General features: G+C 46.6%; 3 protein-coding genes across 3 annotated transcripts; all 3 read right to left on the bottom strand.

Moving 5' to 3' along the window:
- Positions 1-14,883: 14,883 nt before the first annotated feature.
- On the bottom strand, positions 14,884-30,393 carry PTK6 (protein tyrosine kinase 6). The gene is made up of 8 exons (XM_077832484.1): positions 30,170-30,393; positions 29,274-29,395; positions 27,629-27,792; positions 21,423-21,576; positions 18,753-18,914; positions 17,183-17,364; positions 15,868-16,021; positions 14,884-15,071 (listed from the first exon to the last, which is right to left on the bottom strand). The coding sequence occupies exons 1-8, from the start codon at positions 30,391-30,393 to the stop codon at positions 14,884-14,886; spliced, it is 1,350 nt and encodes a 449-aa protein (XP_077688610.1).
- Positions 30,394-34,942: 4,549 nt separating this feature from the next.
- Positions 34,943-50,069, bottom strand: SRMS (src-related kinase lacking C-terminal regulatory tyrosine and N-terminal myristylation sites). Its single transcript, XM_077831867.1, has 8 exons — positions 49,714-50,069; positions 42,630-42,751; positions 41,175-41,341; positions 39,711-39,852; positions 38,546-38,704; positions 36,582-36,763; positions 35,869-36,025; positions 34,943-35,136 (listed from the first exon to the last, which is right to left on the bottom strand). The coding sequence occupies exons 1-8, from the start codon at positions 50,067-50,069 to the stop codon at positions 34,943-34,945; spliced, it is 1,479 nt and encodes a 492-aa protein (XP_077687993.1).
- Positions 50,070-57,026: 6,957 nt separating this feature from the next.
- Positions 57,027-119,309, bottom strand: LOC144273522 (peroxidasin homolog). Its single transcript, XM_077832143.1, has 22 exons — positions 119,146-119,309; positions 108,025-108,096; positions 90,068-90,139; positions 89,757-89,828; positions 86,346-86,417; positions 84,058-84,129; positions 80,965-81,134; positions 79,227-79,344; positions 76,772-76,941; positions 75,376-75,648; positions 75,103-75,219; positions 72,626-72,784; positions 70,596-70,708; positions 66,553-66,709; positions 65,084-65,192; positions 64,116-64,273; positions 61,582-63,085; positions 60,994-61,128; positions 60,045-60,253; positions 59,205-59,319; positions 57,657-57,750; positions 57,027-57,122 (listed from the first exon to the last, which is right to left on the bottom strand). The coding sequence occupies exons 1-22, from the start codon at positions 119,307-119,309 to the stop codon at positions 57,027-57,029; spliced, it is 4,221 nt and encodes a 1,406-aa protein (XP_077688269.1).
- Between the last annotated feature and the right edge of the window lie 3,786 nt (positions 119,310-123,095).

Below are 123,095 nucleotides of genomic sequence, written 5' to 3'. Positions count from 1 at the left end.
CTGTGCAGGGAGGCTTTGCTTATGCACAGCAGCACCGTGATGCAATCTGCCGGCAATCTTTCCCCTCTTGGGTGTTTCGCCTCATTGACCATGTGCCTCCCAAAACTGTTACTGAATAAATAAGGAGTTTTCCTGGAAAGGAGGCCAAAATAACCAGTAGAGCTGGCCCGAAGACAACAATCCATTTTGCAAGGTTTTCATGGTTTCAAAATCTGGTTTTCTTCCTCACTGGAATGAAAAAAAAAAACCTAACCGCTTGACAGTTTTTGTGAAACAGATTTTTGTCAAAATGGCCATTTTGGGATCAGAAAGGTCAGGTGCTCAGTTCGGGTTCTTGCTCTCTCTGCTTAGACGTGACCACGGAGTCCACCCTGAACCTCAGAAATCTTCCCATCAAAAACGTTGCTGAAATCGATCCATCTCCATGAAATGTTTCTGTTATGACAAAACAGCGTATTTCAGCCAAAGTCATTGAGTTGAAAGCATTCTAACCAGTTGAAATAACCAGTAATATCATTTGTCAGGAAGGAAAATGCCAAACCTCTTTCATGTAGCAGCGGGGAAGGCTGGCCTTGTGGCTAAGGCAGGATATCTGCCCTGCTGGTTTTAGCCTCATAGCATCAGCCTGAGTCAGTTGACCTGGGGTCACTGCCGCTATGGAGGTGCAGAGAAAGTTTCTTGCAATGTAGGTATACCCTATGAGGCTCTGTAGCCTAACGGTTAGAGCAAACCCTTATGAAAAAGATCCTTTGAGTTTAATGGGTATGAAACTAATAGAATTTGATAGAAATCATTCTGAAAGCCTTAAAAAAATCTCACAGAGGCTTATAGTATTCTATTGGATGGCTTAAAAAATCTCAAGAAAAGTTATATTCTCTAGGGCTTTTCTCCAAGGAGCCAGAAGATGTCTGGGTCCTATTTCTGGAAGAGCCACTGATTTACTGTGTCACTTTGCACCTAATTAGAAAATATATGTATCACAGCTCTATGGAAAACTGGCTGCTGAATATAAGTTCTAGTGTCCTGGGAGAACAATAATAACAACCAGTCTTTAAGGCAGTGTTCTCAATCCCATTGCATATAACGGGAACACTCACTTTATGGCTCTGTGCCTCAGTTTCCCCTGGATGATAAGGCTTGCCCACTTTTCTAAAGCAATTTTCAACTCTGTGGCTCTGAATACATTTCTGAATAAACACAGAATATTGCTCTTAGATGTATGGCCACTTGTTGTCACCAGATTGATTGTGCCTGTCAGTGTAGATGAGACATCTCCAGGACAACCTAAACAGGAAGCAAAGATCTGCCTTTGAGTATGTGCTCTGCTCTTCTGATCTGCGCTGTGACAGTGAAATCCCCGAAAACTGTCTTCCTGTGTTCTTCTTTCAGCTCTGGGATGTTGAGTACACATCTTAGGCAACAAGAAATGCTTGTCTAGCAGTCTTACCCTTTACAGGCAGATCACGTGTTCCCAAATAACCCTTTCTGTTCTCTTTCATCCCCACCCCACATGCAGCGCTCCCCACAGCCTGAAGGCAGCACAGGATCCTCTGAGGTTGACTCTACTGATGCTCTAACAACAGGAAACACTTGAGTCCCATCCACATCTGGAGACCTCCAGATGTCTCCCTCACCTGCATGTGAAACGAGACAAGTGTCCCCTTTGCATCTCTCCACTGGAGGCAGCAGCTGCCCTTCATTTTCAAAGAGGGCAGCCAGGGCCACCCTTAGGAACAGGTTTCAGAGCAGCAGCCCTGTCAGTCTGCGTCCGCAAAAAGAACAGGAGGACTTGTGGCACCTGAGAGACTAACTAATTGATTTGAGCATCAGCTTTCATGAGCTACAGCTCACTTCATCGGATGCATGCAGTGGAAAATACAGTGGGGAGATTTTATATACACAGAGAACATGAAACAATGGGTGTTATCGTACACACTGTAACGAGGGTGATCAGGTAAGGTGAGCTATTACCAGCAAGGGGGTGGGGGGAACCTTTTGTAGTGATAATCAAGGTGGGCCATTTCCAGTAGTTGACAAGAACGTGTGAGGAACAGTGGGAGGGGATGGGGACGGAAATAAACATAGCAAAATAGTTTTACTTTGTGTAATGACACATCCACTCCCAGTCTTTATTCAAGCCTAAGTTAATTGTGTCCAGTTTGCAAATTAATTCCAATGCAGCAGTCTCTCGTTGAAGTCTGTTTCTGAAGTTTTTTTGTTGAAGAATTGCCACTTTTAGGTTTGTAATCATATAATCATAGAATATCAGGGTTGGAAGGGACCTCAGGAGATCATCTTGTCCAACCCCCTGCTCAAAGCAGGACCAATCCCCAATTTTTGCCCCAGATACCTAAATGGTCCCCCTCAAGGACTGAACTTACAACCCTGGGTGTAGCAGGCCAATGCTCAAACCAGTGAACTATCCCTTCCCCAATCAAGTGACCAAAGAGATTGAAGTGTTCTCCGACTGGTTTTTGAATGTTATAATTCTTGACGTCTGATTTGTGTCCATTTATTCTTTTACATAGCGACTGTCCAGTTTGGCCAATGTACACGGCAGAGGGGCATTGCTGGCACGTTAGTCTCTAAGGTGCCACAAGTACTCCGTTCCTTAGGAACAAGTGCAGCACGTGAGGGACTTGGGCCCCTGCAGTTTTGGGGACCTTGCTGTGCTCTGTTTGTCTTTGAATTTCACAGGCTGGTTCAGCTCAGCTCTGGGAGCAAATATAGAGCCAGCTTCTCACGCTAATCAACACCCTGGGAGCCTGGGGTCCTCTGGATTATGAGGGGTTAGATCTTGCTTCTGTTGAAAGCAATGGCAAAATCATTGTGACCTTCAAGTAGAGGCAGACACAGATCCTAACACATTAAATAAGAGATTCTTGCAAACACATATAAATCACCCAAGGGAGAGGCTTGTCTGAAACTTTGTTTCACTTCCTGCTTGTCTATCAGTTGTTGCCGTTTTGACCTAAGTAATTAATTCATGCGTGTTTAGCACTTTGCAGATGGAAAGAGCCCAGATAGTCACTATTATTGGCCCCTTTGACATTTTGACTGAGGAAGGACTAAATAAATACTGAGCAAAGGCTTTAGGATTTAGCCCCACCTTATAAATGATCCTTTCTAAAGGCAGAAAGCAGGTGACTCTATTTGTTTAACTCTCTGAGGGAAGGGAAGTAAAGCCAGGGGCTGATTCAGGGCTCTCAAGTTGATACAGTTACTGGCTCTGCATGCAGCCAAGCCTTTAGGCACAATTGTGTGGTGTCTGTGGGCGATCCTTTCTGCTGAATGGAAAATGAGCCAAGGTGAGAGCTGCTAGGATGCTGGGAAGCCTGGATTCATTTCCTTTTTTCCACCACCGCCCCTCTTCCTGCCAGCAAGGTTGTCTAAGCAAATCTTGGGGTTCCTCATGGGTTAGTGACTAGGAACCATTAACATTTGCCAGGTGCCATTCTGGTTTTGAACCAAGGGGGCAGAGGGGTAGATGCAGAGAGGGGAGCAGCATTTCTATCAGCCTAGATCTTATTCTGTTTTTGCTTCAATTTTTACACTACTTGGCCACTGAAAAAGGAAATACAAATTGACGGTCATGAACAGCAGAGCAAAGAGGCCCATTAATGATCACACATTGGCGGTTGCTGAGTCATAAGAACCTGATTCAGACAAAGCCTCCTGTCGCATTGCATGGCAATTTTGGCATTGGCGGGGTGGAGAGAAGAGCCAGCTGGGACCAGATCCCATAGTAAGTGACTGCAGGTAGATAGTGACGCATGGTACAGCTGAAGTGAGGCTTCGTGTATTTGTTCTTCCATCTGCCCCTGCCCCCCAAAATGGATTTCAGACAGTGGTCTCAGCTCATTAACATGATTCCCCCCCCCCACCCCATCAGTTCCTTGTTGGGCACTTGACTGAACTAGCTGGGGGGTGGGGAGGTAGGGGGAGAGTAAAAGCTTGTCCAAGGTTTTGGATTAAATTTTTATAGCCATTTGATATTATTTTTGCCAGCATCAGTCCTAGATTAAGGGGAAAACAATGGGCCACCCCTTAACAGGGCTGTGATGCACTGTCACCTGATAAATTTCAGTGCACCAGGCCACATCTTTGAACCAGATTGTAGGCAGCCATCTGGGGATTTCCTTTACATAGGGGAATATAGCTGGCACCTCTCCTAGACGTCTCAGTTTGGGGATATAGCGAGAGCAGGAAATGGGGTGGCTGGAACATGCCATCTCTTTTAAAATGGAAGGGGTTTGAAGTGGGAGGTTGTCTGTGGATGCTGGATCCCGCACCCCCCATGGCTAAGGCATACGCTGGGAAGCTGTTCAAAAGCAACAGGTAACTTGTATTAGAGGCGGGGTTTTAGCTAATAGAGCAGTGTAAAGCCTGAAGTAGCATCTTGATGTTCACTCACTATATAACTAGTATCTGTTTGCTCTCCCGTATTATTTCCTTTCTGAATTTGTGGATTTTCTACTAAACAAGCATGTCTCTGTCATACAAACTGTGTGGCATGTGGGGGCCAAAGTGAGCTGATAGCTGGGGGGAGAGGGATGATTTCACACCTTTTGGGGGTGACAAACCAGAGGGGAAAAGTTTCAGAGTAACAGCCGTGTTAGTCTGTATTCGCAAAAAGAAAAGGAGTCCTTGTGGCACCTTAGAGACTAACCAATTTATTTGAGCATGAGCTTTCGTGAGCTACAGCTCACTTCAAAAGTTTGCATGTCTGGTAGTTAAGAACTCGTGAAGGACGAATCTGGAGAGACTCAGGACTCAAAGAATGGCTGATGTCACCCTGTGAGGAGTAACTAGGCCAGTGGAAGCCAGGATGAGACCTTGTGCTAGTGGGCTGGCCACTGGTGTAAGGGATCTGCGGCATTCAGGCATCCCAAGGTCACAGGGCAGGTGGTGAGCAAACCCCTCACTGCTCTGGGGGATCCCCAAAACGTCACAGACGGTTTTTACTCCAAGCATCCCTTGGTGCAAGCTGGAATGGCCACTGCTGGCTCCTATAACTGAGGTGAGTCCATGGGTCTGTGGCGGAAGCACTCAAGGGGTGAGTAGTTGTTGGCCTGTATACTGGAGGGAAAGGGCCCTCGTTGATTGTTTTAGAACCTTATGTACAAACTGATTTTCCCAAGCACCTGCGTACACTGCCAGCCGGTAGGGAGCTGCAGGCTGAAAACCACTGAACTCTCCGCGGGCACATTGGCTGAGGGAGTTTCTCTCCCTAAGGTCAGAGAGTAACAAGGCCCCTCTTTTCTGTGCTGCTTCCAGCTGGACCCTCAAGGCATAGCCCATCACAGACTGTGCCAAGCCAGGTACCTTGGCGAGCTATACAACAGGGATTTGGCCTGGGTCCGCAACCTTTCCTCAGTACCACGGCTGTCCCCACTAATCCAAGCTATCTACTGTTCCTGGGTGAAATCCACCCCGGTGCTGAGGTTCCATCACACCGTATAGAGCCTGCTTAGGAAAGGGTGCACTGCATGGGGTGAATTTTACCCACAGTTTAGTGTAGAAGGGGGAAAACACCTGCCCTCTGATTCCCCTTCACCATGGGGAGCCTTTCATTCTAATATACAGCACCCGAGTGGGTGAGAGACGGGTCTTTGGTGCCCGCTCTCCTCCACCACCACTATGTCTTGGCAGTGTCTCTCCTACTCCCGACTACCACCAGAAAACCATAAGGAAGGAAGCAGTCTTAAAGCTTAAGCACATGGCTGCAGGTTGACCATATAATGTTCTGGGCTGGACGCTGGTATCGAGGGGATGGGTCAGTGAGGTTGACTGTCCCTCCTATGCTGATATCAAGATAGGCCATGAGTTTCACTCCTCTCCTACCTGCTGCCAGTCCCATGTCTGAAAGGTGGAGAATATACCCTTTTTTAGCCCGAGTGGATATTCGAGGGGTTGTTTCTGTTAGGAGGAGAAACTGATGATAGAGTCAAATATTTCATTGATGCAATCCTGTTTATTTAAAAGCTTGTTCAGAAAGTCCTGTTTCCCTGAACACAGTAGGCATTAGGCAAAAAGGTAGCGGTGTCTTTGCTCACAACTCCAAGTCTCTTTTCAGCCAGCACTCTGCCCAAAAAAATCCTCTCAAGGCTTTTTCTCAGGGCCACGCTATGAACAGCTTCATTTATTTTCTCCTTCTGGTTGTTTCTGACTCACACAGACACACACAGCTCCACCAAACAATAACCAGCCCCCCTGTGTTTGCAGTGAGATCCCCAGGGAAACTCAGACCACAGGGCACAGCTTCTATTCCAGCTTTGCCATGCTGGTCTGTGATTTGGGTGCTGACGTCTATCGTTTCAGCTATCACAAACAGGGGTATATGTTCCTTCATCTAGCCAGAATGGAAGACAGCTAGCATGTCTGTCAGCTTCAAGGATGGATGCATAACAATCCTGAATCAGGAGTTCAAAGAATCTTAGATTTTAAAGGGCATTTCTGAGCATCCAGTCTGACCTAGCCCATTGATCTTATCATCTGGAGCTGCACTCCTTTTCCCCACACTAGTTGTAGAAAGGGGAGATCATGCTCGAGATCTTCTGCTCTGGCCCAGCTCCCAGAGAGAATTGCACCGCGCGTGCTTCTCCTTCCTTTTGTCCTGATATCGGGGGCGGGGGGGGCAGGGACTGGGTTTTGTATGCCTTCCTCTCTTGTGTGGCTTCCAGAATTGGCGTGCTTAGACCGGTAGGGCCTTGCTGACACCCCCCTCGGCCCTCCCCCCCACACCCACCATACAGGGTCCCAGATGCCAGAGGGGCAGGAAGCCTGATGGAAACACCTCGCTCTTGCTGCATGTACGGGGCACAATCTACTGCAAGGAACGGTCCTGCTGGGTCAGTTTGGGTTTGAAAGCTGAATTGCGGGCCAGGACTCAATAAACATGCAGCCCCTTTCTGTTTGGTGTCTGGGATCAGCTAACGTGGCCCCATGCAGTGGAGGCTTTGGGTTAATGAGTCTGGGATTCATGGATTGCAAGGCCAGGAGGGAGCCTCTTGTCTGACCTCTTGTATAACACAGGTCAGAGACCTGCCCCCAAATAATTCTTAATAACCTCTCCACTCCTATTCAGGATCCCCCTGTCTGTGCGTCCCAGGATTGCATTTGTGCTTTTGGTCATAGCATCGCAGTGGGAGCTCACATTCAGCTGATTACCCCCCACCCCCAACTCTTTCTCAGCGTCACTGCTTCCCAGGCTAGCGCCCTCCCCTTCCCCCCCATCCTGGAAGCATGGCCTGCATTCTTTGTTCCTAGATGTAGGCATTTCCATTTAGCCATCTTAAAACACAATCCATTCAAAGCCATGCCCCGCTCATGCCCCTGGCACCTCCTGTTCTCTGCCAACAGATGCTGACTCTGCACGTCAGCTGCCGCTAAGAAATGCACTTAGCATAAAGGGATCCAGGAGCCTGGCTGGCAGAGGATGCGGCCATGCTGCCAGACTCATTTAGCGTCACTTTGTAGCACTCGAAATGCACAGGTAGAAGGGCCTGGGGGATCAGGTGACCAGCTGTCTCTATTTTACAGGGACAGTCCCGATATTTGGGGCTTCGTCTTATATAAGTGCCTATTACCCCCCCAACCTCCATCCTTATTTTTCACACTTGCCTGTCTGGTCACCCTGCTGGGAGAGGAGCACTGAGCCTCTCCTTTCCAAAATCACAGCTCATCACAGAATAAAAGCCCACCCCCGCCAGGAAGCAAGGCTGCGTTTCACACCGGCTGCTTTTCAGCTGCTACAGCTCAACCCTCCTTCTGCAAACCACAGCGTACAAAACCCAAACCCCTCTCAATAAAGGTCCCTTCAGGACAACTTGGACGCCGTCTTTCCTGTGGCTCTAAACTTGCACGATACCGTGCTTGCTCGTGAATGGTTGTTAAGGGAACAAGGGCTGTCACAGCAATGCTTATGAAAACTGTGTGTCAACAATGCCCAAGGAGAAGGCAGGGGAATTCTGCAGGGCTCTCGCCGAATCTCACGCTCTGTTTCTCTTAGGCTCTTGCTCGCTTCGCATTTGCTAGGAAAGTGCATTGATGCCTTTTATTTGCTTTTCCCTTCCAGGGGGCTCCCCCTCCACTGTTGGGCTTGGTGTGCGGGTGCCATTGGTGGCCTGTGAGACACAGGTCAGACTAGATGACATGGTAGGGGCCTGTCTGACCTTGAGCACGCTGACACTACTAAATCCAAGCAAACCTTAAAAGAAAAAGACACAAACGCTCATTTATGGTCATTGTATTTCCATTCCCACTGTTCATCCCAGAAACACTCCCTGATATGCCCACCCTGCATCTTTTGTCTGCTTTACTGTTGCCAGAGACCGGCCTCAGCCCGCCCCCCATAGCCCCTCCCACACCCAAACGCCCTCCTGGAGCCCGCACCCCACACCCCAGCCACCTGCCGCAGCCCTGAGCCCCCGCCTGCACTCTGAACCCCTTGGCCTCAGCCCGCACCCCATAGTCCCTCCTGCCCCCCCTGAGTCCCCCTCCCACACCCAAACGCCCTCCTGGAGCCCGCACCCCACACCCCAGCCACCTGCCACAGCCCTGAGCCCCCGCCTGCACTCTGAACCCCTTGGCCTCAGCCCGCACCCCATAGTCCCTCCTGCCCCCCCTGAGTCCCCCTCCCACACCCAAACGCCCTCCTGGAGCCCGCACCCCACACCCCAGCCACCTGCCACAGCCCTGAGCCCCCGCCTGCACTCTGAACCCCTTGGCCTCAGCCCGGTGCCTCCTCCTGCACCTCAAACCCCTCATCCCTGGCCCCAGCCGGAGCCCTCACCTCCTCCTGCACCCTAACGCCCTATCCCAGCCTGGTGAAAGTGAGTGAGGGTGGGGGAGAGCGAGCGATGGAGCAAGAAGGGATGGAGTGAGCGGGGGCGGGGCAGGGGGTGGGACCACAGTGTTTCTCTTTGTGCAATTAGAAAGTTGGCTACCCTAACAGGGGCCCTTCCACCTGCCAGGGGTGGGGGGGCCCAAGAGCAGCCCCTGACCCGTGTCCCCGCCCCCCCCAGACCTCCTGCCAAAGGCAGGTGGAGGGTTCGCGGCTCTCCACAGCGGCCTGGGCTCCCCAAGCCACTCTTTCCCAGGCCAGGCTCCAGCTTCCAGCCTGGTGGGCAGGGGGGAGGCTTGGGGGAAGAGGGGGGCAGAGGGCCTGACCCATGGTGAAAAGTGGATGGGTCAGGGCTGTTCACTTTCAAATGTATGAGGGCCATAGCCCCTTCCCCCGCCGCTGCCATTCTGGTACCCTTGCTTTAAGAGCTTATGATTTTTAAGTCAACCACATGATTTGGGGGGGAGGGGGGCTGGCTCATGGTTTTTGAATGCTTAGTGTTGGCAATACAAATGAATGGAAAACAAGGTCCAGACCGACATGCCCCACAGCGTCAGGACAGTGCAAGCTTTCATACTGCGCATAGCCATCCCCCCTGTGAACTGACCCACGCTCCTCTGGGGCAGCTGGTTCGCAAAGACCTCGGCTGAACTCTCTCCAGCCCATGCTATGCTTAGAGCGATCTTGCATGACATTGCTTGTTCCACTTCACCTCCCCAGTGCTTGCCTGGGTGTGTTTTTGCTAACAAGGGAGTGTCATGTGATGCATTACAACTGTTTGCCTGGGTGCACAGCGACCGAGAAAACAAGGGAAACCGGCCCGGCAACCCACAGATCGTTTACATTACACAGGAATACACTAATGCTCCTGCCAAGGAGCAAGCCAAGCCGGCCAGAGCCGCCCCTGGTCACCAGGACCCCGGGGGCTCAAATTACAAACTGCCAGGGTTGCCTTTTTCCAGGGTAGCGACTGTGCAGAGACATGTTTCTTTGTTCCTGAGCCAGACAGACAAAGCGCGTCACGCCCAGACAATCTTTGTACGGGGCAGTCGGCAGCCATCTGGTGGCAGAAAGAAAAAGAAGGGAAATCAGTGGACAGAAAATGCAGAATTCTGTGTCGTGCAGGGGTGGGCAAACTTTTTGGCCTGAGGGCCGCATCGGGTTTCTGAAATTGTATGGAGGGCCTGTGAGGGGAGGCTGTGCCTCCCCAAACAGCCAGGCATGGCCGGGCCCTGGCCCCTGCCCCCTATCCGACCCCCCGCTTCTCGCCCCCCACAGGACTCCTGCCCCATCCAACCGCCCCTGTTCCCTGACAGCCCCCCCGGGGACCCCTTCCCCATCCCCATCCACCCTCCTTGCTCTCAGTCCCCTGACCACCCCTGGATCCCCCACCCCTAACTGCCCCCCGCCGCCTCATCCAACCCCCCCGCTCAACTGCCCACCCGGGACCCCTGCCCCAACCACCCCTTCTCCCTGACTGCCCCGGACCCCTCGCCCCTAACTGCCCCCCACCACCCTATTCAACCCCTGCTCTCCTTCCTGACTGCCCCCCCCGGGACCCCTGCCCCCATTCAGCCCCCCCTGTTCTCCGCCCTCTGACCTCCCTGACCCCTATCCACGCCCCTGACCACCCCCGAACTCCCCTGCCCTCTATCCAACCCCCTGCCCCTGCTCCCTGGCCCCTTACCGCACTGTCCGGAGCACCGGAGGCTGGCAGCGCGGCTGCACCAGGACAGGCAGCCGCGCAGCACACAGCACTGGGTCGGGCCAGGGTCTGCAGCCCCGCCACCCAGAGCGTTGCACCGCGTAGCGGCATGGCTGCAGGCGAGGGGGGACAGCCTCCCAGGCCGGGAGCTCAGGGGCCAGGCAGGACGGTCCCGCGGGGCGGATGTGGCCCGCGGGCCGCAGTTTGCCCACCTTTGGTGTAGTGTCTTATCCCACACTCATCACCATAACAGCGGAACACTCGCTGGTTGGGCATTAAGCAACACGCCTACACATCGGTACCCGTGTGGTATCTCGGCGTCTCGCCAGGGGGAGAACTGGGTGTGCCGAGTAGTGTTTCTGTAGGGTGGCTTCTTTGTTTATCTGTACATGCTGCTCTGTGTTTACGTTAGAGAAAGGAGGTCAAAGAAGCATGCCTTGCGTGTGGCGTGGAAGGTGGTGAGTTCTGACCCCTCAAGAAAGCTCCATCTCCCGAACAGACGAGCTGTTACCTTTATGATAGAAAATTCCTCTGTGCGTGAGGAGCAGGGTTTTTGAGCACAGGCCTCATCTCGGGGTTTTAGGCTCTTTTAGGTATGCTGGGGCCCAGGTCATTGAAAGCAAGGACTGAGACCTGGAACTTGAACTTGCAAACAATGTGGAAAGCAACTGGGATGGAAGGGGAACCAGGAGGACACCAACTGATTCCTACCATTCACAGTCATTGCGGTTGCCTAAACTGTATTGTGACATTCTGGAGGGTGAAAAAGTTATGATTTGCCAATCACCTCTGATTCTTGGCCAAGACCAGAGAGGGTCTTTATGTAATGTGACAGCATTTCTAGCTTTGCCCGGATGTGACACAATCACTTTTGAACACCCCAGTGGATCAATTTCAAAATTTCCAGGAACGTTCTAGCCGTCAGTGGGCTGAACGGGCTGGATTTTTGGTGAGAATTGCAAAGCCAGAAAAGCTGGTTGCTCTTTGTTCGCTAGGCTGAGCCGCCTCAGAGCTGTGGGTCAGATGCTCGGCCAGCAAGGAGAGCCAGAGGGCGAGGAGCTCCTTCCACCCTCCTCCCAGCTGCCTCCCAGCCTGCTCCATGAGGGGTATGGGACTGGGAGAGACACACAGAGCCACTACCATGGAGGAGGGAATGGGGGTGCACAGAGCCACAGGCAATGGGGGGCACAGTGTGCCCCTAGCATAGAGGGCAATGGGGTGGACATACAGATGAAGACATGCAGGGAATGGAGGGGACCCCATGAAAAGCCCCCAGAATGGGGGGAAGGGGAGAGACAGAAACCCAGGAATGGGGTGGGAGGGTGGAATGGGGTCCCCACAGAGCCTCTGGGAGGAAGGGGAGCACACAGAGGCCCTGGAATGGGAGGGAGGTGGGGAATGGAGGAACACAGCAGAACCCCAGGAATGGGTGAGGCATGCAGAACGCCTGGAATTGGGGTAGTTGGGGGGGTAGTGGGACATAGAACCCCAGGACTCAAGGGGTGGCATGCCCCCCAAAGCCTCTGGAAGGGGTAGATGGGAATAGGGGGGGGCATAGAACCCCTGGCATGGGAGAGAGGAGGGAATGGGTGAAAGTGGGGATAGCAGGGGATCCTGATATGGGGGTTGGCGGGAACAGGGAGGACACAGAGTCCCTGGAATGAGGGAGGGATGGGGGAAGGGTTACAGTTATTCCCTGAAATAAAGGGGGATGGGAGGGTGGCACACACAAATCTTGTGGGGGAAGGGGGAGGAATGGAGGGTTGTAAGGAGCCCTCGGTGGAAGCCATGAGCTTGGCTTACAGAAGCAATGAAGTGGGCGGCCGTCTAATGATTGCCATTATAGTGGATGCAAAAAGAAAAGGAGTACTTGTGGCACCTTAGAGACTAACCAATTTATTTGAGCATGAGCTTTCGTGAGCTACAGCTCACTTCATCGGATGCATACCGTGGAAACTGCAGCAAACATTATATACGCACAGAGATCATGAAACAATACCTCCTCCCACCCCACTGTCCTGCTGGTAATAGCTTATCTAAAGTGATCATCAAGGTGGGCCATTTCCTGCACAAATCCACCTTGATTATCATGCACATTGTGAAGAGAGTTGTCACTTTGGATGGGCTATTACCAGCAGGAGAGTGAGTTTGTGTGGGGGGGGGGGGGTGGAGGGTGAGAAAACCTGGATTTGTGCTGGAAATGGCCCAACTTGATGATCACTTTAGATAAGCTATTACCAGCAGGACAGTGGGATGGGAGGAGGTATTGTTTCATGATCTCTGTGCGTATATAATGTCTGCTGCAGTTTCCACGGTATGCATCCGATGAAGTGAGCTGCAGCTCACGAAAGCTCATGCTCAAATAAATTGGTTAGTCTCTAAGGTGCCACAAGTACTCCTTTTCTTTTTGCGAATACAGACTAACACGGCTGTTACTCTGAAACCTGTTATTATTATAGTGGATGTGATACTCAAACCTCATCCACATCACTTATTCCTGCTGGGGAGTGACCCCCCTGCTAGGCCATGAATAAACTCTGACTCCAGCCGATTCTAATTCCCCTAGGTGACCAAAGTTTGAAACTGGTTCTTTCGACTCCCCTGCCAACATCTTATCAACCTAATTCTGCTCATTCCCTCCCTAAGGGCGCTCACTTTGTAGTGATTGCCCCTTCACGCCCAGTGGCTCCTCACAGAAGTAACTTAGATTGCTTTATATGTTAAGCAGGGGACGGTATTTTCCCCATTGGCCTTCCATGGGAACATAGTAAGTGCCAAACTAGACCAGGCCGAAGGGCCATCTAGTCCAATATCCTGTGTCTGACAGTGGCCAGCACCAGCTGTCTCAGTGTGTAAGGTACCCTGCAATACACAGTCTTGGGATAACCTGCCTATGAGGAAAGTACTTCCTCCTCAGCCCCGCTAATTAGAGGTGGAGTTATGCCCTGGGGCATGAGCGTTTATATCCCTTCCAATGCCGTATATCCGCTTCTTCCTAATAAACCTGAATGCTATTATTTTAGCTAGCCCCAGAAAGTCTCGCTCTGACTCTTCGCTACTCAGGGTGTAGCGTTACATCCCAGCATCTTCCACCTCAACCGTTCATTCTCCTCTCCATAGTCTGCACTTGGAATCCTGCACAGGCCAGCTGAGATGTTCAGGGTGACAATCCTTCCATTCAGAAGCCGGAGAACTGAAAGCAGGGCTGGGCACTCCTGGTGGAAGATGTCTGGATGCAGAACTTTCCCTCTGCTGGTTCACCACAGTCTGAGTTTGATGCTTGGGAGCTTTTCGGGCAAGCATTTACCTGGACTTTGGGCTAGGACTATGCAGTCCCATCCCCTGCCCAGCTGGTGATTTGAGATAATTAAAATACATGCATAATGTGGAGTGAAGCAAATAAAAAAAATGGATTGAAAGGGAACATAATGGATTTGGGGCTAACCCTCATTACTCTAAAATATATATCCTGGATTGCACCCAATGTGTGGTGCAGAATTGGATGCACAATGCATTATATATTAATGGTCATCGTGATGTACTTTTTGAACAGTGGCAGCATGCAGTGACCCCATCCAGCGCAGCAGTCAGCGTATAACAATTTGTATTGAAGCAAAGCAATGGAATCCAAAGTTGCAGTTCAGTGCATGGGCCCCCTACAGCACATTTTGAATGGAATCAGGTGTTCTCTATTGGAAAAGGTGGGTAGACTAATATAAAGAGATTCCCACTGCTCCCTTTCCAAGACCCTGGAGTCTTGTGCAGCTGATCATTCTGTTATTCCTCACAGTGGAGTTCGATAAAGGCTCCCCTGGGACATGTAGATTATTGCCATATATTTTGCTAATCATTTACACATTCTAACATTACTGCAAAAATTCAGTCTTACAGAACACCATCGCGTCTATGGATCAGACATAATTATACAATGGTCTGGTCAGCAGGAAGTCTTGAAATGAATTTGCAAGGCGGACAGAAGGAATATATTGTCTATTAGGGGGAGAGAATCAACTCCAAATGGTTTTGCTGGTCTTTCTTCAGATTTTTTGTGTGAAATGATTGAAAACAAGTGACATGAGTCCTAGCTTCTGAAATAGATTCATCTTCTCTGGAAACAGCTGTTCCTGTTCTTTAAGCATGTATCCTTAGTACAGAATCCCTATTCTTCAGAAAATGATCTAGGAAAAGCCTGCAGATATCCGACCTACAGTGTGTACTTGTTTCAGAGGCCAGGGAGCTATTGGTTTCATATCCAGAAGTCTTTATAACAGAAATGTCAGGCTTAAAAAGAGGTGAAAGGAAACAGTAAAAGAAGGGCTCCTCTGTGTGGCTATCACTCTGGGTTCTCGTAGTACGTGAAACTGTGGAGTTTTCCTTTGAGGTGCTGGAAGTCAGGCCTCTGATCTGGACTGAGCTGCCAGCACTTGTGCATGGTTTCATAGAGCATGGGTGGGCACTTTGGTGGGCAGGACATCTTGAAACCTGTTTGGACTTTTTTGCAAACCTCGCTGTTACTCATACCTACAAATAAGGAAGAAAAAGTGTATTAGAAGCATAACTGCAGGGGGTCTTCAGTCACCCAAGTGCAGCCAGAATAACAACCAGAATCCAGTATCTTTGGGGGTAAGTGCCACTATTCCTCCTTGAAGCATATTTGTATGCACTTGGGAAAGTGGCTGCAATATAAATTGCCATGCTCAATTCTGCCCTCAGTTACACTCAAGTCAACGGGAAATATGCTGGTGTAACTGAGGGCAGAAAGGAGACTTTAACCTTGCTTTATACTGTGATGCATTCAGAAGAAGAGTGTTTTCCTAAGCTTTGATGCCTGTAACGTGTGTATCTTATCAGCACAAGAGCTGGGTGAAATTTTTTGACATTTATTTTCAGTGAAGAATGCAGATTTGATAACATCGAACCATGTGCATTCGGGTCAGTTTCATCAAATAGTTTCTGTTCGAAAACAACTTTTAAAAAATGCCAAAAGAACCAAAATGTTTCATTTAGAAAATTCCAAATGAAATGTATCAGTCTTCACATTTGAAATGTCTTTTTGTTTCAAAATTTCCTTTAATTATGTTATTTTTAAAAAATTAAAAACTTTTCCAAAATGCTCAAAATCAAAACAATTTTCTTCCCTTTTTTGGAATAGCCAGGGACCTGAAAAATCCATTATTTGCACAGCTCCAGTCATCATGGCTTCTTGCCGATGACTCTACCTTGGGCTCCAAACCAAACACAAAGCAGGTGCTTTCCACAATACTCTGTGAAATTAAGCTGAATGGCGAGGAGTTGCACACAGCATAAGGCACAATACCTGGGTATGGAATCTGTCCATAGGTGATAATTTCATACAGAAGGATCCCAAAAGACCAAACATCGGACTTGATGGAGTAGCGTCCGTGGGAAATGGCCTCAGGGGCTGTCCATTTATAGGGGATATTGTGGGAGTCAGACAAGTATACATCATCCTGCAAACACAAAGGATTTGTGATTAAAAGGAGAGGTAGATACAGCTCCTGGAAGCAGGGCTCTGCTCCCTCCAGATGTCAAAAATCTGTGCCATTTGGTTTGGACTGCAGGAAACAAAACTGGGATTTCACAGCAGGTGAGACTGGCTAATTGCTCTCCAAGGACCAGGCATGAGACCAGTCTGAAAAACTAGGCAAAGCAGAAAAAGAGGAATCACCCTCCCCCACAAGTTGTGGAGCTCCTCTGCGCAGTCCATGTCAGCCCAGAATAATATTCCATGACTCTCTCATTCTCTCCCCCGCCCCAGTCCCCGAGATTCCATCCCTGGCCTTTTCTCTACGTGCTACTGGGCAGGGAGCCTCGACGGGATGGCTTCACATCCCACATTGTCTCCATATCCTTCCCCCCAACTCTTGACCAGAGCAACCATACTGGTTCAGCAGCTCCCAGGCCTTCTGCAACCACAGAAAACTGGGAGGGATTTGGCTGTAAGGGATCTTTAGTGTATTTGTCGTCAATGTTGTTTCGGGATTGAGCAGCACCTGTTGTGGAAAGCTTCTCCCATCTACTGATCATTGGATCCATTCCAACCAGCTTTATTCTACAATCCTTCCTCACCTCTTGTCACTGCCTGAGTTGAATAGAGTTACTCACATGAGTAAACACAATCCTACAGGAGAATGGATTGCAGAATCAGGCCCTGAGAGAATTCCTTTGCAAATGCGCCTATTGCTCCATTAATTTGTGTGTCCAAAGTTAGCCACATTTTAACATTACTCAGAGGGGAATGTATTCAGAGTGCCGTGGAGTAAATCCATCTGCAGGTTGCATGGGGGTAACTGTGAACAGATTATGGCTCATTGTTATAGAATCATAGAATACCAGGGCTGGAAGAAACCTCAGGAAGTCATCTAGTCCAACCCCCTGCTCAAAGCAGGCCCAATCCCCCAATTTTTGTCCCAGAACCCTAAATGGCCCCCTCAAGGATTGAACTCACAACCCTGAGTTTAGCAGGCCAATGCTCAAACCACTGAGCTATCCCTCCCACACAATTACGTTATCATAAACTCACTGAGGGATTCATCAGGGTCCAACAATCACATTTCCTTACTTCCCCCTTCCAAACCAACAGTTGTCAGCCCTGAGTTGATTTACAATACCTTAATAAGCCTGGCCAGGCCAAAGTCACCCACTTTGCAGATGTTGTTATCTCCAACAAGAATATTTCTAGCAGCTAAATCTCGGTGAACAAAATTCTGAGACTCTAAGTAGCACATTCCATCAGCCACCTGGGATGCCATGTCAACCAGGTCAGTCGTTTGCAGATGCTCTCCTTCTGACTCTGATAAAAAGTGAATGAAAGATCCTTCTATTATTATCTAGCTCCAATGGCCATGTAGATCAAAGACAGGAAAATAGCTCTGGATGGTGGAAGGCACACTGTGGTAAAAAGGCAAAGCAAGATCTTAGCTGGTCATGGAAGCCTGTGTAGAAGTCACAAAGGGGTAAGAGCATGCTCATGTGTTAAATTTAATTTCAGTCAAAAAGTTCCAGAGAGAGTTCCAGAGGTAGAGCAGTAGATCTAATACCTCTTCCGTCATCTGATAAAATAGGCTCGGTTTTGTATTTGACAAGTTGAAGCATGTGAGAAAGAAAGATAGAAAGAAGAATTCCAAAGACATAAACATATTCAATTTTAAGAGATTTTAACTTGACATTTTTCAAATTTTGAAATTTAGACAAAATTTCCAGCTTTGATAAAAACAATAGGAAAAATATTGAAAAAAAATCAGCAAATTTTTACTGTTTTTTTTCCTATCAGCGTAAATTTTAACTATTTATTCTCCCAACAATGTAAATGTATCCAAAGATCGGGGGAAAAAATCAAAATATCTCTGGAAACACCTCCTGCTCCAACACAATAGATCTCTGTATTGCATTTCCTTGGATGACAAAAGTTGACGTCACTGAACTTAGTGAATCAATTCCATCCCTGCTGTTGTTAAAACCAATGATGGATGGAGAGCAAGGATGAAATTGTGCCTCTGACTTTTCCCCACAATTAAATTATCTCCGCCATCAAAAAGTATAAGGTAATCACTGACATGGGTTTAGTATCGTCCCGCCACAACTGTCTTGGGCTAAAATTTTCAAAAGCAACAAAGTCACTTAGGACCCTAAATTTCTTTTTTAAAAGTGACTTAGGCTCTGACCCTCAAAGGTATTTAGGTGCCTAACTCCCATGGGTATAGGGACCTAAAATACCTTTGAAAATCTGAACCTTAGGAGTCCAATGAGAGACTTAGCTTCTTAAGACACTTAGGTGGTTTCAAAAAGTGAAAGCTGGGTCACTTTCTACCTGCTTAATCCCAGAACCTTGAGGTATCTGTGGTTCCTAAGAGACTAGACCACCATTTAAAAAAATGGACAACAATTACTTTGGAGGTTTCCGTTGTTGGGAGCCCTACATGAGACAGCTACTACCTGAACAACCAGACCTGCCATTGGCTTCACCTACTACTAGATCAGTCATACTTGTCCCAGATATAGCTCCTTCCGGGAGATCATCCTCTAGTTTTTATGATCCATCCTCTAGTGCCCTCTTTTTAACCTCAGCTTGTATCATTGCTGTAAGTTATGGAAGAAGGGAGAGGGTGGCTTGAAGATCAAACCTCTTTCTCCACTCACCATGGCTTGAAGTCATCTGGGAACACCACTACTCTGCCTTACCTCGGAGAAAATCTAGTAGGTTTCCTTTGAGCATGAGCTCGGTGATGATGTAGACAGGGTCTCCAACAGAAGATATGGCATAGAGGGAGAGGATGTGCTTGTGCCTCAGATTCTTCATTACCTCAGTTTCATTCTTAAAAGTGGCCTGGTACGTCAGGTCAGCTGCAAAGGACCCGTGTAAGAAAAGAGAATGGAAAGGAATGAGGTGCTTTAATAGAGATCTTAACATTGAATTACCTCTTCCAAGGCTACTGGCAGAAACCTAAGAGATATGGAGACATGGGCATTCATGTCCATCATAAAACAACTTAGAATACTTGGACAAAGAAATTGTTCCACTAACACCCCTTTGTAGATGAGAGATGCGGAATCCTAAAATGGGGCTTTTCACAGAGCTAGTCTCTGGTGTTACTCTTGAGGTGATAGTGTTAATACTGTTGCCCCTTTTCGACCTAAGCAGCTAGTCAAATTTCGGGGCCGTGAGGATGTTCCAGTTGGAAACAGAAATTGATGGAGTCTGGCATTTTCTTTGATGCAGTCTTATTTATTTATAAGGAAATAGTCCAAAGTACAAAGCCCAAAGTCCTGCTTCTCCGAATGCAGGAGAAGTCAAGAACAAAAGGAGAGGTGTCTTAGCTTACAGCCCCAAGCCTTTTTAGCCAACACCAGTCTCAAAAGCTCTCTCTCTAGCTTTTCCAGGGTCACATTGTGCTCACAGGCTACTGCCTGGCTTTCTGGATTTTTGCCTCAGCTGCTCTCTCTTCTATGTGGTCTTAGTTTCTGTGCATTCTCCCTTCACACTCACACCTCAATCAAAAGCCCCTCTACTCTGCCCACCCAGTTTAAAACTCCTGAGTGAGTTCACAACCTCTTTCCCCTCCCCGCCCCCCCCTGCCCCCCGTTGTCTTAGGGGAGACGCCTGTGCTTAACTTATCCTGAGAGTTGTGTTAATTGAAGGGTGCGTTCGCACCCCATCTCAAAGAGGTTTGTGACCCATTCAGTCACCTGTACCTCTCAGCATACTAATACGGTGACTGGTGTGATGCAGCAGGGCCCAGGAGCAGTGGGAGAGTGATCTTACTGGGGTCTGGGAAGTGGGCAGGCATAAGCCCTAGGCTAATTAAGGATGGTTCCCTGTAGAGTAGGGAAGCTTACTACAGGTTAATTGGAGCACCTGTAGCCAATCAAGGCCCTGTCAGGAACCTAATTAAAAAAAACCTGCTTCAGGCAGACAGGATGGTGTGAGGAAGGAGAGAGGGCTGGAGTTTGGAGGTGTGTTGCTGAGAATTAAAAGACCAGAGAACTGGAGGGAGGGAGGACAGGGAGACTCCCTCCCCGAGTGTCAAGGACTGAGGGTAACCCTACCCAAAGGGGAAGAGGGTAAGAAACCCACAGAGGTTGAGAGGGGCTGGGGCTCAAAGTGAGGAGCAAGCCCAGACCCCTTCCCCGCTTCTCTCCTCTACCACCTTCCTGGGCCACTAGCGGGGCCCTCAGCTCCCCAAGAGGGCAAGGGGTGGTGTCCAAGCACCCCCCGCCACGAAAAGCACGGGACCCACCATATCCAGTATGGCAAAATGGCCAACGTTGGTATCAGCTTTAGGACCCTGCATGGAGCCATGGGACTTTAGTGACTCATTTTGGCAGCTGGACCAAGTGGGACCTATTATCTCCCACTCAGGACTACAAAGCCATGTCCTGATGGGCACAAAGGAAGTGGTTTTTCAATAACGTTGGCTCAATTAGCTTAACACAAGTGAAAAGGTCTCTCAATACTCATCAAGATGCAGCTAACACACTAAAATCCATAGACCTGGCTGGGTTTGAACTTAGGGTAGATTTTTTGGAGCCAGACAAAGCAGGAGGAAGGCCTTTCAGAGAGAAACCCTGGGAAAAGCCTGCTCAGAACGGAGTTGGGGCTACAGTTCATGTTCTAGATACAGGTCTGCCAAGGGCTTTGTTATTATATAAGTCAAGGATAAAGGCAAACCTCAGGGGTGGGGGTGAGTTTGCACCATAACCACAGTGGTTACAAATACTTTGCATTTCTTCACTGCCCTTAAAAAAACCCAGCAACAACGACTGATGATCTTCTATCAGAGTGGAACGCATGTCTACAGTGATACAACCCTACCCATGCAACAAGGCATTCTGGGAGTTGTAGTTCCTGGAGGCACCCTTGCAATTATAGGCTAGAGAAAAAAATGCTGGGAAAGGGAGCAGGAATATAAATTCTCTTTTTTCCAATCTCCTGCCTATAATAATCTTCTGTTGACAGGTAGGAGAGGCCTGCTGCCGCAGTGACTGGGGTCTTTGCTGAGAGGAAATCAGGGAAGGAGGCTAGGAAGGGCTGTGGGAAGCAGTCTGAGAAAGATCCAGGAAAAAGGCCAAAGAAGCAGGCAAGGCTCTGGAACCATGGGAGGGGTATGTTCTTTGTTCAGGAGAGGGCTGCGTCAGAACCACTGGACTGGGGGTGAAGGCTTAGACTTGCGTTAGAACAGCTGTTTGTTGTCAATGGACTCTCATTATCCTGAAAAGGGTAGAGTTTTGGTTTGGCCAGGGGTTGAGACTAGCCAGACAGTGGGGGAAGCTGAAGCAGCAGAGAGAAGACAAGCCACTGCTACCCTCTCTAGATAAAGAATACAAACATTCCTCCAGAAGAAAAGCTGTCACCTTTGGGGATTGTTTTAATTGCAACTTTGACCTTGTTTTTCCAGTATCCTTCATAGACCTCTCCAAAGTATCCAGCTCCCAGCTTCTTGACCAGACTGAATTCTTCTTTGGGTCTTTCCCATTCATCCCAGTGAGGCAGGGGCTCTTGTTCTTGCTAGATTAAACAACAACAAAACAACATTATACTGTTTCAGCCTGAGAAAGTCCATCGGGGGAAATAATGGAGATATACATCTGCCACTGACAGCCTGGCCAGCAGGTGGCTGAAGGACTGGCTAGAACAACATGAATCGGTGCTCTCTGTTGTGATCGGTGCTCTCTGCGAGGGCTGATGAACCGATCGATCAGGGTGATCAATGGGATTATACATCCAGAGAAAGGATGTACAATCCCATTCGCTCTACACCACTCAGTTGACACCAAGATGTTCCAGAATACTGTGCTCCTCCAATGTGTCATTACCATGGAGGAGCTCAGATACCATGGAGATGGTTTGCAGACCACATTGAGGGAAGCCATGTAAGCACCTAGACAATTAGACCATTTGGGGGCAGGCAACACACGTTTCTCCACTTGCAAAAATGCCACCTTCTCTTTCTTTACTTTCTCTTTTGCAACATGAAAGGCAGTGTCTACAAGCATAAACCCCATGCCACTTCACCAAGGAAAAGTGTTATTTTTTAATTTCAAAAACAAATGAGACTTCACTATCTAGAGAGCAAAGGTGCACTCCAGGCCAAGTTCCTAACTGCAGCCTATGTGACATAGTCACAACTGGAAATGATCTCCCCCCTAGGGTTAAATCTATGATTTTTTGTTGCCAAATCTCAAGGTTTCCAATATGAATATCTATGAAGCAAAAGCTGGTGGCTTGGCTGACTTCTCTACAGGTGTCCTATTTGCGAGACAAGGCTTCTTCATTGCATCCTTCTTCTGTTATAGTGAGGCATGTGTGCACAGGCAGCAGTGAAGGTGTTAAGGAATGGTCTACGTATCAGCTGCTATTTCCATGTCACTGGGTGAGCATAAGAGATGCTACATGCTTCCTTAGTCATATGACATACAAGTGGTATCTGGGGGTCTGCATCTATCTTCCACCCCCACAAAGCTCCAATATACACCCAAACCACCTGCCAAGCCGAGATGCTATCCTGATACCTTGCTCCTTCAGTCTCCTTTGCCATTTCTTGATATTTTTATGCATTAATTTGCCAACATAATTCTGAGGGTAACTCCCCTGACTTCAATATTTATACCAGGGATCTATTTTTGCCAAGCAAATTTGATTTCTATAGTTGCTGATCTTACAAAATGGGCAGTGACTAATAGGATGTATATACAGCATTGAAAGAACTTGTATAATTTTATTCCTGGGGGAATTCTGCGCCAAAAAATTAAAAATTCCGCACCAAAAATTAAAAATTCTGCATATTTTATTTGTCAAAATAACGCAACATAATCATGCCAGTTTCAATTATTTTAGTAATTTATTTAAACTGCAATACAGAAAAAAGTCACAACAATCCAGCATTACCTAAACACATGAAAGTTACGTTGCAAATACTTGGTAACCAATATCCTGCATTCCACTTATAATTCTGGATTTTCATTTAAATTACATTACAGAACACCAAACAGCAAAATAAAAATAATGTAGAATGTCATTTTAAATTGCTCAGACTTTCACACATGAAAGTCATTCAATTTTGCTAATCATTGTCCGGCATTTCAGTATAATCCGGTATTTTTATTTACATTACAGTAAAGAAAACGAAGAGCCTTCAAGTTTTTCTCATTTAGTGATTTCCTTCTTGCTGAAAGGATCAAATTGTACAGTGAAAAACTTCTTTTTGCATCTGCAGGGTTTGAGACAGCATTTATGCAATTCAAGGTCAATTTGGCAATATTTGGAATCCTCTCTTTCACCGACAGCAAAAAACACTTGGAGGTCTACAAAAATAGGTTTACTTTGAATAGCTTCAAGCACGATCTTTTCCTTGTACAGTTTTAGCTCCTGTTCAGGTACCTCAGAAAAACCACGTATTGCTTGAAAATACTCACACAGTGTACTGGCAAGATATAAACACAATGAGGATCAAATAACCTACAAGCCTTCAGAAAATTCAGACCTGGTTGTCCGAAGGACAAATATTTGTTAAGCTTTTGAGAAGCTTCATGGACTGCCTCTTTAAAGAGATCTAGAAAGGCTAGTCTTTCAACAGGAGATAAGTTTTCCCTAAATTTGAAAAACTCTGAGGTGCTTTCTCAAGGGAGCTCTAGATGTGAACTGAAATATATCTGCTGTTCTTCCAGAAGGTCAAATGCTTTAACAGTGCAATCCTTCCTGCTCTCAAATGCCAGATTTAAGCAGACTTTTTTCATCTTTCTGTGCTAGAAAAGTGATCTGTACTTTCAATAACACATATTTAGTTGGGTCATTCAGCATTTTCTGAATAGTTTGCACAGAAACTGAGGAGATGCTGTTGCTCTCTTCGCTGAAGAACTCTTTGTAGAACTGAAAGTTCTTAGAGTGATACTGAACTTCATGAAACCAGATGTTCCAGTGTGTTCTACCCGGGCTACAAGGCATGGATGCTTTTGCATCTGGAGACTCCTCTTGTAGTTTCTGGTTCATGAAATGGAGGTACCTCACTTTCCTACTACCAGAGTTATAGAACATGTTTTCAAAGCACTTTACATATGTCTCAACCAGCTGAAAAGGCTTTCTAAATGATTCACCAATTAAATTAACAATACGTGCTAAACAGGTGATATGCACAGTATTTGGAAACAGTGTAGAAAACACAGAATCAAATGCCTTTTTCATGTAACTAACATTGTCAGTATCAATTACTAAAACATTTTCATAATCAAGCTGGTACTCATTTCCTGCTTTGACTACAGCCTGTGAAACAGCTGACTGATTAACAGCATCTGAAAACATTTTATCCATCAAAAGAGAGTTAACATGCCCACGGCAAGCAGGTTGTAATGGTGTAAACAGTACATTCAGAACTGATCTTGCCTCATCATCACAACATTCATCAAAGATAATAGCGATTTTCTTGTCTTTAAGCTTCAGTTTTAAGTTTTCCTTTCCTTTGAGGTACACTTCAGGTGAGTATGACTCAGTCAGTTGTGTCCTATCAGGAATTGCACCACCATTCTAGACCCTGCTGTCAAGAAATTGTCCCACAAGTGGGTGGTCCATCTTTGACATAGGGATGTTGGCACCTGCTAGTGTCTTCACTCGTGCTATACAAATCTGAAAGTAGAGAAGTTAGGTGAGTCTTGAGTGAGCACCAGTGTTTACTATCCATGAAACGTTTTTAATCTTAGATTAATACATTTATTCACGTTATATTTAGTTCCAAATGTCTAGATTTTAATTTAGATTTATAGTATAGTAAATGATCACATGATTACATATATATTGTAATATTCAGTTATTTGGCTTATGCCTCTATTCAAGGAGACTTGCACTCAATAACAAAAATGCATTATTAAATTACAATCGACTGTAGAACATCACGTGAAAGTGCAAAAGTGACAGTGTAAAGTGTGTTATCAACAGAAGACTGACCACAGTCATCACTTAAAAAAAGTTTAAAACCAGAGCTGTCAATTCCAGATCTCCAAGCAAGTGAAGAGACCCCATCAGTATAGCTTTTCTAAGCTACTTATCTTATTTTTCTGTATTATAACATTTTCTGATATTTTCCACTCACCTCCACACATTCTTTCTCCACCTGTGTTTTGTTTTTCAGTGTACTTTTTTCTGTCTTCCTCTTGAGCCGTATCTTCCTTCAGTTTGGGTTTTTTTTAAAGCAAAATAATCAACAAATTACAGACCGTCGGTCATGATTGAGAATAAGATTGCAGGACGCGTAAAATAATTTGTCCCCTTCCGTATGCAGTTTTGCAGGGAATTCTTGAGCATGAGAAGCTGGCATAGCTGTTTTCGGTGCAGGATGTGAAAGCCATTCACGTCATGCATAAGAATGAATAACCCTTTGGTAACTTCATCTGGACCTGGCTGGCTACTTCGGGAAGTGCTTAGGTCTGACTGTCTTGATATTTTATTGACTGCTTGACAAATGTTTTATTTGCCCTCAAAGTCTTTTTTTAAAATAGGTAAATAAAATAGATTCTGAGCTGTAATCTAATCCCATTGTGCCACTAGAGCAGCGGAAAAAAGCAAGAAACCACATAGATCTTTCCTAGCTGAGGATTCCCTTCCTGTCATTTACAATAAAGTGCCTTTACACCACCCTGGCAATGTAATGGAGCCTTACAACTTTTACACCTGTTTTATGCTGCTGGGGGAATTGATTAAGAATGGGAACAATTCAATAACAACAGTAGGAACTAATAACTAAGCAGGCAGGCTGCTACATTTTCTGCTCTTCTTGAGGGGATAAAGCCTGCCTTGAACCTACCTCCAAACAACCTGAAGCTCTATCCCTCCATGTGGGGAGTGCTGCAAGAGCCTCTCGCGCTCATTCAGTCACATGCACACCCAGCCCCGTCCGCCTGGCGGTGATTGATGTCTCCCCACACACGCCCAGCCCCGCACCCCCAGCAGTGATCTCCACCAGTTGCTCCAGGTGCTAGAAGAGAGATATCCGGGCTGCCTGGGAAGGGGCATGTGTCCCCCGCAGATTTCTTTGGTTCTCCATTTTTCTGTGGGGAAGCAAAAAAATCTGCAGAGGATATGAACTCTGCGTGTGCGCAGTGGGGCAGAATTCCACCAGGAGCATATAATATACGTGCAGTCACTAGAGGGCAGTGTTCGGTTGACACTAAGTGTGCATTTCTGTGTTGGGGGCTGATTTATTTACTCATTCGCAGATTTATAAGGCCAGAGAGGACCATTGTGATTAACAAGCGTGATCTCCTGGATAAGAAAGGGCATGGGTCTTCCCTGAATTAATTTCTGTTTGAACAAGAGCATATTTTTTTAGAAAAACATCCAATCTGGATTTTAAACTGGCCAGTGATGGGGACTCCACCACAGCCCGTGGTAAGGTGTCCCACTGGTAAAAAAAAAAAAAAAAAAAAAAATGATGATGATTTATTTACAATCTGAATTTGTCTAACTTCAACGGCCAGCCAATAGCTCGTTATACCTTTGCCTGCTAGACTGAAGAGCCCATTGTCAAAGTTTTGTTCCCCATGCAGGTATGTACAGAGTGTGATCAAGCCATCCCTTAGCCTTCTCTTTGTTAAGGTAAACAGATGGAGCTCCTAGAGTTTATCACTATAAGGCATGTTATCCAATTCTTTAATCATTCTCGTGGCTCTTATAGACTCATAGACTTTAAGGTCGGATGGGACCAGTGTGATCATCTAGTCTGACCTCCTGCACATCGCAGGCCACGGAACCTCACCCACTCCTATAATAGACTCATAACCTCTGGCTGAGTTCCTGAAGTCATAGAATTATACCACTGGAAGGCCCTCGAGAGGTCATCTAGTCCAGTCCCCTGCACTCATGGCAGGATCTAGACCATGGTATCTCTCTCATGGTATAAGTGTGCCAACTCACATATCACCTAACAATAAGAATACTTAGGGCCAGATCTGCAAAGGTATTTACTCACCTGAAGATGCAGGTAGGTGCCTAGAGGGATTTTCAAAAATGCCTAAACAGATTAGGCATCTAACTTCTATTCATTTCAATGGGAGTTAGGGGCTTAACCTGTTTACCAGCTCTTGAAAACTCTACTATGTGCTTATCTGCATCTCCAGGCACTTAAATACCTTTGAAATCTGGCCCTCGGTGCTTAGATGGCATCTGCCTCCTAATGATTCCACAAAAGTGGGTATTATTCTCCTCATGTTACATATTGGGAAACTGAGGCACAGGTAGGTTTCAGGACTTGCCCAAAGTCAGAGAGTCAGTGACAGAGTCAGGAATAGCATCCAGGTCTTCTGATTTCAAGTCCCCTGGTCTAACTAATAGATTTTAAGATCTCCTGAACAACACAAACCAGAGAATTTCACCCTGTGATCGAGCCCATCTGACCTCCTGTGTAACACAAGCCATAGTATTTCACGCAGTCACCCCTGTACTGAGCCCATCTGACCTCCAGGCCTGTATGCAAGAAGACATCAAGCTTGCCCTGCCATATCCTGACCCACTCACCAACTAACGTTCCCACCACAAGCATCATCCTGGCAGTTCTTGGCTGGCTCAGATTTACCTTCCAGCAGGGGATGGTCAGTCTCAGGCCGTGGGAGAGGGTCTTCGCTTTGTAATGCTCCACCAGGCTGCGCAGATCAGGGAAGGAGAACACCACGTTCATGTAGAGGTTCCCCTGGGGGTTCTGCCAGATCTTGTAGTGCCTCACAATTGAGTCATCCCGAACTGTGAAATCAAGGAGGAGAGGCAGAAGGAGCACACACTGCAAAACAGTCATTAAATGTGTTGCTACCTTCCTGTGCCAGTAACTGACAGCATGCCAGGAGGCAAGAAGTCATTCCTCACACACCTGTCACTGGTGGGGGAAAGGTTTGGATTTGTTCAGGGTCTGCCTACCTCCTACACCTGGGTTTCAGAATCGAATGTGGTGATCCCTCACTAAAATCACCAATTTGCTTTAACTTAAGGCCCGGCTGTCAGAGGTACTGAACAATCTGTCGCTCTCATTGACTCCAGAGTTGTGGGTGCTCAGCCCCTTTGGAAATAAGGCCCTTGGTGTAATGGCGATTGTAATCCCTGGAGACAGAGAACACCTCTAACAGTGGCTATAAAGCACCTTGCTCACTCCGGGTACGGAAATGAACCAAATATTTAGCTAACGAGAATGCGTATTAGTGATGACTAGCAATGCATTCAGGAATTTTAGTGGGTCAGTTCCCTTCAAACACTGCCAGTGCTTACAGAGCAGAATCCAGTGTCCTCTTATCTTGTGTTTCTGATCCTTGTTCCCTGCTGCACACTGACTCAATGCACACCTCTGTTAGACACATGCTCTGCCACAAGTCTTCCTGGAACTCACAAGCTGGCCCGATTTCAGCTGGAACTATGGGGGTTTTTTAGGTTTAAATACATGTTTACATTTAAGGCCCTGCCCTTAACTTAAATCACTCATTCCTGGCAAACATCTGGGTTATTTTTGCTCTGTTTCCTGGTAGGTATTGTCCTGAGGCTTCGTGCAGCCGCAGGAGATTAACCATAGGAATTGCACGCTGTAAACTTTACTGCTGTCTTCCTGTTACAGAGAGGCTCAGAATCCCCATTTCTAGCAGCAGTCCGAGCAGTTGGCTCAAAGGAACAACTTGCAATGCGTGTGATCTGGGATGGAGGAGGGGAATAAGTATGTGATTTCTATACTATGGAATGGAAAGTGGTCACATGTGGTTTCTTAAAGAGACACGCCAGCCTGCTGAGCACACTTCTTTCCAAAATGTTTGTATCTACGCAGCTCGCTAGCTGTGAAAGAAATGGGTGGAAGAAGCATTAGTGTATTTTCAGCATCCGACAAAGTTTTGTTTATGGTCAGTTTCACCGATTCCCTGGAGTAACAAGCTAAACAATTTCACAGGAAAATGCCTTATTAATAGGAACAGGTGGAGCAGAAAAAAACCCCTTACTTATTACAAAGGAATTAAAGAAAGAAATCAAGACATACCATTGAATGAAAGGGCACTCTATCCAAAAGGGGAAGGTTCTTCCAATTTAGCCAATTCAAAAAAATGGATAGTGTCTCTTTAGCATGGCTGGCTCCTGTGAAATTGCTCAATAGTCCAGAAAAGGAAATTCCGTATTCAGAGGTCTAAGCAAAAGGGCTGGTGTCTTGTTACAGAGGGTGGGTCAGAAGGAAGGAGAGAAATAGCTTGACTTACCTGAAAGCACGTATTCAGCATCTTTTTTCTCACTGATTCGGATTAGAAAGGCCCCGGTCTTGTTCTTATCCGACAGCAGTCTCTGTAAAGTCTCAGAACGCGAGATCTGCCCAAAAAACCAGCTGGAGGAGGAGAGAAAATAAACTTGTGTTGAAATGGAGTCTCTCTAGAGCGTCAGCACACACGAGGATCTCTGCATCAACCTACCTAGCTCTATTGTAACAACTCCATGGCCAGCGAGAGACTTCGCTGTGTTGCTGTTCTGCATCCCCCAAATCACAAAGAACCTGCTTCAGTGGACAGGACCCTACCCCCCGCTCCCTAAACACATCCCCCAAGCTAAGGAAGGTTCAGTCTCTTTCTGCATCTATGACTTCTTTTGGGATTGTTGCATTGTCTCTCTGGGATTCACAGCCGAAGAGTAGGGGTTCAGGCTTCCCAGGACCCTTCCCCTGCTTTGCACCATATTGGTGAGGCAAAACAGCCATAAATGAAGCTTGTTGACCTAAGGTTATGCCTGCTCTGGGTCACTGGCATGGCACAAAGGCAGCCAGAGCATGCCCATGACTCAGGCCCTAGATAGCTAGTCCTCCCTACTTCCCTGTCCAGAGGCTGTCCTTGTCATCCAGTGCTGGGCATATGGGTGTCAGACATAGGTTCTCTTGGGCCTTGCCTTGTGGGATGCTGCCCCGGAGTTTCATTGTAACCTAACCCTTTGTAAAAGGGCGGTAGTTTCCTCTAGAGAAATAAGGGAGAATCTATGGATCAGGTTCAGACACTGACACCAAACTGCTTGGCTTGGCTAAACTGCCATTTGGCTAACAAGTGCAAAGCCCTCTGATCTTCCAGCATTAAACAGTGGTTACGATTCCTGACCCCAGCGGGGTTTTACTTACGGTTCTGCCTCCATTGTCTCCTGCTCAGCTAAATAATTGTAAGGAACATAACCTTCAGCTAGGATCCTGTTCGAGCCATCGACTTTCTTGGCCCACCACCATTCTCCTTCTTGCCTGATGACCTGGAATAGGTCTCCTGCCCGGAAGCTGATTTCTGTCCGTGTCCTGGCATCAAAGTCCCAGAGGCTGGTGTACAGAGGACTGGCTCCAAGCCTGGAATTCATGCTGCCGGTTGGAGGAGCTGAATTATGGCAGAAGTTAGGTTTCCCCGCAGCAGAGCCAAGGTCAACGAGGTTCTCATAGTTTTCCAGCCATGAGCTCTTTAAACAGCTGTGCCGAGCAGCCCTGGAATGCTTGTCTCCTGCTGCCTTCCAAAGGTGTCTGTGTAACTCTGCCAACCCATCTCACCGGAGGCAGGTCAGATGGTACCTGCCAGGAGCAGACTTTGCAAAACGCCCTCTGCACATCATGTTCTTTATAGCTAAATTGCAGCCCTGCCCTTAAGCCACGCCTCTTTTGGCAACAAAAGGACAGAAGGAAGCCAAGTGAATTACTGCTAGGTTTCAGGTGGGTGCAAGGCACCAATCCTGTGAAGCAAGCAGGGCTGCCTAGCTAAAGGCCAGAGGCGGAGGGGCCATGCGTGACCGATGAGGTTTCACTTTAGGGTACGTCTGCACTGCAACTGGGAGGTGTGATTGCCATGTGCAGACATACAGGGCCTACCTTTACTTTAACTCACTCACATACAGATAGCAGTGACGCTGTGGCAGGACGGACTTCATCCCGGGCTATACAAGCCCACCTGGGACCTTAGGTATCATTTGGGTGGCTAGCCGTGTTGTCATGGCTTCATTGCCATTGGTCCCCAAGCTAGCTAGATTGCAAGCACACCCCTTGATTGCAGCGTAGCCATCCCATGAGTGAATTTCACCCAGTTGTAGGTTGCTACATGGGAGAGGGGAAGGGGAGAGAAAGGGGGGAAACAGAGATGCTAGAAGACAAGAGAGGGAGAGGAATTTATAGAGAGAGATGAGGGTCAAGGAGGTTAAACAGGGAGGAAAGGGAAGAGAGAGAAAATGGGGAAAGAGGCGAAGGGGAGGGGAATAGGGAATAAAATGGAATTTTAGAGGGTTAGTGGCGATTCTTGAGTTAGCCTGAGGATTTCACGCATGTTAAAAAGGCAGTTATTACACATGACACATAAGGGTGTAAAGCAATATCCTGGCCTCTGTTTTGGGGCAGGGAGCTGTGGTCAATGTCTCTCTCATGCCCCAAAACAGAGGCCAGGAGGATATTGCCTTGCACCGTTATGTGCCATATGTAATAACTGCCTCATAAAGCCACTCAGCTGTATGTGCGGTCCGATCCCCCTACCCTGTGCCTCTTATGGGGCCTGATCCAATTCTCGTTGAAGTCAATGGAACACTTCCTGTTGACTTTGCTGGGTTCTGGACGGGGTCCATACAGGGCTTTTCACCTGCAGATCTCAAAATACGTAGCCTAGACAAACCTATATAAGATGGGTGCACAACTGGCTGGAAAATCATACTCAAAGAGGAGTTATCAATGGTTCACAGTCCAGCAATAGGGGAAACCGAGGCACAGGGAAGTCATTTTTAATTCTAATCCTGGCTTCCAAAGCAAAGCACTTGCAACTCCTCCCAGGGTGGTTTCATCCACAAACTTTATAAGTGTACTCCCTGTGCCATTATCCAAATCATTTATGAAGATATTGAATAGAAACAGGCTCCAGACAAATCCCTGCGGGACCCCCATCGATATGGCCTTCCAGCTGGACTGTGAACCATTGATAACTCCTCTTTGAGTATGATTTTCCAGCCAGTTGTGCGCCCACCTTATAGTAGATTTGTCTAGGCTATATTTCCTTGGTTTGCTTATGAGAAGGTCATGTGAGACTGTATCCAAAGTCTTACTAAAGTTGAGGTATATCACAGCTACTGTTTCCCCCATTCATAAAGCTTGTTACCCTGCCAAAGAAAGATATTAGGTTGGTTTGACATGATTTGTTCTTGACAAATCCATGTTGACTGTTACTGTCACCTTATTATCTTCTAGGAGCTTACAAAGTGTTTGATGATTTGCTCCCATTATCTTTCTGGGTACCGAAGTTAAACTGACTGATCTATAAAAACAACAAGGAGTTTGGTGGCACCTTAAAGACTAACAGATGTATTTGGGCATAAGCTTTTGTGGGTAAAAAACCCACTTCTTCAGATGCACAAAAAGCTTATGCCCAAATCAATCTTTTGGTCTTTAAGGTGCCACCAGACTCTTTGTTGTTTTTGTGGATACTGACTAACATGATTACCCCCTGATATTTGACTGTTCTATATTTCTGTGGGTTGACCGTATCCTTCTTTTCATAGATAGGGACTACATTTGCCCTTTTTAGGTCCTCTGGGATCTCTCTCGTTCTTCACGAGTTCTCAGAGATAATCACTAATGGCTCAGAGATACTTCAGCCAGTACTGTAAGTCTTATAGGGTGTATTTTGTCTGGCCCCGCCGACTTGAAGACATCTAACATGTCTAAGTAATTCTTACTGTGTTCTTTCCCTGTTTTAGCCTTGGATCCTACTTATTTACACTGATATTCACTATTTAGTGGTGCAATCACTGCTAATTTTTTTTGGTGAAAACTGAAACAAAAAAGGCATTTAACACTTTGGTCATTGCTGCATTTTCTGTTATTGTCTTTTCCTCCTCATTGAGTAACGGCCCTATTCTGTCCTTAGTGGTCCTCCTCTAGCTTCTAATGTATTTGTAAGATGTTTTCTTGTTACCCTTTATATCCCTAGCTTATTTTGTGCCATGGCCTTTTTAATTTTGTCCCTATATGCCAGCGTTGTTTTTGTTTTTTATATTCAGCTTGAGTAATTTGACCTGGTTTCTACTTTTCGTATGACTGTTTTTTGAGTTTCAGGTCATTGACGATCTCCTAGGTAAGCCATGATGGGCTCTTACCATATTTACTATCTTTCCTTCTGAGATGAAGCTAGAAATGGGAGGCAGACCTGTTGAAAGGCTATGGATGGGGAAGGCTAAATGGGGTTAGAACAAGGTTGATGTCATGGTAGGTTTCGACTACAGACCACCTAACCAGGAAGAAGAAGTGAATGTGGCTTTTTAAAAACAACTAACAAAATCACCCAAAGCAGAACACTTGGTGGTGATGGGAGACTTCAGCTACCCAGACATCTGTTGGGAAAATAATACAACAGGGCCACAGGTTATCCAACCAGTTCTCCGAATGCCCTGGAGGCAACTTTCTATTACAGAAGGTGGAGAAAGCAACCAGGGGAGAGGCTGTTCTCCCCTGGATTCTGACAAGTAGGGAGGAAATAGTTGAGAATTTGAGGCTTGGATGAAAGTGATCACGAAGTTGATAGAGTTTTTGCTTCTAAGAAACGGTAGGAGGGAAAAGAGCAGCATAATGACAATGGACTTCAAGAAGGCAGAGTTTAGCAAATGCAGGGAGTTGGTAGGTACAATCCCATGGGAAGCGAGTCGAAGGGGAAAAAGAGTTCCAGACAGTTGGCAGTTTTTTAAAAGCATCATTATTAAAGGCACAAGTGCAAACTATCCCAATGCACAAGAAAGATAGGAAGTAGGGTAAGAGATGGATATACACATGGTTGATGTGTTTTTATTTTTTAAGAGGACCCTTTCCTAGATCCTCTTGGGAACCTTCCAATAGCTTCACAGAGCCTCCTCCAATACTTTGATGAGAAAACCAGAGAAAGTTGGTTAAAATACTTGTATTTAAAGAGGCAGAAAATGTACAGTTAACGTTTTCATTTAACAAATAAAAAGAATGTCATGCTTCAGGCAGCCACTAAGTGGTGCTAAAAGACAGGGAGCTCAGGGCTCAGCTCTCCCTGGAGTATGAATTAACCATGATGATGATGATTTATTGTTTCACAGTTGGGGAACATCGAGAAGCCAGGTCCCTCTGCTGCAGAGCTTACAGTCTAAATGAGGAATATGACAGACAAATGAGAGCTTAATAATATACACCAGGAGGGGTCAGGAAGGATGATGGTTACAGGAATACAATTATATCTGAGTGGGTCCAAATTGTGGGGAATGGGGGGAGTGGTAATTGGCAGTTCCAGGCATAGAGGGAGAAGTCCAGGCAGATCTGAGACCCAAATGCTGCCCATATGTGGGATGCCTGGATGTCTCTGAATCCCAATGAGGAAACAGGGCTTTACATGGCTTTTTCTTGCTGTGAACTGTAGTCTGATTCTGCCACTGATACTAGCAAGTACTCTGAAGAATTACATTGTCCGCATGCGCTGTGAAAACTGAGTGGGTTTACATGCATTGATCAATAAATAAATCAGACACACATCATGAATAAATCCATAGCAATCAGTAGTTTACACAGACAAAGTAAACGGGAAACTTCACTTTCAACGCAGCGGGTAGCTTGTGAAATCCTGCTGTACTGTTCAGATTAAGAACTTCTTATACCCAAGGTGACATCTTTGCTGTACCACATCTATAATGAATAGTCCTCTTGAGGAGGGCACAGCCAGACCATAGCAAGGAGGCTAAAAGTCTCCAAAATGGAGCACGGTTTTCTGTCCCTCCTAAGGAGGGGGCCTTGTGTATCTTCACCTGAAATGTGCAACACAAGAATGCCCGCCGGACTCAAGCCCTGCACAGGTTAGTCAATGGAATGGATACCTTCAGCAGTGGGAAATGGAGCCCCAAATAATCACGGGGGTGAGGCGTAGGGCCATTTCCATCAGGAGAGCGAATTGTGCGCCCGTCTGTAAATCGAGCAGAGTTTCTCTCTCAGAGCGAGGAAGGTGGGTCTTTCCTCAGCATTACCCTTCCAACACTCCAGCATGACGATATAGATCTCAGGAGGGCAAGTGCTTGGCCGGGGCAGGCGGTAGCCCATGCTGATTTGCTGTATGGTTTCTTGGTTTGTCATTCCTGTAAGGAAACAAGAAACTCCAATGACCCTATTCACCATCACATTGTGGAATTTATCCCCCCAAATGGCTCAGGGTGGCTGTGAAGAGTCTAGCCGGCCTCTATGGAATGGCTTCTCCATCACCATTCGATCCCTCATCAAGTGCACCTCCCATGTGTAGTGAAACCTGTGTCAAGCAACTATCAAGGCTGCCTCCTGGCTGTGCCGTAGCGGCTCCATGCACTGTGCTGAAAGCCTCCTTTCCTGGCAGGAAGACTGGATGGCGGGGTGGGAGGAGCACACGTTTCATCAGGGCTATCTGCTGGATGTCGGTGAGGTGGGGAGCCAGAGGACAGCAGCCTCGTGTAAGGGGAGCACAACGAGGGTACATCTACACTGCAAAAAACCAAACCAATCCGCGGCACCAAGTCTCAGTCTGGGGCAATTGACTCAGGCTGGAAGCGCTTGTGCCACAAGGGCTGAAAATAGCTGGATAGATATTAGGGCTCAGGTCGGAGCTGCAAGTCTCTCCCCCCTCGGCAGGTTTCAGAGCCTGGGCTCCAGCCCGAATGTCTACGCTTAGCCCCACAGTGCGAGCCCGAATCAGTTGACCTGGGTTCCGAGAGTTGCGACCACAGGTGCTTTTCTTGCGTAGACGCGCCCTGAAGGACATTCTCTGAAAGAGCGTGGCACAGTATCCCTCGAAAGGCAGCACAGCTGGTAAAGAGGAGGGGGAAGGGTGGGCATCATACCTTCATACGGGGTCTGCCCATATGTGAAGACTTCATAGAGCAGGATCCCATAGGACCAAACGTCAGATTTCAGTGAGTAGGTGTGGTAGTTTGCTACTTCTGGTGCTGTCCACTTCACTGGGATTTTGGTGCTGCCGCTGGTGGAATAAATATCGTCCTAAAAAGCAGCAGGAGATAGGCCATGAGCAAAGGGGAAATAACAAACACAATATCCCCTCTCTCACAGGCACGGAGGCAGGAGAAGCCTAAGCTGCTATCTCAAGTAACCCTTACTAGCCCCACAGCTCTCTCTCTCCAACGGTGCACTCGTTTCAGGGCCGACACCGATTGTGTCCTGCCACACGGGATGTAACTGGAGACCATGTTTCAGTACCTCGGTCTAGCTGTAGCTCTCGGGATTGTCAACCTGGGACAGCCCAGGCTGGATCCCTGGTGCTAGTTTCTCATCCTCTAGGCAGGCAGAAAAGTCAGTGTTTGGGGAAAGGTGGAGTTGTCTGTTCTGTGGCATTCAAAGGCAACCCCTCCAGCCAGTTAATCAGCTGTATCTAAGTCTAACCAGCTGGTAGGATGGTGCCACCTTGTAAAAGCTTCAAGGGTGGGGCTCACAGGTTCCAGGGTGAATTGGGGCTTTGAAACTGGGAGCCCCTTGGGGACAGGGAAGGGAACGTGGAAATAAGCAAGGCAAAGGGACCAACAGCTTCCAGCAGACCAACCTTGAGGAGCCTGGCGAGTCCAAAATCGGCGATTTTGCAGGTGAGGTTGTCTCCCACAAGGATGTTCCTAGCGGCCAAGTCCCTGTGAACGATATGCTGTTCTTCAAGGTACGTCATCCCATCGGCCACCTGGCAAGCAATGCTCATCAGGTGGAGTGTGCTCAGAGCCCTCCCTTCCAGACCTGTTAAACCAGCGATCGAAGGACCAAAATCACTTTCTGTTTTAGGCTGATCCATTAAAACCCTCACAGAGCACGTTATGGAATCAGTACATCCTTGCTAGGAAAGAGACCTGCTGCTAGGAACTGACAAAATAAACACGTTATGAACGTGTGCAGCCTTTGTTATTCAGCCCTCACTTCTGCAAAGCACTCACACACACGCTTAACTTTGAGCACATGCAGGTTCCCCTTGACTTCCATGTCTGTAAAGTTAAGCGTGTGTTTCAGTACTTGGCAGGCGCTGGACCCCTGTGAGCTCTGTTGCAGTGAGGAAGGTGGTCCTCATAAGGAGTATGGTAGGAGTATGAGCCACTGTTAGGAGTATGAGCCATGGAGTCTAACTCTTGGCTGGGAGTTGTGTTTCAGAACCCATCCTACTTGGGAGTTGTTGCTCCTTGGATAATGAGTCCTGCGGGATCCATAGCCCCAAAGGAGGTCCTATTAGTTAATGGAGGATGTTACCTAGTAAAGAAGAGGTCCCAGCTGGGAGCTGTGTGACTTGTTTCCCTAACGACTATTTCCTGGTTGGGGGAATGAAAGAAAAGAATGAGAGAAATAAACACCACAGGCATGTTCTTCGTGCAGTTTCAGGGCTGACTCATCAAGATGGCAACAGGAGACTTGCCTTTTTATCCGTTTCAGACGCCAATGCCCAAGGGACAAGTTTTGGCAATTCGCTTCCAACAGAGGTTGTGGCCGAGCAGGCTGGGGAGCTGAAAACTCACTCTCCCAGTCCCCCAGTGAAACAACCTCCTTTGGAGTCGGTGAACAACGAAGCAGCACGCCATTCGGACTGCGCGAATGTCTCAATGCGCCACGGCAACTCTTCTTAGAGAGGGGCGTCAAGCGACGGCAGGAGTTCAAACCTGCAGGAGCTTTGAGGAAGCCTATGCCTTGTTGACATACACAAGTTGTACTGTTTTCACTACACCGCTATAGTCCGAGCACTACCGCCCTCCATAAAGGAAGGGGAATAAACTGTACTGGAAAAAGACAGCATTATACGGATATAACCCACATGAGGTATTAGTCTAGTATATATATTTCAGTAAAACAATCACACCCGACCAAGTGAGTTATACCAGCACAAAAAACGGTGTGAAGACCAGGCCTTACATTCAGATCTGGGTGCTCAGGACTATTGAGACTTTTCTGCAAAGAGGCCCATTGCATAGTTACCGGTGGTAGGGGCGAGGGCTTCTTTGTAAGAGGTTTAAAATTAAAAATGGCGAATTGTCCCTGGCCTACCTATGGTGAATTAGAATGTACCCGGGGCTGAATTCTGCTTTCAGTTACACTGGGGTAAGCATGGAATTGCTCCGACTGGGGTGGAGCCGTCCTGCCTTCGCCCCAACGTAAATGAGAGCAGAGCTCGGCGGGCTGCCTCTTTTGACGGTAGCGCGTTGTCACCGGTTTAATTTGGGCAGGGCGGAGGCAGCCGCCTGGGCCCTGCCGTCCCTTCGAGCTGCTCTTGAGTGCTGGGAGACTCGAGTTCCAAGAGTGGTACTGTCACACGGGGGGAGGGAGAGCTCAGTGGTTTGAGCATTGGCCTGCTAAACCCAGGGTTGCGAGTTCAATCCTTGAGGGGGCCATTTAGGGATCTGGGGCAAAAACTGGGGATTGGTCCTGCTTTGAGCAGGGGGTTGGAGTAGATGACCTCCTGAGGTCCCTTCCAACCCTGATATTCTATGATTCTATGACTCCCTGCGCAGCGCTTGGCATTCAGGGCCGGGTGGTACTGACCGCTGAGGTAGCTCTCCAGGTTGCCTTTCCTCATGAGTTCGGTGACGATGTACAGGGGCTCGCCCACAGAGCAGACTGCATGGAGCTGGATCAGCCTCTCGTGCTTCAGCCGCTTCAGGTTCTGAATCTCTTTGGTGAAGTCTTCCGCCTTCATGTCAGCTGTGGAGGAAGCCGAGGCGTTTCCAGGGTGAGTGCGTTTCTCGCTACGTTCATCCCTGCCTTTCTCCATGTGGCTGCGGGAGCTTTCCAGCCCCGCCCCCACTCTGCGGCTCTCACGGCTCATGCACCCCATCCCCTCGCAGCTCATTAACAACAACATTTATTGAGGTTGTTCTCGTTAGGACTGAGATGCCATTTTCAGGTAGCTGCTGAGTGCAGAAGGGCCTTCCACACTAGTGGTTCTCAACCTGGGGTAAGCCTGCCCCTAGGGGGACGCAGAGGTCTTCCAGGGGATACGTCAAGGCATCTAGATATTTGCCTAGGTTTACAACAGGCTACATAAACAGCACTAGCAAAGTCAGTACAAACTGAAATTCCTTACAGACAAGGACGTGTTTATACTGCTCTATATACGATACGCTGAAATGTAAGTACAATGTTTATATTCCAATTGATTTATTTGATAATATACGGTAAAAATGAGAAGTCAGCAATTGTTCAGTACTAGTGTGCTCTGACATTTTTGTATTTCTATGTCTGATTTTGTAAGCAAGGAGTTTTTAAGTGAGGTGAAACTTGGGGTACACAAGACAAATCAAACTTCTGAAAGGGGGCCAGTACTCTGGAAAGGTTGAGAGCCCCTGTTCCACACAACAGTGCAGTGTCTTACCATGAGGCCTCCAGAGTGATGGGGGGTAAGAGGGGAGGAAGCCATTTTGTAAAGGCCTCAACATAGATAGGACCGGATTTTCGAATGGGTGCGTGCAGACGTGTGGATGCTTTGGCATGCACCTCGCTTCCAGGCAAGTAGCCTTACTGAGCTAGGGTTGCCCGACTAAGCCAGGCAGGAAGTCCTATCGAAGTTAGTTTATTCAGTCTGATTGTTTACATGAAAGGTTGGGTGATCAAGGGGGAAATGAAACAGACTGGAGAGATCTTTCATGGCAGTGAGTGAAAGAGACAAGGTGGCACATGGTTAATGTTCCCTGCCTTCGCGTCCACGCACCTTGTTTTATGATTTTGATGGCAACTGGGACCATGTTCTTCCACAATCCTTCCCACACCTCTCCGAAGTATCCTTCCCCCAGTTTCCTCCCGAGGGTGAATTCTGAACGGGGCCGTTCCCATGCATCTCTCACCGGAGGTGTCTGTATTAAACGTATAGAGACACAGAACATTTCATTTCAGGCCTATGCCATCCAGCTAGTCAGGTAGAGGCAGCTTTATGAACCAGGGCAGACTTGGGCATAGGCTGAGAAAGCAACCGAAGTCAGCATCCAGTCCAGTCCCAAACAGCACCTCTTCATCCTGATTCTCCTCTGTTACGTGTGCACTTCTGACCCTCAGATGTGTCCCAGAATCCTTTGCCGTGGCTACTGCCTTTGGAGCACTGGCCACATTTGGGAGCCAGAGATGTCCATGAGAACAGAACTTTGAGACTGCAGGATCTACCACCATTTTAGGACCAGGAACTACAAAGGCTCAAGGGATACTAAGGGCTCTGGTTTCTCTCGGGAGGCAGTTAGTTCTCACAGGAAGCGTGAAGGCAGAGAAGCTGCTGGAAGGGGTATGTAGCAGGAAGCAGCCGCTCAGATCACAGAGAGACCATCCCATCTACACCATTAATATTGATTTGTATGATAAGAGGGTGCTCAGTGAAGCTATAGGAAACTGGTCTCTGTCCCCTGCAAATTAAACTTCTCGGTAGAGCTGGTTGAAACTTGGAGTGTCTGTTCCAGAGGAAGTTCCTACATTTCAAATTCTTTTTCACTCCAAATTGGAACCAATGACCTTAAAGATGGCCTTGAATATGGAGTAAGCATTTGAGAAAGCCCTGTGCAATTCAACTTGAAGAAAGGGAAACCAGATAAAAGCCGCAGAACAAGAGAGACTCCTTAACCTTATAATTAACACAGCAGAGCCTGAAAGCAAAGAGGCTGATGGATGGATAAGAGGGCAGCTATATTAAAAGGACACTTAAACCTTTCATTTAATAAAGTGTCGAAAGTTGAGCTGCTCAAAAAATTATGGACACATTTCTGTGAAAAAATTCTGAAAAAAACGTTTTTCATTTTCAACATTTTTTCACTGAAAGACTTTTTTATTTCTGTTGGCAGAATGAACATGGATTTTTTTTTTCATTCTGGCCCCATTTCTCCCACTGGAGAATGTTTATAGTTTTTGGATTCTTTTTTTTTTTTTTTTTGGCTCCAAAACAAAAAGAATGCAACCAGTTCTACAAGAAACTGCCTGCATTGTCCTTCAGAATGCCTCTGTTCTAATGGCCACCATATCCCCTAGCAAATCACCTGCTCCCTACCCCATCACAATCACAAAACAAGTTACAAGACTAAAATGAAATAACGAAGAAAGAAAACGGCCAAGGCCAGCAAGCAAATAGTGAGCATCAGGTTTAAGATGAGGGTAAGAGTGAAAGAAACTAGTTGACGCTAGTGTTGTGTACACAGACCTTAGGGATGCAGGGCTGTAACAAGGGGCTCTGTACAACTTTCCAGTTTATGGTGTAAAAGGTGAGCAGTTCCTCCATGTTGGGGAAAGTGTGTCCCTTTTGTATGTACAGACCTCCGTCGGGTTCCTTACAGATCCGGAAATGACTGACTTTAGCATGATTACGGACTGCAAGAGAAAAACCAAAGGAGAAATTGAAACAGAGTTCAGTGACCCATGCAACCAGCACTAGTCCCCTCTTGAGCATTGCTGGCTCTGGCCTCAGTTTGGCTCTCATTTATACCAGTGTAACAACACTGACTTCCATACTAAAGAAGTTCAGCCTAGATAGTTTGTCCAAGAGGTGGTTAACAGGTGACTTGGTCTATAAATCGTCTCTAAATACTAACACATGGCAGAGATTTGATAGTAGACAGCTCTTTATCTAGCAGACCAAGGCCAACGAGATCCAATGATTGGTAGCTAAAGCTAGACAAATTCAGACTGGAGGTAAATTTTTAACAGGGAGGGTAATTAACCATTGGAACAATTTACCCAGGGACGTGGTGTGATCTCCAATCACCTGAAGTCTTTCAATCAAGACTGAATATCACTGTATGCTAGTTTGCAAACAGAGTTTATGGGCGTGATGCAGAAATTACTGGGGTGAGGGTCTTCATCTTGTGTCATGCCAAAGGTCAGACTAAGTGATGCATTAAAAATCTATGAATTTACATCACTGTAAATGAGACCTGAATCAGGCCCTGATAGCTTAAAGCCGGAATTTCTTTTTTTATATAATCCACAGGTCAATAGAACAATCCACTGGAAATAAATCCTGTGGCTAAGGACTATGAAGCTGTCTTATGAAGCTGTAAATTGTTTATGGCTTTCATATCCCTGAATGAGAGCATTGTACTTTGCTTTCCCACAGTGATTCAGCGATCAATATTTGCATAGATACGCAGGGCGTTCAATGGCCATTGGAATGGCTTTCTGTCCCTTTTCAGAGCTGAAGTGAAGCCATCTTAATAGGATGCTATAAACCACTTTAAACACATCCCTGCTCTTTCCTGCTTGTTGGTGAGCCCAGCTCCACAGGCAGAATGTTCCTTCACCCAGGGGCTTCTCCCACTTGCATGTGGTACATGCTGATCACTTCCCTTTCCCCTCATCTTGCCAAATCTACAGCTGGGGCTGCCATAGCCCAGGGAAGGGCGACCAAGAGAGAAAGGAACCTAAAACTGACCCCACCAAAAAGTGCCTTGAGACTGCTCTAAATTATGCCAGGGGTGAATTTGGCCTCTGGCAGGCCCCCAGGATGGAGGTAGGTGGCAAGGTGGCTCACAACCATCTTCACTTCCCTTCCCCACCAGCTGTGCCACCCTCTGCTCCTGGGCAGCGCTGAGCCCCCTTTGTGGCACGGGGGCAGAAATGAGCCACAGAGAGCAGCAGGGCTGGACTTTGCAGGGGTTACCTGACAGAGAATACTCCCCCCGGCTACTCTCGCTGTCGCGGATGAGGAAGGAGCCATGTTGATTGGGCGGTGAGAGAAGGAGCTGCTGGGCCTCATTTCGACTGACTCCACTGAAGTACCAGCTGCAAGAAAGACAAATGGCCGATCAGAGCGACTGAGCCCCCAGGACAGACCCTTGCTGCGCCCGGGGCCCCGAGAGGCATTGAGACGAGAGGAGTCAGAGTAAAGCCCAATAATGCCCCAAAATGGGCAGCGTGAACCGAGCTGGGCTCTGCACCATGTGGCTGCAGCTGGCTCCGTTTAGCCATAGCATGCGCCAGGGGACAAGCGACGGAGGGTCAGGTCCTCAGCTGGGGTCAATCAGCAGCTCTGCACGGACTTCGATAGGGCTATGCTGATTGATGCCAGCTGAGGGTCTGGCCCAGGGGGGCTCATCGGCACTGCTGTGTTTTATGCAGAAGGTGGTGTGATACGGGAGTGATGGGCACCAGTAAAACCTCCTAAGGCAGACAATAAAAGACTTGCTGCAAAAAAACTCCAGCCCCCTGAATACTAGTAAGTAAAAAATGGGGTGGCCAGTGCCCAGGGTGCACAAGAGAGAAATGCACCTTTTCCTTCTTTTCCTAGAAGAAGAGCTGTCTGCTGCAGCAGGAACAACCTGCATGGGCTAGGTTAATGCACAATGCACAGGCACAGACCAGCCTTTGCATGTATCAGCCCAGGTTCGAGGAGGCCTGCAGGGAACAGAAGGTCTCCGGCTCCCCCTAGATGCGAAGAGGGCAAAGTGACTTTCCCTCACCCGCGGGCAGGGTTAATTTGCATATTTACCACTTGTTTGGGTGTTGCTGAAGTGGTGTGATCTGGCCTTTCTTAGGAATGGCGTTTAGTGGGTTATATTGGTGCATAACTGCGTATGCTCATGTGAGCATGGACGTGGGGCTGGACGCGGAGTCCAACCAACCATTTCCTTTGTTTTGAAAAGACCTCGTCATCTGTAACCCAGCCCTGCTTAGCCCACGGAGCGCCTGGTGCGAGGGATGCCCACCTGAAAGCCAGAGACGAGGTTTGCTAGTTTACAGGGCTCATGCTCACCGGTACTCAAGGAGCTGCCCTTTGATGTCCATTTCAGTTCAGTAATGTACATTGTGGCTGCAGATGTACAAGCCAGCAGTGCAGTTTGCTAGCTTCACCCACCCCCATTGTGGAGGCATGCGCCCCAGTATTGAAGGAACTGCCCGTTGATGTCAATTTCTTAATTTATAATGTCGCTCCCCGGACTAGTCACATCAGACGCACACACTGTTTTCCTAATGTCTCCCACACAGCTTCCTTCCCCTTGGGTATCAACCATGTTACATTCATTCCCTGCCCTCTGCAGAGGCTTTGTACGTCTCATGTGGCACAAAGGGAGCAGAAACCCCAGTCCCCAGTGTCAGTGCTGAGGGTTGGCCAGAAACTGCTTGTATCCAACCCCCCCAGTGGCAGGGTTGAACAGAAGATCAGGATGCCAGATGTTCTCCCCATGTTCCCACCGAGCTGGAATAGCAGAGATGCTGGTTCTTGGGTTCCAGCCCACACTACCTGTGGTTATCACTATTTGTGTTTGTGCAACTGCCTAATGAGCAGCAGAAGAGCTGATTTACAGTGCAGAGACAGGAGCACCCGCAAACAATCGCACCACAAACAATCACACCCTCTGATGTCATCGCTAACCTTTGCGCTCAGAGGCTGCTGAACGATTCGCTCAGTTTTACCGGGGCCTTTTGTTATCTGGTATCACAGCTTGTTAATGCCAAACTATTTCCTTCATTCTTTGGACTCTGGAGGAGAGTATAGGAAAGCCCAGCACTTTGCCCCAGATAAAAGCAGATCTTTAGAACCAATGGCGTCTGCTATAAACACTTAACTCCACCAAAGATACCAGCCATGTTGATCTTACTTCAGCAGTTAAGGAAGCAGGAAGAATTAGAAGGGTTTGGTAGCACCTAAAATAAGGCACTTATTTGCCCTTCAGTTCTAGAAAATCCAGGTTCAAATATGGATTAGGTCACAAGTGAAAATGTGCCGGTGGTCTTTCCTCTATTTGCCCGTCACAAAACTACCCTTTGTGCTTGGCAAAATGCCGTACAATCGTCAGTCTCTGACCAAAGGAGGTCTAAGATTGGAATAGCAAGGCAGGGCTGCAGGTCAGGTGTGAGGTGCTGTGGGCAGAGCTGTGCTAGGTGTGCTATTGGGGACAGGACCTTTAAGGGCTGAGCTTCCCAGACACAGTGCAGGCAGGGCTCCAGAAAGCTCGTTGTTACAGGCAGAGCCAATTGCAATTGGACACAGAATGCAGCAGAACTCTTGCAAACTCCTTAAGTGTGGAGGGCTCACTAAACACCACACAAGGGGCATTTTGCACAGTCCCTGCCCAGAGCCAGCCTTGTCTCCAACCAGGACTATCCCATCTTAACACACATGGGTACTAAAATGTGTATGCGCAAATGTATACGTGGCCATTCAGTGTGTGTAAGGGTTCAGGGGGCCAGGAACAATATCATTTGTCTTTTCTCACCACTCTTCTAATTATTACATCATTTATTTGTATTACCATAGTGCCTCTGAACCCTAGTTGTGAAGCAGGGCTTCATTGTGCTAGGCGCTGTACAAACCCAGAAAGAGACGGTCCCTGCCCCAAGGAGTTTACAATGTAAGTACTAACCTAAACTGCATCGCTCCTAAAATCCTGCCGGTCAGGCGTTCTGATGGATGCAAGTGGATCCCGGCTCCGTCCTCCCCCTCCAACTCCTCTACTCCGATAATTTGTGCAAATCTATTGTTAAAAATCATCTGGGAAAGGGTCAGAGGTCATCGCTTCCCAGGCAATACATGAGTAAAGGCGGTTGCCAGGGTACTAGAGGCCATTACTGCAGAAAGCTGAACTGGTGTTTGTTACAAAGGGTTGAGCAGTGAAAGGGTCTGTTAGTATCTCTGCACACCCCCACGCAGGCACTGGGAGAAGCTCCCAGAGGGTGTTGGGTGAATGGCGCCCCTGAGCCTGCATTTACCAGGGACTTGATCCATCCAGCAGCGTCGTATACTCAGCCCAAGGCACAGCTGGCGTTTCTTGTTCTTGTTTGTTCTTGCTGGGAGGGGCAGGGGGGAAGACAGGTTGAGCCTGTCCTGGGGCTCAGGGTTGGTGTAACTGCACAGAAGGGAGATGGAAAGGGATTATTTGCCTCAGCTACAAGCACTGATGTGGTGTGGATCTGACAGGCTCTTCGCCTCGCTCCCCCGCAACCGGCTCACTTGCAATACACCCGGCTAGCTGAGGAAAGCTGCTTCCCCCCCAGGCTGTTAGCATAGTCCCTACTCTCGTCTCTTCACCTAGCGTGACGGTTCTGGGCAAGCTGCAAGCACACATACACCCAGTAAATGAAAAATGAATCTAGGTTGCCAGGCCTGGGGCCAGGCGGTGCCCTCAAGACCCCACCTGCAATGGGAGCAGAATCACACCATCACCGGCAGGCCGCAGGTGAAGACGACCCACTGCCCAGCTGCACAGGAGGGTGCGGAGTGAACACGCTGCGGGGAGCAGGCAGCTCGTGGCTGGAGAGCAGCGGCTGGTGGCCAGAGAGCGGCAGCTAGTGGCCAGGTGCCCAGCTGTGAAGGCAGTGCCCCTCCAGCAGCAGGAAGGGTGGCCAGACCATACTAGGCCATCCTCACTTCTGCCCTGCTGCTGGCGGTGACTCTGCCTTCAGAGCTGGGCTCCCGGCCAGCAGCCGCTGCTCTCCGGCGGCCCAGCCCCACCACCAGCAGCAAGCGCAGAAGTAAGGTTAGCAGTACCACAATCCCCACCCCTCCCAATAACCTTGCAAGCCCCGCCCCCCCCGAACTCCTTTTTGGGTCAGGACCCCTAAAATTATGACGCTGTGAACTTTCAGATTTAAATAGCTGAGATCATAAAATGTAGGATTTTAAAAATCCTATGACCGTGAAACTGACCAAATTGGACCGTGAATTTGGTCGGGCCCTATATATGGGCCTCAACTCAGGCGTCAGTCTTGCACCCCCAGATAACTAGGGGCAGATGGTAGGGTGCAAACAATTGCAGGCGTATTTGAGAATACGTGGATACATAGGTGGGAGTCCCAAAAAGCATTCAGCGGCAGCACAAGGCTTCTGCCATGGAGACGCGGAGTTTTGCCACTGGATTTCAGTGAGCTAGGTCAGTGGTCTCCAAAGTGGGGAGCGTGCACCCCAGGGGGGGCACCAGAGGATTCCAGGGCGTGCGTGGCAGGAGGAGTGCCACCTGACAGCACTCCACTGTTTTTTCTCTTCGCCTGCAGCAGGTCTTCCCCTCCAGCGGCACGCCTGGGGCAGGTCTTGCCTCCTTTTTTCTTTGGCAGCACGCCTACAGCAGGTCTTCCCCTCTCCTTTCTTCGGTGGCACCGGGGCGTGCGCGATCCAAAAACTTTGAAGACCACTGAGCTAGGTTACTGCTTCTGAAAGTCCCACTCTACCAGGTGCTGTGGGGGTGCAGCCAGTGATTTGGGTGACTCCGTGAGATCAGATTCTTTGCTCCTGCAAAACTGCACTCACGAGACTATTTGGTAACAAACTCAGAAGCCGCTTTTCCGAAATCGGGACGCTGGTGCATACGCCCCACTAATTTCTCTCTGCCACACAGATTATTGCTGGCTGCAGATTATTAAAGGAACTATGAATTGGTGAGGCAAGAAAGTGAGGAATACATAGCATCAACGAAGCCAAGCACGCTCCACAGGTTAAGGATCAATTTCCTCCACCTAGGAGTACTAATGACTTTTACTCCTCTCCTGGAATTATTCTAATTCAGCTACTCTCTTCACGGAGCCCATGAATGAATTTGTCAACGAAGCTTTGCCTGAACCTGCCTGCTGCTGTCCTGGTGCGTTGCCAGTCGTAGCAGCTAAACTGCACTGTGGGTTTATGCTCTAGACAAGCACGACCACGAACATGGTCACTCCTGATCTACACTGAGGTTTGATCCCACCAGCAAGAAAAGGTGGGTTCCTTTACTCCATGTGCCATCTGTAATACAGGTGTGAAACACAGGTGTGCTGGTAAAGACTGACCCAGCCCCAATCAGTGGATGAGGGTCAGGACTACACAAGTGTCATGCCCCTGGCATCTGACAGACATCTGGATGTACTGATGGCTACTGGTACAATGCCCACCCTGCCATTGCTACTAGTGCTTGGATGGGGTTGTGTGGAGAGTTAGGGGAATTTTTATTTTTTGGCAAATACTAAAGTCACTGAAAAAATGCAGGTTTGGGGTGACCGACCCTACCTGTGAAGTCAGATTGAATCTGGTGGCCAGATTTTTTGTCTGGACAAAAAAAAAAAAGAAATTAGGGAAAACAATTTAAAAATGGCAAAACCAGTTTGTTGAGAAACTGCTGATCCCTTTGATCTACACATTTTTTTTCATTTTGATGAAAACCCTCCCCAAAAATCCATTTTTTTCTTGTATTTTTCAATCCAGCTCTATCTGGAGCCTGACGAAAAGAAACGAATTCATCAGTGCTGAAAACCCTGTATTCTGGTCGTACCCCACCACCATTTTTTTGGTCGGTGTTCTGTCTATCTGATCTCAGTGAGACGGAGAGATGGAACGGAACCCTATTTATTTTAAAATGCAAAGTGGTTTCACTTTGAAAACTGACTGTAGTGTGTATCGGATGCTGTCACCCACATTCCACCCCTTTGACTCCATATTCAGGAAGATAAGTAAGAGCTCAGCTGCCACTTGAGTAGACTTGAAAGATCAGAGGAGAAACTTTTCCTGGGACTTCACTCGGAGTTTTCGCAATGCTTGCTTCCAGCGTGTGTGTAATATGCTAATGGTACTGACTGACTCATGGGCCTGATACTGGCAGAACGGAAGTGTCTCAGGTGTGCTTCACAAAGCACGTCGGACCTGGATCATTGTGAGTGGGGAAAGAAATGTTGCCTTTCACTCATGCACTGGACAGGAAGAGGTTAATGTTCTAACCTTAAAATCAGCAGCTGTGAAGGTGTTGCTGGGGAGTTGTTGGCGGGGTGGGGGAGTGGTTTGCCAGAGCAGCTTGCTGCTGGAGCTCCACAACACCCTCCCCTTGGGCCAGTGCTGGAGCTGGAGAACTCGACTGGCCCACGGCTGTGCCGAAACAGGGGTTTTGTCTGGTGGGGCTCGGGGGTTCAGCAGGGCAGCTGCCTCCCTCTGCCAAGCTTGCCACAGCTGTCTACTTAGCCTCATCCCACACCACAGTCTGGGAGAAGAGGACCAGCAGCGGTTTGGGGGACTGATGCAGCACAAAGAGGAATTAAAAGCCTTGTCTACACACACCTCGCATTGCTTTAATCAAACCAGTCTAACCCCCCTCGTCTAAAGGGCAGCTATACCACTGGAAAGGTGATGTATCCTGGCACGGTGTATTCTCAAACAGGAAGGGGAACAGCTATACCTGGGACAAGACCCCTTCAGACTGGTATCAATGTGTCCAGGCTGGGGGTTTTACCAGCATCACTATTTCAGTTAAAAGAAAATAATCACACCCTAACCGACACAGCAACACCAGTACAGAACCTGCGAGTGGAGCAGGTCCTTGGCAGCCACCTGCCAGGGATCATGATTGTTTGTATTACCGGAGCACCAAGGAGCCCCCAGCTTGGAGCAGGACCCCGTTGTGCTAGGTGCTGTACAAACAGAACAAACAGCTCAGACATCTCTCTGTTTGGCCTGGAACTGTGCCATGCACCAGTTCCACGTGCAGCCCAATAACCATGGTGTGCCGTAGGCCCTGACTACTGACAATACCAAATGCAAATTACAAATAAAAGAGAGACAAGACAATGCTACAGTTCAAGCTGATCGGGGACAGCCTCAATGTAGAGGCAGCAGGCCCAGCGTTTGTTCTTTGTCCCTAGCTGGGAGGACGGCTTTCAGTTCTGCCAGGCCTTAGATCAATATATAGCACTGGTGCCGGGAGATCCAGCTTGCCAAGTTTCCCCCTGCTTTGTGCTTCATTTACAAAAGATTATCCCCACACAAGCCACAGTGAAGAGCTGGTACTTACAGCTGATGGGAGGTTTCCTTGTTGATCCTTGCCACGTAATTAGCAGGGACGTAGCCCAGCGCTGGTTCCCCCGAAAGCCTCCTGGCTAAGACATATTCCCCCTCTTCTTTGAGGACACAGAGTTTATCTCCTCGGCTGACGCTCAGCTCCTCTGCACTCCTGGCTCTGAAATCATACAGCGCACTAAAGAGAGAGGAGCTGGGGAGGACAGGATCCGGCTCTAGGTCTGGCCGCAGGGGGACAGGATCAGGCTCAAAATCCCCCTGTGAGGGCCTATCAGCAGAGACGGTGTTTGGCCAGAGTTTGTTCCACAAGGAGGTCAGGAAGGTCAAGCGCTTCCTGACATGTTGTTCCATCCCTGTTCCCAACAAAGCTGTGTCCAAGCGTGAGGCCGCTATGCTATAGCATTTCTCCACAGCAGAGCAGGGACTTTTGGTCCCATGTCTTTAGTCCTGAGCTCTGCACATCATCTGTTCGAATCAATGCTCAGGGGCGTGTGATGCCAGCTCAGTGCTGAAACAGGCACCTGTGCTGTCTTTAGCTGAGAACTTCCTACTTCTGAAAGTGAAACGAGAAGATCAGGTGTAACTCGTTGCTGGCTGGAGCCGTAGGCTCAGACCTGCACACACATCTGGCCTTACAATCACACCTGGAGTTTGCTTCATTAGTCAACTCTGTTTACACTTTAAGAAGCAAGGGAATCTTTTGAACTAGAAATTTACCAAAAATATGTTCTGGTAGTTACCAGTTACTGACAAACAGAAATCTCTGGTAGGTAGGAAGGACTCGTACGTACAAGTGGTAAATCTCAGAGAAATAATAATCTCCCTCTATCTTGTGCAGGATCTTTCAGATAAATTATCTCATATAAATTATTATATTATAAATGTGCTAGAGTTAAAAACAGGAGTTCCAGAGACAGCAAGTGAGAGAATGTAAGAGGGGGAGGTTTTCAGCTGGAGTGGTCTGGATTTTTGCCTCAAATATTTTTTTGCTCGGCACTTACAGCCCTCCTCCTGGGCAGGTTCTGACATCCGGCTTTACCTGTCTGGAGCACTCTAACTCCCCCTGTACTGCAACTGCCTTGCTTTTTGTTTTAAACTGGAGCTCTTTTGTGGGTGCAATCCATAGACTGTTGAATAAAAGGGAGAGGTTTATTGCATTTCTTGTCCGGAGTTTACCGTTTATGTGGCCTCAGGTTTGCTATGTAATGTGAAAAGTCCCAGCTGAAATGGGCTGACGTTTGCATGGAGTTTCCATGGAAGTGAGATTTACATGTCTCTCGACAGGAGATCAGCTCTCCCTGCATTCTAGCTTTTGTGCCTCTTATTTGTCCTCTGCTGCCTTCGTTAGGGTGGGAGGGATAGGACTGGTCAATAGTGGTAGATGTCAATTTCACCGTACACACACAAACCAACAAACAAATATTTCCATCGATGACCGAAATTCACTGCTAGGCAAAGTAAGAAAAAACGCTGCTGGAGAACTTAGAGCTTGATTTAAAGATATTTATATTGTATATTTTGACGTGAGATGTTAACCTTGCTTTTGAATAGTTATAAAGCTGTAACTTTTTGAATCTCAACATCTACTGACAATTAAATAATTATTGTCTGCCCCCCGCATAATTTCCCAGAAGTGTGAAAATCTAAATTGATAAAAATCAGAAAAAATGTTTAAAAATAAACATCGATATTATCCATAGAAATTATAAAAAAATAAAAATTGAATTGAAACCTAGCTATAATTGTCTCTGGAATTCCATGGCTGACACTGGTTCGTTTTCAGGATGCAAATTGTTTGTTTGAAAGAAGTGGTTTAAAAAAAAATAGAGAGGAAGAGATATATTGTAATGGTTTGAACAGAGGTTTATTGAATAATTATGCCATTTAAGTGGTCTCAGCTATTTAAGAGTTCTACTTAAGAGGACCACAGCACCTAAGTGGTGAATCTGGACTGCCTAAGGTGCAATTTTCAACTAAGTGGCAAAACTAGATCACTTAAGTGGTTGACTTAAGGCCACTTCAGTAACAAAATTCAGACCATTATAAATTTAGCTGAAAACCTCTCTCTTTCATCTGGATCTCAATTTTTCTTTTCATTTGAGTTTGGCTCTAGGAATTGCATCTGTCGTGGTTTTGCATCTTTTAACTCACAGGAGCCATTTAGATCCTGTGGTCACGAGAGCCATCTACTCACCTGGATATATTATAAAGTTACATTCCTTAAACTTCACACCCTTTAGGTAGCCAATCCTCCATTCCCTGATGCAGTAAATCCCCCCTCCACTCGCTGACTTATTCTGAAGCTGCCAAGTGCTGGCTTGGATATTTTTCTAAGATCTGTTCTGGGAATTGCTTTGGGGCAGGTCTCTGGCCTGTGTTATACACTTATCACAACGGTGCCTTCTGCCCTGGGAATCTATGAACTGTTGTTCCAGAGTCCACAGGGCTGCTCAAAGTGGGGCCAACGGGTTCCTAAGTGACCTGGGATGGGATCGGAGTCGAGCGCTATCAGCTCTCCTCAGGATAAATGCTCATGAGCACTGAACGAACACACACTCTCTCTCTCGCTCACACACACACACAGTTTTATGAAAGTTGTAACTCCAGTGATGTTGAGTGCAAAAATTCACACGCGAGTTCATTTGGCTGGTAAATTTGCTTTTGGCGGGAACAAAGTGTCTCAAGGTGCCACATTAGCAAAGCACACTGGGTTTCCTGTCGTACAGACAGACAGGTAATTCCCATTTCACAGCCGCCACAGAAGGCAGCTGTAGGAGTCCAGAAAACACCACGAAGAGGCGACACAGGGTAGCAAACCAACATGTGCAAATCCCATGGCTCGGTGTCAGCGTCCCTGCGTGCTCCCCAGGATTCTGACAATACCCAAACTGCCTGCCCCAAAACTTGATCAGATTTTAGGGGCATCTTGCCCCACCCCGAAGGCTCAGAGAGCCATAAGTGCAAACCAATTTGTGTCCTCTCCCCATCTACCACAGACCTGGGCTCCATGAAGAACCATTCCAGGCTGCTGCATAGGAGTTGTGGGGAAGGATGGACTGGTGGGTCTGTAATTATGAATATATGCCGAACATAAGAATGGCCATACCGGGTCAGACCAAAGGTCCATTCAGCCCAGCATCCTGTCCACCGACAGTGGCCAATGCCAGGTGCCCCAGAGGGAATAAACCTAACAGGTAATGATCTAGTGATCTCTTTCCTGCCATCCATCTCCACCCTCTGACAAACAGAGGCTAGGGACACCATTCCTTACCCATCCTGGCTAATAGCCATTAATGGACTTAACCTCCATGAATTTGTCCAGTTCTCTTTTAAACCCTGTTATAGTCCTAGCCTTCACAACCTCCTCAGGCAAGGAGTTCCACAGGTTGATTGTGCGCTGAGTGAAGAAGAACGTCCTTTTATTTGTTTTAAACCTGCTACCCATTAATTTCATTTGGTGGCCCCTAGTTCTTACATTATGGGAACAAGTAAATAACTTTTCCTTATTTACTTTCTCTACACCACTCCTGATTTTATATACCTCTGTCATATCCCCCCTTAGTCTCCTCTTTTCCAAGCTGAAAAGTCCTAGCCTCTTTAATCTTTCCTCATTTTGGACCTATTCCAAACCCCTAATCATTTTAGTTGCCCTTTTCTGAACCTTTCCTAATGCCAGTATATCTTTTTTGAGATGAGGGGACCACATCTGTACACAGTATTCAAGACGTGGGCATACCATAGATTTATATAAGGGCAATAAGATATTCTCCGTCTTATTCTCTATCCTCTTTTTTAATGATTCCTAACATCCTGTTTGCTTTTTTGACTGCTGCTGCACACTGCGTGGATGTCTTCAGAGAACTATCCATGATGACTCCAAGATCTTTCTCTTGATTAGTTGTAGCTAAATTAGCCCCCATCATATTGTATGTATGGTTGGGGTTATTTTTTCCAATGTGCATTACTTTATATTTATCTACATTAAAATTTCATTTGCCATTTTGTTGCCCAGTCCCTTAGTTTGATGAGATCCTTTTGAAGTTCTTCACACTCTGCTTTGCTCTTAACTATCTTGAGCAGTTTAGTATCGTCTGCAAACTTTGCCACCTCACCTTTCTCCCTTTCTCCACTCCCCACCTACAAGGAAGAAGCAAAACAAATGTGCCCTACCTGGCCTAAGAGGGTCCACTGATGGCTGCCCATCAGTCTGCCCAGCGCGCACCATCTGCACGAGCACCGGGCACTGGAGAGAGGATTTCCTGCTTAGGGAGTTTCCCCAAGTGGTGCTTTTCTTACTTCTAGCATACAAGCAGGCATCAAAGAAGGGGGGGAAGCAGGGGTTCCAACTTGTAGGGGAAAGAGACAGCAAGTTCCACATTGCCCACTGGAATGTGTGTAAAACACCTCCGACAACTCTGCTGTTCCCACTACGCTCGCCACACGCCCCCACCCTCCTTAACCATGTGCATCGAGAGAAAAATCCACCATGGCCCCGGCTTCTTTAGGCATTTAAGCTGGACAGTTGGTATCAGCACATGTGTCCCTTGCTCTTTTTAACGAGGGCTGCAGTCCCACAGAACTATGTATTCAGGGTCGCTGTAGCCCTGCTGGTCCCAGGATATTAGAGAGACAAGGTGTGCGAGCCAGTATCTTTTATTGGACCATCCTCTGGTCCAATAAAAGACATCACCTCACCCACCTTGGCACACCAAGAAATAGTTGATAAAATCTCATCAGCCACACCCCTTTTCTAGCATCATTTTATTTTCCTAATAACTTCCAAGTCCTAGCAGGGGCATCACAGGCTTTGGGTCCCTTCGATTCAGTAACAGGCCTGAAAAGAAGAAAAAAGAACAAGCATGTCTGGAAAAGTTTATGATCCTTGTACTGTGGGAAGGGGGAGGATATAGGGTGGGAAAAAGAAAGGAACGATTGGAAGAACAGAGAACAACTAAGGACTCAGGTATGTTCTTAGCAAAAACTATCTGCCTGTGACTGACAAGTTTTAGGCTGCCCTGGAGTCACCTGGGTATAAATTATAGCACCACTGAAAAGCACCTCCAAAGTAGCCCCCAAAAGCTGATTACATATTTCTTGTTTAGCTGTGGAGCACCTGGGAATAATAAATACAAGCAACACTTTACATTCATTCATGTGTCAACTACCGCACACAGTATTCTCCAAATAGCTAACTGATGGAACACAGCCGCTCCTGGCTTTTAACTAGAGGGCTATTGCATTTAATTATCTGAGGTTGTGTGTCAGGTCCTGTTACATTTACACTGTAAATACATCTTCCAGCTGAAATCCTTAGGAGGGTAAGGACGAATGGAAACCATCCCCCCAGCTAAAACGCATAAAGGTAGAAGCTTGGAGAGCGCCGTCCAGAGCGAAAGAAAAGTTTTTGACCACGGGGCATGAAAAGGTAGATTCACTCACAGAGATTTAATTGGGGGAGATTCCACTAGTTTTAAAATGACGGAGGGAGTAAAGCATCAAGGGTAAGCTGACCTCCCTTCTGTTTCCAGTACCGCATTCCCGTGCACCAGACTCTAGGCCCAGGATGGGAGGAATATTTCCAATGGATGGCGGGTTTTCTGGTCACTGCTTGTGTTAACTGTAGGCCATGCCAGCAGTGCTTCACAGTCCCGGAAGCTCGTTTGCTCAATTACATAAGAGAATTTTTTCTTTTTTTAATTTAAACATGTGAGATCAGATTTTCCAAATCCTTGCTGACCCTGCTGTCTGAGACGGCTCATCTGGGCGAAGTGTTGCTAGGTGCGCAATGTTCCCAAGGGGGTTGGGTGCCCTAGGAATACCTGCTGCAAAAGCCAATGTGGCGGTGTGATCTGCAGCGGGAGGAGGAAAGCGTACAGGATGAAGGCACTGAAGCAGTTTTAACTTGTCTCCGCTTTCTGAGCGAGGGCTCTGCTAGTGAAAAGCAGGATCCTAGGAGCACATGGTCTGCTTGCCTAAAATAGGGCAGTGCAGAGGTTTGCAGGCTGAGAGGAACACCTTTCCCCTGCGGCGGAGGGGGGCAGACGGTTCAGGGGCTCTAAGCTGTCAGTGCGAAGAGTCAGGTACCAGGGGAAGCACAGCTGCCCTGGGGTGGAGTGGTACAGGAGGAGTCAGACTGGATGGAACGTTGTTCTCACTGGCCATCATGTTGGGGCCCTCTTGGGGTGGAGAAGATTGGCTGAGAGGTGAGCAGTGTGAAGTGTACAGATCACCTGAAATAACCTAGAGAGGAGGAAGAGAGACCGGGTGGATTGTAAGCGCCTTGGGGGCAGGAATCATCTCCTTGTTACATGTCTGTACAGCACCTAGCACCAAGGGGCTGGGGCACCTAGATGTTATTGCAATGCAAACAGCAGCGTAACAGCGCCTATCAAATACAACCAAGAGGCTCCAGAGCCCTCTAATGTATAAGCTACCCCTTCTGTCCTCCACCATCGCTCTTCGGGAACCGAGCTTTCCAGCCTCTGCTGTAAATGATCTGAGCTAGCTTAAAACTCATTCTTTCCAAATAGGGTTCCCAAACATTGACTCTCTGCAGAGGACAGCTTCTGGGGACGTGCTGCACAGGTGTGCAATCTGCCTGCCTTTGGCCCTAGAGTGGTTGATGGGCAGCACCACCGCACAGAGTAGGGGCTTCCTGTTTGTGATACTTGCTTTTGGATTGGATTGGTCTGGTCTGGTCACAGGTCCTGCCTCTTAAACTGAGTGTACTGCCAGATGGGCCATTTTTAATCTCCTTCCAAGGTGTGAGAATCTCCACTGTGCTTTCCTTAGGCGAACAATAGTTAAGTGAGCTCATGCTGCTTGCCACCGGGCCCCACTCCTTATGAAGGGAGCACACTGGATGGAGGGCACATGGCTTTGGGGTACAGCAAGGATAGCTAGCAAGGCTGCTAACATGAGAAGGAGCAGTAGTCCACAGGCCAACAGCCATCTACAGCTATTGTTGAGTTACAGGGGAACACAGCTGTACAAGGTATATATAAGAGTCCCTCTGTCCACCCTGGTCTGTGACCCGAGATCCCCACATGGCCTTCTGGAGACCCTTTTGGGGGCATTATTTGTGGGTAAATTAAATCCATTTACAGTACTGCAATTGTAAATTCTTTAGGGCCTACTACAGTGGGGTCCCGGGCCATGTCTAGGGCTCCTAGGTGCTATGATAATACAAATAAATAGTAATAATAATAATCAGCAGTCTGGTACCAATCTGTCTATCCTTCCCTGCACCCTCTCCCATGCTGGCGGCCCAGCTGACACGCTCTGACCTCATGTTAGCAGATGGGGTCATCATCTTTTTCTCCATTTCTCTCCAGTCTTCTTCCACCGTCTATATTCATTAGTGCTTCTATGCCACCACCTCAGCTGACCTTCTAATATGTTGACCTGGGACAGCAGGACAAAGATAGCACCAGCTCCCCGGTGGGGAATTCTCCAAGCTCCTCTCCCCACCCAACATTCTGCAGCCTGCACTCCCCAAACTTGAGTGCACCCTGAGATTAGGAGGTGGCTGGTTAATGTTTTGTTCCCACGGCTGAGTGCAATTTGGACATGCTTCTGCACTGCTGGGTCTCAGCTGAAGCAGATGCATGAAGAGGGATGCTGAGAATGGGTCCCATTCTGGAGGCATTTCAGAAGGCCAGACAGGCTCATGGAAGATGCGAGGCTGGACCTCCAGGCTCTGGGACGGAGTCTGTTCCCCTGAGAACCCCCAAAAGTAATCTTTACCCAGAAAGAGTCTCCTCCCAGCCCTGCCCTCAGGCTCCTGTGGCTACCCCTAGTTCCCTCTGCTCAGTCATTCCCACTTCTGCGGGAGGGAACAAGCCACACACACACTACACCTGGCAGCTTTATACAGGGCTCTACATCCTGTTCACAGGTGGGTGAGGGGAAGAGCCCCAGTGCATTATGAAGTCCTACCTGTTTCCGTAGGAAAGAGACGGTCTTTTCTAGGTCAGCCACAAAGGACTCAAGGTCCCGCTGGGAGGAACGGTCGTGGGAAGGCTCTTCATTTCTATAAGTAGTGGCAGAGAAAGTGAAGGCTGTTGTGAAAATGTTCACTCTTGAATTTCCTGGCTATGCAGGTATTTAAAAGCGTGACCCCGGCTGTACATTCAGGTTCTGTGTTTCACGTTTCTGCTTTTCTAAATCAAAAGGAGTTTAAGGGCCAGATTCTCAATGGTTCAAGAGCCAAGCGTCACTGGTGAAACATCCACGCAACTGTTTGCCTAATTTGTACAGGCACATACCACAACTGTGAGTGCAAACCCCCACCTTACACTTTAGTGAGTCTACATACTGATTAGAGGTGCAATGGCAGGTTTTTTTTGCACGAGTGGCCTTAGGCTCCTGAGATTTTGAAAATCTGCCCCTACAATGTTCATTCTTTCTTGTTTTCACTGGGCTCTCACCCGGCGATCCCATGCACCGCTACAGACTAGGGACCGAATGGCTAGGCAGCAGTTCTGCAGAAAAGGACCTAGGGGTTACAGTGGACGAGAAGTTGGATATGGGTCAACAGTGTGCCCTTGTTGCCAAGAAGGCCAATGGCATTTTGGGCTGTATAAATAGGGGCATTGCCAGCAGATCGAGGGACATGATCGTTCCCCTCTATTCGACATTGGTGAGGCCTCATCTGGAGTACTGTGTCCAGTTTTGGGCCCCACGCTACAAGAAGGATGTGGAAAAATTGGAAAACGTCCAGCGGAGGGCAACAAAAATGATTAGGGGACTGGAACACATAACTTATGAGGAGAGGCTGAGGGAAGTGGGATTGTTTAGTCTGCGGAAGAGAAGAATGAGGGGGGATTTGATAGCTGCTTTCAACTACCTGAAAGGGGGTTCCAGAGAGGATGGATCTAGACTGTTCTCAGTGGTAGCAGATGACAGAACAAGGAGTAATGGTCTCAAGTTGCAGTGGGGGAGGTTTAGGTTGGATATTAGGAAAAACTTTTTCACTAGGAGGGTGGTGAAGCACTGGAATGCGTTACCTAGGGAGGTGGTGGAATCTCCTTCCTTAGAAGTTTTTAAGGTCAGGCTTGACAAAGCCCTGGCTGGGATGATTTAGTTGGGGATTGGTCCTGCTTTGAGCAGGGGGTTGGAGTAGATGACCTCCTGAGGTCCCTTCCAACCCTGATATTCTATGATTCAATGCTCATTAAAATCAACGGAAAGACTACTACCATCTCCAGTGGGCTTTGGATCAGGCTCAGAGTTTGTATTTGTGCAATATCATAGTTCCTTAAACAGCACCATAGCTCTGATCTTAGCAGAATCCAGCACTCTACATACACAGAACAGTTTATTCAGTCATGTATAAAGAGTCTTGTATATTTTGCAAATATCCCTGCACTCTAGTCCTCAGCTCAGGTTGGCAGATTTCAAATGATCACATGCACGCGCACACAAAAAATGACAAACTTTGTGACAGCAGAGAAAGGGAAGGTGAAAAACGCAGAGGCACTGCACCTGGGGATGGCAGGGTTGTGCTTAGAAGGGTTTTCTTCTGGGTAGCTGAAGCCGGGAGACCTCTTGCTCCGGAATTGCTGAGAAAGAGCATGGAACTGCCCTCTTGTTCTGCAGTCTGGAGGAAGGGAAAGGAGACTTTGGAGCGATGCTCTGTTGGGAAGTCCTGCCCTTTTGCTTGAATTCCCCCCTCCAATCTCCCCACTCAGCATAAGCCTTCATCATCCTACATGCAGCTATAACAATTACATCAAGCAGTTCTGAGTTGGTGCGTTCCACTGCACACGGAGCAAGAACCTCCCCCGGACTGGAGCACCATTCAACGTAGGGGCGAGAGCATCAGGGGCGCCAGCTCCATGCCCCGATTCTGAGCGCCGGCCCCCACTGCCACTTAGAACTGCAGCCACTGGTGCCAGCGGAGGGTTGAGGTCATTGAGTGTGGCTTCACCATGCCCTCTCCCCTCCCCTGACATGCTGGAGGGGGGTGGACCTGCCGGGGTACAGGGCTTGGCAGGGGCACAGCTGCACCAGCAAGGAGGGGTGCCCAGGTTGTAGCATATGTTAACTTAATAAAGAGTCTGGCCAATGGATTTTTCAAGGACATACAATTTATTCAGGGCATCTTCTGCATCCTTCCCTATGGAGACGACAGACCCAAGTTTGCTCCTTCAAAAGGTCCCAGGTGATCACTCCAACAGCAGGAGACCCAAGAATGAGCTGTGACTTACTGCTGCAGAGGAGTTGTGTAGATAATAAAACCATTCCTTGTATCTCTTTTAGAGAAAGAGAGCATCCCAACCAGAACCCACATGCCGATCGGCACAACAGCAGCACTGCGCCCACCTTCACAGCAGTCCTGCCACATGCGGAGATCGACCGCTGGGATCTCCTCGCAGTTGACCATGCCTTGGGGGTAGGATGCCACCCGGAACACATCCCTCTGGAGCTGTTGGACATGGTCACTGTTGTCGCAGATGATGCGAGCCAGCGACGTCTGCTTTATCTGAGTCACCTGGGCTGGGGTGAAGACTCCAGGATTCCTGTACCAAAACCTACAGGGAATTGCAATCCATGGTGTCACTGAGGTTAACAAGCAGTAATGCTGGGCGAGGAGAGGTCAAAATTGGGGGGGAAAGGCCAGGCCAGGTGGAGGAGGGCACAAGTATTTGCATTTCAGGACCTGAGTTTAATTTGTGGTTTAAGTGGACTTGAGTCTGAGGGTCTCACAGGCCTTCAAAGGTGACTACTCAAGTTTGACCCTTCCCCTCTCTACGGGGTACATAGTATAACCAGTTCCATCCCAAGACAAGCTCAGAACGGTAATAGCTATAGTGTAGTGGTTAGGATTGCGATGCCCTGGCTCACACAGCTCCTTCCTGCATTCTTTCTGTAGGTAACCAGAGTGATTGGTGACACATCTGACATCACATGCAGTAAATTCGCTCAGAATTAAGCTCCCAACCCTGTCCCACACCTATACTTTTCTAGCATTTCCACTTCAGAGACAGCAGATGACATAACTTAAGAACCTTGAAAATACCAATGAAGCCCATGTGAATTAATCTTTAACTAAGAGCAAGATAAGATGCCTGTACTGCCATAAGTCCTTGAGCAGATACACAGAAGGGAGGAGAACAGAGCCTGCCCTACCTCCTTATTCCCCTACCCAAAGAACCATCACAGCCTTTGAACCCAGGGGAAATCAGGAATTGCTCCTTCCCTGTCCCCCCAGGAGGAGTGATCTCCCCAAGCAGAATACTGGGGGTTTTGGTTTGACCAGAGGTGATGCTACCTATCCCCATCTCTGAGTCTTCGGAACTGCGTTGCTAGCAGACACATCAGTGTTGGTCCAACTCTGGTCCCAGGGACAAGATCTTCCACCATCAGTGCTGGAAACAGGTCAATGTTTTTGGTAGTCCCATATAAACTGCACAGTGAGAGGCAAAAGGAAAAGATTATCAGAGGGCGGAAAGTGATCTCAGCTGGAGTTTTGCTTCATTTGAAAAGGAATCTGGGTGCAAGGAGCTCATCTGGGCAACATTTGGACAGTAACTGCTGTGAACTACCTAGACGACAGAAGAGAGGGCCTACCTCAGCAATAAGGAGTAGTAACCAAGACAGACAACAGGCAATTTAGTCTTCTTGGAAAATAGCTACTAGGGACTCAGATTGAAACCCAAAGAGTAACATACCAATCCCCTGATACAATACTAGAGGTTGAGAAGGGATTGCTCGCTTGGAAATCTCCAGGCATTCTAGTTGTTATACCACGGCCATCACCCTGGCTTCTGAACCCCACCGCCGTACAGCAGATCAGCTGATAGGTGCTAGGGGAGGCAATACCACTGATAGACAGATCTCATGGTCCAAACCACAGTACCTCCTGAGCTTTTCCCTGATCTCCAGGTTTTTGATCTCGTTCCGGAGGTCTTCAAACTCCTGTGCCGACGTGAGGTTACAGAAGACCCTAAAGTCATTGTATGGGGGGATGCCGTGGTCCCTTCCCCGCTGGATGTTGATTGCTGCTAGATCCAGTGAGACAGAGTGTGCCATGGAGAAGAGCTTCTCAGTCAGTTCCATGTTCAGGAGCTCAGAGGGGACCCGCATTTTCCCAGGGACCCCAAACAGACCACGGAGGAGAGGATCAATCCCTCCTTCCTGGGTAATCCTGAAAGGGGAGAAGAAGGCCTTGTGGAGGGGGACGTGGCCTTGGCGAATGGGCTGGAAGGTTTCATTCAGCCGATACAGGACGGGGTTGATCAGCGTGTGTCCGAACCGGAACGCAGCGGTGGCAAAGGCATTGAGGATTCCAGCATTGACGTTGGGGTCATAGCCTTTGTATTCACCCAGCACCTTCATGCCAGCTTCCCCGAGGATCTTGGGGAGCCAGTGTGCGTAGGTGATGTGCTGCATCTGGGCGCCCACCATTTTGCGCGCCTCATGGTAGAGTGTGTCCCCATCCCAGTGGGGATTCAGGGCCCGCAGCTCAGTGGCAAGGCGGTTGTGCTCCCGGAACCAGAGGGTGTGCATGGCTGTGAGGCCCAGCTGCTCGTTGGCGCGGTGATCCCCTGCCAGGAAGCACAGCACGGGGCTCTCGTTCTCATCCCGCATACACTCGGTGGGCGGTCCCACTGCAAATGGGAGGAGGTGTTTCCCCGAGCTGGGCACCACCTGCCCTTGTTTCAGCAGCCCTCTCTGGCTGCTCAGGTCCCTCAGCTCCTTAGACTCCTGCTCTGTGCTGCCGTAGACATTGGAGGCATCGATGTAAGAGGTCAGGTGGTTGATCTGTTCCCTGGCATAGACTGAGTTCATCAGCAGGGAGGTCATCCCACTGCCGCACACAGGGCTGGAGCGGACAAAGAACATGCAGCGCCCATTCCTCACCCGGGGGTCATTCTTCGGGATCACGACCGAGAAGCACGGAGGGTCATTGGTGCACACCTCGCTGCAGGGTGCCCCGTCCGAGAACCGTGACATGCTGATGGCTGCCACCGTCTGGTCCATGTCGTGGTCCAGAAACTGGCCCCACTGCATGAGCATGTGAGTGAACTGGTCATCGGAGGTGATGGTTTCTGTTCCTATCATGGCTGTGGAGACGAGACGAGGCAGCGGCAGGGGCAGCTCCCTGGAGTCTTCTGCCAAAGAGAAGCCCCGTGGCAGGTTAAAGCCATTCTGGTAGGCAGGCTTGAGGAGGCGCTGGAAGGCCGTGAGGGACGCACCCCACATGGGATGCTGGAGATTGTTACAAGAGCCATCGTGGGTCCTGTACTGCTTGTGAAAACAGATGTCAGAGCAGTTGGGCGTGCGGCGGTGGGCAGAGCAGCCAGACAGGTTGGCGATCACGTTCAGGTAGTGAGGGGAGACCAGGTCATTGTAGCGGTAGCCTGTGAGGGAACCCCAAAGGAACACATTAGAGCATGGCCATCGTAGAGACACACCCTGCCACCTCACATGAGGGCTGGAAGAGGCCAATTTGATGGCTGGCCGGTATGTGGAATATAGGGCCTGTGATTATGGGAGGGTGAATGCAGAATAATGAGGTACTGGCCCTATCATGGAGTGGTGGACGGAGGCAGGGTTTGGCACAAACATTACAAAGAGGGTGTGGTGTCTGGGCCTGGGTTCCAGGCTCTAGTACATTTGGTTTGTTTTTATGTGTTTATAGTCATTAGATGGCTCCCAGGTGAGCACCTCACAACCTTTAACGTCGGTATCCTCAGAGCAGCCTTGTGGAGTGGGAAGGCATTATCGCCACTTGACAAATGAGGAACCGAGACACGGAGACAGACCGGAGCGGTGTCTACACCATAAGCACTACAAACAGCAGCATAACTGCAGCTACTCCGCTTCTGTCTAAACACTTGCTCCAGCAATGGAAGGGGTTTTTCCATTGCTGTAGTAAATTCACCCCCTTCATAGACGGTAGCTAGGCTGATGGAAGAATTCTGCCATTCATCTAGCAGTGTCTACACCGGGGCTTAGGTCAACTTAACTACGTCTCTCAGGAGGGTGAATTTTTCACAGCCCTGAGACATGTAGCTAGGCCGACTTAAGTTTGAGGTGTAGACCAGGCCTAAGTGACTTGCCCTAGGTCACTCCAGAAGTCTGTGGTAGAGTGGGGAAGTGAACCCAGGCCTTAGCCACTGGGCTACGCCTTCCACTTTACAGGGCATTCTATGCTGTTCATGCCTGTAGTTGAAAGTTGGATGGAAGATGATGGTCAGGATAAGGGGCAGAGTTAACCACTGGTGTTGGATCCTGGATAGGCCCTTACTGATATTTAAGTGTTTTGAACTTTTAGTACAATGTTCTGATTTCCCACCTTGCAACAGTCTGGCGTTGCTGTTTTTTAACTTTATTCTCCCTGTGAATTTCCTGATGTTCTACTGTCGGATCAGTAATAACCTGTCATACCCGTGCCATTCATGTCCACGATCAATCCCTGCTGGACATGGTCTTGGATCAGTTGTAAGGTTCTTTCAAAGATCTCGCCAGCCCGGGCTGTTTCGATGGTGTAAGGGTCCCGGGGGTAACGGAAGAGTGCCAGCAAGTCATTGGGAGTTTTGGGTCGCCTGTTTCAGAAAATTAAAAGTGGGCTACAAGGGATCCTTGATTACTGAAATGAATATTTCCCTGATGTTAACAAGATGTTTCAGGCACCCTGGGTCACAGTCTAGACCTATGCAGGAGACATATCCCAACAAGTATTCTTGTTAGCGATCCAACTTCTCTGCTTCCTAGAGCTGATCAGGAAAGGATTCCACCCCGCCCCTGCCCCCCCATGACAAAATTTGATGAACATTTTCATAATTATTCATACTTTCAAAAATGTGTTTCAGTTTTTGGCACCTAAACGCCATAACATTTTGGTTTAAGGCCAATTTTTTTTGGTTTTTCCTATGAAAACCCCAAAATGTTCAATTAAAATGAATTGTTTCTGAAATTTCAATTTAATCTAAAGCCACTTTTTATCCAGAAAAAAGTTCATACACATATTTCTTGGCCTTCTCCACTGCCACACACTGAACTAAGTTCATCTGCATTTATATACTGACTGAGCTGTCCCTTTATTTCCATGTGTGCTCGGTCTCTGAACAGCTCAAGATTACAGTTCCATTCCTCTTCCAGTTGTACGGTCGCCTACAAAATAGTCTCAAGGGGTTCCTTTGTAAAAATTCTACAGTCAAACGCGTCTCCCCATTATGATTTTTACCCTGCTATAGAGGAGTCTATGTTTATTAACTTGGGTCACCCGAAACCTGAGACGGAATAATAGCAATGAGGTATAATACATGCTTTCAGAGCATCTCCAACTCAACATATTTCCGATCTCCATCTGCTGTCACTTCTGCAGCTCAGATCTTATCCCCAGGCAGGCTTACTTGCTAAATAGCTCAGTGCGCGTTGAATTGATAGCATGGTCCACACTGCTGATGGCTTCCTGTATTGATGTGGCTACAAAGGTGTCACCACTCCGAACAACGTCCGTGGCTTTCAAGGAATCAAGAGAGAATGAGGAAATTAAATGACTTCATTTTACTTTGGTTTTCCAACCCTGAGAGAACTTGGTGAGGCTTTTGTGCATCAGTGTCCACTAAAAAATAGAACTTCATTGCCGCGTGCCATCATAAACAATTGGGGTAGGTTTGTCTCTCAGTTTGCAGGATAGTTATGAACTGAAATCACTGCACCAGCATACAAGAGACCACACCGCAGGATGACAACATGCCCTTGGGAGATTTTGGTCTGTGAACATTCATTTGCATAAGGTATCTGAATTTGCTTCAGCTGTAGTTGCCCCACTTTCACGTTAACATGTTCTTTAGAAGATCTGTGAACTGACAGGTACATTCATGGCAAGAGTGAGTTTTTCTTAACATACGCAGGAGTATGCACTTCAGAAACCTGATTCTAAGGGTATGTCTACACTGCAATCGGGAGGTGTGATTGTACCATGTGTAGACATACCTGAGCTAGCTTTAATCTAGTTAGCTTGCTCAAAAATACTGGATATGTATTCGAATGGCTAGCCCATGCTGCCACAGCTTCAGTGCTGGTTTTAGTGGGACTAGCTAGATCAAAGCACCTCCTGACAGCTGTGCAGAATCAGATATACCCTAAGCGTTCCCCCCACCCACTCAAGAACTAGACAATACCTTGTGGCCAACACGTCACGCCAAAGATAATCAACCCAGCTCAAATTTGGATATTGACATTGGGGACTGACATGCAATGTGCGCTGTTGGGAAACAAGCTACCAACCACGGACAAATCACATTAATTATCCTGTGAGTAATTTCAAAAAACAAAGAAGTTATACAGCATCCTAAACGCCTCACAGTCAATTCATGCACAGAGAAGGGGGCTAAATAAATGATTGGCTATGCACGTTATTCATCCCCGCATGCTGGAGAAATGCTTTTAAACCGCCCTTGCTTTGCTTCTAATTTTTGCCTCCTCGATTCTTCCCTTCCCTCCAAGGGTTACCACCGTGACGCTTGACCTGCGGGCTGATTGACAGATGAGTGTTACCTCTCTGGCGGCTCTTTGTTACAATCCCTGCTTCTCCTTCCTTCTTACCCAGAGCAGTAGTGTGAAAAATGGAGAATGCCTTCCTTCCCCAATGGATTAGGGTTATAAGCAAGCGTTTTAAAACTTGACATTCTATTGGCAGAGCTATTCTCATTCACCCACCCTTTGCAAGGCCTGGATGTCTGAATGACCTGCCCATAAGGAAGTGAACAGAGCGACACAACTGTTCTCTAAAAGTACAGGCATCCACACAGGAAATATGTAAGTAGAGCAAGAGAAAGAGAGAACATTGCAAAGATAAAGCCAAGGGACACTGTACCAGTGATGGTCAGCTGCATGGTGCTGGACGTGAATCCAAAGGTATTCCTGGCTATACACTCATATCTGCCCTGATCAGCCACTCCCAGGTCTCGAATGGAAAGGGTCCCATCTTGACTTACATGGAACTTGCCGCTCTCTGTGATCTGAATACCCTCCTGTGGCATGAGCAAAAGACAGGAAGATGTTTCAGAGATAATCCCTCAGCCTAGACTCTGTTCTATCTAGGAAACAAACACAGCTGTCATTCATCAACATGGCCAGCAGATGTCAGGAGATCTCTGTGCAACACAGAAAAGGTATTTGAAAGCAGTATCAGTCCTTTTCACCCCACCCCCAGCAATTCTTTTGGCTAGTTACACTCTTGTCCGGCTTCCCACCTCCCTCTGCTTCCAAACATCTGTTGTATAGTTCTGAAGGAACTCCGATATGAAATTGCAAAACTACTAACTATGATATGCAACCTGTCGCTTAAATCAGCCTAGATACTAGATGACCGGAGAGTAGCTAATGTAACGCCGATTTCTAAAAAAGATTCCAGAGGCAATCCTGGCAACTACAGGCCTAACTTCAGCACCAGGTAAAATGGCTGAAACTGTAGTAATGAACAGAATTCTCAAACACATAGATGAACGTGATGTTGAAGAGTCAACATGGCTTTTATAAAGGGAAATCATGCCTCACTAATTTATTAGAATTGTTTGGGGGAATCAACAAGTATGTGGACAAGAGCGATCCAGGGGATCTAGTATAGCTGGACTTTCAGAAAGCCTTTGACAAGGTCCCACATCATGGGCTCTTAAGCAAAGTAAGTCATCATGGCGTAAGAGGGAAGGTCCTATGGATTAGTAACTGGTCAAAGAATAGAAAACAAAGGGTAGGAATAAATAGTCAGCTTTCAGACTGGAGAGAGGTAAATAGTCGTGTCCTCCAGGGATCTGTAGTGGGGCCAAAACTGTTTAACATATTCATAAGTCATCTGGAAAACAGGGTAAACAGTGAGGTGGTAAAATCTGCAGACGATACACAACTACTCAAGATAGTTAAGTCCAAAGCTGACTGCAAAGAGCTACAAAGGGATTTCGCAAAACTGGGTGACTGGGCAACAAAATGGCAGATGAAATTCAGTGTTGATAAATGCAAAGTAATGCACATTGGAAAACAATCCTAACTATACACACAAAAATATGGGGTCTAAATTAGTTACCACCACTCAAAAAAGAGACTTTGGAGTCATCGTGGATAGTTCTCTGAAAACATCCACTCAATGTGCAGCGGCAGTCAAAAAAGCTAAGAGAATGTTAAGAAAGGGATCAATAAAAAAAATACATAAAATCATACTGCCAATACATAAATCCATGGTACGCCCACACCTTGAATCCTGTGCGCAGTTCTGGTTGCCTCATCTCAAAAAAGTAATGTTAGAGTTGGACAAGGTACAGAGAAGGGCAAAAAAATGATTAGGGAGCTGGAACAGCTTCCATCTGAGAAGAAATGAAAAAGACCGGGACTGTTCAGTTTGCAAAAGAGATGACTGAGGGGGGATAGGATAGAAGTCTATCAAATCATGCCTGGTGTGGAGGAAGTGCATTAGGAAGTGTTATTTACCTCTTCATATAACACACAAACCAGGAGTCACTCAATGAAATTAACAGGCAGTAGATTTAAACCAAACATAACTAAGGGAGTACATCTTCAGACAGTGCACAGTCAACTTGTGGAAATCACTGTCAGGGGATGTTGTGAAGGCCAAAAGTATAACTGGGTTCAAATGAGAACTAGATAAGTTCATAGAAGACAGGTCCATCAATGGCTATTAGCTAAAATGGTCAGGGACGCAACCCCATCCTCTGGGTGTCCCTAAGCCTCTGACAGCCAGAAGCGGGGACTGGATGACAGTGGATGGATCACGCAATAATTGCCGTTCTGTTCATTCCCTCTGAAGCAGCTGGAATTAGCCACTGTGAAAAGACAGGATACTGGACCAGGTGGACCTTTGGTCTGACCCCGTATGGCTGTTCTTACAATCCATATACATTCATTCATTTCACGTATGACTTTCTCCTCCAGATTCCATACTAGCTTAGAGGCAGGAAGCTGGGATCGTTATGCTGTAATACAGACATTAAAAGTTGAGAAGAGCAAGGGTTAAGTCTCAACAGGTTTGGTTCAGCTGAGGAATCAAAATTTAGAGGTTTTTCTGAACCTCTAGAGGAACAGGGTCTTTCATGAGATCTCAGACCATCGTGGTCTTGGGGGGGAGGGGGGGGAGGGGTGAGACATTTCCAGTATTAAGAACTCCAAACATTCAAACATCTTGAGTCAGGCACCCAGAAGTCATGAGACTGGGATAAAATCATGAGATCTAAAAGAAATAAATTTATGGGTTTTGTTCTTTGCCTTCTGAGTTTTGAGCCTTCAGGTCACACTCAGGTCACATGTTCAATCTTTTCTGTGCAACCATAAAGGCTAGCAACTTATTTTAAAGAATAAATGAAAATGAGAGCCTCATGCAGTTGCTTGTCTCCAGGAGTTGGGGTAATAAATAAATACATACATAGCTGTTGTATAGTGCTTGTCATCAGCCGATCTGAAAGTAGTTTACAAAGAAGTAAAACGTCAAATACTGTGAGACTAGCGATAGAATCACAAAAGTTGGAGCAGCCCTTCTCTTTGGATTGTGGTGTCTCTTCTTGGTTTTCCAGCTGAAGCCAAGGGATATGTAAGACCTGATTCTTCTCTCATTTACACTGGTGTAACTCTGGACTAACCACATTGAAGTCAACAAAGTTTCACGTGCATTAAGCTAAACAAGAACAAGGCGCCCTTATTCCAGAGTAAGAGGGCCCACACATAGAGTTATTCAGAAATAACTGCTCCTGAATAGCTCCATATGTAGACAAGCCCTAAATGAGAAGAGTCAGACCCATAGAATTCTGTACAGCGCCTAACACTATGGGTACGAATCTTTATTGTGGTTCCCAAGTCCTACCATAATACAACAGCAATAATAAATAGTAATAAAATAAAACAACAACAACAATACAAATAATAAAGTTTCAGTTCCTATTTGAACTGAACTGCTACAGCTATCCCTTCTTTTTCTCTCCTCCCAGGATTCACTGAAACTCAGCAGATGCTTAACGAAGACAGTCTGTGTCCAAGAGAACTCCCAATCTAATTAAAATTTAACCTCTTTTTCACCGCTGCCAGGCTCCAGCCTCTCTGTAGCATTGCCTTAGTAGCACAGCTCTTCCACGTCAGACCCAGAGCCAAGAAGAAGTGTAATGTATTAGTGATGCAGCCCGCTCCCACCAGTGGAGACCCCTGAACACAAGGACAATTTGTACTGTACTAAAATATCCCATCTTTGGGAGTGTCAGGGATCACTCAAGTCACAGGTTGGGTAAGTGGAGGCTGTTAAAATGGAAAGGACAATCCATATTGCTAAAGACCCAGCTATTTGACATATAAAAATCCTGTTGGGAAAATTTAGTTCCTCAAAACCTTATTTTCCATCAAATTTATCTTCTCCCATATTTACTACGCAAACTTATTTAATACCAAACAGCATTAGGTAATGACTAGAGCTGACTGAATTTTTGTTTATTAACAGTAAATTCACAGAAAAATGCATTTTGGGGGGGCACTGAAATTATTCATGAATTCCAGTCAAATTTGGTGAAGAATGTCAGCCGAACCCCACAACCAACCGAAAACAAAAATTTGGGAAGTGTCGAAATGGTTCGTTTTGAAAAAAAATAAAAAACAAACTATTTTCAAACTGTCATTTTGACTCAACATTTAGTTTTGAAACGTTGATTCGAATCAACATCAGAAATGTTTCTTTTCTACCAAGTTTTTCCTTTCAGAAAAAAGAACAACAAATTCTGACCGAATTTGTTTCAGATATTTTTGGCTCAGCCACTGAACCGAAAAATCAATTATTCACTCTGCTCTACTAATGAGACAGTATCGGGAACACTGCTGTGTGGGGATTATCAGCTGGGTACAGGGTGACTGCGGAATTCCAAGTTCTCTTACTTTGGCCCAGGTGATGGTGGGTCGTGGATCTCCTTGGGCAGCACAGGTGATCACAACATCCTGCCCAGTCTCAGCTATCACATCTTGTGGTGGGTGAAGAAACACAGGGATCACTGTTTAGTATGAAGAAACAGAGGAAAAAATACAAGAAATGTCTTCGTTAGGGGCAATTGAGAGAGGTTTGAGTTCGTAACAACTCACCAAAAAGAAAAGGAGGACTTGTGGCACCTTAGAGACTAATGTCTCTAAGGTGCCACAAGTCCTCCTTTTCTTTCTGCAGATACAGACTAACACGGCTGCTACTCTGAAACCTAACATCTCACCAGTGAGTGATAATAAGGCTCCCAGACACCTGCTGCTGTCTCAAACAACTTTTAAAGGGACATTGTCAAGTTAAAATATCATCTGTTTTCCTTGTCTCTGTTACTAACAACCCTCTTTCATTTAAATTTCATTGTTCATCTTCTGCTGCTGTTTGTATTTCTCTCAGCTCAGACAATTACATGGTGGATTTCTCCATCACCTGGCGTTTTTAAATCAAGACTGAATCTCTTTCTAAATGATCTGCTCTACCTCAAGCAGTAATTGTGGACTTGATGCAGAAATTACTGAGTTAGGTTCTCTGGTCCATGTTATGCAGGATAGAAACTCGAATCTATGAATTTACAGAAGCTAGTCAGTTTCTCATGTGATTTTATTCAGTTTAATTTCCCCAGGGTATGTCTGCACTTACCCTGGATCAAGGCTGTGGCGATCGATCCACTAGGGGTTGATTTAGCGGGTCTAGAGAAGACCCGCTAAATCGACCACAGATTGCTCTCCTGTCGACTCCGGTACTTCACCGGAACGAGAAGCGTAAGGTAAGTTGACGGGACAGTTTCTCCCGTCGACCCAGGGCGGTGTAGACACCACAATAAATTGACCTACGGTACGTCGACTCCAGCTCCATTATTCACGTAGCTGGAGTTGAATAACTTAGGTTGATTTAACCCTATAACGTAGACCTGCCCCCAGTCTCACCAGGGGCACAATGCTGCAGAGTTTGGCGGGCAAACCCTGTGGGCCATGTTTTTTGTTTAAGAAGATTGTTTCCATAAGAATTTAAAAAAAAAATTTTTGGAAATATTTCTGTTGTTCTTGTCTTTTGTAAAAGCTCAAATTTCAGGAAAATCTAAATTTGGGATGAAATTTGGCCCGGCAGTTAGTGTTCAGAACAATGATTTCTCAATAAGATGTACCACTTATACAGAGGGCCAGAATTAGAGCTGCTAGGAAAAAAAGACAATTATTTTTCACAGAAAATATCAAAATTGTCATTTTTCAAAGTATCCTATAAAAATACTATTTTTCCCCCTTGTTGAAAAAACCAAAATCATAAAGAGGATGGTTTAAAAAAATTTAGTTTTCAAAAACTGAAAACTTTTACCAAAAAATGAACCCAGAGCTAATCTTTAAAAACTAAACAATGCAAGGTTTCAGTTTGGGTTGTTGCTGAAATACCAGAAAACATCAAGCCAAATGAAAGATTTCTGCTGGGATTTCCAAAAGAGTCTAAAGCAGTTCGATGCCCAATTCTCATTCCATTATGCTCCTTTGAAAATGTCACAGCCTGAATGTATTTTTCAGCATTTAAATGTAGGTTTTGGAAGGGCACCACTCAGTGAAAGATCCACGAGGAGCATGAAAACTAACACTCACCAACTAGATGAGGACTGGTGTGTAGTCCCTCTCTCCCAGGCACTGTCCATGTCAGGTGAGTTTTGATCTGATGTAAACTGGGCAGCTTCACTGACTTCAAAGGGACGATGCCGATTTACATTGGCTCAGAATCTGGACTTGTGTATTTCCCCCATCCTCTAAAGGAACTTTACTATGGTCCCTCTGCTCCCAAGGCAAAGAGAAATCCATCCCACAGGAATTCAGGCAGTTGCCTTCCTCAACAGATAGCGTCAAACTCAACATACTGTAAAGTGAATGCAATCCATTTGCCAGCTAGTATTTCCCACACACGCTGGCCTGCATTGGTGTACCTCGAGGTGTCACCCAAAGCTGCACCGGGAGGCTCTTGACTCCGATGGCACTGATGGCATGGCATTCATACTGGCCTTGGTCATGCAGGGCAACCCTCATGACACGCAGGGTGCCGGTGGAGAGGATACTGTGCCTCCGGTCATTTGGCAATGGCCCACCTGATTGCGACAGCAGAATGATGTATTAGTGAAGCTGTTTGTTACTATTCCATTCATTGAGGGTGGTTGAGAGTGTGTCTGGAGTCTGCCCATTCCCACTCTAAAAATCCCGACCCCTGCTATTGATGCCCTGAAGCATAATCATCACCTTTCCAGCCAAGGTCAAGAAGAGCTGCTGCTTCTACCTCGGTGTCATCCCTAATTTGCTTTATGGATGATTATGAACTTAGTCTGAACGTGAACCCTTTCTGTGCGGTCAGGCGTCATTTAGGGCACGAACAAGGCTCCACCAGACCTCTTTATCCTGGGCTGCTCTTCGCACGTCCACGGGAACAACTTACCCAGAGATGTGGTGGACTCCCCACAATCAAGATGGGATGTTTTTGTAAGAGGTCGGCAGTAGTTCAAACAGGAGTTAATTCGGGGGAAGTCCTGTGCCCTGTGTTATACAGGAGGTCAGCCACTAAAGTGGTATTTATTTAACCTTTTCATTGCTGGACAGCCTACCAAGTCCATTCATGCACAGCACCCCATTCAACATCCATCCTACAGGAAAGCTGCTCCTGGAACACGGGCAGCAACAAGGAAAGGGTTAAAGGAAATGGAGAACATGCCGGTTAAGGAGATCTCAGCTGGCTTGATGGCTGGTCTGCTGCTGTGGAAGTCACAGTGCCGGCAGGGAATTCTTTCCAGCTCAGAACAATTCATTATGGCTTGTGGAGCGTCAGGAAAGCTGGAGGCCCCTGGGCCAGGGATAACTGGCTCCTGGCCCAGACACGGTTACATGGGGTCAACGCCGAGGAGCCGTGCTGAGAACCATCACAGAACTTCAAAGTTCACCCAAGGTCAGTTTTCAAAAGCAAAAAAAGAAACCCCAGGGAGGCGTCAGAGGCAAGTTCTCTCCTCTATTACCCTCTCCCATTAGAAAGAACCCAGTGATGACCAAAAGCTGGAGTGCGGTGACACCAATGAGCCACGGCTGTCCAGCCCCCTACTCTCTCAAACCAGGTGAGTGTCTGGAACAGGCTGCGGTTCAGCATTGCCAAGGACTTCATGATGAAAAGGGAGTGAAGGAAATGCAGTCTCCAAATCCCTCCTTCCTTCTGACAGTTCTACTTAGGAATGTATAGGGGCTTAAGAATCTCTGTTCTTTTCCTGATTCTTAATGTTATCCTGGATGATGTAATGTAGTCAGGGCCAGCCTTACGGGTGGGCAATGTGGGCAACTGCTGTGGGGTGTCGTGGCCAAGAGGGTGCTGGTGCCTGGGCAGGGTAAGAGGCATGCACCTGCCAGGCGGGCTCTGCTCCCTGCTTGTGGCTTCGTTGGCCTGCGCAGTGTCCCGGCTTGGTGGAGGGGACGGGTGGGTCAGGCCAGCTCCCAGCGAGGGGAGGGGCTGACGCTGTGGGGGCGACTTGCGACTGGGGACGGTCTGCCCCAACAGTGAGCTGCAGGAGCCCTGGTGGGCCCAGGGGAGCACCCTGCAGGATAGGCTGGGGCCAGGGCTGGCCTTGCCCCTGGGGCTGTGCCATGTGCTGATCCATGCTGCGCTGGATGAGGAGAATGCCAGGGGGAGAGCTGCTTCTGACCAGTGTCTCCTGCACTCACCCCTGGCTGCCTAGCAGAGCCCAGCTGCCACAGTAGCCACTCACTCACCCCCAAATGCCCGCTAGTTGCCGGCCCTGTAGGCTCAGCCCAGCACAATCACTCTTTAGAGAGTGGAGTCAGGGCTACAGCCCTGAGGTCAGCAGTTAATCCATCAAAGGTAAAGGAAATTCATTTGAACAGAAGCAACTGACCTCACTGGTATTTACAGGATACAGAAACCAAATAGCCTCTTTTGACCCCTAAGGAAGGGTTTCAGTGACCGCCTTAGGCTCCTGGTACTCTCACATCAGCCTCCCCCTTTCCCACCAGAATCCTTCATGTCCTTGACAGAGACTATAGGACTGTGTCGTGCCCCCTTGGCCTTCCAATCACTGGAGGGACAAAGCGGGACCATGTTAACGCCACTCCTGAAGCAGCTGAGAGGGTGAATCAGAAGCTGGGTATTTCATGTAGTATAACAAACGTTTATTAGAGTTGCAGTGAGCCCCAGTGAGTGGTGGGAACAGCCACGCAATACTCATCCACCTCAATCCCAGACCAACCACCAGCCCAAAGGATGTCGCAGGATCCGACATCTCACCGGGGTGAGAAACCTTCAGCTCAGCTGGGTGATAACTCGCCATCGGCCGCAGAATGCCCCAGAGCAGTAGCCTAGCTATCATCGTCCAGGCCTGGTGGGTATTTACAGGAGAAAGTAACACTGGGGGAGTACCTGCTCTTGTCCAGGTGATAACAGGTGGAGGACGGCCTTCAGCAGTGCAGGAGAAATCCACGCTTTGCCCCTCAGTCACAGTCTGATCAGTGGGAATGACCAGGAACCTGGGAATATCTGAGGGGAGAAGACAATGGCACAGCAGTAGGAGAAAACCAAACCCAGCCACACAGGAATAGCCACTGAGAGCGGAACAGGGCCCAGTACACTGGGTTTAGCAGACTGATAAGCAGTTGAGTGCTTAACACCAGCAAATGTCATAGAGTCCCTCACCTTGCACTATAATGTTTGCCGTAGCCTGGATGGAGCCTTCTGAGTTGCTGGCATTGCAGTTGTACTGGCCCTGGTCCAAGAAGGTGACGTTTTGGATGTACAGCCCTCCCGAGCTGGTGATGGCAACGTGGGAATCGCTCGGGAGTGGTGAGCCTGTGCCCAAAGTCCAGATGACGTGCGGGGGTGGGTGCCCAGAGACCCCACACTCCAAGGTGACGCTTTGCCCAACCAGCACTTCCGTGTTCTGGGGTTGGATCACGAAACTGGGCTTGGCTGAAAGCAAGGGACACATTTCAGACACAAGCGGCCTTGCTGCCCTCTCCTGCGCAGGCCTCTCCAGAAAGGGGCAAAGCAAGCTTCACCGGTAAATTAGAACAAATCTGCCACTGAAAAGTGGGACTTGATCCAGAATGCATTTCAAATGTGTTCAGAGTCTGCTTGGTGTCATCATGCCTCCCTCCACCCCGCCCTTCCATGACCTCCAAACCAGCAAGATGAAGGACTCCTCTACCACTCTGCATCTCCACTGACTTGGCTGCGATATCGCTCTCCTCCACTCTCCCTTTCCCCCTTGCTTTTGTCATCCACAAAACCATGTTGCCCTACAAACCTCCCCACGCCTGGCTTACTCCAAACCTATGATTCTTCTGCTTCCATGCTCTGCCCGTCCCTGGAGACTGTGCAGATCCTCTTTCCCGGGAAGTTTGTCCTCCCCTTCCGTACTGTTATACTCTTAAGCCTGCAATTCCCAATACCTATTTACCACCTTCAATTACCTCCCTTAAAACTTCCCCTCCTCTAGTCCCCTTCTCTCTCTGGACTCAGGACTCTGCCTCCAGAAGACGTACTTCAGCCCTGACTCCTGTCTGGAAAGTGCCTAGCACACCACGGGGGCTACTAGATATAAACATCATCAGATAATTAATGTAACAACACAAATCCAGGGACTTTTACTCAATGAATTATAGGGGCCTCCCGACTCTCTCTGCTACACAAGCCGAGTCCTTGGGGCAAATCCTCATTCCTGCACAGCCTGAGGAAACAATCCAGGGGGCTGTATTAGGGTTACAGAGAGGAGGCCCTTCTTTCTGAAGGTTCTGGAGCAGGAGCAGAACCTGTCCCTAGCTGCTCAGAGCAGCAGTAGCCTTCATGTGCTATGTTCATTTTCTGAGGGGCTGGGATGGCTGGTGGATTCATAGAATGATGGCTTCACCAGTACCATCCCTCCCTTTGCTCCATAACACCCCTCCAGCCGGCTAGGAGCCTTCAAAGCACCACGTGTGAAGCCACTTGCCAAAGCGTACATAAATAAAGGAAGGGCTTAATCTGACGGGCTTAATCTGACTGGCTCCCTTCCATAATCTGGACCATCGAGAAGTCTTTAAGGCTCAATTACATGGAGTGCCAAAGTAGCGCAGAACTACTTCCTGTGTCTTGACCTCTCCGGCTATGTTCTTGGCCATGCACTGGTAGACGCCTTTGTCGGATTCTTTGGTGTTTTGGATCATCAGGGTTCCATCTTGCAGCAAGTTAAGGCGCCCATCGTCTTTCATGTCAATTTCATTACTGAAAAGCATAGCCAGGCACAAAGAGGCTGAGTTTGCAGGGACAGAGGAAAAAACGCTACCATTTCCCCCTATTCATCATCATCAAACGATTTACTTATTTATTGCATGCATAATATTAGGTGTGTCTCTCTTCAGATTATTTTTTAGCTCCCCATAATTGACAGCAAATATTTTTCCACCAACTGTCATTATATGGAATCATAGCTAGTATTCATTTTATACAGAAAACAACTACAGGCAGAAACATTCAAGTTTCCTCTCAGCTTGAGTTCCAGCTTTCTCTCCCTTGTTCACTAAGAACCACACACTATCTGGAACTCAAAACAGAGATATATTCAGCAGGTGAATAATATACTGCAAGTAAATATATCATTATACCAATGGATCCAATAAAACCATCTAAATGATTTTTAGCACTGCTTCTCCACCCCGATATACACAGATACTTTCAGTCAGGGGAATCTTTATTGCAGGCAAAGAGAACTATAAAGGAAGAAAGAACAAAAGTAAAGTCTCCCCTGACAGTCTGCCCTAAAATGACTACTAAATGGTTGCCTGTCTCTGTAGACAGGAATGTCCTTGAAAATTGAAACATGCAGCATAGCAGTTAAGCAGCTAGAATAACATCTAACTTGCTAACTCTTAGTAGCGATCCCATCAGAAACCCTGCTTGCTTAGGGAGAAGTGACAGGTTTTATGGTATTCAATACATTAGACTGAGCTGCTTTAAAAAAAAAAACAAAACATTTTGTGAATATTTTGTTGAAACTTCCTTTTTTCAAAATTTAAAATAAAGAAAGTTCATTTAAATTTCAAACTTTGGAAAAAAATGTCCATCAGCACTATAAGCTGTTGAGAAATAGGGAAAAAAGTGAAAATGATTAAGAAAAAGTATTTTTTCACAAGGTTCAAAGTTTTGGAAAAAAAATTTAAAATAGCACTTGGGTAAAGTTCACCCAGCTGTATTATTAAGTTTGTTTTTTAGGAGGTTTAGTGTAAGCGTAGGAATCTTTTTATAGCAGAGAGATTAAAACAGAACCAGTGAAAGCACATATAAAATAGCATCAAGTTATGCAAGCAGTAGCCATGATGGAATCATCTCTAAAGCTTTATGCAAAGCCAACTTCATTTCAGCAGGGCTGGAGGTTCTTTGGTAGGAGAAGAGCTAGGTATAAATTCACTGTGGGTTCCTAATAAAACAGGGGAATTCCATTCCAGGACCTGAGAGCTGTGAAGTATTTTTTTCTCTCCCAACATTCAGCTGCAACTCTTGGAACCCAGCCAGCGTTAGGAGGTCACCCTGTTGGATATCATTTGTCCTAGCATGATGGAACCTTGGAGGGCAGCAGAAGACTAAAGGAGGAGAGGAAATTTCTCTCCCCAAAATATAGATGGATCTGCCAGGCAGAACAACATGCCTGATGAGCATTTATTAATTCCCCTTGTCCAGTGTGACTGCCCGGTTATAGTGGTTTCCAGTGTGGTGAACATATATTAGTGTGATCCCATTCGCACTGCCCTGAGTGGGAGCTTGCCAGCATTTCCATCACAAAACCCTCTTCTGAGAGCAATATAACTCAGCCACAAAAATTTGCACTGGAGTGAAACTGCCTGCAGGGTGTCAGCAGGGATGCTAACATTCATCATTTGGGTTTTATTTTTAAGAGCATCCTATTCACTCGCCCACATTCCCATGAAAGAGAAGCAAAGGAAAGCAAGGAAGACTTTAACATGAAGAATGAACGACTGCTCAAGCCCCAAACGTTTTGTCGTCAGGCATTTCCCTGTGACTTTTCAGGACCCAATATCATCATGCAGCAGCGGTGTCTGCACTGGCAGGATGGCGTGTTAACCCCTTCCCTGCCACGTTCCACTGCAGCCTCTGCACCACAATAGAGCACAATAATTCCCCTTTCAAGGGCTGACACTTCCATGGACAAACCAAGTACAGGAGACAGCAGTTTAGTGGCTAATATATCACAAACATGGTGCCGCCAAGCACACCAAAAGGCGAATAAAATGTTTTGAGAGACCACTTCTTTCAGCCTGCAGAGTACATTTATGGGCAAGTATCAACCCTGGGAAGACATTTCAAATGGAGACGAAGACAGCACTTTATTGACAGGCTCATTGGAGAGTGCTACTAAAATGAAGGTAAATACGATTAATGAAACATGCATTTCTAATTTTTGTGAAATGACTCCTGTAATCACAGGCAGTAACTGAGGAGTTTGCCGCTTGATGGAAGCAGCCACTCCCACAGGGCCTATGGGCGCGACTCACTTGTTGTGTAGCCAGATGATCTCTGGCTTTGGGTTTCCTTCTGCCCTGCAGGTGAAATAAACTGTGTTTCCCAACTTGACGTCAGCATCATGGGGCTCGGTGGTGATGCGAGGCCTCTCTGAAAAACACCATTTACCAAAACCCACTCTAGTGTTGATAAATTGTATAGTCAATTGCTTGACCACACGTTGGTTCATTATGACGTATCATAACCAGCATTAGTCAGGTTTATTGCTAAAAGCCAGTAAGAACATAGTACAGGAAAAAGATTCTTTACGATCAGAGGTGAAAGTAAGCCAGTACGGTACAAAACTCTTTACAGGTCACTAAAATCCAACCCCTCAATTTGTCTCCGTTCCTTAACTTGTTGTTCTGCCCCTTCCTTATTTTTGTTTTGGATGCTAGCATTCCAGGTGTCGGTCCGTGAAAGCACCTTCCCAGCTTGTACTAAGCCATAAAACGAATGTACCTTGACTTTGACAAGTTTCCTATCTGCGTATGCGAAGTGCTGGGTAGTACTATTGGAAGGTATTGTGACATGTAGCCTAGCATGAGTGAACAGAACTCTGGGGAAACTCTTGTAACTGCCAGGCATTTGTATAAGGTAGTGAATACTGACCTAAGATACATGTGTTGGGGAACTCCAGGGTAGGATGAAGTTAAAGCCTAATTAGACCAAGCCTAGAGATGAATAAGTCACGTCCTCCTCCCCCCCCCAAGCAATCCCAGGCCAATTCTGACCCAGTGGCTGAAAATATGGGTACAATATCCTAGGCCTTACCCCTTATATTACAAAATGGGCTTACACACTATGACCCCAATGCAGCAGTCCATCCCTACTCAGCAAAACACATGCTCACGTCTTGTGGACTTCAATGGGAGTTAAACATGCTTCAGTTCTTGTTTTGCTGAACTGGGATGAATTTAAGCACGTGCTCTGGAGCCTTTGACCCTGATTCAGCATGGTACATAAGCTTGTGTCCAACTTTAAGCCCATGAGGAGTCCCACTGAAACCAGTGGGGCTGCTCATGTGCTTAGGGTGACCAGATGTCCTGATTTTATAGGGACAGTCCCGATATTTGGGGCTTTTTTTATGGGGGCTCCTATTACCCTCCAGCCCGTCCCGATTTTTCACACTTGCTACCTGGTCACCCTACATGTGCTTAAGTACCTTGCTGAATCGGGACCTATCACTATTACAGCGAAAGAGACATGCCCGATGGGACACTCATGTCATATATCTTATTGCTCAGTTGATACGGTACCTATGACACAGTATTTAACTAAGGTTACGGATGCCTCTACTGATGCCCATATGCAAAGAAACACTGACTGCAGTCGAGGTGCTCTTTTAGCTTAAGTGAATGGTCTATTGACCTGGGAAGCTGACAGCACCAGTCTCCATCTTCCTACTTGCAGCACTGATGCGGAAAAGTAACTGACCTGGGCAGTGTTGTCTAATGGCTAGAGAAAAGGAGTAGTGGCCAGAAGGGTCCTGGGCATAAATTCTAGGTGTGCTGTCAACCACCAGTATGTTACTTTGATCAAGTCACTTGACCTCATTAGTCCTCTCTCATTTCAGCAGTGGAAGTGGATGCAAAGCAGGACCATAGGGAGAAAAAAAAAACAAAACAGATGCTGAGCCAACCCCCTTTCTTGTTTACACCGGTGCAATCCCACTAACTTCGGAACTGAGCATCACTGGGTGAATAGATTTAATAATAAAAGCATGCTCACCACAGTTAAATTCTTGGGTTGTCAAGGTGGTGATGGACCGGCCCTGTAATTCCCTTGGATTCTCACAGGTGGCAGCTGTTTGAATATTGCCCTGTTCAGAATATTTCTTCAGCAGTTCGGCCAGCCACATCAAGTCACAGTCACAGAGCAAGGCATTGGAGTCCAGCCGTCTGTGAGACATAGATCAAAGAAAAGTTATTTAATCTCCCAGCCCCTTCCCAAACATACACAACGGTTTGGGCTACACTACGAAATAGACTCACAGCCAGATTCTGAAAAGAGCTCATAGCTCCTGCCCAGGGACCTAACTGAAGTGGGCAGATTTTCAGAAGTTATTGGCATCCAACAGCTCCCTATTGTATAGGTGCCTAAAATGGCAGCTGTTGAGGGCTGAGCTCTTTTGGAAATCTGGCCCCCAATTTATCAGTGCTTCTGATAAATACACATTGGTTCAATGACACCATGAATTAGAGCTGGTTCGACCCAAATCAAAATGTTTCGGTTTGTTGTACTGACCTAAAATGTTTCATTTCAAGTCAACTGAATGCTAAACTGGAGCCTTATTGTGGCACATTGCCTCATGGGAGTTGTAGTTCAGACCCTCATTCTGTCCTACGGGCTAGACTCCCTGACCAGAATCCATCTCCCATGATGCAATCCAGTGGCCCCTCTAATTGAATAGTGTGGTGCATCATGGCAGATGTAGTCGAGCCAGGGTGCTTGACTCACAGGGGAGAATGGGTCATCAAGCAAATTAAACTACAACCCCCAAGAGGAAATGCACAACCATAGGGAAATACAGCATAATGTTGAAGTGATCTGAAACATCTTGTTTCGGGTCAGTTCAACAAATCAAAATGAAAGTTGAAGTGTCAAAGTGTTTCATTTTGGTTGGTAATGCCAAAATATTTCATTTTGGCATTTTCAAAACTAAAATATTTCAGAACTTCTCATTCCGTGAAAAATTTTAATATTTCACCTAGAGCTATGCAGAAGATGGAAATTTTGTTTCTTTCAGGATTTTGAGATTTCAAAATTTGTTTTCATTCCAATTCAGCCAAAAATCTAGAAATTCTCTGCAAAAGAAAACTCTGAAAAAATATTTTGGATAGATCAAAATAATTAGTTAAGATTTCTACTTTTTTTTATGTTATCACATAGAATACAATATAAAATAAACAACATTCAAAATCAAAAGTTGATTCAAAACTTCATTCAAATCTCTCTCTATATTCAAAATAAAAAATTTAAACGTTTCATTCCAAAATGTCAAAATGGGGCGTTTCAACATTTTAAGACTTTCCCTCCTGTTTTCTTCCCTGAAATGAATCAGCCGCAAAATTGACACTATTTCTTGAAGCATTTTGATTTTGACTGAACTGCATTTTCTAATGGAAAAGGGTTCCCTGGAAGTTTTTCCAACCAGATCTAATTTTAACTGTGTGTCTCGATTTGGGATAAAAACAAATGCTGAAATATCAAAATTTCCTGCAGGATGGAAATTCCAGTTTTTGTTCAGTTCTACTATTAACTGCTGAAGGTAGAAATCCTGTTTTAGCTCCCCCTGCTTGTTCATTCCAAATTATACCTGGATAGTTAGAATATGCACCATTGCCTATTATGCAGCTATTTTATCTGGCCTGAAACTAGAAATTTAGTTCACTAACTGTCCAGCTACCAATATTGGTGTCCACAATTCATTTGTGGGAACACAAGCACAAATGTTATGGACACATTTTTACATCTACACAGTTTGTGGTTGTGTATCGTGCCCATACAAAGGAGCGCAGAGGTATAAAATTTCAGATTACTATATAGGGAATAACATTACCAATCTAACGTTCCGGTTCTTAGGTCTAAGCCAATGCCCACTGAAGCCAGTAGAAAGATTCCCATTGATTTTAACATGCTTTGGATCAGTTGCTTGGTACCCCCAATGCTAGATGCTGTATAGCATATGCTGCCATGACTGGAGAGGAGTTTTCATCTCTATAACCCATGCCCCACCTTTGGGAGACGGGAGTAATGGTATCTGAGTTCATCCTGTCCTTTCTTCCCTGCAGATTTCATTACTAGGGTCAATTCTAGGTGCAGGGCTAACGGACACCGAAGAAAACTTTACACTATACCACATTCCCTTTTGGAAGTTCAGCTGTGGAAGGTTCTTGGGTTTCACTTTGTGAAAATTGCATAAGAAAAATGAAAAAGGGTACAATGCTTCATTAAACCAATATTTGATAGTACAAAAATTCACACCATGTAAGCACATTTTGCAAACATCTCACTCATCCTTGACTCTTGGGCAACATTTTACAACTTCTTACAATTAATTAATTATTACGATGCAACATGAGAAGGAGTTTTTTCTGTGTGCAGCAAATGTAGAGAAGGCTGCAGTGGAATGGGGAAACATGATCCTACTGCAGATTTTTCAATTATGGCAGAACCCCATGATTTGTGCACAAAACTTTTCACCCTGCTCATTTCCTAAGATCATAACAACAAACAGCTTTAAGGTCCGATGGATTTTTAAGTGAAAGAAAGAGAAAAGCTGGAGAAAGCCAGGTTAAGTGAAGAATCCCACATGATAAGCTTTGTGTTTGTTGCAAGATAACCATGCTCCTTGGCTGTGTAGTGAAGCACAAAGCTATACCCCAAGTCCCTATAAAAAATACTAAAAGACTTCTCTTACTGCTGTATTTCTCCTTTCACTGTGTGTATCGATCTAAGGAATCCAAGATGGCTAACAAGCAGAGTCATTTCATTGACTTCAATGGGCTTTGGATGAGCTCAACCACGCTATGGGAGTGGAGGGTACTGAGCACCTTGTAGGACTGAGACCTAAGAGGGACCCTCAGCTGCAGCATTGTGCAGAAGACACTACAGCAATTTCAGTCACCAACGTGAAGAAACCACTAAGTCTGGTTAAGTCTTCTCTTGTGTGTGGCTGCCACAACAGTGTACTAGACATAACAGCTGTCCCAGAACTACATTAACCGGAACCTTTGCCAGCCAGTCCAATTGCTCTCTAGGTCCTGGCCGCGTGATAAAAGACAAAACTATGGTTCTTTGCTGGCAATGTCGTCCACTTACAGCCGTTTGAGGGATTCCAGTTGGGAGAAGGTTCCTGGCTGAATTCTGGAAATTTTGTTGTTGTGCAAGAATCTGCAATGGGGATATCAAGAGTGCCAAAGTGTTACACAGAGTGCCAAAGAGTGCCAAAGTGTTACACAGAGTGCCAAAGAGTGCCAAAGTGTTACACAGAGTTCTACACTATACAGATAACGTCCCAGGTCAAGGCTCACTTTAAACGTTAAGAGTGGTCACCAGAACTTTGCTGATGTGCAGAATTTAGAGTGAGTGAGTGTGTGTGTGAGTGTGTGTATATGATACTTTGATACTCTCTAGGGGCTATAGGGATATTGTTAATTTGCTAGTGAACACAATGCAATATACAACATCAAATGCTGAATATGGATTGGAAACAGTGACTCAGGATTTGAAATAAAAAAGCCCCAAACCAGATTCTTAAATCAAAACCACTTCAAATTCTGAAAGGGGCAGGGAGGAAGAGATTGAATCTCTAGCCTTGGACCCGTCCCTAGCATTTTGGTTCTAGCTCAGACCTAAAACAAGAAGGGACTTATTTTGAGCATGGATTCAGATACTGCTGAAATTTCGTGAGAGCAGCCATTACTATAAGATGTCAATTCAAGGAGGCAGACATCTCATGAGAACATCTCATATTAGCCCAGTGCCCTTAAAAATCTAAACCCAAACCTGATCCTAGAATCAACAGGACCTTGAACCCAAACACTATCCTAAATCTAGTGCAGATCCATAACCAGACCATTGGCCTATTTCTAGATAAAACCAAAGCTCAGCTCTGGGTTCTGAGACATATGGTTCAAGACTCCTGGTTCTTACAAAAACAGGAAGTTAGTTACACCAGTATGCATGAGGCGGGAGCAAGATGGAATAATTAGTCTAAGATTACTGGGAGGGTCTGCAGCCATATCTAAAATTCTGAACAAAGGAAAATTGACAGATGATAGTGAGTAACTCACTGTATTAACCAATGGAACAGGAGAGGAAGACACAGGCAGCCTAGTATGTGAGATGCATGCATGGTGCCCTAGAGTTCATCCATGCCTCACAATTTGGATTTGAAGTTTAAATTCCGAGTTTTAACTTCTCTGAAATTTAGATCCGTTTTAGTTTGTTGAGTTACAAAGATCAGCTAGAACCTCTTGATCCAGATCCTAATTATCCTCAAGTTCAGGGATGTTTGAATCTTGGCTTTTTCTCAGGGCCTCTTTCTAGTGTTTGTGGATATAAAGCACATTTGTTTGCCAATGTAGAGAGGGCTTGTTGAACTGAATGTGGAATGTGAACCTCCACTTGACTTGTTCTGGCTGCGATGTTGTTCCTTTAAGTAGTACTGGGGAGTAGGAAAGAAAAGCTTTAGTTCTCTAGCCATTCCAGGGCATTACACACATTTTTCTTGTTATCTTTTTCTCTGACTGTATTTCCCCCTCATTTTCTCATGCAAACTGCCCAAGAATCAAGGGCACCAGAACCTTTGTAGAAGTGGGGGGGTGGGGGGTAGGGGACAAGGCAAATTCCTGCACCCCTTCCCCTAATCTCTCCTGAGCCCTCTTTTCTCCTAACCTGCACTCCCTCATGGACCTTGACCCCTGCGCCCCCCTCTCCCCAGCACTTGGTGCAGCCGGTCTCCTACCTCCAGCAGCTGCATGCAGCTCACTGGGAACCAGCCGCGCAGCCTGTCCTCCTCCTGCCCTTCCCACCAGCCGCTCTCTGGCACCTGCAGCACCGTGATCAGCTCCCCCACCGGGAAGTGCAGCCCCTGCTGGCACTGCTCCGAGCCTGCCCAAGGCTTGCAGTGTGGGGGGCAAAGCCTCCCTCTTCGCCCCTCCAAACTATGCCCATGTGTGGGGGAGCATGGCCCCTTGCCTTCCCCCCACCCCGTTCCGGCACTGGTGCCAAGAGTTGACTAATGTTGACCTGAAAAGAAGTGAACAGGAACAGAATTCTAATACGGCTTGGCCAGTTACAGGGCCCGCTGTGTGTGTCAGAATGCACAGAATACATCCTGGGAAGAGCCCCTAATATTCTCACCAACCTTTCTGCTTTGCAAGGACCTAAAGTCTTCTGATTTGAGGAAACTCATTTCCAGGTCTCCCTTAATTTTAGAGGCCCGGCTTTGCTCCATGGCAATGAAGCAGAAGAAATCAGATCCTGAAATTAAAGCTCCAGAAACTTTCCTATCCATCACCCAAGATGGAAACTCTTCCAAAGGGCCACACCATGAGAAGTCAAGAGTGTTGTGAGCAGGGGAGTCCCCCTTCCTCTTCACTTACAATCTTTCCAGTTTGGGCAGGTCACTAAAGGTTTCTGGCTCCAAGGCTTCCAGGGTGTTGAAATGAAGGTAACTGGCACAAAAAGAAAAGCACAAGGGACGGTGTTATAAAAACTGACTTACAAGTCCAGACAAATGTCCACCAGTCAATCAGCCAGTGCACAGTCCAGGGCAGATTTTCAGAAGACGGTCTTCACATTTGTATCTGCAATTTGCATGTGCAAAACCAGCCCGGGTTGGGAAATCATGCCCTATCGATTCATTCCAAGAAACTTCTGTCAGCCGTCAACTCTTCTGCCATACTGAACAATAAAAAACCCCATAGGCCAGACTTTCAAAGCTCTTCCCTTAGCCCTAGAAACACCACCACCAACTTACTGTACTATTGCTTCGGTGGGAGACCCTATTAACTTAAGCTGAGCTTTATGTGGTTCTTCTGAAGCTGTCACTGGAGCTAGTGGCTGCAACAGTACAGGGCTTTCCTCACCTCCCTCCTGCTGCCTAAAGCATTCCCTAGCATCTGTATGGGGCGGTCCTTTGGAAGACTGGGGGAAGGGGAGAAGTAGCCTTACATAGGTGCTCCCCAACACCCTGAAGACACAAGGTTGGTGTCAAGGATCTGTCCTCCTCAGAGCGCCCGGTTTGGATGTTACTTGGAAAGTGCACTCGCATAAGTCCAGCCTGCCTAATGGAAGGGTTCTGCGGTGATTTTGGGGCAGTGGGCTCTCAGCCCTCCAGCTGAGATTTTCTGGCTCTTTCTCTCCCTTGTGAGGTCTCCAGTGAAATGAACAAACAACCCAAAGTCAAAGTTAAACAAAAGGGCAAAGAGAAAGAAAAAGAAAAACCTGGAGGCAGTGCTAGCCAGGAGATCGACCTCTTTCCTCAAAGGGGCCCTGAATGGGGGACCAAAGAGTCCGCTGGGTCTTCAGCGCAAGTCACGGGATAAAAATCTCTTCCCCCTTTTAGCTCAGGGAATCTGTGCTCCCTATTTGTGAGGGCAGAGGTTCCACATGCTCTCAGGCATCTTCTGGGGAGCGGGGAAGCTTAACAGCCTGCTCCCTTCCTGGGCTGCCTCCTATTGAGTGGAGCTTCCACCTTTTAAACTCCTCTTGCATTCCTGGCATGACTTGCAGCTACTCCAGCCCAAAGCAGCTCCTTAACCCCTTCCCTGCTGATGTGGGATTATACACCCCACCATAGTTAAGATAGCCGTCTCATAGACTTTAAGGCAATAAGGGATCATTGTGATCCTCTAGTCTGCCTTCCTGCACATCACAGGCCACAGAACCTCACCCACCCACTCCTGTAATAGACCCATGACCTCTGGCTAAGTTACTGAAGGTAACAAATCATGGTTTAAAAACTTCAAGTTACAGAGAATCCACCACTGATTCTACTTTAAACCTGTCAAACAATGACAGTGGAAGTGGGGACAACTGATCCTTACGTGGCACCGAGGAAGGGTTTCCCTAGCGGGGGTGGTCCAATGGAGTGGCAAAAGTTTGACCTGTGCTTAACACGAGCAACCCAGCTCTGCTAAAACGTACTAATTCTGGGCTGATGTTCTCGGCTCCACTAGCATTCCAAGTCACACCTGCCATCCAATGGTACAGGGTTTTAATGGAGCGTTTTGCATGGATGGGATGAAGGAGCGCATGACAACAAACGAACAGAGACAGGGATAATCAAGGTTCCACCCCCTCCCCGCCCACGAGCTGTTACATCAACCCACAACCTTAGCATTGTTCTGAAATTATTAGGAAAAATACCTAAATATCAAAGTGGCAGGAGTAGCCTCCTCCCCTTACGTCACCCAAGTATAGCTCCAGCGGTGACCCCTGATAACTCTACAAGTCTATGTTCTACCAGTTGCATCCAACTGGTTTGAGAAACGATTGCATAAGCCAGAACGCAGCTGTCCCATTCATAATGGAATGAATCATGATAGAAGATTGGCTATCAGAATAAAGACCAAATCACCATGACTCAGATTCTATAGCCTGGAGTGTGTTTTAATAAGTCTCAGTTGCGTGCTTTTATTTCTCCAGAGGAAAGCAGCTGATACTGTCCATCAAACAGGTTTTAGTTTTACTTGAAAAGTTGGCTTTTGGGATGGATTTGAGCAAGGCCAATTTGCTTGGAGAAAAGCCTGTTTCAGGGATTGGAAACAGATGGGGGATTTTATCCCTCTGACATCAAATCTGGTTTGTTCATTGTTAAAATGTGGTTGTGGCCAGAAGTGCATCTCTAAAAAGAGGCCTTACACTACAGCACGGACAGTATCTGCTCCCCAGGATTCTTCTCAACCTTTCTGAGGAGCTTGTTGATGAGGAAAAGGTATCAGATATATTGGATACTGTCAGCACTGCAGAGAGCAAGTTGAATCCTATTGTTCCTCATACAGCAAAGCAGCCAGTTATGTTCCAGCTCCAGAACCTTGGCTGCTGGTGATGATGCACAAGGCAGAAAGGACTCACCATTGGCTGCAGCCACCAGCATGTTCAAGTACTTTCTGTCCTCCTGCCTTCCATGCTCACAATTCCTCACTGTGCATGGGCACATGCGCACCCACCTCAGGGATTTTTCATGACCCCCGTCCCCCATGTGCATGCACAAAGCCATCCCAACTTGCGAGGATGCTTTACCCCTTGATTTTCTTATACCACTTTGGCCGTGAAGTGCTGACAGTTGGAAAGAAAAATTGCTCTAGCTGACAAACAGAGCAATTAACTATGGCCAGAGAGGGCATCATTACAGAATGCTGAAACATCATTGTTCCAGGATCCAGTGGCTAGGCAGAATGTAGGCTCCCTTCGTCCCGGGGCATCCCAGGAGGCATGGTCTGAAAGACTTTCTATGGTACCTCAAAGTTGGACTTCAGCAGAAATTTTATGCATGCAAACATCACAATATTGACAATTGCTATAGATACTCAACTTTCCCAGCTGCCTGTTCGCTTCACACATTCACTTCCAGCAATGGATGAGCTGGATTGGATAAAAGAAAAACTGAGCCTATCCCCAAAATTCAAACAAAGGGCCAGATACTGGGCCTTGCTCTGTAAAGATCTGCCCCACTTAGGATAAAGGTCTTCTAGTGGCTCCCACACTTCCCCATCACCTCTCAGCACGAGGAAACTGTTTAGGGACAAGGAGGGAAAGGGAAACATGGCCAGAGCATTCCTACACTACAGGGATCTCCAGCTGCTGGAATATCCCTTGGGGCCATGGGCAACTGAATGAAAATAAGAACAGTCTTCAGCATTGACCAGTCAGTGTGGAAGGACCAACCCTTCCTGAAGTCCTGTCATCACAGTCTTAAGTGCCATGTACAGCAGTTCAGAGGTGTCTTAGTGAGGGTTTCTAAAGGGAATCATATTCCCAAGCAGCAAACAGAGCTCTTTTGTACTTACAGCTGTTCCAGAGACTGGAGCCCCTTGAAGGCATGTTGCTGGATACTCTGGATTTCATTTTTGTACAGGTAGCTTTGGGGAGAGAGGAGAACAGAGAAATGTGAAGCATTAGGATAATTGGATGTTGCTGTATTTAAATTATGAAGAAAAGAGCTAGAAAGCTGGACCCAGCTGGAGCATTCTCATTGGAAACGAGCTGGGATATACTTATGCCAGTGCCATCTAGAAGATCTGGCCACACAAAGTATGCACTTGACTAGCAGAGTTATAGAAGCTATTGGATGTTATAGGATTTAGAGGGGCCAACTCACAGATATTTCAAGTTCTGCAGAGCTTCAAAGGACCTTCTTGCAATTTGTTTGATCAAATTATTGTTCAGCAGCCTGTTCAAAACCAGAAGGAAAAAACAAACACATGTGAATGCAATACACCCGAGACGTGTAAAGTTTCTGACGATAGCCCAGATACCTGTTGAGGAGTCTTAGTTGTAGAGTGTAGTAACTAAGGCCTTGTCTATAGTATAAAGTAGTTATGGCTGTATAATTAGACCAGTACTTCCCCTCTAATGCCGTTATATTGGCATAAAGGTGCTTTATGCTACTCTAGTTATTCCCATACAGGAAAGGGAATCGCCATGCCAGTCTAAGTGCACCTTTACACTGTATAACTGCAAACACACTTGTACGGTCTAGCTGTATGGGTGAAAACAAAAACAAAACCCACTCCCCTGACATAGTTACACCAATTCAACTTCTGAATGGAGATAGGCCCAAAGCTTGTGCAACTGCAGTAGCTGCCCCACTACAGATTACAGCCTGTCCCCAGGTGCCTCCGAAGGCCTTGGCTTACGCTTAAAAATTGGATTGACCTAGCCACATGGCTCAGGGCTGTGAAAAATGTCATGGCTTGTGAGACTTTGTTAGGTCCATTAACCCCCTGTGTAGACATGGCTAGGTCGATGGAAGAATTCTTCCATCGACCTAGCGACGATGTCTTGGACAGGTGGGTGGATTACTTACGTCAACAGAAAAATCCCAACGTACGACGCGTCTACGCTACAGTGCCATAGCTGTGCCGGGGTAGCAGCTGTAGTGTACAGATACGTTAAGAACTCTCAGCGCAGGCCGTAGGTAAACTGAATCCTCAATGGCATATCGTTACCTTCACTTAGACTCATAGACTTTAAAGTCAGAAGGGACCATCGTGATCATCTAGTCTGACCTCCTGCACATCGCAAGCCACAGAACCTCCCTGACGCACTCATGTTACAGACCCCTAACCTCTGGCTGAGTTACTGAAGTCCTCAAATCATGGTTTAAAGACTTCAAGTTACAGAGAATTCACCATTTACACTAGTTTAAACCTGCAAGTGACCCAGGCCCCATGCTGCAGAGGAAGGCAAAACCCCCCAAGGGTCTCTGCCAATCTGACCCTGGGGAAAATATCTTCCTGACCCCAAATATGGAATGAGTTAGACCCTGAGCATGTGGGCAAGACCTGCCAGGCAGACACCTGGGAAAGAATTCTCCGTAGTAACTCAGGGCCCTCCCCTGCTAGCGCCCCTTGTAGTTATTTTCATTCAGGCATCAAGTTGTCCTAATTTTTAAAAATGAATTGCAGTGTTCTGGTTTTTATGAGACACTCTTCCAATCCTTGGTGTTAATTAATACTAGACGGTGAGTCTTCCATAGGACAAGCTTTGATAGGGCATAAGAGCACAAATCACAGAGCAAAATAAAACACCATTTCATAGGTTAAAAATAATTATAAAATGGCAACAAATTGTTCTGTGATCTAAACAATTTAAGGGTAAACATATAAAAATGAAAAGTAAAGAACATCGTCCTGACATATGAGGCTATTCATATTTTCTTTCTGGTGAGCGTGGAGTCAGATTTTAATACAAAAGCTACAGAGGTCATTGCCCATGCAAATGCACATCTGATTTGCACATGCAATTTCTATGATTATCCAGGCAAATGAAAGATTGCATGCACCAGTGACCAAAAAGGTATATTTGTTTGCACAGTTAACCAATTTGGGTGTGCTGTCACAGCAACCGCGCATCTAATTGGTATGCAAATCTGATCAGCAATCAGTCAAGACAAAAGCAACCTCAGTTAAACTAAATAGTTTATAAGTAGTTTTGGTAGAATTTAATTTTTATTTTTTTTTATATAATGTTGGTTTTTAAGGATTTTTTTCCAATTTTTCACAGTTGCAAGAAATTAGGGGGATGGGAGTGCATCAGAAAACAGGGTGGCACACAATAATTATTTAGTGACAGTAGATGAGGTTCAAAAAGTTAAAGCTTTATAACCATCAATACACAAATTCTCAACATCACCTGTCAAAACATATGAAGTAAATATCCTTAAAACAAACTCTAAGAAGTTCTCAAGCAGCATTTTTCTTACTTGTAAGATTTCGAGTATCATCAAAGGAAATATTTTTCCCATCAGTGTGTGCGCGCGGTGAAAAACATTTACCGACACAAATCTCACCCTTCCAGGCCTATTTGTAAGTCACTCTTAAACACAAGATGGGAACCACTCATCTGGGCTGCTGGACTGCACTGCTCCTTCTGATGCATTCAGTTGGTGTTTAGGGCCCGGCACATTTCACAGCAGCCGCAGGCTACGTGAAGTTTACAGCACAAGGGCTCAGACTGCAAATGTCACAGGCTGAGAAGTTTATTTTGGAAAGTGCTGCCCTGCATGGTGTGGATAGAAGTGGAAAAGAGGGTGAGCAGTGGAACTACCTGCTGGGAGCTCCTTCATTGCAGAGAGCTGCTTTTCTGATGGTGTAGAAGAGAATGCCGCTTTTTCCACAGTTTTGGCTCACCATAGACTTTACTGGATTATATTCAAAGTCTTGGTCCGAATTTTCCAGGATCTGCATGGAACTGACCCTGAGTAAGTTACAGAACCGCTCTCTCGATGATGATGACGACACCACCTTCCAGGGTCTAACTTTCCAGAGTCTGACGTAGAGCTTTCTCCGCAACAGGAGCAAGGTCTGGCACCATTGCGGGGGAAGGCTAGAATGACCGCAAATCTCGCAGCCTTCCCAAGGAAGTAGAAAACTCACTTCTCTGACAGAGACAGTTCACAACTGCAAAGGCGGTAGAGATAGGAAAAGCGGTGAAGGCGAAAGAGAGAGGGTAAGGAATAGTAGGAGTGGAAAGAGCAGAACAAGAGTTTACAAATACATTGGGAAAATAAAAACATGGCCCCAACTGCCAGAGGGAATGCCGGAAAAAAATTAAACTGCCGGTCTATTGGGAATTCAGGGTCTGAAGGGGGGTTCTTAATAGCACCTATGACTTCAGAGCACAAATATTATGGACAGTCAATGGACTTGCACCTCTACTTTACATGGAAATCCAGCCTGTCGTCTCTTGGGAGCTGCCCAGATATCACATGCTAAAAACATCAACAGATAAATAGGCAGGTAGCTAGGGGGATGGACAGACAGATAGAAAAGATTAATGCAGGCAGATACTGGAAGAGATCTCCCCACAGCTGGCATGGCCAAGGATGCACAGCCTGCTTTCCCCCATCAGGATGCAGAGTGACGTCAAATCCTTGGACCAGCCTATTCCGCGCCAACAGCCAGCCACGCTGAAAGCGGAAACAGCTCCTAAACACAGAGCAATTAGCTTCTCGGCTGACTGAACACTTGGGTGCCGGCACAAAGTGTCCAAGCAGCCCAGGAGAATAATGTTGTCTATTTACCCACAGAATAAGTTCAGCACAGGGCAGCAGCAGAGCATCTTCCCAATCTTTCCCTGCCAGTGGGCTGAATCCTGAGCAGGAGGGATCAGCTCCGGCGGGAAGAAGGCAGGTTGGTGGCCTGTGGCTATTCAATCCTTGGCCTCAGTTCAGAGAATGCCAGACAGGCAGCCAGCTAGCGACAACTGTGATGTCATAGCTAGGGAGGTGGACACCTGTCCACTACAGCGGACATCAACAAGTCATTTCATGCAGGCTGCCAGGTAACCACCAGGTAGTAGGGGCAGGGCCTGTCTCGTGCTGTGTTTTGTACAGCCCCTAGTACCATGGGACCCTGACCTTGGCTGGGTCTCTAGGCACAAATGTAACAATGTGATTGGAACTGGAATGACTTCAGCAGCTGATTTCAGAGTGAAACCCTCTGCATTTCCAAACTCTGCTGCTGTTTAAAACCTCAACCTACCCCATTTCAGCCAGACAGCTATTTGGCTGACTGTACTGAGCCAGTCCCTTGCCTCGATCAAAGCAAAATAACCCCCTCTGTAAATGCAAACCATACATGACACCAATGTATCCGTGTTCCTGTTGCCCCATTGTTTAATGCACAAAAATCTGTGGAGAGTTTAAAAATCAATTAGAAGCAGAAATATCTGATTTCTGCCACAGGCCTCCCTAATGCATGGAGGGGCCTGACCCCAACTCTCACACTTCCAATGCGCCCTGGAACGTACTCAAAAGTGAGGTTATTTGCAGACAATTTATAAAATACAACGTAATCTGCTGAGCAGCCAATGCTGATCCAAGCACATTAGAGACAGGGAATAAAAATAACTACAGTTCTATTGGTCCTTAGTTGGTTACACTTTGCAATATCCCCTGAAAATACAAACTGGATGGAGCAAGGCCAGGATTCTTGGTTTTGTTTTGTTAATTTCAGATCCAAAAGATACAGCCGTTTCTAAGCAGGGCAGCGCGCTGCAAGGCAGTGGACCTCCTAACCAGGGAGGGAGTCCATCCATGTAGAACAACTTGCAAGATCCAGGCCATTGATGGTTTGCCAAGATGGGACCTAAAGGATCGATCCTGTTCCCCACTGAAGTCAATGACAAAACTCCCAAACTCCCACCAATTTCCATGGGGGCAGGAATCTTGTATGAACAAGCTGAAACTAAAGTTTGCAGACAAGCATATGTAAGTAAATGTTCTAGAGGAGACAGGATTCGATAAAAGGAAAATAGTTAACTGTGTGTGCCTCAGTGACCCCCTGTGGGAAAGGAAATGAAATAAAAAGTATCAGAATGTTTATTTGTTTAATATCTTATTAAGAAAGGGCCAGATCATAAATGGTGCTATGCCAGTTTCCACCAGCTGAGGATCTGGCCCCAAATATCTAAATTGTATCCTCAGTGACATAGTCCTATTCCTACAAAATTTCTTTGGGGGTTTTGGGTGCACAAGGACCAATCAATCAGGCCCATAACTGTTAACAAGAATATTTAAAATCAAATTTCTTTTATGCTTTGCATCTGAAATTTTGTTGAGCACATTTGCTGAGCACAACTGAAAAGCTACTTTAAATTATTCATTTCTTTCTATTTTGTAGAATTTACAATATTATCGCTATTCGATGATGGGAAAATAGTGAATTTGGATTTAACGTGGTTACTTCTCTCTTTCCATTTGGCAAGTCATGGGCTACGCTTAATATTACTTGCCCTTTTTATTCTTTTTCCCCCCTCTCCTTTATAGTAAATAAGCTGTGGGCACATTGGAGGGGAGAAAATCAATTTAAAATAATGGTATAAAAAGCATCACCCCAGAACAGCCTCAATTTTTGTAAGTACTTGTAAGAAAGTTGGAGAAGTTACAACTGCATTTAAAAGTTATTTCAATGTACCATCAGAAATTCCTTCTTGCTGATAAAATGGTCTGGAATGGAGAGTTTCCAAACAAGAAAAAGAAACAAACATTCTGGGGATTGAGTTAATCAGCTCTCAGTAGACCAACGTTCTTTGGTTACAGGAATAGTACTATGTAGTACCTCAAATGGCTAGATAATTCAAGATAGAACCCTCTGGTTCCTCTAACCCATCCCCCAAACACCTTTTATTCTGAAATCCAAAGGCCTATTTTAAAGCAATAGAGTCTATGCCCTTCATAAACGCCTGCTACTGTACAAATAATGTCACATGTTCCCAAAGCTCTGTAATACAGAGTGCCCACGGTGTGAACTCTGGGGAGAGCATACATAAACTGGGTGGGTAGCTTGGAACGCTCAGCACTGGTCTGGGGCCAGAAGGCTTTTGGACTGGGGGCCCCACATCCCAAGGAGGAGAGCCAGTCAGAAAGTTTACACCCCAGGAACGTGCCAATTATCTTGATAACACGGGGATCTGAAGGTTGAGTCCAATACAACCGGCTGGTGATCATCCTCTAAAGGAGACTCAGCCAGGGCCGTAGCAAACACATTTCACCAAAACAGGATTGAGAGGAGCAAAAGCATGGAAGTTAACCTCTCATATGTGCAAATACAGACTTTCCATCAGGCGTCCAAAACACTTGGGACTTATTAGTCTCTACACCACTTATTGTGACCTCACGCTGTGGTAGATCTCCGGCTGACTTCAGTGAATTCCCATCTAAACAACTCCTGATTAATTGCCTGTATTTTGTGGAAGAGAAGAAGAATTAAGTTTTCTCTCCCCTCCTCCCCCAGGAATAAAGCTGCACTGGCAATGACATTCCATTGATGTAAGATTTTCCTCCCAACCTTGCGACTCCGTAATGGGAAATAGGTAAACACAACCTGAGCCATCTCGCGTCCCACAGGGGAAGGGGGTAAGTGTGTCATGGGGAAGTGACAGGACCAACCGTGCTGGAGCATTTGACACACATCATAGTTTGGATTCTTGCTGAGAGCTCCAGAGAATTAAGCTCTGATATGAATTAGGAGAGCAGTGATAGGGAGCTCACCAGGTGTAACTTTAGACAGCTGAGCAAGGAAGAAGTGGCACATGCCTGCTAGCTGGAATTTATGTGTGGGGAATGGTGTGTCTGGCACATCACATTTAGTTAATTTAATGGACCAGAAGCCTAACAGCAAAGGTTAGCTAGATGGCCAGGGAACTGGGAACATAGAGGAAGGTAGTCAAAGGTACAAAGCCACCCAATTTTCATTGACAAGTCAATAGGAATTGGGCACTTAACTCCCATCTCTGCCTTTGGAACCTCCCCACCCTAATGTCTATACATGCGGGCTCCAATCCTGCATGTGACTTTAGCCCCAGTTCCACAAAGCACAGAACATGCTTAACGTTAGACATACGCTTATGTCCCATCGACTTCAATGGGATTTAAATACATGCTTAACTTTAAGCTAATGCCTAGGTGCTTTGCTCACTCGTGGCCTATACGCAGGAAGACTTTAAGAGGTTCCACATGGGTGAAAGGGTCCATTTGGATGGAATCACTTCCAGGAGTGGGGCCAGATTATATGCTCTTCGGGGCTGGAACAGTGTCTGCTTCTGAGTTTTTATGCAGAACCAAGCGCACAGTTGACATTCAAAGGATGATTATGGACATGCCAGCTGTGGTGCCTGTTAGGGATGCCCCGAGTTCAGTCCTTAAAACAGGGATTCAAATGCTGTGTTACATATGAAGAATAAAGCACGTTCTCCCCAAAAGGTATAGGTATGAAATGACATACTGTATCTTACATGTATATAAGCATATCAGCTCTCATTAGAGCAGCAATCTTTCTTGATGAAATGCACAAGTGGGTTTTAAATTTGTCAACATAGACGCAAACACTAGATGTTGCTCACTTTGGAAACGCAGCCATCTCTGGAGCGAAAGGAAACTAACTACCATGATCAGCTTGCAACAGTTTGGAGCAGAAAGCGCAGAAGCCGCATATGTGCAACTGAAAAAGCAAAGGGACTGAGTCAGGCAGAGCATGATCCTCGGGAGAATTAATCCATGATCCGAGGTGAACCTCTCTGCAACACAAGCTCTTACAACCTGCTCTGAGGAGCACAAGTCTTCAGTTTTGCATTGCATCCAACAGGTGGCAGTGCCCTGTGCCCTGTGACACAGCACAGAGCCCTGTGACACTATGCTGGGACAGGTTTCAGAGTAACAGCCGTGTTAGTCTGTATTCGCAAAAAGAAAAGGAGGACTTGTGGCACCTTAGAGACTCACCCAATTTATTTGAGCATGAGCTTTCGTGAGCTGCAGCTCACTTCATCGGATGCATACCGTGGAAACTGCAGCAGACTTTATATACACACAGAGATCATGAAACAATACCTCCTCCCACCCCACTGTCCTGCTGGTAATAGCTTATCTAAAGTGATCATCAAGTTGGGCCATTTCCAGCACAAATCCAGGTTTTCTCACCTTCCACCCCCCCACACACAAACTCGCTCTCCTGCTGGTAATAGCCCATCCAAAGTGACAACTCTCTACACAATGTGCATGATAATCAAGGTGGCCCACAATGTGCATGATAATCAAGGTAGATGCATAGATCGGAATGATTCTCTGGACCATAGCTTCTAAGCACTGATTACATACCCAATGTTCCTTTTGTTAGCAAACTCCCAGTCCTTACAGGGTGTGCTGTCACTGCACAGTTAATCCAGGCTCTTACTTGGGTGTTGCCTCTAACTCCCCCCACTCCCATCCACACACAAAACCCCTCACCCATGTTTGGAGGTGCTTTCAATGTGGGCTAGCTGGCCCGGCCATGCTGAGGGTTAGACCCCGGGGCCACTTTCACTGTGGCTGGTAACCCACCTACTTCCCAGTGAGGATGCAGGCTAAACCTCTCAAGTGCTGATCGTCCTCCAGTGCCTTCCCGCCATTCCCTATGTGCCTAGAAAAACAGACAAGATCTCACACAATTCACTGGGAAAGACTCAGAGCGGCTCAGTTGACTTGCAATGCACAGAACCCTGGGATATGCCCCCAGACATCCCAGCAACACACACGAGTGAGCGCAGCACCACTGAGGACAAAATAACTTGGGTAGGGGCTTTTCTCACACCCGGGCTAGGCTAACCCAGGTGCTCAGACCTGGTGCTGATCACCTGGGCTAACGCTGAAGTAAAGACGTACTCACGGGCACGGTCTGTGGGAATTGCAGAAACCTCTCACATACAGCTCTCTGTTGCATCGTCTTCAGCTTCCTTGTTATTCCAGCCCAAGGCCCAGCTGTCAATGCACCTTAGTCATGAGCTGCAAACGTGGCAACGATTCTGAGGCTTACCAGCTGTGACTATTCTATCCAGCAGGTCTATGAGGCCTGGACTTAGGGTGCAGGGCTTTTCCAGGTGCCTTTTTGCAGAGGCAGACTGAGCAGGCCTCAGAGTGCAGGGGGTCCTGAATGAATGGCTGCCCGGCATCTGTCTAGCAGCTGCAGCTGCCTTGGCCAAGGGGAGGAGCTGCAGTTGTGTGTGGGCCGCACTCAGCAGAGGAGCAGTGTGCCAGCTGGCTGGGGCATGTGGGTGAAGCGAGTTGGAGGACGGGAGGCTGAGGGCATGGCAGAGCAGCAGAACCAGCACAGCAGAACTGGGTCTGCACCCCAATCCTTTGATTTCCGAGTCATCCTGGATGTGGCACGTAGTGGCTTGTCGAGGCGGGAGGGTTAAGGATATAAGGGAGGGGTGGCACGGATACTTCTAGAGCCTAAGAGCTAAGGTGTGATCAAACGCATTAACTTTAAACCTAACCGCAGTGCAGTCCCGGATCTTCTGCGGTGAAAGGCTAGTGTAGGTGAGGGGTTGTGCCAACTTCCTGATACTGGCACTGGTTACGGAAAGGGGCATGGGGAGGAGGGAGGGGGAGACCCTCAAGACTCATTGTGCTGTGTTAGGGAGAACTCCATCCACAAGCTCATCACCGCAAGGCAGAGATCGCGAGGCTGAATGGCTCTGTATTGACTCAAGTTCATTAACGATCAGCATGGGCCATGCAACAGGGACCAGAAGAGCTGGGGCTGGAAGAGTTCCAGCTAGCCGACAGGACCTAAAAGCTTACCAAGGTGGAAAACTTAGGATAATCTTTCTTTGCCGCTGCAGGACCCTACCGAGAACACTAGACAGGGTCTCTAGGAGCATATTATGCTTGCAGCCTTTCAATAGTCTAACTTGGATTTGTTTCTTTTAAAGCACTGCAGTTTATCAAACCTCCTGCTTCAGGGAAAGAAAGCAAGGGGCTGGAGCCAGCAGGGAAATCTTACTTCAGCCCAGGCTGTTTAGAAGCCCCAAAAGACCCTCAGTACGTTTGCAGTGTGCTCCTTTCGTGGCAGTTTCAAAGCCCACCTCCTTGTCTCACTCCCTGTTAGATTCTGAGTACAAAGGTTTCCTTAGCAGGGAGGGTTTACAAATGTCAGCTCCGATATTCCACAGCCGCCCTGCCTGGAAAGAAACGTAAAGCGGAGACTTCACCACACAATCTGCTGCCCTTCCTCTGCCAGCCTACAGGAAGGCCGTTTTTATGTATTTATTTATTTAACAGTGGGGAAGCAGGATTTAATTCTCCAGCTCACATAGCCTCTGGGCCTTGCACTGCATGCTCAGGACTCCTGCACATGGACCATGACCCATCCTCAAACCCTTGAGAATGTTTGCATCAAGAACATTAGTAAGAACCAAAAATCCAGAACAAATCTCACAGGGGATGGGTTTTTTTTAAAAAAAAGTCATTTTCTTTGTGACTTCAAAACCCATAAAGATGCATGGGGCAAAAATTTGCCCTGTAACAAGCCATCAGCAAATTCCACAGCTTCTTTCAGTTTTGCTGCAGGAAACAGACTAAATAAATGACAAACACCCAAACTGTGTAGGGCTGTTGGCTCCTGGTCTCCCATTCTCTGTGGCAAGTTGCAACCTGACCACCACCACAGGATGTTACAATTAGAACTGTGCAAATATCTGATTTTCCTGTTCACCGGCAATTCTGAAAAAAATCGAAAAGGAAATCCATTCTTTTTCATTTCAGGTTGAACAAAACATTTCAATTCAACAAAAATGGAAATGGTTTGTTTTGATTACAACCATTTTTAAATGGTTTTGATTTTTTAAAAATAGGATTGAAGCAAAACAACGTGCTGAAACAATCCGAAAAATCAAAACAGTTTGTTTCAAAAACGTCAACACGTTTCAATTCTTTTTTGAATTTGTTTCACATTTTTTCCCAGCTGAACAATCCAGTGAAACTGACACAAATACGGGAAACATTTGTGTGTCACCAAATCTGCAGTTTTTGCTTCCCCCCCCCCCCCCCAAAAAAAGTTTTGTACGAAAAAGTGCGCCCAGTTCTAGTTTAATGTAAACCCCAAAAGATTCTCGCTCTGCTTTACTGTCAGGCTAGTCCTATAGCAGGATAGGTTACAGTCTGGTTAAATATCAGACCTGTGCATACCAATCTGGAATGGTGGCAATCCCAAATTCTTTAGTGTCATGAAGGGGCAGGAACAGGAGCTAGTCACCCAACTGACATTGGCTTTCAAAGGGAATTAGGCACCTAATTGCCCTTTGTAAGCCTCCACCAAAATTCTTATCCTGTAGTCCCAGGACACAATAGCTGAATCAACAACGTAATTACTACACCTTGATTTTACTGCATGTATGCCATTCTTCCTGCCTAAAGCCCCAGCACAGAACTTCAACTGGTTTTAAGCATGTGCTTAAATGCTTTCCTGAAAACCTCCTGTCAAATGTTGCTGTATATTTTTAAGACACACTTTTGTAAGGGTGCCTAGGTAACACAGAGCTCTGATCTACTAAACTCCCACCCCAACTTTGTTTGTTTCTTTGTTTCAAGAAGTCTGTTTCCATTAATTTATATAAACCTGGGATATTCCATTGCAGCCAGAGGAAGGCACGGCTGTTGCAGCGTGATGGGGAAAACGGCCACATAGTGGGTTTTATGGTCAAAGGCCAGTGTCAGTCCGCAAAGTCAGTCACTCCTCTGCACCATCCACATGGGATGCCAGCGGACTCCGAACCTCGGATTGGCAACACTAAAAGTAGGGGTCTCTGCCACTTGAACTAAAGTAGTAACATCTGTCTTTGGTAGCAATGCCACCCTTAAACCTCTCAGGTGGACCAGCCACTAGAGGGAGACACGACACACACTATGCTCCTGTGTTGGGTGCGTAACCTGAAAACCAGCTGTTGGATTCAAGAAATATTTATCCCAGCCCGCACTTCAGCGAAGAGAAATGAAGGCCCCTTTTAGCTTGCAACTTGTTCCAAGCGATTGGGCAGACAGAGGAAGACCCTGGAAGCAGCTGAAACATGGATGGGCCCCTTCCTCAGTAAGTTGTTGGATCTGTTGCTGGCCTGGGTTTATTTTTCCCATGTGAACGCTTTCCCCCTTAGTGCTACCTGGATGCTGGTGAAGGTGCTGGTCAGCTACTCTCCACTCAGTCTGGTTAGTCATTTTCTGCTGCTTCAGATGGCCACAGTGTGTATTTTAGTGGGCGAAATTTGCAAGTCCATTCCTCTGTTTGATAGGAAGCAGTGAGCTATAAGGTTGTCCCAGATTGAAACTCCCATGTGCAGTTCCAGGGCTTGCTCATATTTCTTTTGGCTACAGTAGCTTTTCCCAACTCTGGCAATCAGTTACATTGGCACCCCGATGCAAAAGTATGTGTGTACCCGTACCCGTACCCGCACACAGAGTCGTGCTGCCTAGAGGGCAGAGAAATCATTATCTTCTTTCCCTAAGCCAAGGAAAATTTATCTGGGAGACTACCTAGCAGCACTTTCACTTAATGCCTGATATTTTATCACTAACGTGTTTCTAAAAAGTTTGCCCCGGTGAGCAACCTTTTATCAGTAGGAGGTAGCTGAGAGGCTGCTACCAATCAAAAAGATAAGAGGACCAGTTCAGCCATCCTAGCCCTCTCCATCTGGGCTGGACCACATGTCCTCATTTATCGGCACCTGAAGGAGAACCCAAGGAATCAGGGACTGGAACAGCAGAATTCTTGTACATTTCACTGCCCTGTCTAGTCACAAGTGGCTGGTCAGGCAGGTAGAGCAGATCTGCACGCAAGCCTACCAAAGTAAAGAGGAGGTGTGTTTTCCAATTTTAGGCCTGCCAGCCTGCAGATTGTCCCTCTGAAAGTAGCTTGGCTGTCTCATTTTGCTTCCTGCCAAACATCTGTCCACATCGCAAAACCATGACCTAATTTGGAATGAGTTGTTTTCTTTACTCGGGACAGCTCCAGGGCTGGAAGAGCAGGGAGCTCATCACACCTAGATTGAGGTGTATTGGCAGGATTGTGTGGAAAAAGTCTGCGTGGCTTTGTGATAAGATGCACACCTGTCTGTCTAAGGTCTCTCTGTCTCTATCTAGGCATTCATTCCACCCTCCTTGCCCTATCTGAGCCCCTTGCAAAATGACATGAATTCACCATGTAGATCTATGTTGGCCTTTTCTCCCGATTGCTCGTGGTACTTACATATCCCATGGTGCTATTTGCAAGATTAGGAATATCGGTCCTGGTGTTCTAGACAAGTAATAGCTTCAGCAATTACATTTTACCTACCTTAATTTACCAGTCACTTTAATTGGATAGGTATTACCTCTTTGTTTCCTGTCCTTTTCATTGCTGCATTTTATTGCTGACCTAGTATCACAGCTGCCCCATATCAGCACAGATGTAGCTGAATTTCAGCAGTACAGAAAGTGCACTGATTATTGCATGGGATCCACAAGCACATTGTATGTGACCTTCTGAAAGGTGCTATATAAAAATCAATACATCATCCTAATAGCACCTGCCCACACATTGCCTGATTTCTAGCTAGAATTATGAGTCCCTCACTTCCAGGAGGATTAAATTCAGCTGCGATTTAATTTTAAAACGGTGAAAGGGAGGGAAGCGAGAGAATGACCCACAGCCATGCCTGGGGGGGTTGAAGTTTTAGTTGGCCTGAGAGCAGAGCAGACAAAGTTGCTGGAACGTATGATGTGCCGGAGCTAGATGGGCACGTACAGCACGTGGTCTATTCCACCGCTGAAGGGTGGCAGTCCCTGTTGCCCACCCCATCAGGACAAGTTATTGTGGCAATATCGCATGTCACCATAAAGCCTCCTGCGGCCACTGCTTCATACTCTAATTATAATTGTTCCAGTGCCGCCTTGTCCTTCCCACACCTGTTTGCTGTAACCAGCTGCTGTCTTTTGCCAGACTATAAGCTCTTTGGACCAGGGACTGCCGTTTCATTAGGGGACTCTACAATGTGGGCCCCAGACATGAATTGGGATTCTAGATGCTCCAAAGAATCATAGTACAGCATTGAGAGCTACTGTGGGTAGCTCACAAGCAGTGTCATGTGATGGGTGTGAAATTAACTGGTGCCCCATCACAGGTCCTCAAGCACAGGGCTGGATTACCAGTATTCTCCATGAAGCACTGAAATCTGGCACACTGGTAGAACTGAATAGAAGAAGCTTCCACAGTACCTAGGCTGGCTCCAAGCAATGCAGGCTCTTCTTGGTAAGGCCAAGGACTGGAACACCGCAGGGCAGAACTCAGTACAACCAAGCTCTGCGTAAGGTGGGATGTGACCTTGCACTGTGTTTGGCTCTGGCTATCAGAGCTCACTTCCTCCAGCCCTGTCATTCGCACAATTGATCCACCCATCCAGGGCTATTAAGAGCCCAGAAACCTGAGCCAGCTACTCAGGTCCAGTTCCCATTAGGAACAGGCCTGGGTACAATAGCTACATGGTACCAGCATAGCCTCTTCCCTATCACTGTTCCTTCAGAGATACTGCTGATACATTGCGCTCTCTCTACCCACCCACAATATATGGATACTCTAGGAACCTGTTCCAAGCCCACTTCAGTGAACAGGAGTCTATCCATTGACTTTAGTGGCCTTTGGACAAAGTCCTAGGATATATAAATATTTAATTATTGCATCATGTTAATTCCAAACATACTAGCTCCCAATGCTCCTCAAAGGGAGGAAGCATGTGGCAGATTGCCTCAATCAGAAAAATAGAGCAAACACATGCTATGTAACACTGTCTTATCTTGCCAGGATCTCCCTCATCCTATGTACAGCAGGCTTCTTGGCTGGGCTAGATAACAGAAGATCTTATATTAAAGTATAAACAAGATGACTCAATTAAGCGAAAGCAGCCTCTAGACAATACTTTGTACTGAGTGCAATTGAACTGGAACAAGAACGAACAACTTCTCTTGCTTAGCACAGAGCACTCAGCACATAGGAATAAAAAATTACAGTCTCTCGTTATTTTGTATTTGTATTACAGCGGTGCCTACAGAGTCCAACCAAGACTGAGGCCCCATTGTGCTGGCTGCAGTGCAGATGCAGTCCCTGGCCCCAAAAGTTTACCATCTGTATAGATAAGACAACGGGCTGGAGAAAGGAATCAGATTATCCCCCTTTTAAAAGGTAAGGATTGAGGCAGAGTGAGATTAATAGTGAAATCTTGGCTCCATTGAAGTCAATGTCACCCCAAGTGAACTGAGGTCAGTGGTCCAGTGGCTAGGAGATTGGACTGGGAGTCAGGAAAGTTGGGCTGTATTCCTGATTCTGCTAGTGACCTGCCTTGTGGCCCTTGGTGAACTCTCGGTGTCTCTTCCCATTCCTTGTCTGTATAGACTTAGCTCTTTGGGGACAGGGACTTTCTCTCAGTGCTTGTTTACACAGTACATTGCACATGGGGGCCCCTGCTACCAGACTGAGTCCTAGTCCAGTAACGTAACAATTTATTTACAGTAAAGATGGGAGAAAGCCCTAACCATCAGTCCAAATTTTGGAGGAAGTTTGAAGGGGCTGTTTGAATCCAGGGCTTTTGGTTTGGCTCATTAGAGAGTTAAAGCTAGGCTGGAAAACCTGGACCCTGATCCAAATTTTGTCCAAGTGCTGGGATCCCAGGTTTTGGTCCAGCCTATGTCTTCTAAGTAATATACACAAGGCTTACTCAAATCAAAATCCGCCATTTCCACCTCAGGGGGAAATGATAGCCAGACACTGTTCTTTGCATTACAGCAATGAGAGCTTGTATTAAACAACTCAGCAATTTTTATTTAAAAACTTTCCACAACATGCCAGCAAGCGAACCCAGGGCCCACTGTAAGGTGCAGGCTGCAGCTCATCCTCTGCAGTGCGGTCATCTCACCTTCCAAGGTGGAGGGTGACCATTGGTGCCTGCAGCCATATCCCACGTCCTTATACAACCACATACACACACTCCTGCTGCTACCCTGCCTGCCTCCCCTGGACTGAAATCCTCTCAGGATCCTCCCAGTGTTACTCTCTGTGGAAGGAGGGGTCGGATGAAGGATTTGAGGACTTGTTTCTAGCCAAGACTGCCCACACTAAAAGCTTCCTAGCCCTTGTAGGGCACTTCACATTTACGAATCCTCCACAACACAGTGAGCGGTACTTAAATGGCAATTCCTGTCTCCACTTTGCAGATGAGGAAACTAAGGTAGAGAGAGGTTTAGGGAATTTCCAAAGGCCACACTACAATCAGAAATACATTTCCTTCATGGGTTCCAGATTATTTATGCAACCATGAGAATAGAAACTTTAAAAAAAAAAAAAAGCCGAGATTCATAGAATTGTAGAAACGAGAGACCTGGATTCTCAGGCAATAATCCCTTGAATCTACAAGATGGGGCTGTAGGAAAGATGCAAGTACCAGTTGCGAGACTCACAATAAAATCATGAGAGTTGGTTGATGCCCGTAATCCGAGGCTGGCTGAAAACCTCTTTCCTTTCCACCTGGTTTGCTCCTGCTCAGAACCTCTAGAGGAAGGTTTCTGAGAATGCATGTGGTTTGGCCAGCTGGCTCCAGTGAAAGAGGAACAAACCAAGGGAAACCCTGTTTTTTTAGGTAATCAAAATTGAAGTGGTTCTTTCTGATAAAGACACCAGACATTAAGAACACAAGCAGCCTACACTCACAAACTAGACTGAAATCCTTATCACATGAGTCTTCCTGCCACAATCCTTTCACTACCCTGTTCTCTAGACTGGAGACTTTAGGCTTCTCAAGAGCCAGGCTGGAAATCTGATTGAGGTTCTCTTTTTAAGTTTAGGTCCAAGAACACAAAAACCTGGCCACAAAGTCATTCCGAAAAAACGCACTTGGAGCATTCCTTCTGGTATTCGGTACAACTACAACAAAGGCTTCTATAATTTCCTTTAATTCAAGTATGGGGGCGGGGGAAGTTGTTCACGGATGGTTCAGTAGCAAATCTTGCTGCAGGCTGTAATAAACCGATGGGCATTGTCAGAGGCCAAAGAATATGGAGTCCCCCTTCCTGAATGTTATAAATTAGCAAGCCCCAGAATGATGCTGCAAGTACAAAAGGTCAAATATTAATAGGAACCAGAGATCTCTCCTATGCAAAACATGCACTGTTACAATAAAGGCCCCCCCAAACCAAATTAAGATCAGTCCTACCCAGTGGAACAAGGAGCAAGGTCTATCCTGGCTCAGAGGTAAGAATACAGTGAAGGGATTGTGGTCTGCTTGAATTCCCACCGACACAGGAAGAGCAAAGGGGAACGCTCGAGTTGGAGTGAGCACCAGCAGCTCGGCAGAACGCATTCTGGTGCAGCTAGTGAAGGCAAAGAATATGTAGACATTGCTTCTTCATCTCACACCACAGTTACAGAATATCGCACAGAGGAACGGGAGGGTGATCATCCAAGCGTGGTGTGTGCACAGGGTGTCCTGGGCATCAGCTGTGTGGCTGAGGCAGGCAAGGGGGAAAAAAGATAGCTTTAAGCCACTGCTCTGTTCATCTGCTCCTGGGTCAGCCAAGGCCAAAACTGTCCTTAGGGGCTTCTCTAAGCTCTACTGGCCGTACATGTCCTAGGCAGCTGGCAGGATGCCCCATGAGAAAAGGGTTTCACTGCTCAAATAGAAGTCATTAAATTCCAGGTTTCACTGAAAACGGTAAGAAACGTTGCCTAGGTTGGACTGGGGGCAAAATTTTATGCAGAGAATTTAGTTGCATCCGACAGCTCCAGGCACAGCTGAACAAACCCACAGGACGGATATATTCGCTAAGCCATTAGAGGGAGCGGCCAATGCATTCATATAGCAGTTAGACTTATGGCACATACTCGTTATCTAACCCAAACATCTTTAGTCCATTATATGCCTAAGCTCCCGCAACCCAGAGAATGGTGCCTGTCACATTGGCAGCGAACTACCCATTTGGTTCCCGTAATGATCAGTGCAGACAGCACCTCCACCAACAGGTGGACCTGCATCTTTATTTTCATGCTAAGTTATCTTGGTTTTGATATTATGTTGCTGTCTTGGTTCATGGGGGCGAGGAGGAAATTAAGTCGTGACTGCACATGCTGGAGTTGTTACTTGCAGTGTTCGAATAAATCCTTTAATTTCTATAAGTGAGTGTTACCTTGCAAAACCAAGAAGGTCTCATGTTTCTGATTCCTTCCATTCTCTGTACCACGACCACACTACAATTGGGCGCCTTTTAAGATGGGGACAACTTACAGCGTGTTGAGGTTCTGCAGTCTCCTGAAGGCTCCAGGTTGAATCTCTTTGATGCGATTGAAGCGTAAATCCCTGAAAGTGAGAGAATATCAGTCAGCGTACATCTGAGAGCAAGATTATCCATTAGCAACAAAGATCATTAGCTGTCCTGGTGCTTTAGACCTCAGCATGTCAGGCCTAAAGGAGCTTGAGAATGATGAAGAATCCATTCTGGGATGATAGAGTGGCTACCACTGTTTGCTGAGGCTGTCTGAGCCTCCCTAGATTTATGAACTCCACTTTCATTCTTAAGAATCTGATACATAGAGGCCACATTTTGAAAGGAGTCAAGTGATCAGTTGCACTAGTTTGTAACACACTATTGCTCTGATTGCTAGTGGTTAATGTTCTGTGATTAGCTGTGCAATTACCTAACTTGCATGCACAAAATGTGGTAACTGCACGTGCAACTTGGGCAAACCTAACTAAAGTATAAACTTTGCCCCTAGTTGCCAGAATGCAGGTGGGTCTGTATTTTTATGGACTCATAACAAGGATTGGGTATTTCCAAATGGGCACTGAGGCCAAGTTTCCAGCTGCAGGTGCATAGCGGAGCACACGTGAAACCCTACATTTGCAGGCACAGACTCCTGCATGTGCGCGTGCACGGTCTTTGCAAACACACTGCCTGACATGGAGCTGCACATGCCGGTGTATACAGGCATGCACATAGTTTTGCGGACACTCTTATTAAAGTTCAGGGCCAACATTTTGGCCCTAAAATGGTCAAATCTTGCTGAATAGCCTCATGCAGTCACCGTTTCAAATTAGCTCCAAAACGCTGCAGGGACTCAAAGGCTTCTCCCGTTCTGCATTTTCAGTCAGTTCCATTTCATTTAGAATTAGCAGAATCCATTGTGGCAAACTTAAAGAGCTCTCTGTGTAACTGCACTGACTTGGACCCTGAAATATTATACTTTGACTGCTTACTGGATAATAAAATAAGAGCTAAGTAAACAAGTAGAAACAATTCTACAGGGAATGTGCATCCATTTGGCGCCTTTGATTGTCCAATGTGCTATGGCAAATTTTGCCTCTGCTACTGTAAAGGGCTGTAGTTAGGGCAGGGAGACTGGGCTGAAATACGTGCATAATCTAGCATTTACCATAGAAATATCACCACACCTTCCCCAGTGAAGTTCACCCATGGGAAGCATGAAGAATGGTGCATGATAACAAGGGGATTCGAAATCAGATAGTAACAGTCCACCCTGGGGAATTTTGTTGTAGTGTTTCTGACCCTGTCAGCTGTTAGCAGAATAACCCTTCCCTAAATCAGTATGCTGAATCATTAACAATGGGAGCATGCAAAGCAATCAGTGAGAGCATACAAAGCAATCAGTGGCTTCTGGAATCAGTTTTCATTTGTATTTAGCCAATTTATGCATTGACACATGCACATCACTATGTTACCTCGGCAAGCAATCAACTGCAAGTCATTTATTGAAAGAATATTGCAACGCCACAGAAATTATTGCTAGCTCTGAATTTACTTTAATGTAACATCTTTCACTCACAAGGTGTTTTACACAGCAATGGATTAGATTTTGGTAGTTCTGGGACCATTCATGCCAGAACTGGCTGAGCAGATGTCAGCTGCCCATATATTATGAACAGAGACATGACAGTAGAGGCTGTTTTACCAACCGAGTTAATGGTTAGGACATGGGGGTTATCCCCTACGTTCCTTGGGGAAGGGGTCAATTAGGCACTGCTTTTAAATGAACTTCCTGGTGGTAGAAAGAGGCAGAGTGATGACCCTGGATACTGACTTCTTCCATTAACCCCCAGGACAACAGCAACAGCAGTGCGGCTTGCACTGACCTGCCAGTGGACATTAGTCCTGCCACGAAGGGAAAACAAGCTAGGCCAGAGAAAAACGGAGTCTTCACGATTCATTCAGTTCTTGGCTTCTCAGCTCAAGCTGCCACTTGCACACCTCTGATAAATAGCAGCAGTTCACTTTTATCTGTAGACTTCAGAGTTATTTACAATGGTGGATGGACATTGCTATCCCTGCTTTACAGCTAGGGAAACTGAGGCACAGGGAGGTTAACAGCTGTGTTTTCCAAAATGGCTGCTAATTGTGGGGTGGCCCAATTTGAGATACCTAGGGCCTGACTATCCAAGGGGCTAAGTACCTGTGGACTCCATTGGATTCAAATGCAGTTAAAGTACCATTTCAACAAGACCTACCTGTTGTATAGTCCTTATGCTGCCCCTCTGCACAGGGCTGAACTTTACTCAGCATTGAAGAGATCTTAATTAACATTCATTAGTGCTATGAACATTTATACCAGCTGAGGACCTGTCCCTCTAAGGATACATCTGCACAGTGAAAGCTAAGCACAGGCTAGTCTACCTGAGCAAGCTTGAATCCAGCTAGCTCACACCATGGTATTAGTGAAGACACTGTAGGCCAGGGGTCTCAAAGTCCCAGCCCATGGGCCATCTGCGGGTCACAAACGTCCCCACTGCAGCCCACGGAGGAGAGACGCATGCAGACACACTGCCGGCAATGTCGGCTGCTGGTGCCCCCCCCCCCGGCAGCTCCCATTGACTGGGGGAGAGGGGCAGAGATACCATCACTAGTTGCCTGGCAGAGTCAGCCACGGAGGCAGCATCACTTTTTTCCACAATGAATATAAACAAGTTAAAATCCCGAACACAGCTCTCTGACGCCCATGTTTACTTAGCTCTCGCTGCAATCCTGAAGGTTTCAACTGCTCAGTCACTGAGGCCAAACATCCACAAACTGACAGAACCGAAGTGTTGTCAGGTGTCTGGCAAACACTCAAAACTCTGACAGGCGAAGAACTGTATAAAGTTGTAAGACAGTTTTATTATGTCTCAGAAATTCGAAATAAAAAATACAATATAAACATTTTCTTTTCTGAACACCATCCTCAGTGACGTTATTGGACCGCTGGGAGGATTTGAGGACTGTCACCGGCCCTAAGGTAAATTGAGTTTGAGACCCCTGCTGTAGGCGGAACAAGCCCAACATGAACCTTGGGTACATATTTGGCTTGCTAACCTGAACCTCCACTGCAGCTTGGGCTATCTCAACTGGATTCAAGCTAGCTTGAGCAGGCTGTCCTGTGCACAGCTTTTGGTGTAGACACACCCTAAGTATCCAAGGCCTTGCCGAGTTGCACTGGTTTACCGAACAGTGCTAATCTAAACCCATTCAGTAAAATGGGTGCATGGGTACTCATTCTGGTTTACACCAGGATTAATGTGGTTTAGTTTAAGTCAATTAAGAATCTCTTTATGCCAAACCAGAATAAGGCCCTCACACCAAAATAAGTGTCCATGCTGGGGTTTGAACCAGTGTATCTAAATCGGCTTAAGAACAGATTGAGGTTAGGCAGGTGCAACTTTCTTGTGTAGATCAGGCCTGTGAGACAAGGGGACATATTTTTGGTTAGCAAGTATCAGTAAACCAGATTACACTTAAGGATGAAAATGCAGGAAAAATCAAATAGAGCCAGTGTTGAGAGCCTTGCGCTATAGAGCTAGCTGTTTTTCTTTTCTGTATTTACTGCTGGACTGCTTAACTTTAAGGTTACACAGAGAGAGAGGGGAATTCTGGTAACACTTTAATTAAAATCCAGAGCCATTCCTGAGGCCAGTCTTTCCAAATTGCTCAGCACCAGATTTTCTGTGCTCAGCACCCTCAATTGAGGCCGGATTCTCCCAGCAGCTCCCATTGTGACACTTAGGACAAGAATTTCATAACTCAGCAGCCAATATGCAGTACTCGTTTGAAAATCTGGCCCCGGTCTGTGGATGTTGGTGTGATGAGATGGCAGCCATTAAAACAGAAGATGGCATTTCAGGCCATAACCACCACACTCAGTTTCGCACACAACACAGAATTTCTAGGCTAGTTCAGTAGTAACTAAAAATGTATTTCATTTCCCTTTCATACCATTAACACTTCGGCTTGCCTTTGTCTTCAGCACCCTAGACTGAAAACATCTGAGATACAGCTAGTGGTGCTAAGGATAATGGAGTCCTCTTGTCTTCATTTGAATAAAGACAATTTGATATTTTTAATTATGTCGTACTTCAGTGATTTATAATGAATGTGCATAAAAGCACGGTGTCTCCACAGCACAATTCACCCTTGAAAGACCCACTCAGCTACTCACCACATGGCTGCAGTGCAGCTCTAACACGGTTAATAGAACAATCTCTAGTATAGAGTTTTTCCTAAGGATGCCATATGCATCATGGCCCAGATTTTCAGCTGGTGCAAATTTGCATTGCTCCATTGACATCAATGGATCACACTGGTTTACACCATCTGAGGATCTGGCTATTTATATTGAACCCTGTTTCCTGGAAATACATTTTTCTAGCATCACAGGAGACAGAGTATTTAAGAGTGGAGGCCAATAGCCAGGAACATTCAGAAGGTTCCAGTAGGGAGAACCCTACATTTTCCAGTGCCTTTTAACTAGCAGATGTGCTAGTTAACTGTGAGGCATGCTACATAGCTATGGCACAAAAACTTCAATTGGGTTTTGGCTTATGGAAATTAGATCGGGATCTGACTTGGTTTACAGCATGTCAGACCAAATCAAGTGATACTGCCCCATAATGTGATAAGTAGAGATATGCCCGAGGAATGAAGCATAGACCCAAATTTGAAATTGCCCAGAGCCCGTCTGTGCGATCAGATTTGGGGGTTACAGTTCAGGCCTACCTCTAGTGACAGCAGATGAAGAAATTATTTGCATCGTGCCTGAATTTTATCCACATAAAACACTAATACAGCAAATAATGTATGAGATCTCCCCAATTATTTTGGGGGTGGACAGATGCCACAGAGACAGAATGAGGATAGGCCTATTATGTACAAGGAAAGCAGATGATTCCTCTGCTGGTTTGCAAATTGAGTGCCTCTCTGTTTATTCCCACCTGTGATAGTGTGCGGATTTCCCTTTGCATTGCTCCTTCCATTGCTAAATGCATGAAGACTATGTGAATCATCATTTGGGAACCTGAGGTGGGCTAGTGCATAAAGCCTACTCTTAACCCAACACTTCTGTTGATTGCACCTTTGGCAAGAGAGCCACAATTTCATTGGTGGTGGCTAGAATGGGGAGGAGAAAAGATGTCTGAAGAATAAATATTTGGCCCTGAGACAGATTTTCAAATTGGCAGATTACACGGCCAACTGCTGACCCAAGCAATCCCAGATAATTTGAACTATTAAGTGAGAACAGCAGCAAGGGGCTCTCTTTTGCAGGGAGGAGATTACAATCTGATCCTAATTAAACCAGATTAATTAATTAATCCCTTCTTGGGATTCTTGTCAGCAAGCAGCAGGGCTCCCTCAATGCATTGGATCTTGCCCATATGTTGACTGTTCAGACATTGCCCAGATCAAATAAAGACAGCTCTCCCCTCCTCCTGAGCTCATGAAAACACGCACCGAATCTGATCCAGGAGCAACAAAAGGAAGTTTCAGAAGCACAAAGGTAAATTTATCCCCATCAACGTGTCCAACAAGGAGACAGACTTTCTCAGTCTAAGACAAATCGCTGCAGCATGCCTCTATATTGATTCATTAGTTGCATCTGTTCAGCTTGTTTTGAGCCACAGCCCATAGATCTTTACTCTGCGTACGCGCACACACGTGAATAGAGGCATTTGCTTAGGGAAAGATGATGGGTTCGCGTCACCCACCCACTACTGTACCACTGCCACCTCTTTGAGGAAATGCGGCAGCTGTATAAACAGCGCACAGAAATTTGATGCTTCGTTTCTGGACAGCAAGAGGAAAGAAGATTCTGCTGGAATTGCAGGGCAGAGTGGAGTAGTGAGGCAGAATACAAGTACCCAAGTTAGAATTTGGTAACCACTGCCCTTACAAAGAGCATCTTGGGACCTTCGTCACTGGGAAGATTTTCCATTGCATTTGAAAGATGCAGAAGTGCTCCCCAAATAGGGAAAAGGGTGATTATTCAAAATCTTTCCTATTTTCCTTTCGATAAACTGAGGTTTTCAGAGAGAATATTCTGACCAACACGAAAGGGTTTAATTCTGAGGGCTATTTACATAGCCTAAATAAAGAGGATGAACTGGAAAGAGATAACTGTTGGTACATTACACATATATGTTTAACACAGAGAGGAAGTTAACTGCTCAATTTCCCCACCTTCCCCCCAGTTCACCTGTAAAACAGAAATTTTGGGCAAGTGGGTAGAAACAACGTGAAGGGAGAAGCACTTCCAACAAGAACACATTTGCTCAGTATGGTTTCTTAAGGCTAATATGCTGGATTTTTATATCACAACTTTTATCCCCAGTGATCCCACAGAGTTTCACAAACTAAATACATACATGATTTGCCCACTAAATGTAGCCATGTCTGGGGAGGAGAACAGCAGCTGAGACAGTATGCTTGTCATACATATAAAGGGAAAGATAACAACTTTATATATGCAGTAACATCAAATCCCTCCTGGCCAGAGGTACAGAATCACTTACTTGTAAGGGGTTAATCAGTTCCATTAACCTAGTTGGCACCTGTCCAGAAGGACCAATGGGGAAAGAAGATACTTTCAAATCTGGGGAGGGGGAGGTTTTGTTTGCGCTCTCCGTTTGTTCCCTCTCGAGACAGAGAGACCAAGCAAGTAATCCAGCTTCTACTGAAATGATATATCTAAAATTACAGAAATTGTAAGTAATAGCAAGGAAATGCATTAGATTATCTTCTGTTTTAGCTTGTGAATTTTCCCTATGCTAAGAGGGAGGTTTATTCCTCTTTTTTGTAACTGAAGTTTTGCCTAGAGGGGAATCCTCTGTGTTTTAAATCTTATTACCCTGTAAAATTACCTTCCATCCTGATTTTACAGAGGCGCTTCTTTTACTTTTTTCTTTATAATAAAGTTCTGTTTTTAAGAACATGATTGGGTTTTTAGTGTCCTATCTGTGCTCACCTTGTTTACCTATTTGGTTGGTATATGATTCTCAAGCCTCCCCAGGAAACAGGGTGAAGGGGATTGGGGGGATATTTTGGGGAAACAGGAACTCCAAATGATCCTTTTCCTGAATCTTTGTCCAGCTCACTTGGTGGTGGCAGCAGTACCCTCCAAGGACAAGGAAGGATTTGTGCCTTGGGGAAGTTTTTAACCTAAGCTGGTAGAAATAAGCTTAGGGGGTCTTTCATGCGGGTACCCCAGAATTCAGAATGGGGAGGGAACCCCGACAATGCTGCAAAACAGCGAGGGAAGGCAAAATTTGTCAGATTGGACAGACAGAAAATGCATAATCCGTGACAAACTCAGCGAAAGGGAGGTGGACTGACCGGGTCATCTTCAATTCATGCCAGCAATGAGTTCAGGTCACAGGTGCTGCATGTTCTTTTCTTGTACCCGGAGTTAAGTTTAGTTAGCCCATAACTCAGAAGTAGATCTACGTATAATGCAAAGGAGAATAATCCATGTATAACATGATTGGAATCCATTAGCCTCCACTACTGGGAGCTTCTTCCCACTGGTGGCTTCTCCCCATACCAACATGTTTCAGAGTTTATGGTTGGAAATGTCATGCTATAAAACAAATGGCTTTGGAGGTTAAAGACCTATTGAAATTTTCAGAGTGTATGTTTCACAGCTGTTGCCTTCTTTGGGCTGTTGGCTAAATGAACTGCCTTAGTCCCAGCGGTAACCAACAAATCACATCTGGCAAATCCTGTTCCAGTGGAATGGACGGCAGCCAAAATACATTTGCAGTTATACATCATGCATTTTTATAGCTTACTTATCTGTACACATGTAGCCATTACTGCCATCATGTTCCATACTCAGAATAAAATGAACAGACTTCATTACCAAGGATAAATATTCCATTGCTAAAACTAGACACGGGGCCAGATCCTCAGCTGCATCCAGCTGCAGGCAATGAGAATCAAAAGGAGCCATTAACAGCTTAGGGATGGTTTAAGCCAGTCCTGGGATCACCTAGATCAGGCTTAGGACTGCTCTAAGTTACACCAGCTGGCTACAGCCCCCACCCCAAGGGCCATCCTGTAGCAGGAGATTGCTGCAGCACAGTCGGGGCTGGCCACAATTCCTCCCCCTTCCCAATCCTGGGTGCTCGAGAGAGAGAGCCACTGGAGCCAGCTACACTGGCTCTACACCACCCATCACTGCCTCCATCAGAGGAATGCCCATCTGGGGACTTGCAGCTGCTTTTAATTTTATAGCAGCACAGACAGAGCTGGGGCCCAGGATCTGGGTGTATGTATTTGTATCTTGTACCAGTACATTCTGTTCATATCAAATGATGACTCTTATGAGATAGGACCATAATTCCATATTTTTTACTCAAAATAAGAACTTCATGACCTGGATCTTAAGTTTGCCAGACCTCTGGATGCTCACACAGATGCAGCGTGCCGTCTCCTGAGAGGAGGAAGTACGACTGTGTCATAAAAATCTGGAACAGCTGGCATTTTTAAGATGTACCTTTTGATCGTTGGCAACTTTTAAACAGCATGTGAATTATTAAACATTTTTATAACAGATAAAACAGAAAGCTGTCTCTTAGGACTATTTATTTCAATTAGATTATAAAATCCCCAGGACAGCCAGAGCCACAGTGTGTTTTTTATTTGTAAAAAGAAAAAGGAGTACTTGTGGCACCTTAGAGACCAACAAATGTATTTGAGCATAAGCTTTCGTGAGCTACAGCTCACTTCATCAGATGCATGCAGTGGAAAATACAGTGGGGAGATTTATATACATAGAGAACATGAAACAATGGGTGTTACCATACACACTGTAAGGAGAGTGATCACTTAAGGTGAGCTATTACCAGCAGGAGAGCGGGCGGGATGCGGGAAGCAGGGGGGCGCGGGAGGGGAAACCTTTTGTAGTGATAATCAAGGTGGGTCATTTCCAGCAGTTGACAAGAAAGTCTGAGGAACAGTGGGGGGTAGGGAGGGGGAATAAACATGGGGAAATAGTTTAACTTTGTGTAATGACCCATCCACTCCCAGTTTTTAATTCAAGCCTAAGTTAATTGTATCCAGTTTGCAAATTAATTCCAATTCAGCAGTCTCTCATTGGAGTCTGTTTTTGAAGTTTTTTTTGTTGAAGAATTGCAACTTTTAGGTCTGTAATCGAGTGACCAAAGAGATTGGAGTGTTCTCCAACTGGTTTTTGAATGTTGTAATTCTTGACGTCTGATTTGTGTCCATTTATTCTTTTACGTAGAGACTGTTCCTCAGATGTTCTTGTTAACTGCTGGAAATGGCCCACCTTGATTATCACTACAAAAGGTTCCCTCTCCCCCCGCCCGCCCCGGGCTCTCCTGCTGGTAATAGCTCACCTTAAGTGATCACTCTCCTTACAGTGTGTATGATAACACCCATTGTTTCATGTTCTCTATGTATATAAATCTCCCCACTGTATTTTCCACTGCATGCATCCGATGAAGTGAGCTGTAGCTCATGAAAGCTTATGCGCAAATAAATTGGTTAGTCTCTAAGGTGCCACAAGTCCTCCTTTTCTTTTTGTGAATACAGACTAACACAGCTGCTGCTCTGAAACCTTTTTTATTTGTATATCTTTGCAGTGATCTATGAACAACAGAGAATATTTAACTTGGCTCAGGTGATCCATAAAGATTTATCAGTATGAGCCTTGCTTTTAATTAGGTGGACCAAAATTAGACTAGAATGAGCCACAAATCTTCCTCAGAAAGTGTCTGAAATATTAAACGCAGTGCAGGAATATACATCAAAATGCGATGGCTCTTATTTAATTTGACATCTGGGCCCAACCCCGAATAATCCCATTCAGATCTTGGTAGTTTGCTACCTTTGCCTTTCACATTAACCCAAATAACTACATTTTCCGAACTTTTAGACATGCAAAGAGTACCAGTGGTAGCCCAGGAGAAGCAGCAGTGTGAACGGTTAGCATTTGAACCACTGTGTTATCTAACTGCTCTCAGAGCAGGAAGATGCCATAGTGGTTAAAATGCCAGACTGTCTCCTGCAGTGTTCCCATTGTTGCCAACAGAAAAGCTGCACTAGTAACAACAGTGGAAAAATTTTAGGGAGAAAAAGCTAAGACAGACATCCCAGCTGAGATCAGAATTTGATCCATTAGAGTCATATGGAAGCGATCCTCAGCTAGTTAATTTTGAACAAATTCCATAATCAACAGCAACTCAACTGAGAACGAAACTATTTATACATCTTTAACAATTCTGCTTTTGACACTGCCCAACTCCTCCAAACCAAGAAATCATGTCTGGATAACATGTGTAAAGGTACTTTGGAATGGGCCAGATAGGTCTTAAAGCCATTCCGCAGTTTTAGGATTTACCATTCCTTAAAAGCATAGGAAGTTTGCTCTTCCAGATCTATTACCAGAAGTTCTACAGAAGTCCCAGATTGGCCCCAAAATGCTACATGAAATCTCTCTCTTTTTGTTACTCAGATCTTCCATTGAAATAGACACAGCCAACAATGCATAGTCTTCCCCACTGTAACCCCACCTTCCAAAAAAAAAAAAAAAATACTACCAATCCAGTGGATTTTTAAGAATGTATAAGGTTTGTCACTATTGTTTGGCACCCCAAATAAACCTTCAGTTCTTCCCCTCTCCCTTCCCCCAGTTGGGTCTGGAAAGTAAGAACCTACAGAAAGAGTAGATAAGGGAATGGAGTTGCATTTATAAGCAAGAAACAAAACCACCATCTCTTTGCATACACAAAACTAAAACACCCAGTGTCCCCCCATTTCCCCAAAGCTGTCTCTCCAATAGTAAAAGGTGATCTATCATCTTCCTTTAAACAAACTCTGTTTAGGAATTATCTTTGGAGACTCAAAAGTCATTGTTTTCTTGTGATCTTAGTTGTTTTTTAGTTTCCTGTAGGTGTCCAGTTAAAGATCATTAACTGATGCTAAGTGAGACAGTCTCTGAAGAGGTGAGGCTTTTGCAATACAGGCATTCCTGCAGAAAAAGCAAGGTGTAGAAAGCATAACTTTTCTTTCCTCTCCTCAAAAGCTGATCATGCAAAATAACCAAGAAAATGAAATCAGCTACTTACAATATGTTTGTCTGAGGTGGGACTTCAGGGATGTTTTCCAGCATCAGATGCATGCATCTTACTGTAGTCCTAAAGCACAAGCAGCGGCTAGGACAGGAGCAGGAGAAATCAGGCAAGAGAAGAAAAAGCAAGAAGCCGGGAACAACTGCAGATTTGACCAGCATTGTGTTTGCTGGAGTATACTTTCCCTGATTCTGAACTGCAGGGAGCTGACAAAAGTTTCCCAGCCTTGAGGTCCAGGAGGAGGGGACTCATCAGCATGTGTTTTCAATTAAATTAAGGCAGTTTGACAGTGTAACCTTCCACCCCCTCTGCCATAATGTACATTTTTGAGATCACACTGCTCCCCCACCCTCATTTAAAAGTTTGTACACAGTCACCCACAATTGATTTTGACTTATTCCCGCCTTGGCTCCCAGCTGGAATAGGAAATTAACTCCTCATGTTCCTCTTTGGCACATTTCTACATTTGTTTAAAAGTGCAAATAACAGCTCTCTGACATTGGTAAAGTCAGCTTTGTAGAGGCGAAAGAAAGGATGGCTTTGTGGTTAAAGCACTGGCCCAGGACTCAGGAAAGCTGAGTTTTACTTATTCTACCTGACCTTGGGAAAGTCACTTATTAATCTCTGGGCATGGCTACACTTGCAGATGTAGAGCACTTTGAGTTAAACCCACCTTTGGAGAGGGCTGTAGGGAAAGCGCTGCAGTCTGTCCACACTGACAGGAACAAGCTCACTGGCATGGCCACATTTGCAGCACTTGCAGCGGCAATAGGAGCGGTGCATTGTGGGCAGCTATCCCACAGAGCACCTCTTCCCATTCTGGCACTGTGACTTGTGGGAAGCGGGTGCGGGGCATTCTGGGTCGTGTCCCAACGCCCCGTGATGCATTGGTTCGCATCCCAGCAATCCCTGTGCTTCCATCCACATTTGGGGCCATCTTTCAACGTTTTTTGTACTGCGCGCTCTGTCTTCCCTTTCGGTCTGCGGGAATGGAGCCCGAACTGCTGAGGAGTATGCTGATGAGTCTCACCAGCACCTCATGTTTGGCAGTCGAGTTATTCCTTATGATCCAAAGTGACAGTGAGGGCTCCGACGATATCGACTCGAGTAACGCATATGACACGAGTTTGCTTGTGGCATACACAGACATGCTCACCCCTGTGGAATGCCACTTTTGGGCTCAGGAAACAAGCACTGAGTGGTGGGATCACATTGTCATGCAAGTCTGGGATGACAAGCAGTGGCTGCAGAACTTCCGGATGAGAAAAGCCACTTTCATGGGACTGTGTGAAGAGCTCGCCCCCACCCTGCGGTGCAAGGACACAAGATTGAGAGCTGCCCTGACGGCGGCAAAGTGGGTGGCTATTGCAATCTGGAAGCTTGCAACTCCAGACAGCTACCGATCGGTTGCTAACCAGTTCGGAGTGGGAAAGTCGACTGTTGATGCAAGTTTGCAGGGCCATTAATCGCATCCCACTCAGAAGAACCGTGACTCTGGGTAACATGCACGACATTTGTGCAAAGCCATCCACAATGGGTTTCCCTAACTGCAGGGGGGCGATAGATGGCACACATATTCCAATTCTGGCACCAGCTCACCTAGCTTCCTAGTACGTTAATCGGAAGGGGTATTTGTCTATGGTTCTCCAGGATCTTGTGCATCACAGTGAGCATTTCATTGACATTAATGCAGGCTGGCCTGGAAAGGTGCATGAAGCACGCATCTTTCGGAACACTGGCCTGTTCAGGAAGCTGCAAGCTGAGACTTTTTTTCCCCAGACCAGAAGATCACCATACGGGAAGTCGAAATGCCAATTGAGATCCTTGGAGACCCTGCTTGCCCTTTAAAGCCATGGCTCATGAAACCCTACACAGGGAGCCTTGACAGAAGCAAAGAGTGGTTCAACAACAGGCTGAGCCAGTGCAGAATGACTGTGGAGTGTGCTTTTCGTTGTTTAAAAGGGCCGCTGGCGCTCTCTGTATGGGAAGCTGTACCTGGCCAATGACAGCATCCCCACAGTTATATCCGCGTGCTGTATCCTCCATAACATTTGTGAAGGAAAGGGTGAACAATTCACTCAGGCATGGAACTCGGAGGTTCAACACCTGGAAGCTGAATTTGAACAGCCAGAGAGGAGGGCTATTAGAGGGGCCCAATGTGGGGCTGCAAGGATTAGGGATGCCTTGAGGGAACAATTTGAGGCTGAAAGCCACCAGTAACGTCTGGTGTCCTGCACAAGAGTGAAGTGCAGTGGTTCCAATGTTAGTAGGAATCTGTGTTTGCTACGCTGACGTGCAGTACCTGTTTCTTTCCTGGGCTAAGGTATTATTGCATAAAATAAAAGATAAAGAATGTTTTCAAAGCCAAAAAACCCATTTATTGAAAAGAAACAACTGCTTGGGAAACATTGGGAAACAGAAAGGTCAAGGGGGTGGGGTGGGGAACGATACAATCACAGATTTGCGTATGTCCTGTCTGGAGTGCTGTGCAATGAGTGCTGCACCTCAGGGTGGCTATACTGCATGGCGATGGGGATTGAGTGCAGTGGGTAACGGTTGTAGTTTTCAGGGCTGGGTGGTGAAGCTACAGGTGTTGGAGGCAGCTGGTGGCAGTAAGAACCCGGATGTTGGGGAAAGTGGGTTGGAGGTGACATGGGGGCACAAGGGAAAGAGTTTGGGGACAAAGGCTGCAGGGTGGGCAGGCATGGTAGTGCTCCGCCTGCATGGCTATGAGCACCTGCGTCAAGTCCACTTGGCGCTCCATGATGCTTATCAGCCGATCCGTGCTTTGCTGCCGGAGCACTGCGCTTTTGTGTCGGCGCTCCTCATTTTGCTTTCACTGTCCCGCCACTCCTGCACTTTTTGATTTTCATTACTGGAATGCTGCATTACTTCATGCAACATGTCTTCCTTGCTTCTACGTGGCCGCTTTCTGATTCATTGGAGTCTTTTGGCCGGTGATAACACAGACTGCTGAGATCTCAAGGTTGCATCTGTAAAGGCAAAATGCAACACTTAACAGAGGCAGCATTGTTCACACCAGACAGAGCAATGATTCCCCTGTATTTAAGGGTAAGCACAGTCTACACAACAACATAATTTGCCCGTCCCAAAGCGAGTGCACATAACCCATGGGAGCCCCAAAATGGTGAGTAAGCACAGGGTTAAGCGTGACTGATTGTTTCACGGCTGTCCTCTGGGTTTCTGTGCCTTGGGGAGAGCGAACAGCAGCAGGGGCCTCCTATACTGAACACAGTCCCCACATTTTCCACAGGAGTTCGTCCTGGAAGATATCTCATTGCTGAGGGTGGCCTGGGAAGCAGGGGAGGGTCTTCTACTGCAGTGCGGCTTCCGCCCTGGCCCATCTGCAGCTAGCCTGTGTGCAGCAATGGTCTCCCTGCCCCTCACGGCACAGTGGTGCAGACAAGTTAGCCTGCCTGGGACAAGGAACACAGTGGCTCTCCCGAGAAACCTGTGCAAGCGCATTGCCCAAGTTCTGGATGAGACCTTTGAAGAGATCACTGAAGCAGATTACTGCGATGTGAGAGAGCACATCAATGCCCTATTCCGCATCTAGGCATGCATGCGGCCCTAACCCTCCTCACCCCAAGAGCCCGCACCGAATAACTTCCTTCCCAAAATAAAAGCTGCTTACCGGGAACCTCCTCTGGTGTTTGTCCTTTCCCAAGTACCAGCCGCCGTGAGTGGCTACCTTCATTCTGGCTTGAGAACAGCTCCTGACTGTATGTATCTAGGGATGCCAGGGTGTCTTCCTCTGCCTCAGTACCCTCACTCCCACTTTGCTCCTCCTCCTGCCTTGTTGAACTGCGCTCTGAAGTGACCCTGGTGGTACTCTGAGTGGAGGTGGGGTCACCCCCAAGTACTGCGTCCAGCTCTTTGTAGAAACGGCAGGTCGCAGGGGCAGCACCGGAGTGGCTGTTTGCCTC

The sequence above is a fragment of the Eretmochelys imbricata genome, chromosome 13, assembly GCF_965152235.1.
Source record: "Eretmochelys imbricata isolate rEreImb1 chromosome 13, rEreImb1.hap1, whole genome shotgun sequence".
In the NCBI taxonomy this organism is placed as follows: domain Eukaryota; kingdom Metazoa; phylum Chordata; order Testudines; family Cheloniidae; genus Eretmochelys; species Eretmochelys imbricata.
The sequence above is the reverse complement of the archived record's forward strand: the minus strand, read 5'-3'. Positions and strand labels throughout refer to the sequence as shown.

Bases quoted from the DNA above. Each gene is read 5' to 3' on its own strand.
- PTK6 (XM_077832484.1), bottom strand. From the start codon at position 30,393: ATGAATTCCAGGCTTGGAGCCAGTCCTCTGTACACCAGCCTCTGGGAC. The intron at 18,915-21,422 runs GTGACAGCTTTT...GGTCCTTTGCAG, and splicing joins AATTAAAACAATCCCCAAAG to CTGACCTGACGTACCAGGCC. The intron at 15,072-15,867 runs GTATTGTGCCTT...CCTTATTTGTAG, and splicing joins TGGACAGATTCCATACCCAG to GTATGAGTAACAGCGAGGTT.
- LOC144273522 (XM_077832143.1), bottom strand. From the start codon at position 119,309: ATGCTGGTCAAATCTGCAGTTGTTCCCGGCTTCTTGCTTTTTCTTCTC. The intron at 76,942-79,226 runs GTGAGTCGCGCC...TATGCTTTTCAG, and splicing joins ATCATCTGGCTACACAACAA to TAATGAAATTGACATGAAAG. The intron at 60,254-60,993 runs GTAGCATCACCT...AATTCCCTGTAG, and splicing joins AGACTCAGAGATGGGGATAG to GTTTTGGTACAGGAATCCTG.
- SRMS (XM_077831867.1), bottom strand. From the start codon at position 50,069: ATGGAACAACATGTCAGGAAGCGCTTGACCTTCCTGACCTCCTTGTGG. The intron at 41,342-42,629 runs GTAACCCCTGCA...TTTCTCTTGCAG, and splicing joins GGGGGAGTATTCTCTGTCAG to TCCGTAATCATGCTAAAGTC. The intron at 39,853-41,174 runs GTCTGTGTACAC...CGTTTAATACAG, and splicing joins TACAGCCCTGCATCCCTAAG to ACACCTCCGGTGAGAGATGC.